Source organism: Nilaparvata lugens, chromosome 12 (genome assembly GCF_014356525.2).
Source record: "Nilaparvata lugens isolate BPH chromosome 12, ASM1435652v1, whole genome shotgun sequence".
Lineage (NCBI taxonomy): Eukaryota > Metazoa > Arthropoda > Insecta > Hemiptera > Delphacidae > Nilaparvata > Nilaparvata lugens.
Genome location: NC_052515.1, coordinates 23,242,341 through 23,368,461, shown reverse-complemented (window position 1 = coordinate 23,368,461; position 126,121 = coordinate 23,242,341). Strand labels below are relative to the sequence as shown.

The following is a 126,121-nucleotide window of genomic DNA, read 5'->3' as shown; positions in this document are numbered from 1 at the left end:
CAATATATCTCAAAATCCGTTCTTAGTGCGTGTCTAGCATGTTTGAAGAATATTTGTGCAAAGTTTCAAGTCTGTAGGACAATTAGTTTGAGCTGTAGTGTGATTTTACATCAAAATTTTCGAAAAATGCCCTCTCCTGGACCCCCCTGTGCTCCTGATCGAAATTTTTCTGCATAGATCTAATTTTTTTTCGTAGCTGAACAAAAAAGCTCCTCATGACTTTGCTGTGCAATGAGCGGTTAAAAAGTACAAAATTTTGGGGGGCCCTAGCTCCATCAGGGGGGCAAATTTCTGAAAATCCTTTCTTAGTGGATGTTTTCAGGCTACCATAAACAATCGTGCAATATTTCAAGTTTTTAGGCTCAGTAGTTTGGGCTGTGGTGTGATTTCAGTCTGTCGGGGCTTAGCCTTTTATAAGTATAGAGAGAGAAGAAGATATGAGACGTTTTGCTACAATACAGGGTGAGTTATTTACTGAAACATAAAATCTTCCCTCCACTCGCAGATCAGAGAAATCACTCATCTTCAAATGCTTATAATTCAAGAATAGGAATGAATTTCGCCAATGTGATGACATATTATTGTTCCTCTCGTCAAGTACTATCATTTCTGACAGTTTGAGCGATTTTAATTTTTAACCATTTTTGCAAAAATCCATGATTTTTTTTTTTTTTATTCATGGATTTCATGAAAAATGCAAATCACCCAGATTTGGTTGATATTGATATTGGGGCTATAGATAGAAACCGAATTGAAAACGGAAAATTCACGACTATCGCTATAATTGAAAATCTTCTCAATTGATGCTAATGAAGCACAACTATCATTAATACTGACTGTAATTTTCATACTAATATAGTCAAAACAGAGCAAGCTGTTGCTGGAAATCATATCGGAAAAAACAAGTATGGCCCTTGTTCGCATGATTCTCCATTAAAAGTTAAGATAGGTATGCCTAATTAACCATGGTTTGGAAATCCACATATATGATTAAAAGACAATGAATTAAGATCAAATGTTTAATGAATCACGGTTTACACAGGTTGTTTCATTTTATTCAATAATATACATCTCCTGTCGTCTAGTAGGAAAGAATTAAACATGAATTATTCTAAAAAATCTCAACACATCAAAATATTGATATGGTTTTATGCCTTATGGCACTGAGAAAGTCATTCAATGTATGAGATATAATTCAAACTATTCTGACACATAATGGAGTGAAAGAGTGGATATCTTTTTTCTTAATCCAAGCTTCAATTTGGCTCATTTTTCAATAATTCTAACATTACAAAATATGAGTATAAAATAATTTTCCAACAAACATGATACACTGAACCAGTCTACAACAGAAATAACATTGATGACTAAAATATTAACACAATTGAAACATACTTTCTTATGCATAAATCTAATTAAAAATAATTACATCATAATTATTCAGAATAACGTTTTTGAATCAATCTTAGTTCTTTGAGTGAGTATTTTAGTAATTACATAGAACAAGTTATGGTTAGAACAATAATGTAAGACAATATTCTCACAGTAAAAATAAGTTTCAAAACAATTATATCCATCCAAGCTACAAAAATCAAAGTTTTTCAACTTTGTAAAACATAGAGAACATAAAAAATCACAAATAAATCTGATAAAACAAACTTGATTGTAAGTTTTAGAATGAATTAAGTATTGAAACTTTATGAGTAAACGTTGAGAAAAATAAGTAATAGAGTTGTGAAATTCTAATTCAATAAATTCAATTATTTTTAGAGTAGGCACATGAGAATTATTAATGCAGACAACAATAAAAGAATTACATAGTCGACAAAACTAGTAGGTCTAATAGTTTTGATACTATTGGATACTTTTTGGCACTGAGAAAGTCATTCAATGTATGAGATATAATTCAAACTATTCTGACACATAATGGAGTGAAAGAGTGGATATCTTTTTTCTTAATCCAAGCTTCAATTTGGCTCATTTTTCAATAATTCTAACATTACAAAATATGAGTATAAAATAATTTTCCAACAAACATGATACACTGAACCAGTCTACAACAGAAATAACATTGATGACTAAAATATTAACACAATTGAAACATACTTTCTTATGCATAAATCTAATTAAAAATAATTACATCATAATTCAGAATAACGTTTTTGAATCAATCTTAGTTCTTTGAGTGAGTATTTTAGTAATTACATAGAACAAGTTATGGTTAGAACAATAATGTAAGACAATATTCTCACAGTAAAAATAAGTTTCAAAACAATTATATCCATCCAAGCTACAAAAATCAAAGTTTTTCAACTTTGTAAAACATAGAGAACATAAAAAATCACAAATAAATCTGATAAAACAAACTTGATTGTAAGTTTTAGAATGAATTAAGTATTGAAACTTTATGAGTAAACGTTGAGAAAAATAAGTAATAGAGTTGTGAAATTCTAATTCAATAAATTCAATTATTTTTAGAGTAGGCACATGAGAATTATTAATGCAGACAACAATAAAAGAATTACATAGTCGACAAAACTAGTAGGTCTAATAGTTTTGATACTATTGGATACTTTTTGGCAAATAACTATTTCCAAGATCCTACATTCGAAATCAGAATCTATATCCGCAAATACTTCAACAGGTGTAATTTCAGAATACTTTATTTTCCAGAAATTTTGTCACCCACAGATACTTCACCCAGTTACTTTTACCCACAAATAATATAATTGAAGACTAAACTATGATTGAGTAACGGATATAATATCATTTAGGAGGATAGGTACTAATGATTCTTTACTGTCGTTATTTTCAAGAGTGCTTCTACTAACAACAACTAACCTTCTCATCTAATTTAGTATACAAAATTTGGAATTTCTAGAAGTTACTTATCACTATATTCGAAGAGATATTCATACCCCTTGCAAAGGAGTTACCCTTCATCAACATATAATATCATACCAGTCCCTTGTGGGTTTGCATGTAATATTCCACCAAATTAGTTCATTTCAACAAAATTATTCATCAACGATTGGAATTGACTTTTTCTATTGCCTTCATACACAACGCTAGTCGTTACTGTGTCTAGATTTAAGTAGATAATTAATTTCGAACAAGTATATTAAATGGTTATTTTCTTCAATGATCGTAAATATACACTAGCAGCATTTAATTTCGAACAAGTATATTTATGGTTAATCTCTTCAATGATTGTAAATATACACTAGCAGTGAATGTTTTCAAATAAACAATAAATAGTTTAAATAAATAATCATCTAAAATCGATAACAATAACAACAATAATAAACAATGGAGAAAACAATATCAACGGTATTAGGCATTCGATCGTTACCTACAAAGTAATTAATTTGTCAGTTAGCTTGCATTTACACCACAAACATATCACCCATTCCATGAGGTGGCACTTTTACGTAGAAAGCGTTGCCATCATTTGCCGTTCATTTTGGTCTCTGAAGACGAGGTCTTGGTTTCTTGGCCATCCCTCGACTGATAGAACAGAATGTAGCCGGTCTCCGAAGACTTTTGAACGTCCGACGTCAGACCATAGAAGTCTTCGATCGCTGACTGCTCTATTTTCTGTACAAGTAGACACAAATATTAATTCAATAATTCTACTTTCTACAGTTTATAAATGGTGAACATGAATAATTACTCGCATGGACTACTCAACACCTTGTGAGTAGGAATGAGGTGCATTACCACTTACCTATAAAATAGCCTTTCTTTGCCCCTAAAGAGCCACAGATCTTTAGCTCTTGCATTTTGCCACAGATAAGAGTATAGCAAGCTAGCTAAGCCCACCTTATGTGGGACTTTCTATCCTAAAGTTGAGAGCCTAGTTATGTGAGGTCTTACCTATAGCCTACCGTTAAAAAATGTTTCAATGATAAATATACATGAAGAAGTAAACATAGAGTAATATTTCGATATAAGTGAGTTCATAAGAAAGTAAGATTGAACTAATAAAATAATGATTCTATGAGCTCTAATTGATTTCCAAGAAAATAATTCAACAAAAATAGCAAAATCAAGCTAAAATACACCTTTAATAAATTACATGACACTACCCTGTCCGGTAGCAGCGAGTATCAGTTCATATTATAAATATAGAAACAACGAAATAATATTTATATAAGAATACAGAAAAAAGTTGAGTTATAAACAGATTAAAACAATGGAATGTTAAAAAGTTGATGGATTGAAAATATTTTCAACTATTCTTGCTTTACCATGCACTCATCTTTTGAAACAAAAACGTTTCTATCATGTCTTAACTTTCATGTTTTCTGATGCAAGTCACTCTACATTGACAAACATGATTCATTAATCACAAAAATTACGGTAGCATTTTATCTGCAAAAGGCTGGAAAAGTTATCAGCGGATTTTCATAGAAGACAATGTTGTCAAATTGAATATATCGTATCACAGGGTATTCTGTGGTCGAATTAGAGATTCAAGAAAGTCACAATTTCACAAAATCTGACAACGCCAATGGCTCAAGCCTCAACCAGATACAACTGATACAAGTATATTTAATACTATGTAACAGTATCAAACAGTATCTTTACTCTATGCCTCAACTTATTTTGTTCAGAATAAATTAATTAACTACTGACGTATTGAAATGATTGATTACTTACATCGACCATATCATCATCGAACAAGAGCCAGAAGTCGTGAGATTTAACAATACTAATGTAATGGCCTCTATTAGGTCCACTGCCACAGTGTATAACAACAGCCACCAAATTGTACATTCGGTCCGGGTTCACAGCATCATCACTCTGCACAAACAAATCAATTCTATTATATATTTGTTCGTCTCTTATAATTGATTTTATAACATTTATATCAATTAGCAATTCATTTCATAACATCTTATATCAATTTCCGTATTGATCTACACTAAGTATTTAATCTATGACTGTGTTACAGCGTACATATTACAGTTTCACAATCATAAAAGTGAAAATTAGATGAAGGCTTTCACTAATAATAGTGAAAACAAGATGGATAACCAACAACGAATCATAAAAGGTTGAGCCACTGAATGAAGAAATTAAAAACTTTCGAAGTAGAAGGAAAGCGCACATAAACAGAATACCAACCGGTGAAATCCCTTTGCAAGCTCTCAATTACAAACCAGCAGGTAAGAGAGACGTTGGGAGACTAAGGAAAGGATGGTTTCATAACTAGACATGATTATACAGATAGATTTTAATTAAAATATTTAAATTTTCAAAAGGATATTTCAAAGACCAGAAAAGCAATACCATGGAAGTCAGAAGAAGAAGGCAATGAAAGCTAGAACGGTAGTCTTATTGAAAAGAATTTTCAAACCATGGAAAAATGAAACTATCGGAATTGTCCTGTAATTTAGTAATAGTAGCAGAATTTTTAGATACTGGTCGGGGCTTGAAGTCAAAATTCGGCTCTGTTTGTTCACAATAATATTGTTAGATTCCGTTGTCAGTTATAAAATCAGCAGTGATCATGCTATTTTGCCCTTGATTGCTACAAATTTCATAAGAACGAATTTACGTTATTCGGAACTTGTTGACTGGTATCCATGGAGGTCTCTTGCTTTTTCTCACTAATCAAAACGTCTGAAGGTGGGTTTTCTATATGTGGATCGGCAGTCGTCTGCGGCTAAAATTAGTCAGAATAGCAGCCATTATGATTGCTTGGTTATGATTAAATTACATTAGATTAATTATGATTATGATTGCATTATGATCAGAAATCAAGCCAATAGATTCTCTCACTAGATGAGAATTAATAAACAAATGACTATAGTGAGGTCCACGTTATAATGACAGTGGATAATTATAGGAAAAAACTCTGCCGATCCTCTGTCTTGTCAATGCCTTCTATAAGGTGCGTATAGACTTTCGCTCTGCTCCGCAACCGAACGTCACTCCAGCAGAGCGATTGATGATCGACCGGCGAGCAAGAGTCGTTCGACCGGGGAACCCGAGAAGATCTAACATCTTCCATAACGTTCATGATGGGTGCTTGGGCGGTGCGACTGTGGTTCGATGGTGGTACGAGGGCGGTAAGAGGGAGGAGCTTGCTCGGTGCTGGTTGGAAGCGCGAATATGTGTACGCAGCTATAGATGGTAGCTGATACAGGTTTATTGATGTAATATTAACGGTTCATTCTCGTATAAAATAATTATATTTTATAAAGCAAGAACTTATATTTTTCAATAATTTCGTAATGAATTTTCATAATTAAGATAAAATATTCTCATTTAATAATTTAATCATACATTGTTAAAAGACGATCTGGCAACAGAGCAAAGCGAGAAAGAGATAGCGCTATCCGCTTTGTTGAATAGCAATAACAAGAGTAGACAAGTAGCAGTAAATAAGAATAGCAATACCATTTCTAATCTAACACTGCCATTATAACGTGGATTTCACTATGGAATGAATAGGTCTAAGGAGAAATACCAGAACATAAAAATTAGTTAATCAATGAGCGATTGTAAATTACCAAATTGAATAATCTGAGCTCGAGGGGGAAGACGACCCTGTGAGACACTTTGATGTGCCTGTTGTACTGCTCCATGTACTTGAACCGTTTCAGATGCAGCGCTAGAATCATTGGCAGTTTTTTCACTCTCATTCGTTTCTGAAATAAAGACAATAATAATAAGTCATTTGAAAAAGGACTCTTGAGAATGACATAAATGTCGAAACTAGTCGTGTTCAATTTTAAAATATTGCAAGGTTACTAGTTACTTTTCTATAATAACTGAAGACAACAATATTTCTAAAACCTCTGCAATGTCAAAATGGAAAAATGTAGCTGGACTTGGAAATGTAGCGGGAACTTGCAGATCAAATTCATTTCTCGATCCAAAAATTACATAACAATGGAAAAAACTTACATTAACATCAGAGAATCATAATATCATGATCATAAAAGGTAAGGTTAAAGAGGTTAAGGCCGGTTTCCGAGCTCAGGATTTAGGTAAGTTCTAGACTTTAAACAGCTGGAGTCAGAAAATTGGCTTTCCATTTCGGGGCGTAGTCGCAGTAAATAGTTGCAACAAAATAAATCTTTATTTTCTCATTTCTATAATTGGAAACGTTTTTTCTTGAAGAAATGAAACATTCCTAAATAGTTCAAAATAGCTGAAACTTTACAATATTTTCTCTTTATTTTATTTTGTGTTAAATTTTCTAGTTTTTAAAAATTTACGTGACTTTGACTACGACTACGCCCCGTTTCGTAAAGCAGTTTCTGACTCCAGCTGTTCAAAGTCTCGAACTTAGCTAAATCCCGAGCTCGGAAACCGGCCCGTTAGAGTTTTACTTTTGAATGGTATAATTTATGTTGATATTATTCGTTTTGATAATACTAGATAATAAAAACAAATAAGAAAAATTTCAGCTGTTTTAGCACATTTTAAATTTGGACAATATTGAGCATCACCCTTATTGGTCCTTCAAGTTTTAATAATAGTTCAAGAAATCGGGAAAATCTTCTCCACTAATAAATAAAATTAGAGAAATGTTTTTCGTTTTTTAATTTGACTTCGAGTAGGTCAACGCAATACTTTATAAGTAAACGCAAGCACATTGATTATTAAAGAAAGACATCCACTAGAACTTTTTATTGTTAGACTTGATTAATGTTTCTGAACTTTGTAGTTACAGTGAGATAATTTCAAACTGTCAGCATTCCTTATAACAACAATGCTACCCATTCAACTAGAGCTGACAGTTTACAAATAAATTTGAAGTTTTATTCTATGGCAATAAATTTATTTTCATGTATTAAATTAATTCACAATAAGCCGGGTTAACATCGGTCATGCACTGTGCTGATCCCACTCCGGTCATACAGGCGTAAGACAGCGAAACAGACAACATACTTTATCGCGGAAAGCCTCAACTGAACTGTCTATGACTTCTACTAGCGCCACTCCTCCACTCAACAGAAAAATCGGACATTAGTCGGAATGAAACGCTGCATGACAGGTGTGTCCTGGCCTTTACTCGTGTGAATCACCCACATTAATGACGAACGTACGCTAATCTCAATAGCTATTTTCTGGCTAATTATTTATATTTATTTATTCATTTGTGGATACAATTATTACAAATCATATAAATATGATCTCAAACGAACAACAGGCTAGGCTCAAAACTATTCTATTCCCAAATTTTTATAATGAATAACATGTCCAAAAAATAGGTTATGCTTGAAAGTTCGAATTCATTTTTTGTCTAGAAAATATATTTTGTCTAAAATATATTCATCTATATTAACTGAAGAATACGCAGCAATTTGTAAAATACATGGGACAAAACTCACAAAGTAAATACTCACAGTTGCCTCCTGATAGCTGGAGCAATGATCGCATTTGAATTTGTTCTCGTTGCTGAGCATTTCTATGTTGGAGAAGCATCGCAGGCAGTGGGTGATCGATGTGTTCTGGTCGATATCCACCTGCAGGTCGAAGAAGTCTTCATCTTTACTACTTACCTGTCAAACAAAATCAAATCACATTCTTTATTTGCCATAATAATGCAATACAAAATTCAACTTCCATTTCTATCCTTATAATTTACAAAATTTACAATATGGTACTTGCAATGCATGTATTCAAATGTTTCAGAACATAGTGAAGCGGTGAAGGTACAGTAGAAGATATGAATAAACGAAGACCTTCAGAACCATGCTTACTTTCCAACACTCTCAGTCAACTTCTATGATACCCAATAACTTTGCCGCTTCACTATGTTTTGACCCTTAGGCTGGTTGAAGCTGTTTAAAGCAGCTGGGTAATAGCATGGAGAGAAGATTATGTTGTTCATATATGACAATGAAAAACAAAGTACCATTTTAAAAATTTACCTTTTAAAACATGTTTCAACTTGCTAACAAGGGTACCTCAATTTTTAATATGTAAATACAAGTAGCCCTGAGTGAGCATGTTGTTCATAGTACGATGATAGCAATGCGACTGGCAAAAGATGTGCAATTTATGGAGTCGCTTCAATTTACGTCACGTTGTTAAGACTCGATTTTGTATTCTAATTATCATTAATGATGATTATCAAAATGATTGGGAGAGAAGAAATAAGGTTAACCTTGTGCTACCACTCTCCTGAATTTTCATGGATTGCTCTCTGTATGTAAAAGAATCCAAAGTTGAATGATACAGTGGAACCTCGACATATTACATTTCAAGGGACCACTCAAAAATGTACTATTACAAGGTCTTTACTAAATCAGGGTGAACGTATATTGTGTTTTAAGAAAGTTACAAGAAATTGCAGAAAAATTGTACTTCAACGGGATGTATACTATATCGAGGTTCCACTGTACTACAATAATAGCTGTTGCTGTTATAGTGAGGTGCACGATATAATGGCAGTGGAGAAAGATAGGAGAACAACGTCGCCGATTCTCTGCCTTGCCACTGCCTTCTCTAGAAGATATATGTATTTCATGTAATATCAACTATTCATTCTTGTTTGACCTTATTATGATGGAGTGAATGACTTGTTGCAAAGATTGGGCTTACAGTTTCGCAGTTCAAGCATCTGGTCTCGGAGGTGAGGATGCCTTGGAATATCTCATGCACCCAGGTGGGTTCTGATTGGGCCGAGAAGTCGCCGCCATTCTTATTGGATGACTGGTCACCGTCACTCCCCCCGCCCGGACCCACCGACCCCCCGCCAACACGGCCTCCTTTGTTGCTGCTATTCTGGCCTCTTTCCGCTGCAAAACAATTCAACAAATCAACCATTTAATAAATAACCAGGAATCAACATATTAATGTTAAAAATATAGTTTCTTTAGAGCAGTTTCTTTTTAATAAATCCTTTCAAATAGATTACAAATAAATTATTTTATTTACAGAAAATGTTTTTTCTTTAGCTTAGGTTAATCGATTCAATCAAATAGCGGTTGGGGAGCGTTTTGACTCGGTGGTCGCGCTGATAAGTTAAGAATCATGCGCCTGCTACTCTCTTTGGAAGGGTGACCGCTTGAGCCCCTCCTATGAATCTGATTCATGAGTTGTAAAATCGCTTCCCGGTGGTTCGGAACCCACCAAAAAACTGTAGATCCATTCATCTCTCACTACCCACACTCAAGCCTAGAGCTCATGTGAGCATCACCCTCAGCAAAAAAATAATAATTGACCGAACGTAGTGAGGTCTATGTTTCAACTCGATTTGCTTTGTCTGTATGTAACGCGATTACGGCCAAACGCGTAGATAGAATTCGATGAGATTTGGCAGGAATATTCCTTTTTCAACTGCGCGTCGATGTATACACAAGGTTTTTTTGAAATTTTGCATTTCAAGGATAATATGAAAAGAAAAGACATTCCTCCATACTCTGATATCACTATTTATACTGTATATCATCTACTTTGAAGATAGGATCAATCATCTTATAGAATTATTCATAATCAATCAGATGACAAGTGGATTATTCACTATTCATAGCATGCATTACACAGATGTCTGGCCGTGTCTGACAACATAAACGAGTTTTGGATCTTGGAGAGAACAAATAACAGTTTTTAAGAGTAAATTATGATTCAACTGAATCAACTCGAACAGGTGACATCAGATACTTGTGGATGACTCGTGAGGTCTACTGTTCACAGAACAGTTTACAAAACTTTGAAATGTCTAAAATGAATCTACAAATTAAATATAGGAGCTCGACTTTTCAACTGTCAGCATTCCTTAAAAATAAAACCTACATTTTTCATTCAACCAAAGCAGTCAGTTTGGTGTGAATTCCACTGTATCTTCGTAAATGTTAAGAAGCCAAAAAATATGATGAAATAAGTAGGAGAAATGTGAAAAACTGCAGTAGTTCAGTGGAGCCTCAGAGGTCAAGAAAAAACGCCTTACTGAGTTATTAGTGTTAACGAGGTTAACCGCGGGGTTTTCACTAGCTTCACTCATCTTAATTCAGCTCGTATACATTTTCCCATAAGAGACAATGTTAACTGCTGTTAACGAGCGAATAAATTGCATTCAGCCTAGTTAGATAAAGCTGGGGTTTCCTGAACCCTAAAGATTTGTCTAATGACTCTATAGAGGTACTTTTTAGCTTTAAGATAGCCTCTATAAAACAAAGGATTACGTGGCCAACCTTTACAATATGTACTGACCATCAAGTAGGCCTACTATACACTGCTGTATTTAAAAGTGAAAATATGGTCATAGAACACAAATTTATTAGGTACAACTCAGGATTTATTTCAATTGTTTTTGTCTAATAAAAAGATAGAAAAAAATGTAAAACTCACCCAGGATTATTTCATTAATATGGTTGATAAGGAAGTTGAGGAATTCATGAGCATCTTGCTGCATATAGTTGTCGAACTCCTCTGCAAAATAAAATCAATTCAATTTACTTGCAAAAATTGCTACGAAATGAAAAGAATTGGAAACTGACAAAATATCAAAAACCTAATTCAAACAATAGAAACAATGTGGCTTGTCTAGGCTCAACCAGGACCTCCAATATACGAGGAATATGGATACATTGATAAAAGTCTCTATTTTTTATACTTTGAAATACTAAAAGTGAAGTTGGGACAATAAGAGCCCACAAGTGTTAAGTGGACAATCTTCCACTTGACCCACGAGGTGTATACTGTATTGGTGAATACGAAGTCCTGTCTGAAATCGGTCCGGCTGAAGTATGACAGTCGTAAGGCCCATTGACGGCTTAAATGGCGACTCAACGGCTTAAACTCAGGCGAGGTGGAACTGCCGCCAGGGACTCGCCACCAATTAAAGCCATGCGAATATTTTTAAACAGCTTTCATAGGCTATTATAATTAAACCAATTTATTTCTTGAATGACTACTTGAAAAATGTAATTATTCTAACTTTTTACACTGTAATTTTTACGGATTTTAATGACATGATGAATTATTGCATCATCAGCATTTTTGAAGCTGACAAGACATTTTCTTCAATTGAATGCACCTTATGTTCAGTATTGTAATCTTATCTAATAGCTTATAGGAGCAGTAAATGTTAATGGTTTTTATTATCATTCGCTCTACAACAAATTTTCAAGTCCAAAAAGTCCAAAAATTTGATTGAGGTGTGTCGACTTCTTAGAATTTTTATGAGTTGAATCTTATCTTGAGAAGACAACATTGTAATTTATTCTATTCTCAACTCTGAGTTTTTTTATAACAAGTAGGTTTTGAGAATTTATCTTTGCAATTCGTTATATCATCAATACTAATGCTAGTTATATATCCTGGCTTAGTTGGGTTCAACATTTTTGCTAAATGTAAGGGTAGGCACACACCAGTTAGTCAAGACATGACTAGTCACGATTAGTCACAATACTACACATAGTTGCTTATGAAGCAACATACACCGATTAGTCATTGCAATTAGACATGTCTTCATAAGCAACTATGTGAAGTATTGTGACTAAACGTGTCTTGTCTTGTCTTGACTAACTGCTGGTGTGTGCCTAGCCTAATAGCTTGGTAATAGTTGTAATACTGAGAACAAATTATAATTCAGTTAGGTTTCAACATTGTAATGAAGGTTAAAAATATATATTTCATGTTCATTTTTTTAAATACGGTATTCAAATTATTGTCTAGAAAAATATTGAATTTTGAAATTTCTGACTTGAGTTAACTATGCAGAAGTATGTTCACACCGTCCATAATCAGCACTTGAAATCTACATTATTTAATACTGTATGTCTTGCGCTTTTAGATTATCCTACTTTAATTATCTTCGATCATTAGTCTGATAGAATGAATTAGGTTATTTTGATTTTAGATATACACCTTGACACACTTTTATACTGATAATACCACAACACCACAAGTTTCCACAATTCTCAAGTACTTACGACAAAAAGAATTTGATAAAATTATAAGATTGACCTTGAATTCACGGTTTTTTATCACCAAATTCAATAGCTTGATCATTGAATTTTTAAAATCAATTGCACGTTTGCAACCACTTCACAAGAAACATTTTTCAAATGATTTACTGACTCAAGAAAGGTTAAAATTACATCACAAAAATGTAATCATTTCTATAATTTTACTCTACCGTACTGCAATAAATAGTATTGCTGTATAGCAATCATGTAATAGTTTATTTTTAGTTGTTTTAAGAGTGGATAATCGTATTATCTTTTCTCCTAATGAGATTCAAGTTGTTCTTTAACTTTAGTGGAAATGATAGAGAGGCATTCTTGCCACTTTTTATTTCCCACCGCCTTGATGTGATCAAAGTCGTGATCCCGGTATAGCCTATCTGATTTAATACTAATTGTTGATTATTGTCAATTATTATCAAATATATTATCCTCACCAAAATAATATACATAGCCTAATAAGATTACTAAAAAAAACACAGAATTATAAATTTTCATAATTGAGATGAAATATTCTGGTTGTGATAGTTAATTATATTTCTTCATAGCCTACAAACGATAAAATTCGACATACCTTTTTCTTTTCTGAGACGAGCGATGAATTTCTTTGGAGCAATAGAGCCAACCTTTTTCTTCTGTGTGGCAATCGAGTGAAATAGATCGGCCAAACATGAGAGAAGAGTTTCTTTAGTTCTCTTATTTCTAGCTTTGTATTCTAGAACTTTCTCTCTAAATGGCTTACAGAAATAAAGAGCTTGAAGAACAGAGTTGCTGTAGCAGGTATTTCCAAACTGAAAAACACAAATAATATTTGATTATTAGAAAATGAAACTCATTAATAAATAAATATTATATTGACTAATGACTGGCTTGCCATCTGTCTATCAGGTTTAACAACATTAACGGTAGCGGAACAAAATTGAAAATAAATTACTTTTTAGTATGAGAGATAAAGACGATGATTTTTCTTCAAGTTTGCTATAAATATTGTTGCTTTCTCTAGTAGAAAGGCTTGCATTTTCTGATATACAAGAATTATATAATATTTTCTGTATCAAGCTTGTATTACATTAGGACAAAGAGTCTAGGCCAGCAGTGAGAGACCAAGTGCCCGAGCGAATCAAGTGACAAACCAGTCGAAACACCAAATTTTAGCGGCCGAATGGTTTTCACTAGGGTCGCTATCCCAACACCATTTCTGGTGTTTCACTGGGTCCCAGCTTGCTTTACATACGGCCACCACCATTATCTCTTTGGTGTCTTATACTGGCGACCCAACCTTGTATCCAAATGTAACACGGGTCTTATAATTAGTTGAGTAGGATAGAACTTAGATTTATTCACCAACTAACCAATTCATTTATAGGAATACTGCCCAACTTACCAAATTTGCGTTATCATCAATTTTGTATTACGAATGGAGGAAAAACCAAACATTAAAATTGAGACGCGTTTATAAATAAAATAGATCTTATTCATAACATTTAAGAGAACTTACATTTACAAGTCCAAAATAATGCTCATTTGGCGGAAATTGGTCAGCTCCAATGTCCTTTTCTAGTTGGGTTATGTTTGCTCCCTGTAACAAAACAAGCGTAGAAAAACATGTAACTGGGAACACAGAAAAAAATGACAAATTCAATTAAATAATTTACGAAAAATTAGAAAAAAGAAGAAATAAGTTTAGGCTAATGGCATCTAAAGTTTTATGTTACGGTACCTCATTGACTATTCTCTAAAGTTGACAACTTATTAATTTCTAACTCAATTCCAATTAATGGATTATTGATTTACTAGAATATGTTTGAGAATATTAGTAAGTTAGATTTATTTATGAAGTATTCAAGGTGAAAAGTATGTTAACAAGAATAATATGGTTCTACGAGTAATACATGGTGACGGTTGATATCTTACCATTTTGATTGTAAATCAAATCCACATTTTGAAATGAGCAACACTTATTTAATGGAGTTACACATATTGATTACATTTTTGATGATATTTTATTTTAGGAAATAATAAAATTATAAATATGAAACTGATTTATATTACACTTTACATAACCTCTTGTTTTCTGTCAAAATGCGACAGGAAATTCATGGCGATCAACAATCCACCTGATTTTGAAGGATTCACGCCACCTAAAGGCAGATGAGGCAACTAAAGCGAATTGGAGGGAAAATTTGAATCACCTCTTCTGGTACTATTATATTTTCAACGAGTTTTTGAATTATATAAATAGCTTTACAAATAAGACAAAATGATTGAATGCAATCGATTGAATTTTATTTCAAAATGTTTGAGATTACAGTACAATTCCTTAATTTTTTCAAAGATTTAAGTGATAGTTGGAAATTAGAGACTTGACTACCGACCTTGAGAAAAGGTATGTTATCTCAAAAGATAGTACATTCAAACAATCAAATAAAAAATAATGTATTAAACCAAGTGCATTGGAATCATATTTTTCTTATAAAATTAAGACATTTTGACAAATAATTCATCCCTCAGTTAGTAAAAGTCACCCTAAACAGTAGAAGGCTGCTGATATATCATTTTTTAATTATCTACACTAAAACAATTTACAGAACAAATACAGCTCTGATAAGACAACTAAGATAAAACATATTTTTTGGTACCGTGGAGGTATATAAATTATTAATAGCTACGGTGATTACGGTACTTTTAGAATTGGAAATGAAATCTTATTTTGATTCATGTACTTTTTATTTTATTCAATTCTAAAACATATAGAATAAATATTTTTATTATTTATTCTATCAAGATTTTCCCTATTATACAGATTTTCAACATTTATTAATTACCAAATATGTAACAATTGATTGTAACGTAAAAGAAACGTAAGATTGATTAGGTAGGTACGGTACACGCTACCTATAAAACAGAGCGCTACGGGGTACCGATATTAGCTTAGTTGAGAATGAAAAACGTATGACTGCTTCATTGGTCTTGGAAGTTCTTAAACAAAAAAAGTCCTGTATCAATCAATACCGTAATAATATTATATAATGAAAATGATTTAAAAATGTGAATTTCTTGACCAATTTCAAACTGGAATGTTAATAGGCATTTGATTTTCATTCAAGTAAGTTATATAACTAGGCATCTATGTTTTTCATTCAAGTAAGTTGACTAGAAACTGGGCCTTACAATAATGTTGTATTTCTAAACTCAAATCTTAAATCCAAATCCTAAATCCTGGTCATGAATCAAGAGCATTTTCATTTAGTAAGTTAACAATGAATTGTGGAAATCAACAGTTTGTAAGAAAAATCATGCATCTTTTGAAGTGTTTAATCAATGATTTTTGTATCTTATACGAATCTTTTTATTTTTTGGCCAGACCTGGTAGGTAGGTATAAACTACATTTTTTCAAACAAAATCCTATTTAGGCTGTGCAAAGGCTAAAAATAAACTTTCTACTCGTGATATTTTTCAAAGTTTTTCGATTTGTATAAATCGTTAAGCTATCAAAATGAAAAAGTTTTCTCAGGAAAACATTTTTTTCCGATCATTACTTTTTGAGATATGAGCGCCCAAAGTTTACATTTTTGGGACAGAACATTTCAAATTCGGTAAGAGATAAATCCATGAGTTCATGGTATTGTTGATCTAGTGAAACAAAAAATTTTCTGAAAATATCCATTTTTAAGATAGTAATTCAATTTACTAAAAATAACTTTTTGTTGAGTTATTTTTGGTTAATTGATTAACTTTTTCAAAAATTGATATTTTCAGAAAATTTTTGTTTTACTAGATCAACAATATCATGAAGAATCCATCCTCTAAATTTCATGGATTTATATCTTACCGAATTTGAAATGTTCTGTCCCAAAAATTCGAACTTTAGGCGCTCAAATCTCAAAAACTAATGATCGGAAAAAAATGTTTCCTGAGAAAACTTTATCATTTTGATAGCTTAATGATATACAAATCAAAAAAATTGAAAAATATTACGAGTAGAAAGTTTATTTTTAGCCTTTGCATACCCTTAAAATTTTAATTAAATACCTAATCAATGATTACCGTATAGTATTTTTCATAGATATTTTCCTATGCCATTGACAAGACATTTAATTCCAACCACATATTTTCGAATGAAAATATTATGCTGAAGAAAATTTCAACTAGGCCACTCTAGAAATTTTTGAAATTGACTCTTCTTTTCATCAAGCTTCTCCAGTGTTTGGATCATATTCGTATGAAGAAATAAATGTTTACAAGCAGAAATTTCATACTTCATATTTTCAAGATAAAACAATTATCCTTGACTAAAAGAAAAAATGTACGATAAGGTTAATTAAATTTTATTTTACATTTTGTAGAGTGATTTTTCTATTACGTTCATCGGTCTGTGGATGAGGATTATTCAATTTGAACCTTTTCCTTCCAGTTCTCTTTGGGACAAAACATGGTATCGGTTTTGTGGGCAAATTGTCTTCATTGAAAGTCCTATCATTATTTCTGTCATTTTCGTATAATCTTCCATGAAACTTTAAAGCATCACTTGGAAAATTATGGAATCTATTCAAATTCTGATAGAGGTCACTCAACTTATTAAAATCATAAGTCATACCACTACTATTTATGTTGCAGCTGGATACATTGTTATCAGATTTAATATCAAAAGGCATCGATTTAATATCGATGTTGGTATTCTTGTCTTTTATGTTCATTTCCCTGTTATAATTCACTTTTCTAAAATCATCTGAAACATGCGGAACAAAGGATACAGCATCATATGTGTCATGAAGGACATCTCCATAAGTCTTGTGATCTGATGGTTTGAGATCCATTATTGTTTTCTCATCTGTAATAAACCCATTTATGTTGCCGTCGTCACTATCATTACCGGTATACGAGATTTGAGAATTTTTCTGGATATCATTTCTCTTGGGCCCAATTTTTTCATCCAAGTCTCTCAACAATATGTCACCTTGTTGTTTCATCTGCAAAGGTGTAAGGGAATGTGGGCCCACATTCAAGTTAAATTGAATTTTCATGGAGTTCTCTTCAGGGTCATCATGAGAAAAATTAGAACTATTTTCAGTACCGTCATAAGGCATAGAGTGATACTTTAAGTGATTTAAAAATTGATTATAATCATCCATATTCAAATTTCTGCTTCTTACAATAAATCTTGGATCATTCTGATGATTTAGATTGTAGCTATTAGTATATGGCATATGGTAAGTTTGTAAACGAGATTCAAAATTTCTATTTTCATCAAACCTTTTTGATGCCAGCCCTTGAAGACTTTTTTCATTCATCTCACTTTCAAGTCTCTCCTCATCTATAAACAAATTTTTACTTCCTTCTCTGTTCTCGTAAAAATTACCCTTGAAAAAGCTAGGAAACTTTTTATCGTCTGCATTTCTTCTGATTAATTCCTTAATCACATTATTACTTTCCAAGAGTGTAGACTCTTGGCTAGAAGTGTTTGTAAGTGGCGGAGCGTAATAATTTGTATGTTTTCCTTCCAATGAGTTGCTATCATCATTCACATTGTTAAAACAGACCTGGGAGAAATTATCATTTTTGAAAATGTTGAAGGAAGGATTACAATAATTTTTAATTGTGGAAGAATTTGAATTTTTATTATTGAAAGCTCTTGAGTCGCCGCCTTGAAGCGATGATTGATTTACATTTGTTTTAGAGCTGGCAATAAGTATTGAAAAACCTGCAATGACATACATAAAAATAATCAGACAAAACTTAAACTGATACATTTTTTTTAATTCGGAGACTAACGAGAATTATATAAATGCTTTATTTCTACTGTACAGGATTGATAAGTGTACAGTTTATGTGCCTACTATAGAAACACAATATTTTCAAACTCTATCTAGTAAATTTAGTAGTAGCCTATCAAAACTAATTTGTTACTTCATATGTAACCAATAACATAAATATTAACCAAATTTATATGCATCATCAAGTTCAATGAGTCGATAGTCAATGTTTACCAAAATATTACATAGAATTTAATACACTATATATTTTTTTCTAATTTACTTTTTTTAATACGTTTTGAAGACTCCATCAGTTATGGAATATAAGATAAGTCAGATTAATAAAGAGTTTTATACAATAGAACAAGTCAACACTAATTTGAGTCTGAGGATCTGAGGAACTCTTGTACAAAGCTTTATCAACTAAATACATTTTTAATTTTTTATATCGCTACAGTAGTACTTTTCCAAAAACCAGGTAGCTTAATATGAGATTTTTTCCCAATATAATCAGGGTTCTATTCAAATAACTCACTATTATGACTGATTATAATATAAATTTAATATTTAAATTTTCTGGTTAAATTTCAATATATTATATGATAATCTGTTCGGTTACGTGTATTATACCAATACCTACTATTACTTAAGTTACTACTACTTAAGTAATAGTAGGTATTGATTGTACTTACCAAGTAGTAGAATTTGAAGGAAGAACAGCATAGCCTACTCCAAGGTATTGACTTAACAAAAGTTTGTTTTTTTTCGTGCAAATTAAGACCCTATAATATACTTGCATAGTTATGTTTTTAATTTGAATAGGATCACCTGAATGATATGACACATTTTCAAATTCTCAGTTGAGTTGAATAGAACAGAAATTTCGAACCAACAGTATGAAAAATTAACATCATATGTGTGTTTGAGGCCATCCAGACTTTTGTAGATAATGCGACTCTATGTGGCCTGGTTGCACAAAAGCCGGTTAAATTAAATCGTGATTAATTTAACAAGAATTAATCAGAGAAGGATTTTTTGAAAAGGAAGCTTCTCTGATTGGTTCTCATAAAATTAATCACGATTAAAATGAAACCGGCACTGTGTTTAAGAAGTGTTATAATCAATCAATTTGATTCTAGACTAGCGCTTTACAAATCATACAATTTACCAGAGCATAGGTACAATAAAGAAGAGAAAACTCCTGTATCTTGCACATCTAATGAGAAGCCACAAATATATAACTGCAGACTATTGCTCAAGGAAAAATCAGCGGAAAAAGGAGTGTTGGAAGGCGACGTGTTTCCTGGCTTAAAAATTTGAGGGATTGGTTTGACTGCAGCAGCAGCAAAGACTTGTTTCGAGCGGCAGTGAATAAGATCCGGATTGCTGTGCTGATAGCGAACCTCCGATAGGAGACGCACTAGAAGAAGAAGAAGGTACAATAAAATATTTTCTGTATATACGTACATCGCAAAGCATAGTTTTAAATTGTCTGTCTCATCACATCTGTTAAACAGCGTTCCGATCCTACTAATGTCCGACTATTGTGTGGGGTGGTGGTGGGACAGATAACAGGATAACAGGACATGTGTGGCATGCATCATTCTAGGCCGTTGTCATCCGTGATCGGTTCACAGTGGGACCGGAACGTCCCACTTAATAGGTTCCAAGTCTCGTTCTTTTAATACTCTAAGGCCCGGTTGCACAAAAACCGGTTAAATTTTAACCGTGATTAATTTCACGAGAGCCAATCAGATAAGATCTTTTTGATAAGACGGCTTCTCTGATTGGATCTCGTGGGATTAATCATGATTAAAATTTAACCGGCTTTTGTGCAACCGGCACTAAGTAAATTTGTGAAACTCATGTACACATATAGGTGTTTTTACCCTTGTTTTGGCGAAGCCAAAATTTAACGTTATAAGAGCACAATAAATTTGAAATTGAAATTTTTTATTTGCCATAACATTTTACAATCAGTACTTACATTAAAAATATGATAGATACTATAAGTAATATTATAAATAAGTGAATTTATATAAAAGGCACTACCGGCATAAGTGGAACTTGTTCGCCAGCAGTGAGTGCGATTGAAAATTACAAATATTATAGCCTAACATTAATCAAGACTAAAAGTGGATATATACTATAATATCCATAGTAGAGAATCAAGAAAAACGTACTATAACAGACGTATTATACACTATGATCTTATAGTTATTACAAAATTATCATTTCATACACTTATCTTAAAATAAACTCTAGATTTTACCCACTCTTCTATTTCACTACTTAGTTTTTTTGTTATTCTATTGTTTATAAAGTGATATGGGACTATATTAGCAAAGTATTCCATGAAGTATGTGAATTGATGTTTATTTATAGTTAATCTTGTAAAGTTTCGAGTATAAGGATTGAGTACAGACGGACGAAGGTTGTGTAAGTGTGTATTCAAAGTAAGATGCTGCTTATTTCTATTGGCATGTGTAATGATTTTCCCTACAAAGACCTGTCGTAGCGTTGGAACCCCAAATTCAACAAACAAATTCCTGCTTGGATACAGTCTAGGCCGTTTTAGAGCGGCTCTAATTAAATGCTTTTGCAGGGTAAATATTCTATTAAAGTGTGTGTCAAAGGTACCCCCCCATAATTCTATTCCATATTGGAACAAGGAGTGAGCGTATGCATGATATATGGTTCTTATGATTCTGATATCCTTTAGAGTATTAATTTTATAGAAAATGTATATTAGGTATTTTAATTTAGATATTATGTGTTGTACATGAAAGTTCCATTTCAAGTGACTGTCAACTATTATTCCAAGATATTTTAGAAAATTGACTTTTTCGATTGTTCCACAGATACAATTATTGGGTCTAGAGACGATATGAGAGTCATGGTTGTGAATTTTTATATCTAATTCAATAGGTGGTTCACCAGTTTTTGTTGGAGTAAAAGCAATAAATTTTGTCTTATTTGAATTTAATGTGAGAGTTTGCTCATCAAACCATCGCTTAGCAATGCTTAATCCTTCATTTGCGTTTTCATATGCCTCTCTCCATGATGATCCAGTAAATAACAATACTGTATCATCAGCAAAAGATATCTTGGTGGAATTCGGGATATTTAATTTGAGAAGATCATTCAAATAAATCAAGAATAATATTGGCGATAAGACCGTTCCTTGAGGAAGACCAAAACTTGTTAGAATTCTTGTATCAGTTTTATTGTTAAAGGTCATAGTTTGTGATCTATCCTGCAGATAGCTGGTAATCAACTTTTTTGCCACTCCACGGATACCACATCCATTGAGCTTATCTATCAATGTCGAATGAGGTATGGTATCAAAAGCTTTGGCCAAGTCTAGGAAAACAGCCAGTGTTTTAATGTTCTTATTGAAATTCCTGTTAACTGAATCAATCAATACCATAACAGCATCTTTGGTTGATTTACCAGACTGGAAACCATACTGATTTTTTGCAATTAATTATTTTTATTTAGGAAGTCAACCAATCTCTTTTTAATCAGTCTTTCTATTATTTTAGCAAAATTGCTAAGTAGGCTAATTGGTCTATAATTTGCTGGATTGGTCTTATCGCCTATTTTATGGATTAATATCATTTTGGCTATTTTAAAACGTTTTGGAAAGTAACCCTCACTGAAGCATCTATTTATTATTATTTCAAGTGGGCCAGCAATATAAGGGGAGATCTGTTTCAGGCAGCGACCAGTGAATTTATCCTCTCCAGGTGAAGCATCATTTTTTAGGGAATTTATCGTGAGTGAAATTTCAACAGCATTTGTTGGATGTAGATAGAGACTATTTACAGGAGGTATGGATGATGATCGTAGGGGAGATGTATTTCTATTGTTATCTAGTGCTTCTGCATATTTTTTCCCAACATTTACAAAATAATCATTAAATATTTCAGCATCTATTTTTGGTTCTATCTTTGATTTTTTTTCTATTTCTAAAATTTCTCTAATATTTTCCCATGTCTTTTTTGTGTTACCTTTGTTCAATTCAAACTTATTATTAAAATATTCAATTTTTGCTTTTCTAACAATGTTATTTAAGGTGTTTCTGTAATTCTTATAATGATTTTTCAGAACTGTATTGAAAGGCTGCTTTTTCAGTTTTTGGGCCATTCTATCTCTTTTGCGCATTGCACTCACCATACTCTGTGTAATCCATTTTTTTAATGGCCTTTTCTTATGTGATATGTGTATGATATCAGTGTGTCTAACTATGTAATAGGTTAATTTGTCAATAAAAACATCTACCAATTTATCAATGCCCTCAGAGTGTATCATATTTAAACAATTCCAATTTTCTCCCACTAAGTCATTCTTCAATGTCTCGTAGTTTATTTTCATAACGGTATTTTTAACAGGTGGATTTTGGATAGAATTAGAAAGGCAATTTATATGGAATGAGGTACAGTAGTGGTCAGTGATAGTAGATTTTATAATAGTTGCAAATGTATCACTCTCTTTAACGGATCTTGTTTTGAAAAATATGTGATCAATGCAGCTGCTGCTATAGTTTTGAGCTCGAGTGGATTTATTTATAAATGACTTGAATCCATTCAGTTGCATGACACCTAGATATTCATTACTTAAATTATCATTGTCGAGAATATTTATATTTATGTCTCCTATCAAGATGACGGAACTGTCTGGCCGTAAAGACTGCAGATATGAATCCAAACTGATAAGAAAACTATTAACAGCTAAGGACGGAGATCGATAAAGAGCCAACAATTTGTACATTTTGCTATCAAATTCAAAATCCAGACAGATTGTGTTTGTAAAGTCTATTGTGATATCAATTCTATTGAATTTAATATCGTTATTTACGAAAACACATAGGCCATCACATTTCGTGAATCTATTGTTTTGATTGACAACGGAATAGCCATCAATATTGAAGTTGAAAGCAGAAGAACTATGAACCCACGTCTCTGTCAAAACTATAATATCAAATTTAACATTACTGTTGCTTATATAATAAAGAAACTCATCAAAGTTTTTGGCTATACTACGTATGTTCATGTGTACAATGTTGAAAAGTGTACCCGTCTGTACGTGATAATTACATGGGTCAAAAGAAAATAAATCGTTAACTTCAATTGTTTCCTTATCATTGCCGTATATGATTGGATCTTCAATCCCTTCAAGATTCATTAATTACAAAATAGCAAAAGATAAAGTACTTTGAGAACAAAAAAAAAACTTTTTAAAGAAAGAAAAAGAAATATTCTATGAGAAACTAAATAATTTTTTAAAACACTTTTAGCTTTAGCGTCTATTCTGAAGTGAATAGATGTGCCTAGTTCTGAGGCATTACACAAATATATAAAAACTGAAATAGAGAATACATGATGAAATGAAATAGAGAGTGAAGTAGATAAGATAATAATGATCGAAGTGAATAAGATGATCAGTTGATTAGCATTCATTAGTCACGTACACGAAAGTCAAATGATCTCTTGTGAGGCTACTAACATATTAATCATAAAAATAAACAGAAATAAAAATCTTATCTTAGTACTGAAACTGAGTGTGAAAAATATTGTTATTTAGAAGTCAATCAACATGAACTTGTAAGTAAAATAGGCTATTTCTTTGAAGAGACTATTAAATTGAAGTATTATGTACTCCAAATACTGGATACAACTAAGATTGAATGTATAATATTATGATTGAGTCCATTCACACTAAATTCAGCCTAGTTTATTGTCCATACTGTTGATAAAAATAAAGTATTAGATAGTCCATTGAAAATACACTTAAGTTAAAAATAAGAATATTGAAAGAGTCCATTCTATGTAATTGGTAAAAAAAAAAAAAATAAATAAATCGTATCCATCGTAACAAACCTTCCAAGAAGCTGCTAAGCGTTATGAAAAAAGTAAATTAAAAAAAAGAAATACATTTGAAAAGTCTCTCCTATTAATTAGTTTTTTCTTGTAGTCAGGACTATATTTGATGAACGAGATCCTTTATCGTGACTATAGACTGTGGTCTAGAGTTCAAGTCCTTTCTTACATAGATACGCCCATTTCTGAACCAGACAAATTTCAATTTACCGTCCTTCTGCATAGATTTGGCAGACCTGAACAGTGTGCGATTGAACAGGGACATTGTTTCGTTGATAAATACCTTTAATTTGTTACCCGACCACCCTATTTCGGACAGTGTCAGATCCCCTTTGTTTTTCTTACAGTTCAAAAACTTTTCCTTATACAAATGACCACAGAATTTCACTATGATAGGTGGATATTTAATGAGTTGATCACTTGGTGATTGATACGAATTAACGTTTGCGGGGTTCCTGTGATAGTTTCCTAGCATATGTTCTTTCAGTTCAAATCCTATTGCATCAGATATTTTGTGTAGAACTACGGTCAAATTCTCACTTTTATCGTAGGGGATGCCGATTATGTCAATACAGTCTTTTCTCAAGTATTGTTGTATATTGTTGTTTTCTGCGGTAAGTCTTTCAATGTCCTTTCCCAATAACACGTTGTTTTTTTCAATCACATCTATATGATTGAAACACTTATTGATGTCTTCGGAGTTTTTCTCAATATCTGATTTATTTTCCTTGTTTAATTCGAATAGAAACTCAATGCTTTTAATCATGTCCTTCTGCTCCGTTTTAACAGACTTTATCTCTTTTTCTATATTATCTAGCTTGTCGAAGAGCATTTCGAAATTGGCTTTGAAGTCGATTTGATCACTTGCACTGATAGTTGTTGTTTGCTTACCGGTACCCTTATCACTGCTCCCCTCACCACCAGCACCGCTGCCACCTGCCTCGCCGCCGCTAGCACATCCTTCCCATCCCCACCATCCGCCGATTTAGCCTTGGATCTTGTCATCGTTTCCAATTCTCAAAATTAACTATTGATTTGTTCAATAAATATCGATTTAAACTCTAATATTATTAAAACTTGACAATTCAAGAAAGAAAAACGTATGCCAGCACTTGAATGGTCACGACTGTTCACTCAATTTCAACAAATACTATGTAATACATCCACTATTTACGAACAAAATAACAGAGCCTCAAGAGACGACCGGTCACTCAGACATTCCGAGCGCAACTCTGAATGCAACTCAACGAATGTAATTCGTTTTTAAAATTGCAATATATATTTTTTCCAAGTAGCTCTATGTGCTTTTTGAAATCCACTTGAAAATGTGTAATGTTTTAACCAAAAAGTCTCCTTTAATGACCAGTGAGTCCAATTCAATCCACAAAATTTCGCTAGATCAAACTAATTTTATATGTAGTTGCTCAGTTAGTAAATAATGTTTTCCCGTCCTTCTCCAGTAGCATGGCATTGTGTGCTGTGTGATGTTGGAGCATGTTCATCGAAAAAACAACACGATTAAGCTGAAAATAGACTATTTATTTTTTATAATATAATATAATATATAATGGGTATTGAGTTTCATGATAGTAGCTTATTACATCGAAATACTTTAATTGTCGAAATTACATAAAATTATTTATTCTTGGAATCAACTTACAACATTTACATACTTTATAAATACAATAAATTACAATATCAACAATGAAGCCTACAATTGAACAAAAGAGAAGAAATTAATTTAGTTTATCAGATGTGAGTTATACTCGTAATTGCCGTTGAAAATAATTCCATCTTATTATTAATTATATGTATGAATAAGTAAGGCACTAAAATTGTAAAGGTTCAAACAAGAAGTTTCGATCTATGAAACAAGTATAAATGGTAAAGTATAAATCCAAATGTGGATCAAGTTCTCAAATGAGAGCCAAAAACCAATTTGAGATGGTCGATGGATTCATTACCTTGCCACTAAATGTTCTAAGATGCATTTCTGAGCGATTCTGATATTCATAGATCATATATAAAAAATATACTGTATCAGAATCAGTAGATGAAGTACTTTCAGTTGTCATGATTTTTTCATGATGAACTGGGACGAAACGATAAATTATAGTGTAAATTATTTTCTCTAATGAACAATGTCGTAAATGGTCTTAACCAGTAGATAATAATTAAAATGTTTTACACATATTGTTGAATTTTGAATTGTTGATAGAATACAAACAATAAATATGGTTGATTGGATGAATCTGAATTCATATTACATTGTCGTTGCGAATTCCATCTTATTAATTATACGTTTAAAGAATAATCAGAAATTGAATAAACAGCAATGGCGTCAAATTACGTAACTTAGTCGTCTTAAACAAGTTTAATTGAATTAATGTCAATTACTCACTATAGTCCTATTATCTGGGTATTCCCTTTTTACAGAATTAGGCTTTGTGCACACCAGTTAGTCAAGACAAGACAAGACATGATCAGACACAATACATCAAATAGTTGCTTATAACGCAACTCACAATGATTCGTCACTGCAATTAGACATGTCTTCATAAGCAACTATGTGAAGTATTGTGACTAAACGTGTCTGATCATGTCTTGTATTGTCTTGACTAACTGGTGTGTGCCTAGACTAAATACTCAAATCAGGGTTTTCAATAATTGGATGATCAATTGATTGTCTTACACATTTAAATGGAAAACCAGGATTTTATAAACTTGATTGATGAAATGATGATACTAACATTATTGTGGAGGGCACATATCTTATCATCTCCAAGTCTATTATTCGGGTATTCCGTTTTTACATAATTATTTTAGTTATTGGATGACCAATTTATTGTCTGATATTCAACACATTTAAATGGAAAACCAGGATTTTATAAACTTGATTGATAATACTAACATGATTGTGGAAGGCACATATATTTTTCATCTCCAAGGCTATTATCCGGGTATTCCTTTTTTAGTTATTGGATGACCAATTTATTGTCTGATATTAATTTAACACATTTAAATGGAAAACCGGGGTTCCTATAAACTTCATTTTTATAATACTAACAGAATAGAGGAAGGCACATATTTTTTCATCTCCAAGGCTGCAGGCTAGTTCTTGTACTAGATCTCGAACTTCTCTCTGAAAAAATTAAATTTCAAATTCAAATAATATATTGGTAGTTTTATAACAGTTTTACGGCTTAGGCTATACTGACACTGAACACAGTAAATAGTACCTATATTAAATACTGTCAAGGTTTTCAGTTTTTGATAATTCAAAAAATAATTATCAAGTTTAGTTGTAAGATAGAATACCGTAACAAATTATTCATGACTTGAGAAAAGTCATGAATTTAACAAATTAGTCATAACTTGAGAATAAGTAGAACCTTTCAAGCTGGCCAGAAGCCGAATACTTAAAAAGCCGAATTTAACAAAAGTCATGACTTTAACAAATTATTCATAACTTGAGAATAAGTAGAGCCTTTCAAGCTGGCCAGAAGCCGAATACTTAAAAAGCCGAATTTAACAAAAGTCATGAACTTCACAAATTAGTCATGACTTGAGAATAAGTAGACCCTCTCAAGTTGGCCAGAAGCCGAATACTTAAAACGCCGAATTTAACAAAAGTCATGAATTTAACAAATTAGTCATGACTTGAGAATAAGTAGAGCCTTTCAAGCTGGCCAGAAGCCGAATACTTAAAAAGCCGAATTTAACAAAAGTCATGAATTTAACAAATTAGTCATGACTTGAGAATAAGTAGAGCCTTTCAAGCTGGCCAGAAGCCGAATACTTAAAAAGCCGAATTTAACAAAAGTCATGAATTTAACAAAAGTCATGAATTTAACAAATTAGTCATGACTTGAGAATAAGTAGAGCCTTTCAAGCTGGCCAGAAGCCGAATCTTTTTGGTGGAATCTTTCAAGTCATGGTGAATTTACCAAAATGGTGATAAGAGGCTCAATGAAATCCGATTGGGAGATTCCAGTGGTTTTGAATTCAGTAGATGATTTCAATTCCAGAGGCCAGCTCCAAGAAAAGGATTTATGTGAACGGTGAATAAATAAACTCTATAAAAAATATTGGAATTTTAACTTGATTCATAAATTTCAAGATTGATTGATTGATTGATTGATTATATGCCTTTATTAGGGCGGAGTTAGGACTCCTGGTCCTCTCTACCACACAACCCTTTACAATAGAAGAAAAATTCACATAATAAAACGGAAATAAGATTACATATTATGTAATAAGATTACATAAGATTAACATAAGTAAATAAAACTCTTGATCAAAATACAATTAAAGATAATAAAAGAGAATTTTAAACTTAATTTATTAATACAATTGGAAACAATATTTCAAATTCCACTACAAAAATCACATAGGAAAACTTATCAGAAATGAAGAAATGAAGATCTAATCAAGTTGCCACTCATTCACACATGCACACAAAACAACCCTAAACAACCCTGGGAGCCCTGCCTGGTACCTCTCACACTACGATCCCCAATAAAAACAAATTTATGAGCTAAATAACCTGGGGTTTTAAGATGCAAAAGGTCATGAAGCAGCATCAGAATGTGATACTCCCTCATTTGCTTGAGCTTTGGCACATGTAGTTGCTGGTAAAATGGGGTGATATGATCATCTCTTCTTAGATTGAAGATGAACCGGATGCAATAGTTCTGAGCCCTCTGCAGTCGCTCAGACAAGGCCACAGTCATGTCATTGATCACAATGTCACCGTAGGAGAAGTATGGGAAAATCAATGACTTAACCAGCATCACTTTCACATGAAGTGGAATGAAGTCACTAACCTTCTTAAGCGAGTGGATACCTGCAAATACCTTATTACAGGTGGTGTTGATTTGTGTCGTCCAGTCAAGTGTTTTGTCTATTGTCAGTCCCAGATTTGTAACAAAGTCACTGTAATTCAAATTTTTGTCGTTTATTTTTATGTATGGTCCATTATCAAAGTTGAAACCTCGGCGAGTCGAGTTTAGTGTAGCCAATAATTATTGCCTTGGATTTCGTTTCATTAATTCTAAGTCCATGTTTCATAGTCCAGTCCGTAAGAGTCTCAAGTTCACTATTCATATTGTCAACTGTAGCAGTAAAGTCGTTCAAATCAAAGTGGATGTACAATTGCAGGTCATCGGCATATAGGTGCTGTTTGCAGAATCTGAAGATATTGGTTACATCATTAATATATATACTGAACAACAGAGGCCCAAGTACAGACCCCTGGGGAACGCCCCTTCCTAAAATGTGATAGCCAGATGAGAACCCATTGTACTTAACAGATTAGCACCTGTTACTCAGGTAGGAACCGAACCAATCCACTACATGAGTGGAGAACCCCAAATTCCTCAGTTTTTTCAACAGGAGAGGGTGATAGACGCAATCGAAAGCTTTACTGAAATCTATCAGCACTAGCAGAGTAGCCTGTCTTCCATCCATCGCTCTACGAATATCCTCAGTCACACAAAGCAATGCAGTGGTGGTACTGTGGCCTTTCTTAAAACCAGATTGAAAATCACTTAGAGAGTTGTTCATTGTAAGATAATTATTAACCTGCTGATGCACTACCCTCTCTAATCCCTTAGAAAGGGGTGAGAGAATATGTATGGGCCTGAAGTCAGAAGGTGAAACGGGATTTGGTATTTTATTGAGGGGTAAGACGGCTGAGTATTTCCAGTAGGTTGGAAAAATGGAAGATAGAAGTGAAAAGTTATACAAATATGTTATATAAGGAAGAGTGACAGGAAGAGTATCTCGTATGAACTTTATAGGAAGAGAGTCCTCACCAACTGCATTGCTTCTGATCCTGTTTAGGCAGTGGAAAACTTGAAGTTCCGAAACTTCAGAAAATTCGAACTCATTTTCAAGAGCGTTTACTTGGAGAGTGTCGGCATATGCCCGGGCACCCTCATCACTGACTGGGACATTGCAGAAAAAAGAGTTGAGCTCTTCAAGGCTATGAGTGATGTTAGGCAGTTTCTTCTCTTTACCCAACCCCATACTTTTTACGGTTCTCCAGATACTTGCAGAAGAACGATTGTCTGCCAGTAGGGCTCGAAAGTAATGGGATTTTGAATTTCGTATCCTCAGCTTACAACGATTCCTAAGCCTTTTGTACTCTGCAAACATCATTGGACACCCACATCTCTTAGCCAAGCGGAATTTTTTGTCACGCTCGTTCATAAGCTGACGTATGTCCGGTGTTATCCAGGGAGCTGGTCTCCTAGTTACCTTTTTGCTCCTCAACGGCACATGTTTATTGAACAGCTCGCACATAATTTGTTGGAATACTTCCAGCTTCTCATCAATAGTAGCAGCCATGACAACATGATTCCAAGGAACAGAGAAAAGGTCAGCAAACAACTCCGAGTAATTAATATTCTTATAATCACGGTATCTTATGATTCTTGCTTGTGACTTGGGGGCTTTCACAGCATAAATGCAATAAACCAGATCATGAGCTGAGAGATCCGGCACTGGCACCTGTCCATGACTCTTCACAGCATCAGCATCACAAACAGTGACAAGATCCAACAAAGTGTGGGAAGTGGCTGTGTGGTGTGTAGCCTGTAGCGGAAGTATTGTCATATTGCAAGTAAAAAATATTGTCTTTAGTTGTGTCAAGTCAAAAGTGTCACGTCCAAGCAAGTCTGTGTTAAAGTCACCCATAACAATGACATGACTGTAAGCCGGCATACACTGCAGGAGAGCGTCCTCGAATTCACACATATATCCTATGTGTGGAGGGCGGTAACAAACTCCAATCAACACTTTGGAATTTGCCGCAACTATTTCAATAAACATAAACTCAGGCCTGTTAGGTCTGGAATTGTCGGACTGGAATAAAACTTTGGCTTTCAAATCTTCCTTTGCAAAAACAGCAACTCCCCCACCATTCTTATGAAGCCTATCATTCCTGAATATGCTAAAGTTATCAATGTGAATGGCGTTCGACGATATCGAAGGCTTCAGCCATGTTTCAGAGACCAACATCACATCACAGATCTGTGTGCCAAACAAATCACGGAATTCATCAATGTGACACTGCAGTGACTGCGCATTCACATGACATATTTTTAAAAAATTCTTGTGAGGCGAAAAAGCTTGTTCAATGAAGCCCTTTGTGCTTGGCGCGGCTGCACTATCATCTGGAGCTACACTCATGAGAATGATGACAAGACCAAGAGCCAGGGCACATGAAGGCAAGAGTCGAGCTAATCAATACATAGTTGATGTAATAAACGAAGGATTCAAACCACTCATACACACACGCACACACACATACATACGTTATTATAAAATTAACTGAGAAAAGTAAATCGCCAATCATAATGACAGAAGGTTCGAGCAGAAACTGAACTGTAATTTATATATAGATTATAAAAGCTGGATATAAGAGCTTGTCAACCATTACTAGCTTCAAAGCAGAAGATTCTTGACAAACTAAAGAATAAGAATGTGCTAGTCAAGAACCCAACATGAGGAACAATTATAATTTATGATAATAACAAAACAGTGGATAAGATCTAGAGTAATTAACTGAAGAAATGTAAAATAGAGGTTACTATAGTTTGCTATTATTATCATGAAGCAAAAGAACGAATAACGACCATAGTTGCACATTAAAATTAGATGATGGATTAAGAAAGATAAAGTAATAAATTAATTGTCAAATTCAAAATTTTTAGGAATTTGAGGTTGAATTTCATGATATAATTAAATTAAAAATAGATACATCAACATTAGCTTTTATAAAAAGGATAGTAGAACTCAATTAGGAGTGTAATGGGATATTACCGAAGTAAGACGATGGGATAAACTAGAAAAGTTCCACAGACTATGCAATTTTATATACAAATTATATGAAAATTGACAATATTTAACTGATTCTTTCATAATTTCACAAAGCATTTATAAGAAGTGAAGCAAATAAGTTGCTCATCCAAAGTTCAAACTGACTTGCGAAAGCTCGTAGCTGTAACACTCAAAATGTATCACATTATAATAAATTAAATCACAGCTAAAAAGACCATAATACCTGGATATTTTGTGATAAGATTATCGAAATATGCATTCCCTCGAGTTTTTGATCAGAATGTACAAGATATTCGGACTTGCATATTAGTAAAATCTACGCGTATAAATTATTATACAGAATGAGTCATAATTATTTATGTATGGAAACCCTTCAATAAGTTGGAGAATGTTGAAGATATTATAATACTGTAACTTTCAGGATGAGTTATTGGTCGAATACTCTACCTTTTGACGTACAACTGAATTTCAACCCCTCATAAAGGGGTGACTTAGGGTTGTTCCTCGAATATTTTAAATGTGAACACCCATTGTGTGGTACATCATTTTAAAGGCCTTTTTGAAACAAGAAAGATGGCATCAAAAACTAAAACTCCAATCAGCCGCCATTTTTGATACAAGTATCTTAGAACATTTTTATTGATGCCATCTTTCTTGTTTCAAAAAGGCCTTTAAAATGATGTACCACACAATGGGTGTTTACATTTAAAATATTTGAGGTACAACCCCCAAGTCCCCCCATTATGAGGGATTGAAATTCAGTTGTACGTCAAAGGGTAGAGTATTTGACCAATAACTTATCCTGAAAGTTACAGTATTATATCTACAATAGTCTCCAACTTATTGAAGGGTTCCGATACATATGACTCACTCTGTATGAGAGAAACCTAGGTAATACAAAATACTACTTGACACATTTCACTGATAACCCATCGAAACAATCGAAATTTATATCTGTAGTAAGTTTTAATTTGTATTTAATGTTGTTTGTATTTTAACTTTTGCCTATTACTGCATTGTATATGTTTATTGGCAATAAAAGATATCTTATCTTATCTTAATTGTTCATACAAATTTACTGATAATGAATAACATATTTAAAAGCTGTTTAAATATAAGATCAATCAATTTTCATCAGATAGACACATATTTGTTTGGAAAGCTAGCCACAGATATGTGCTATCTATCATCAAGAGCTGACTTATTATTGGAAACCTTCATAAAATATGCAGATCTGATGGGGCCCCAATTGAACACTTTTCACACTAATCTGTTCACGCAGATAGCCTTGAAACATAAAACAAAATTCAGTAAACTTAAATTTTTAAAAATCTTACCGGAAAGTGAGGTGACGCTAGGAACAGTTTTTTTGTTGGACCCTTTTTTACTACTTAGTTTATCTTTATTTTGCATCGTTCCATCCGAGACAGGGGTCCTGAAATGTAAGGCTTTTTTTAGAAAAATGGAGTAGAAACGTGGTTTCTCACAAAAAGTGCGAAGAAAGGAATGATTTAGGACGTTTGAAATGAAATGGAAAGTATTAGATTGAATGGGATGGTATACAGGGTGTGTTGACAAAAGAGGAAGAATGAAATGAATTCGAATGGAACAGAGTAAGGAATTTCGCATGGAATTGAAAACAGGAAAAGTTGAATAAAGGGATTGGTGGAACAAACGGTGAAAAAGGAAATGCAATACAATGCAAAATAAACATTTTGAAAGAAAAACTCTTGACTCTAGATCTAGAGTAATAAGGTACTCCCTGCATGCTGATTTTTCAAATTCTTCAATCTCTCGATCAATGACCAGACATCCCTGGATGGATCCATTACCTCCAAATAAAGCCTGCACTACGGCATTCGTGTGATGTCAGCACGGGTAGGGATTCTACAACGATAGAAACACTAGCTGATATAGATCAGCTGAAATCAACAAATTGTTATTGGTGGAGGAACCCTACCTGTGCTGAAGTCACACGAATACACTAAGGCTTTGTTTACGGAGGTAGTGATGGACCACGTCATGAACATAAACACTAAATAGTCAATACTTGACTAGAATTGTCAAAAATCATTAATATCATCTGAATAGCAAGAGGATACGCTACTCAGGAAACGTTTAGAAACTAACTCACCCTGAACTCTTTACGATAAGCCTTTTACGATACTCTTTACGATGTGATTAAATTCTTGAAACTGTTGTACCGTGCAGTTTAAAGAGAAACAGGTATTTTATTGAACATCTTCATTTGCAGTGTAGGGAAACAGGCCTTTACTTTGGAAAGTGTACATGTGGGTACGTCGATATTCGCCCTACTTCTAGTTAAGTTCAGTGAGCAGAGCATGAATATGACCTCTCACGGTGAAGGATGCCTTGATATACAGGAGTGATGCGTCCATAGACTGTGTGTAGGCCCAGATGACAGAAGATTGGCCTGCAGTGGGCATCAGAACCACTGTATGTCAATGTTCGCAGAGCCCTCTTCTGTAGACGCAAGATGTCCTTCACAAGAGCTGAATGACCCCAGAACAGGATGCCATACTGGATGTGACTGTTAAAACCTGAGTGGTATAGCATCAACACATGCTGAAAATGGGACCCAGCGCCTTAAAACGCATCCGGACTTGTAAACATAGTGCATGTACGGTAAAACAATCAATGTAAATCATTCGACAAGCTCGCATCTGCCAGAAGAAAAGTTTAACTATTTCAAGTACTTATCACCTTTTCCAATCTATGCAGGTAGTTCCACAAGTGCAATCATTAGATTTTTTCAAGACAAGAGCATCTTCAGTGCACAGTCTTCAAAATTAATCATTTATCCACATATTTTTTTAGTTTCGTTAATCAAAGACGTTTTGAGAATTGAATCTATTCTTTAGTTTACAGGAGTAAATTTTCCATTTAAGTTTATTCCGTACATTAGATAATGTGAAGAGGAATAATAATTACTCTTTTTAGAATACTGTGGAACAATTTCTATTGTAGCCACTTCTGAGGTCATCAAAAGCATTACTTTCGTCACAAACTTATAAAATTGTGTCAAATTAATTCTGTTGTCAGTTGTGGCATCATTAATGGCTACAAAGGTTTTCAGAGTGTATCATTCAAAAATTTCTAACTAGTTTGTTTTATTTCTATTTTAAGAATCTCGTTTAGGAATTTTCGTCAATAGAAATTTCGTCTCGTTTAAGAGAATCTCGTATAGGAATTATACTCACCGTTTAGAAATTTTAAAATTTCTACATTTTAATTTCTGGTGATTGGATAAATTTAAGGTATTGATTTCCAGGTTATGATAGGTAGAGTATATTGACTGGATTGTTTGAAACTATGCCATTAAACTGAGCCTTTACATTAAGCTCTACTAGTGATCAATAGGATTTTCGTTGGTAATATTATAATATTGTTTCGATCATTACAACTATAGAGTATGTGAAAATTGGAAAATCAAAAAGGACCCTTTTTGAAAAAAACTTTTATTACTTACGATAATTTTTGAAAACAGGGTACTTTGATTTTTTAATTTTCACATAAATACGAAAGCCCTCATCAAAATCGTTAACTAAAGAGTATTTACAATTGTGGTATTCCAGTTGTACTTTTTACTTTTTCTGGTATAAGTTATTGAAATTGTGCTAAGGAGGCTGTTTTCAAAATGTTGTTCAAAAATGTTTCTAATAAATGAATACTGAGTTCATAGATCCTTAAATTGTCTGAAATTTTAATTTGTCATGCATAGCAACAATATTGTAGGCCAAGCAGATACACTTACTGTTTTCTAGCGTAAACCTTTCGACTAGCAGAAGAGATTTGTCCACTGTTTGGTCTGGAGGTCTTTCGAATTTCGCGGTCGGATTTTATGATCGCCATTTTCTTTATCAAAGGCAGGTTGAAAATGTTGACTAAAGCAAACTGGTCGGCAGTCATCTGCAATTACAAGATAATTATAGTTTAAATAATTATTGACCAAGCGAACTGAGGTCCAAGATTCAAGTAGATGCATTTCTCTTAGGTCCGTATGCAGATGCTCGTTTTAAACTGCGTCTAACCCATCAATGGTTTAAACTCAAGTTTAAACTGTGATTCCGTATGCTGATTCCATCTTTACCCACAGGGGGCATGGACAGAGGATGGTCAACATTTATAGGTTAAAAACATAATAAAATCAACAATTACACATCAACTCGAGTTGAGTAGATCCACTATCACTTCACCACAAAAATGTACTCAATCATATATTGATATACATATGATTTTTCATATTCATATACATATTATTCTATGTTACTTTTATGTGCTTGTATCAATTATTCAAATGACTACTCTTACAAAAATTTGTGAGACTATAAATATTTTTGGACAGTATCAATTATTCAAATGACTACTCGTACAAAAATTTGTATGGCTATAAATATTTTTGGACAGAATATTTTGTGGAAATTTAGAAGACATAACCTCATTTGGAGTTTGGACTTTTAATGTTACCTAAATTTGGGAGAGAAATAGTACAAATTGAAATTTATGCTCCAAAGTAATCAGAGAAGAAACTTCCAAAGTAGTTGCCAGTAAATGTTTTGTTCAAGCCAAAATAGAAATAATAGAATTGATTTTAAAATATTTTTTTTCTTAAATTCTCATCGGAGATTGAAGTTTTCAATCTTTTTACAAAATGGGTTTGTGGTAGAGGTGACGAAGAAAAAGTTGGCGACTACAATTCAGCTTCAATCGATTAAAAAAATGTATACGGTTTTCAACTTAAAGTTTAGAAGATTTTGTGTCGAAAGTTGCGGATTCTCCTCTGCTCACTGAAGAAGAAACACTGCTATCGCATGGAATCTGTTAAAACCTGACTCTAAACCATTGCCAGAAACTCTTTCTCCCGAACATGAATGTCGCGCAACTACTCATACGTTCACCAACAAACGAGTGCTAAAAGAAAAAATTTAGTTCACACCATCACTTGACAATATCACAATTCCATTTGATGGATACCCTCTACCAAATTAGCTTTAACAAAAATTCACTCTCAAAATTACCTACTCAGTGATTAATAAAACGTATTATCTTTTACCACAAAAGGGCGTGAATCCATATGGCTGGTTACAATCAAATCAAGACTGAGTGCCGGTTGCACAAAAGCCGGTTAAATTTTAATCGTGATTAATTCCACGAGAACCAATCAGAGAAGCCGTCTTATCAAAAACGCCTTCTCTGATTAGTTCTCATGAACACGGTTAAAATTTAACAGGCTTTTGTGCAACCGGGCTTCAGAGTTGTAGCTGATAATTAGTATGATCATCCGTGGCTCGAGAATAGTTCTTACGTAAAAATAGACTGGAAAAGCAAAGAGCACCAAACAATTATCAAACGAATTGAAAAAGAGAGACTTTTTGAGGGACAACAAAGATACAATTTTTAGAGAAGCAATGTTTTTTAGAAGAATTACTTTTTCTACTAACACCTCAATTGATAATAACTTTTAAATATGTTTTGTGGCTTCTGAGATGAAAACACTACTTTAAAAAAAATGGTGAATAATAATTTCTATTTGTTATTATTATTAAACGAAAATCCAAATTAAATGCTGTAATTCACCCCGAAGACTTCTGCTACTGCAAATATTGACAACAGGATAAACAGCTAGATGGAAATTCGATGAAAATTTGGATTTTCGTTTATTAATAATAATTAATTCATTAGCATTTGAATAATTGCAATATCTCAGTATTTTCCATCTGTAGACTGGCTGGCCGCTATGGCTTCGTATAAAATGAGCGCTGCTATCCAGAGATTGTCAGTTTGGTGTAATAAGGGTAAGCATTCCTGACCGTCAATTAGGAGGTACTGGGTTCGATTCCCGGGCTGACAAATAATTTTTGAATAGTAGCGCTCATCGAATTACCATCTAGCTGTTTACCCTGTTGTCAATATTTGCAGTAGCAGAAGTCTTCGGGGTGATTTACAGCATTTAATTTGGATTTTCGTTCAATTCATTAGCATTTGAATAATTGCAATATCACAGTAATTTCCATTTCTATTTGTGTTTTCATTATGAAAAAATACCACAACATCAAGTACAACACAATGTAATGCATGTTAATTTTGACGGAAAATGCCAAGAGAATAAATAATATCCAACAGAAGTCATTTAAAGCCATAAGTACCTTAAATGATCATCGAATTGTTCATGTTGAGTTTTCAAATTACAAAGAGAGGGTAAACATTGACTCTCTTATTCTATCTACCAATGCTATTTACCTTAATGTTATTTAAGGAAATAGATTCATTTAAAAAAGGAATGTGTAATGTACCATTCCTTATTATTTTATTCATGTTACAAATGATACTGATATAGTATATATCTGTATATTACTGATATAGTATATCAGCGTCATTTGTATCATGAATAAATAATTAGGGTTGGTATATTACACATTCCTTTTTATATTTTATTATCATGTTCTATAGCGTTGTTGATAATTTGTAAAATTCTATAGGCTAAGAAAAAAGACGATGTACAAAAATGAGAACCGGAAACAATTTCGGGCTGTCAAATCCTTGCCAAAAACAAAATAAAAGAAAAGCTCTTCAAAAAATAAATTTAAGCTACTGCATACTGCACTAAACTTAAGTACATAGGCCTACATAAATTGCTGTTGTTTCCGATCCTGTATGTATGCTTGTAAATAAATGAATGAGTTGTATATCTCATGTTAGTTATGCTATTAACTTTAATTTGTCTGGTGTGGAGATATATAATTTTATTGACATGGAGTGCCAGTTCCTCTGAGATTTGAAATTCCACAATATAGCCATTCCAAATCTAAGAGAAACTGACACTTCATGTCAATAAAATTATATAACTCCACACCAGAAAAAATAAAGTTACTAGCATTCACTCAATTTAAAAATATACCATTTCTCTTATGATATAATGAGTAACTTGTGATCTATGTTTTACATGAAATGTTATTTTTGTATTTTTAAGATTGATCAATGAATAATAGTGATTTACCAAGGATGTATTTTGACGAAGTCGATGTAAATTTTGAATGACTAATAAAATTCTATTCTACCTGAACTATAAGCCGACGATGAAGTTCGATATCGGCTTGTGTGAGGTTCTCTTCGGCGTGCAATTTCAGTGCACAGCTGATCGAGTCCTTAATTGAGAGAACAATCTGTTCCACCCGTCTTGTCCTGAACAGCCGTCTCACGAGGAAGCCTTTCGCGTAGGCGGTAATGACGGTGGCCGCATTCTGAAACATGACAGCATCTCTTATGAATGCTACACCTACACGTCCCGTTCAAACAATGCTGACAGATTCGAGTGAATCTTGCTTCGTAAACTATGGTGAAATTTATCTCTAATTGTCAGCATTCTATGATAATTACACAAAAGTTTCTCATTCAACCAATGCTGACAGATCTATGTGAAGCTCACGATATTTACTGCTCACAAAATAATTGTTTGAGAAAAACTGTCTCCATCTTCAATCTAGGCCAATAAAGGGAAGCAGTCTGAGCATACATTATTTCACTAGACATTTCTTTAAACAGTTGAATACTCAATGTAATTTACTTGAACAACGTACAATCGCTTTTTGTGAAGTTGATATTGTAGTAATTATTCATTTAAAATAAAAATACTAAGAAATTGTCAGAAACCACAGATTTTATTGATAGTTAGAAAGACCGGTTTCGATTGTTACACCATTGGTGTAATGCCATGTTACAGTTTACATACTAATTTATTTTATTGTCTTTTTATTTAACAACGTACACTGTTTGATTGCACAAAAGTATGTTAAATTTCAACTGTGATCGAGTGCTAATTAAAAACGTCATCCGCTTCTCTAATTGGTTCACGTGGCATTTAATCAAATTAAATCACCGTTAAAATTTGTATAATCAGGCCATAATGTCACGACTTGACAGTTGAAAAATACCTATTATTTATTTATTTACATACAAATACAATTATTATAATAGGTATAATAAGTGTAATGGGAAACTTATTTATTGGTAATATAAAGACCCAATTGCATGAGAGTCTTTTAAATTCAAAGTCAGAAAAATGACGTCAACCAAATGATTTTAAAATTATTAAAAGGTTCTCCTAGCATCACTTATGAGGTCATTCTACGATGGTTAAAATTCGTAGAGTATGTGCAACTGGATATCATACTTTTAATATCTCTTTCAATTAAAGTCAGCATCATGATGACTGTGTTGAGTATTATAAAAAAATATATATATCCTCATAATATTATGGCCCAGTTGCCAGTACAATAAGTCTATTTTAGATTGAACCATAATATTATGAAGCTATGTAACCGTGGCAACGCCAAGATAATCAAGAACGAGTTGTGATGACTTCATTTCATGCATTTAAATTGAATCGACGTATGTGCAGCAGGCATTAAACTCTTAAGCCAATACCTTCCTACTTGTAAGCTAGGAAGTCAAAGTTATATTATGAAAATATATAATTTTATTAGTGTATTCTTCTCGTTTTACTGAGTTAGACGGGAGTTTTACTACGACCGGGAGTCAAACTTTTTTTCAAGTAAAACTTTGAAATTTTGTTTACTATCACTATCTTATCACAATTCTATCAAAGATCTGTAGCACAAAGTTATGATATGTTTGAGTTACTTTACTTAGTATTTATAGTGATTATTGTATTGATTTTTTTGTGCAATACAATTGATTTGACCTACCTTCTCTTTATCGTTGTAATCAACAGCGCACTTCAAACTGGGAAACAGTTGTCGACTAATCGATCTGACGGGCGCCTCTGTGCGGTCGGTCAATTCGAACGAGGTCTCGGACAACCGGCTGGGCGGAAGCGTGAGGCTCATCTGATTCGCCGATTCCTGATTAGACGAAAACGAGTTCGTCGACTGATCGGCGTTCATGAAAATGTTGGACAGCCGCGAAAACAACACTTGTTTCTCAATTTCGTGTCTCCTCAACAACTCTTCAAACTGTTGTTGGTGAACTTGTTTTAAATCTGAATATAGATTGTGCGCTTTCTTGACGGCGTCGTTTTGCATGTACTTATTCAGACTAACACTACTGCAGACTGACAACGAATCGTCGAAAACCGATTGGTCAAAACATTCGAGAGTCGAGATGACTTCGAAGTCCCGTCGACAGTCGCTGTCTCTCTCAGGCGTGATTGGCATGGTGTTGGATTCTAGCCTACTGCAACACACACTATCAATCGTGGTGATACTGTCACTATTGTGAAGCGTCTTCACACTGGACGAAGGTGTGGTTGTGGGTGGTTTTGTTGGCTGTAGATACCCCTCGCAAAGGGACGATGATATTTTGTCAAATCTGCCCGGGGTACTGGTTCGCAGCACGTTGGGTTTCAGAACGTTCAACCTATTAGTACCAAAACTACGATCACTGGTGCTAGTCACTGGGGTGAAACAGTTTTCGTTTTTAATTTCTAGGGGACTAGTCGGACAACTATGGGAAAGCGACATGGTTTTCTCGAGTTTTCTCGGTTTCGGAGTTTTGTTGATCACGATTTTTATTTTCTTCTCAGCTTTCCATCGTGTTCTGGCCTCCTCCAGGTTCCAGTTCTTACGCGATCGCCGACCGATGGAAGATGTCGAGAACGGTTTGAAATCGGTTGACGACGGTTTGCGGTCCACATCGGAAACCGCCCATGTGTGCGTGCGTTTGAGAGAGCCCGGTTTTCTCTCTTTCTCTCTCTGCTTCTCCATGTAGGCCACCAGCTGTGGACTGGGGGAGTCCAGGGTGTACGATTTTTGGCGCACCAACTTGGGTGGAACAAAGTTTTCCTTCTCAGCAGACAGTGTTAGATTTTTGCTGATCGCGTTTCCACTGTCCGAACGCTGATCTGAAACGGAGCCCGGAATGGTGTCTTTGGGAGAACAGGTGGTGTCGGTGAAGATGCCCGAATCCTTTCTTGATAACGTGGATTGTTCTCTGATTTTCTGTCGCTCTCTTACACGATTCTCAACCAGCACTGCTTTCTTTTTCAATTCCATCAAGTCTCTTCTTTTATCGTCATCGATCTGGAAAGAGCAAGAATCAAACGAAATTCAATACCTTGTCTTTTTTAAGGGTCAAAACACAGTGGAGGGGCGAAGGTAGAGGATATCAGAGAAAGTGGCTGACAGTGTTGAAAATAATGTATGTATCTGAAAATCCCCGCTTCCTTATATGTTCTTCTTGTTCTTATATTCTTCTTCTACATGCATTACTTTCCAACCTTCGCCGCTCCACTATGCCTTCATTGATTTTGTCAGATATTGAATATTAAAACTTCTGAAAAATAAACAATATCATGTTGTCTACCTCTACTAGGATAATAATATATTGAAATAAAAACACAGTATATACAGAATAAATGATCATGTACCAAATGAAACTGTAGAATTCGACAACATATGTGTGTGTTTTTATTTCATTATGGAACGGTTCTACAACATCGACAGTGATTCAGTCGAAGTAATATTAATAAATTCAAACGTTAGTTTTAGTATCTTTTTTTTGTTTTGATTGAATCCTATACTGTACTTATTGTTGTGTTAAGGAAACATATTTGGGTCATTACCTGTTGTTTTCGATGTGATATTGTGAATAAATAAATATTATAACTACTATATACTACAACTATTACTATGATTACTATTATATTATTATTACTATTATTGATAAAATATTCAAATATCAATTATCATTGCTAAACTTAGGTACTGTGTTTTTATTTGTGAGGAAACATGACATAACAGAAAATTATAATAGACCATCAAGTTTATCAGGTATTTTGTCTTTCACTATACGTTGAGAGTAAAAGCAGTAGAGAACCTATTTATCATCTGTCAGATAAGCATGATATGAAATTAGGATAGTATCAATTTGAACCAAATTGATTTTAACAACTTCAACTCTGTCTGAAAGGACTTCAGTAACGTCTAAGGCCGAATTCACACAGAACGGACGTCGAGCTGAAATATGGCGACGACTTTTGCACCTACCACGTCTCTCCTATGTGAACATATGGACCAGTGCACACAGGTCATGGTGAGTGGCAAGGGCGTGGAAGCGCCAACAATGCTCAATATGTTCATAGAGTCATGGTGAGTGGTAAGGGCGAGGAAGCGCCAACAATGCTCAATATGTTCATAGAGTCATGGTGAGTGGTAAGGGCGAGGAAGCGCCAACAATGCTCAATATGTTCATAGAGTCATGGTAGTGGTAAGGGCGAGGAAGCGCCAAAAATGCTCAATATGTTCATAGAGTCATGGTGAGTGGTAAGGGCGAGGAAGCGCCAAAAATGCTCAATATGTTCATAGAGTCATGGTGAGTGGTAAGGGCGAGGAAGCGCCAACAATGCTCAATATGTTCTGTTATTTACAAATAATATTTCTTATTAGATTTGTATTTTATGATTCAATTTTACAAAATATATCCAGCTTATATCTATCAATTATAACAGAAATCCATAAGTTCGGAAAGTTACTATGCACACCTTCTATAAACTTACAATTAGATGAATGATTTTTAATAATGTATAGTTTGATAACAAATCTTACCAAAGGTGGAAGAATGGGAATTCCAGCAATCTTGATGCAAGAGGTGTATGAGTTGATGTCTACACTTAACGGAAACATGACTTTTGGTTGAAAGTTCTTCTGAAAATAATAAGTTTTTGAATAAGTTGTTTGAAAACATATGCTGATAAGAAATGTAAGATTCAATTAAAGTGAGAAAATCTGGTAGCAGCAGTGAAATCGAATCTTACCCCAATCAGAAGAATCAGATTTCGATGTTGCTGAGAGGTATCTATGTAAAGTGGTACAGAAGATACATTTTTCATCTGTATTTGGGCAATTAGAGAAGGGAGAAGATTGTTCTATGCGCCTACGTCGCCTGTCTCCATTCATTGATAAAGGTGTGGTTCGCGTCGGCAGTCGTTTGTCTCATGCTGGACTGGAATTTGAGACTTGTCATCAGATGATCTTACCAAAATCCGACGCTTTCGTATCGATGTTGATTGATTATCATCACAAGAAGAATTGTCATGCTGGACCTTCGTTATTGTTGTCCTTGATCAGACAGAAATTCTGGATACTGTCTGCTCGCTCTATTATTCGTATTTGTGTCTTTAAGTGTAATTGTTGTTTCCGTGTTCGACCTAGTAATAATGAAATTATATCCACTCCCAACTCAATAGTTGTTGTGCTTGTTGCATTTTTTTTCTTTGTGTTGTTTTTTGGTGTTGGTGTTTTGTTCTTTTTAGCATGTCTGGATTTTTTTCCTTTCTTTGGTTTTTTCAGTTTTGTAACTTGGCTGAAAAATAGTTTTTCAGAGGCGGGGGTATGGTCCGGCCAGAGCATTCGAACTGTAGCGCCAAAATGCCAGACTGGTTCTGTGAATAGCAGGCTTGTGTTTGCGCACGCGCAAACCGTCCTGCCTGCTTGGCATTCTGGATGTTTTTAGTGAGTCGTCCGAGTTCAGTCGTTCAGTTTGTCTTGTATTGTCAGCCCGTCGTCTTGTGCAAGATCAAGTTTGTATTTTTTGTCATGTAATTTCATTCGGAAATTTCTTGTAATTGATTGTTTGAGTGTAGTGTGTGTGAATTGAGTATAACAGCGTAAATAGTGTTAAATTGAATTAATTTGAATCGGATTTGAATTTATAAAGAATCCAGTTTGAGCTTTGTTCAAAATACAATACAGAGCCTGCAAGTTGAACACGGAAAAACAGCCTGGAAGCGAAAACCTGTCTTTTTCCCACCTTGAATCTGACCAAAACACCTAATAAAGGCTTCGAAGGGCAAGTAGACAAAATTGGATTAAATCTGGTGAGTTTTTGCTCTTTTTTATTGTTCATTAATGCAGAGTTTAACTGTACAAATAACCTGGCTCAAATTGAAGATTAAATTTTGCCCCTTGTTTGTATTTGATTATATAAATAGTAAATTACAGTCCTCTAGTAGCTCTAGCCTGAGCTTTGTTCAGAATAACGTGGCTCCTGAAATTTTCCCAGAAATGAGACTCATGCCAGTTGATAGGGCTTATAAATAGCTATCCATGGTATAAATTTGAAGAAAATCGTTAGAGCCTTTCTCGAGAAAACCGTGAATAACATGGTTTTTTAGTCATTATCCACCATTTTTCTCAATAATATTACAGAGCTCCTGAAATTTTCCCAGGAATGAGACTCATGCCAGATGATAGGGCTTAAAGCCGTTTTCGGAAAAACCGTGAAAAACATGGTTTTTTAGTAATTATCCGCCATTTTTTCCGCCACCTTGATTGAATTTTATTGAATTTCTTATTGTCGGATCCTCATGGTATAAGGACCTTAGGTTTAAAATTTCAAGTCAATCGGTTGATTGGGAATGGAGTTATCGTGTTCACAGACATACGTTTGAGAATGAGGCTTACAGTTCAATGAGCAAGGAAAGTTGTGTGAGTGTACCACACCTGATTTTATTTTGTTTTGTGATTCATCATCCAAAGTTTAGTTCAAGATTGATCAAAGAGTTTTCCTTCTTTGTTTTAAAGTTTTTCCAAATAACTCAGTTGAAAAAATTGATTTTATGTGGAAGTCTTCTATCATCTTATACGACGGCTATTGACAAACGTTTCAACAAGACACCCAGAATGTCCTACCATAGAGAAAATAGCAATATACTATATCATAGATAGCAATATACAATATGATATCTTTCCTCTATGTTCCATGGCTGACAAAAAGCACGCAGAAATTCTGCGTGGAGTGTTGGAAATCTTGTCGGTGGCCATCAGCTTTAACATGCATTAATTGCATCTTGAACTGCTATCATGTTGACCAGTGAACCTATGTGTGCATCCTTGCCATTCATTCTCCTAGAGGGTATCAAACTGATAGTATTGAGATAGGAAATAAATGAATATAGGAGATAGTTGTGTTCAGAGTACTTGAATGCAGAAAGGTCAACACCATACTGTATAGGAACTGGAGTACTAAAAAATCAGCTTCAATTTAGTCGGGCGTAATCCAAATTTATTATATAATTTGAATGCCAGAATCGAACTCAAAGTGGTAATTATTATTATTCTTGAAACAATGCACGTCAAGGTCAAAAGGCTTGAATATTTAAATATAATTTATTTTAAATTGGACGATGGCTTAACACTTGTTGAGGAGTACTAAAGTGTCATTGAGGTCTACAAGATGTATAGGTACAGTAACATGCAATGCTCAACAGAGCATGATAAATAGCCTCAGTATACATAATAACCCTGAACTTATCAGTATAGACAATATTTAAACATGAATAAGCAGTAAATTATATTTGTCAATATTAATTAACTTACACTACTATTCTATAAGGTAGTTAGTCAATTTGTATAGAAACTATCAAATGCCATAACAAAGTTTATCAAAGCTAAACTTGAAGAAACAATGGAAGAAAGAAACTGCTGACTAAATTAAAAAAAAAACAATGATTTATAATAGAATGAAAATGTAAAAGTAAATAGTAACTAGACATTTTTACAGGTTAGAACACACCATAGATAAATGCGAACCCGACACACACAAACAAGAATCGTGTCAACTCAACTTCAACTTGGCAACTAAAAAAATTTGGTTTGTTTGATCCATCTTTGAATGAGAGAATTGAGACCAAGTTAGCCAACTTAAAAGTTGTGCTTATTGTGAAATATTAAGTTATACTAAAATAGTTATTCAGTAATTATTTTAATTCCTTAATTTTTTAAGAATCATTATTTAATTCTTATATATAATTAAAATGATGCTGTTCAAGTTTAAAAATCATTAAAATACAATTTCAAAACAAATTTCTATTTGCTTGAAATTCAAATGAAGAAATTTATTTTTAAACATCAAATTCATGACAAAGTCAAATTAATTGCTAATTTTATCTATTCGAAATAATTATGGAACATTCTAGAACACATTTTTGTGGTTTTATGTTACTCCATTCGCAGAACATGTGCTGTTGTTCAGAAATCAGAATTCGTTGTTTTGTTCTGTTTCAGTTCAGATTCAGGTTTACTTGAACAAGTATCGGAATCTTTGTAAGCTAAGTTTCTACTTGTTTTCTGAAATTCACGCTCTTATTAGTAAGTTAAAATTTGAATAATTTATTATTTACGGTAAATAATTTAAGGTAGGCTTTATATTAATAGTACTTACAAGTTTTTCTGAAGTCTCATTACCTTCATCACTCAGCAACCAAAGAGATCAAAATTTCTCAATCAAATGAATAAATACTTTTTATTTCATTTCAGTAAACATTATTATTAGTTTTATCTTGTAATTATGTTTCTATGTTTGTAAAATTGAGGAATGAATAAATTTGATTATACCTAACCTTTTATTGGAAGAAATGATACCGGTGTCAAGTAACCTAGCCCCTATATGTCTAAATTGATCTCAAATAAATTTATTCAATTATTATGCATACCGGTATTTTATGAGAAAATTAACATAGACGTTTTTATCTTCAATTCATTAGTAATCTTTGGTTATACAAGAGATTCTTTTTTTATTAATTGATTAAACAAGATTATCAGCGCTTACCGCATCTTGTTATCTAAAGACAACATATAAGCCTGTGATAGGTGTAATTTAAATGTGAGTTCCTAGTTGGCTAGTATCAATAGTATATTAATATCCAAAGTCTTGATCTTTAGCCAGGTGTTCCCGGATAGATCGCGTCAAAAATGAAAATAAAAAAACTTTAAACTTGAGAATCAAGGTGGCGTGGCATCACAGTCCCTCAAAGCTATTCCCAAGGAAATCACTGATACTGTAATAGCTTCTTTCAATCAGCCACCTTGACATCCTCTTCTTAAAAACACCAATAGGAAGATCTCTCATCGAGCCCGGCAGTAGGTTGAACATTTTGAGAGTCAATACTGGGAAAGAGTCCTTCACTTTTGACAACCTACAGCGTGGAATCTCCAACTGTAGCCTTCCGCGGGTACCGTATGAATGCACCTGACACCTACTCATCATGTTAGCCCTGTTTATCTTCACTGCAGTAAGTGAGGCCAGTATGTACAGCCCGAAGACGGTGTGCACTTTCAGGCGTCTGAAGATGGGTCGACAATGGGCAGCGAAGTCACTAGGTAAGGACACGAAGTGCCTTCTTTTGAAGAAGCAGGATGTCATTGGCATGCGGAGAATGGCCCCAGACAAGAACTCCATACTGCACATGACTGCCAAACACCGCATGAAAGATCATTAGAAGTCTCTTGAGACTCAGGAGACTTCTTAGCTTTCTGAACAGGTAGATTACTCTAGACAGTGTCCTGTATACCTGATCAATATGCGGCTCCCAACTTAATTTGGCATCGATTCCAAAGCCAAGCAAAGTGACTGCTTCGTCCCTTGTAGCGTGGATGCCAAGAGTACAAAGCATCTCCTATGTCTTGGCCTCGTTCAACTTGAGTTTGTTTGCAGCAAACTACTCTTTAGCCTCGGAAAACAGCTCCTGTGCACAGCGTTTAGCTTCCAGGGGTCCACTGCCCTTACAAACTATAGTAGTATCATCAGCAAACAGCAGACTAGAATTCTGAAGGTGGAGATCGTTGATGAGTATGAGAAATAGCAGCGGCTCAAGCACAGATCCTTGAGGAACTCAATGTGTTACTCTCCTTTTCTCTGAAGTGACACCCATCACCGACACAACATGCCTCCTGTCGCTTAGATAGTCTGCCACCATGCTCCATGCACTGTCCCCGATGCCATACCTATGTAGCTTGTCCAGCAGGATGTTGTGTGACACGCAGTCGAAGGCTTTGGTCAGGTTACACAACACAAGGTCAACCGATTTGCGCTCCTCGAAAGCCACATGAATTCTTTCAACCAATGAAAGCACTGCAGAGGTGGTAGATCTGCCTTTCCTAAAACCATGCTGCATATCCCCTATAAGGTTGCTCCTTTCCATATACACAGTCAGCTGCCTTAACATGGACGTTTCAATGATTTTACCCAACACCGGTACAATTGATATTGGCCTGAAGCTGCCTACATCAGTGGGATCACCCTTCTTGAAGATCGGAACTGTCTTGCAATCTTGAGGCAGTTGGGAAAAACACCTTCCATGAGGCAGCTGTTGACCAGCAACAGCAGAGGTTCCATCAATACCCATATCAACTTTTTCAACAGGAACACTGATAGGCCATAGACGTCCTGGCTGTGACTTGTCCTGAAACCCTGATCAATGTTCATCAGGTCCTCCCCACTAATGGGTTCAAAACAGGTAAACCTATGATGAGACAAAGGGACAGACAATGCTGGATCTGCCATAGATGCTGGTAGACCTTCAACAATCTCAGAGACAGCACCAATGAAAGCATTGTTGACCTCATCTGGACTCTTTTTGCATCAAACCACTGGCTTGGCTTTATATGAGTCGCTCCAAGCCGCCTTAACAGGATTGTGAGATTCATCAATCACTCTAGCATTGTAATCCTTTTTAGCTCGATCCACCTCCTGTCTATATAAATATATTAAGTCACAAGGACGGGAAGGGGCCTTTTGCAAGTAACTTCCAAGTAACGTCCAAGTAACTTACACTATTTTTTGTCATGATAATGTAGAAAAGAATAATTGAAAAACATAAAACATTACCTGTTTATACTGACATTACTACATGCATTCTATAATCATAACCTATTTTACAAGTTTCGAATCAGGAATTTCTTGATTTTAGTTGACAAAACTTCCACCTGGATCGCTAAAAGAATGTTTCTTGTACCAGTTTTGCTGTTCCCAATTCGGAACTAGGAAACATACTCGACTGTAAAGAAAACATACTAGTAGTTCTGTGAACAGTAGACCTCACGCAGTATTCTCATCCACAAGTACCTGATTGAAACTATAGACCTTATGGAAATACAGCAATAGACTGGCTTTTCCACACATCTGTGTAATCACTTATCAGCTGATTTATGATGAATAATTCTATAGTATGATTTTTACTCTAATATTGTCGTATGAAGAAGGATCCTTCTTCCTTTTATATTATCCTTGAAATGCAAAATTTCCAAAAATCTTGTTTATACGTCGACGCGCAATTAAAAAAGGAACATACCTGTAAAATTTCATGAAAATCTATTACCGCGTTTCGCCGTAAATGCGCAACATTTAAACATTAAGAGAAATGCCAAACCGTCGACTGAGAGCCTGTTCACATGACAGCGATTTACGTTCGGTTGTCGCGCGGTTGACAAACCGAGCGATTGCCAGGTATAGGGAAACACATGGTGCCGTACACATGCATCGCTGGTTTTAGTAGTCGACGGCGAATCGCGGCGGTTTTAGTCTCAGACTACAACCGCTCGGTTGCCGGGGCGGCTCGATATACTAGAGCAGGCATGAGAGCGTACACATGTCTTCAGTCAACCGAGCGGTTTCGATCAGAGCAGTAATATATGTTTAAGAGTAATATAGTGATTAAGTTCATAGAATAAGATATTAAGATTGAGTACATAGATGTACCTAGTAATTATTTATCATAACCGAGCGCAAACCGCTCATGAATCGCTGTCATGTGTACGAGGCTGGCAAACCGAGCGATTTGCCAATCGAGCGTAAATCGCTGTCATGTGAACAAGCTCTTAGACCTCACTTCGCTCGGTCAATGATTTTATTACAGTATATAGTATGCTGTAATGAGATTCATATTTTATTTGTTCTAAAATCAGCTGTTTACCGGCTTGATTTCATTGATGTAAAACAGCTGAAATTGAATGACCATCACATAAATACTTTTATTTTATATGAAAAATGAAAGAAAAGTTTAACAGTAATTAGAGCTCTGTAAAGGTGCGTACAGATATGCGCGCCGCGAACATGAGCAATTCACTTTTAATCAGCTGATTATATCTGTATTTTTACAGAAACGATAATATACAGATATAAAAAGCTTGGCATCAGCTGATTAGAAGTGAATTGCACATGTTCGCGGCGCGTATATCTGTACGCACCTTAAGAAAGGACGTGAGATTGTTGAGCATCCTATCAAAAGAAACAATAGTGGCGCCTACTAGACCTGGCTATTAATGGCGGCTATCAAAAGTCTACAGCACCATTGATGAAAACACCTCTATTGTCACTGTTGGCGGGGGCTTTAGGGTTGATGCTCTGCTTCCTTCCTTATTATAACATATGGGCTGGAGACTAGAAAACACCCCATTTGCTATTGGTTGGTATTAGGAATACCAATCTGACAGTGAATATGAGGGGGTTGCAGAGTGCTTACTCACTTCGAAATTCTCTCAAAGTCAATGTTCCTCGATGTAGGCTAAGTAAGGCTCAGAACTGTTATCCTAATATCGCTATTGAAATGTATAACATGCTACCTCCATCTGTGCGTCATTTGAGTGACAGTGAGTTTAAGAGGAGACTCAAGTACTGGCTGCGTGCCAGACCATACTACTCCTTGAGTGAATTTTTCCACGAGTCTATAGTTGATATTTAGTGGCCATTACCGTGTTTAGCCATCTATGCCATTATGTTTCATTTTTTGACTCACAACTACAAGCTCATCTTCATTGAAATTTGATTTATTCAGTCAATGTAGAAGTGGTAACTTACCCTACATCTGGCATTCAGCCAGATAGCATTATTTTAAAACAGATTATCGTTCAAAACTTAGCCGTGGCATTTATGTAACTGGTGTCAATAATTGTCGAACCAGCATTGACCCAGAATCCACCCCTGAAGGTGGCCATTTGAAGTAGCGTAATGCTGAACCTATATAGCAGAGCACACCTGTGATGTCGATCTCTGGAGGCGCACCCTGAAAATGTCAAATCGCTCACAATGTCTGTTGTCTCACTCCATGAGGAGAAATATTCAACCTGTTGGGTTCAGAGACCCGCGTCGCTGGATGGGATAATGTTACGGAACAGAAACGCTTCAATTGGTAATGGCAGGGCAGACGATTTATTCTCATAATTTTATTCCCTATTTTTTCAGGCCCAAGCTGAAATATGGAAGAAAACAAGCAGGAACCTTACAAGCAGGGTCCAAACGCTTTTGACATAACTCCTAACCAAGATGGCGGTGTTCTGAAAGAGATTATCAAAGAAGGTGTTGGAGAGTACACACCTCAGAGCGGCTGTAACGTGAAAGTTCACTATGTTGGATCGTTGACTGATGGTACCAGATTTGACTCGAGCAGAAAACGAGATGAACCGTTCTCTTTTGTACTTGGAAAGGGTAAGTAAATACATTTTTCGAGTCTAGTCTACTCAAAATTCCACCAAAAACAGCGAAACGTTTTGTTAACTTTTTTAGTAACAGATAAATCTTTAACTGCCGATTGCGTTAGCTTGGCTTGAAGTCAGTATGGACTATGGCTTTGGCTTTGGCTTTTGTAATTTTTGTATCATCCTTTCCTTATTATCATATCCATTGACAAGTCATGTTGACATCATCATACATAGCAAAAAATAAACGTGATACTAGTAGATCTAATACTATGCTAATAAAACTTTGCTCTGCTGGGCCGATGAAATAAAAAATCATTTGCTCTTATAGTAGTGCTCACACATTGATATTGTGTATGTAACTATTGAAGAAATAAAACACATTTGTTGGAGGACTATACTTTATTAAGACTCATTACTTTACAAGACCGATCTCCCGACGTTCCGACATAACAACATCCAACAACTGACTGGGCGCAGTGTATTCGTTTCAGCTTTGAGCTTACTCTCCAAATTAACACAATTGACATCTTTTATGAAAGCTGAAAGTGCCTCTCCGCGGTGCGCCTGGTTATCCCTATTCAGGATGGAGACCTGAATTCGGAGAGCAAAATCGAATACTAGTCATAGCGGACTGGCAATAACAACAGCCAAGGACATATTTCGTCTGTCAAATAGAGCCTCTCAATACTCTCTCGGGGTATTGGTAATTGTTGGAGATTGGCAACGCACATAAATGTATTGCTATTGTCCCTGCAAAAAGAAAAAGTGGTGTTGCTCGCGAATCGATCTTCCTAGTAAAGGCTTTGCGTGCTTTGTTATAACGAGCAACAATTTTGGAGCTGGACTGTCACTTAGTGTGATCTCCCAGCTACCATGTCAGCTAGCAATTGACAGAATGTAAAACCAATACTCTCTTAAAACCAATTTATTGTATTTTTGGTCTGCCCAGCAGAACAGAAAGTCAATTCATTGAAAAGCAGCGCTAGAGTGCTCCTTATAGCCTGGTTTTCATTAGTAGAGTTAGTGGTCGAGTTCCCTGGGCAAGTACTAACTATCTTGTGAACTCTCCCAATGAAAACGTTCATGGTAGAGTACTAGTTTTTAGTAGAGTAGAGTGGTATAGCACCGTGGGATAGTACACTACCTCTTCTCTTCACCCACCACCGCTTCTCACTCTACTCTACCACTACTATTCTAATGAAAACAGTCTCGAGCTAGTAGAGTAGAGTCGTGCCGTTGGCTATCAACTTTAAGAAGTGGTTTTGATTATTAAAAAGTTTAGTTAATTGAAATTTATTATAAAGTGTTAATTTATTAAAGTGTTGATAAGATAAATGTTTAAGTGTTAATTTATTAAAAAGTATTGACATCTTAAGGTTACCTCTGTTCACTAGACAACACATTTTACCTACTATTCTCAATTGTAGTGAAAACAGTTACTCGACCAAGTGAGTAGAGTAAAGTTCTGCCAGTTACTCGACCACTAACTCTACTAGTAAAAACCAGGATTATTGGATGTTCTTCAACAAGGAAATTTCGCTTGTTTTGATGGAACATGGAAGTCTGATAAATTGAAATTTGCTGTATCTTGACGTTTCCAATGAGGGTTTAATATTGACCATGCCGCCAGGATCAATATTGAACACGTTCATAGAACGTTTCAATAATAAATAATGAATAAAAATTCATGTACCAATATACTCATATACAGAGTGAGTCATATTTATGGGAACCCTTCAATAAATTGGAGACTATCTTATAATACTGTAACTCTCAGGATACGTTATTGGTCAAATACTCTACCTTTTGACGTACAACTGAATTTCAACCCCTCATAAGGGGGTGATGTAGGGGTTGTAACTCAAATATTTTATATGTTAACAACCATTGTGTGGTACATCATTTTAAAGGCCTTGTTAAAACAAAAAAGATGACATTAATAAAAATTGTCTATGATACTTTTATCCAAAATGGCGGCCGATTGAAGTTTTAGTTTTTAAAGAGGGGTTGTAACTCAAATATTTTAAATGTTAACACCCATTGTGTGGAACATAATTTTTAAGACCTTTCTAAAACAAGAAAGATGACATCAATAAAAATTGTCCATGATACTTGTATTTAAAATGGCGGCTGATTGAAGTTTTAGTTTTTAATGAAATAATTGATAAAGTTCAATCAGCCGCCATTTGGATAAAAGTATTATATACTAAAAGTATCTTAATAGATAAATTATCATATTATAAAAGTATCATAGCACATTTTTATTGATTCAATCTTTCTTGTTTTAAAAAGGCATTTAAAATGATGTACCACACAATGGGTGTTTGCATTTAAAATATTCGAGTTACAATCCCTATGTCTCCCCCTTATGAGGGGTTGAAATTCAGTTGTACGTAAAAGGTGGAGTATTTGACCAATAAAATATCCTGAAAGTAACAGTATTATATCTACAACAGTCTCCAAAATATTGAAGGGTTCCCATACATATGACTCACTCTGTATACCTATCAATATATGGTTATTTCAAATTATTAGGCCTACTCCAAAACCTCAGAAGCCATAAACCGCATAATTGACTCTTATCGTAATCGGCCGTAAATAATACTGTTTTAATATAATTAACTTCAAACCACAAAATTGCATATTCCAATCTTCGTTTTTGGTTTGTAATCTGTAGAAGAACCTTGAAATAATGAATCATTATTCAATATAATAATAGAAATTGAAAAATATAGAGATGATTGTAACAATTTATATGACTATCCCTATTAAACCTATATTTTTTGCCCTGATGCAAAATATACATTGTATTTCTCTTTCCTATACATGCATGGCGCCATATCGTAGTTAATACAATAACTAATATGTGGCTGATCCGACCATGGATTGATTCCCATTTCTCTTAGCATTTTGTATCATGTCTTCATCACATCAATTCTACTAGGGTACTCCAGTTATAACATACGGATTATGACTGTAATTATCAACCATGTAGTAAAATATTAATTTGAGATGAATACTCGTTCAATTTATTTCAACTGTATCTTCTTCTCTTAGATCAAGGTTGAAAACATTAAAATGCATCAACACTCTATGTACAAAATAGTAGTATTTATTCCATCAATCATTCAGTATTTCTCAACTTTCAGAAAAGTACCTTAGGATCAAGCCAAGAACGGTACCCATAAAACACTAGACTATATTAAAACTTTATTTGGAATTGATTTTACATAATTGAGTTTCATTTGGATTTTTTCAATTTCAGGGTCAGTGATCAAAGCATGGGACATTGGAGTGGCTACAATGAAGAAGGGAGAGATGTGTGTGTTGACATGTAAATCTGAGTATGCTTATGGAAAGAGCGGCAGTCCCCCCACCATACCTCCTGATGCTACACTCATTTTTGAGGTAATTTCAAGTGTCCCAGTATCCACAATTGTAATGACAGATTTTCGATCTAAAACCATTTGAATCATAGACTCCGTGCCGATTGCACAAAAGCCGGTTAAATTTTAACCGTGATTAATTCCACGAGAACCAATCAGAGAAGCCGTCTTTTCAAAAAAGCCTTCTCTGATTGGTTTTTGTGAAATTAATCACGGTTAAAATTTAACCCGCTTTTGTACAACCGGGCCTTAGTTTTGTTATGGATCTGAGAGCGATGGGAGTTAGGTACTGGAGGAGGGAGGCGGAATACAGAGATTGGAGGATGATTGTGGAGGAGGCCAAATCCCATATTGGGCTGTAACGCCAGGATAAGAAGAAAAACTTAGTTTTGTTATCCATTCTATCATCATTAGCTGTAGAAACACAGTGGAATAAAAATATAAAGTTAAATATTTATTGTTCAAATTTATATATGAGTAAAATGTAGATCACTAGTTACAGTGTGTTTCATTTAGATGCCGGTATTTTTCTTTCTCAAAAAGTGAAAAGCTAACTCCATTTATACAACATTCCCGGGTTAGCCTTTGTTTCTTTTAAGAATTGTTTTGTTTGTTTTTCATCATCATTCAAACATCATCATTTTATTAACTGTTTTTTTTCAGATTACTTGTATGTAATTAATATGGAATCTAATAATTGTTATTTTTTATTATCGTTTATAAAATTGAGAAACTATTAAACATAAATTTATTATATTATGTTGAATGTTCTAGATTGAAATGTTGGATTGGGAAGTTGAGGATCTGAGCTCGAAGAAAGATGGCGGAATTCTTAGAACAATCATCACTCCTGGACAAGGATTTTCTTCCCCCAATCAGGGAGCGGATGTCAAAAGTAAGAAGTTCTGTTCTTTAATAATTTAATTTCGAATTTGGATATTATGTGCTTCAAAAAAATAAATTCATCATCTGATATAATTTTTCCTAGTTGTAAGTTCAGATTTTAAATTTAAGATATCTTATGAAGAATATTTTTTGTACTATTCAATTTATAAATGAATAATTGATTTGTTTCAGTTCACATAACGTGTGAGTGCAACGGTAAAGTGGTCGACGACAGAACTGTTAACTTCGCGTTGGGTGAAGGAGTCATCTCGAACATTCCGTCGGGTGTGGAGCGGGCCTTGGAAAAGTTCAAACTGAAGGAGAAGTCTAAACTGGAGCTGTCGCCCAAGTACGCGTGGGGCTCTGTCGGCCTGCCTGCGCTTTCTATTCCACCCGACTCCAAACTCACCTGTGTCGTTGAGCTACAATCGTTCGAGAAGGTACAACTATTGAGTAAAATACTTTGAAATATTGTAAACGTTTATGGAATTATTTATAGAAATTATGCTTTGCACCTCTCAACTTGTACCCTTGTTTTTATTATTTTTGATTATCTACTCCTATGCTGAAGCACGCTGCACTCAAGGACAATAGTAGCTTCCACTAGCTTCTTGGAAACGCAGAATTGGAAATGCCATGTTCATTTGAGTACCGAACATTCCCAATTCCGCGTTCCCATGGCAGCTAGTGGAAGCTAATATTGTCTCTTTGTGCAGACTGCTCTATAGTGAGGTCCACGTTATAATGGCAGTGGAGAAAGATAGGAGATCAACGTTGTCAATGCCTTTTATAGACGGTAGCTGATACAGGTTTATTGATGTAATATTAACCGTTCATTTTCGTTTAAAATAATCAATTATAGGCTATTTTATTAAGCAAGAAATTATATTTTCAATATTTTCATAATTAAGATGATTTTTTTTTTAATTAATTATTAATGCTATATTGTTAAGACGATCTGACAACAGAGCAAAGCGAGAAAGAGATAGCGCTATCGATTTTGTTTAATAATAGACAAGGACAGCAATACCATTGCAAATCAAACTCTGCCATTATAACGTGGACCTCACTGTAGTTTATTGTTCATGTTTCATGATCTTCCAGGAACTTTTCCTAGTAATGTATCGAAAATATTCATCTCATAGCTACAACTAATTTATAAAAGAGCAAGGAACTTTCTGATTTCGCTAATTCTAGTGATCCTGAAACTATGATGGCTTGCTCTAACCCGTATTAATTTTGATCGAGTATCAGTAATAATAATATTATTAAATTTTATTTACATTAATATACAAATAAGCAATCTAATCAATAAAATGTACATTACATTCAAAAATACAATATATGACATTTACTACAGCTTGAACTGACGTTGTTATGACATTTTTATGTTTTTGACAATATATTATTTATTTATTTACAAATATTAATACATTGCATTTTTTCGGAAATTAACCTACTCAACTATGGGAAACCCATGTTCTAGAGCATTCCTTAATATGATCCGTCTATGATCATCCGATTCAAAATATTTGATCCTGCTTTGTGCATGCAGTCTTTTCGATCTCGAAGTAATCCAACTAACTTATATTTTTATTATTTCAGGTGTTGGAGCATTACGAAATGAACAAAGACCAGCGAATTGAGTATGCAGAGACTTTGAAATCGAAAGGAGCCACGTATTTCAAGGATGGACGGTATCAGATTGCTCTGAAAATGTTCCGTAAAGCTGTCGAATTCATCGAAACCCCAGAAGAGGGTGAGTTTTCCTATATAAATTATAGCCAATGATGATGTATTGTATTTTGATGTTTAACTTTATACTTGTTGATTAATGTAAGACTTCTTTTGTATTTATTTATAATTTTTATTGTCTTCCTTCCTAGTCAGGAGAATTTTTGCAAATTTCATTTCATTAAATTCTGTAGCATCTGCTGAACACCTATAAAAGGGGTGTATGAGTTTATCAGTAATATGAAACGTTGAAGAAATATTCTATTTTTACTCTGCATCTCATAATGATCCAATAATCGTGATGTGCTATTTAACACAGATATACAGTACTGTACTTTATATACCATTCGTATCTTTTTATGTTTCAGTTAATTTCTTTCTACTCAAATATATTTTGCGAATTTGAATTAAAATTATTATTTCGCAATACACAATATACAGTACATATACATAACGTGCATAGCTGAAATTACAATAACAACGAAAACTTGACAATTCTAAAGTAGTAATAATAGAAGTAATAGTAGTAATAATATATAAATAGTATATATTTTAACCAAAATCTGATAGTTTTTATTCAAAAATCCTATAAGCTAATTTTTTGTTTGTAAATACAGTATGTGTGTTATCCTGTAGTGCAATTCACGTGTCAGCATTCCTTATAAATAGCATGACTTTTTCCCCTTCAACTATTGCCGACAGTTTGAGTTTAAAGTCACCTTATTAGCACTCCATTTCATTTATTTATCTTTTATTCTATAAATAATAATAATAATAATGTAAATGGCCGACGATTTTTCGCCGACACGATGCAACAGGACAGAAAGCTGTATGAGTCGTTGATAAGTGCGAGACCATATTAAGTGTTTTTAAAGTCGGCAGGGCAGGGAGGTTTGATTGTATTAGCGCCTGAAAAAACGCTCGATATGGTCTCGCCATTATTGATACGCCAATCTAATCAGTCAATCGGAAAACATTCTGTCGTGTCCTGTCGGCGAGAAATCGGTAAAGCCTGGTTTTCATAAGTAGATTTAGTGGTTGAGTTCCCTGGGTAAGTACTAATTATCTTGTGAACTCTCCCAATGAAAACGTTCATGGTAGAGTACTAGTTTTTAGTAGAGTAGAGTGGGACAGCACCGTGGGATAGTACTCTACCACTTGCCTTTCCCCACCACCGCTTCTCTATCACTACTATGCTAATGAAAACAGTCTCGAGCTTGTAGAGTAGAGTCTAATTTTATTTTCTTATTAATAATAATCATTTTTATTGCCAAAATTAATACATGTTACAATTCATAATAGCTATAGTATTAAGTCATTAAATCATTCTATTAAAAATAATTCGATAATGGAGATCAAATTTGAAGAAAATTTAAACAAAACAATAGCTTTAGGTATCTCTGCAAGCAAAAAGATCAGCCGCATATATCAATGCTTTTTGTAAAACTTTTGTGGCTGAACGGCGATACTGAATGTTCCGTATTGACATTTTAAGGATAGTTCTGTTCACTAGACAACACACCTTACCTACTATTCTCAGGTTACTCAACCAAGTAAGTAGAGTAGAGTTAGCTCGGTAGAGCTAGTATGCCAGTTACTCGACCACTAACTTGACTACTTGTGAAAACCGGACTTAAGTGTGAAAACGACCATTGCGGAATTAATAACTTGTAGTTGAAAATTGCTTAAATATGTGTTTCCGTTTTGCAGAGGATGTAGAAGTGAAGGACGTGGATCCGACGAATGTTAGCAACGCGCAGAAGCAGAAGAAACTTCTGGAGGCGATTCACCTGAATACGTCGTTGTGCTACCTCAAAGTGGGCGAACACCTTAAAGCCAAGGATGAGTGCGACAAAGCTATCAAACTGAAGCTGGAGGCCAACGAGAAGGCCTATTTCAGGCGGGGACAGGTAAACATTCATTCTAAATTCACATTGCCAACAACTCAAGTGAAATCCACTTTTAAACTATTAAATTAAATAACTTTTTCACTTACCGTTTATTATTATTACATTTTGGTTGGATTGTGTTGTCATGTTGAGCTTTGTTTGATATATATATATATATATATATATATATATATATATATATATATATATATATATATATATATATATATGTGAGTGAAATAAATTTGAGCAAAGTAAACTGTCAGCATTCCTAACATATAGCTTCAATGCTACCCATTGAACTAATACTGACAGTCTGAAATTAATCTCACTACAGGTTCTATATTCTATGACTGGCAGGTAACCCGTGCTCCACAAGCACTTGCGGTTTGAGAACTCGAAAAACTGAAAACTTGACCTAAAATCGTTAAGAATTTAAAATAGGCCTATAACCATCCTCGGTAAATTAAGAATATAATATGCAAAGTTTCAAGTTGATCAGTCCAGTAGTTCAAACGTGATGATGCGACATTCGTGAATTTCTTATCCCGTACGCGTATACACCAATTCTTTGTTTTATTATATTAATATCGGGGCACCGAGCTTCGCTCGTTATTTTTATTTATTGATAAACAGAACACAATTCTCTAAAATGATCGTGTTTATATTTTACAGCTGGCTATACGTCAGATTATGAATTTCGGTGATGCGATATTTTGATTTTCCACAGAATCACTCGCTCACTTTTTAATATCCACAGACAGGCAGTCTCAGCTGTTTCAGCCAAGGATGAATTATCCTCTTAATATCGTTCAGCGAGTTTTCCCAAGGATGAGACCTAACTTAGTGCAATCGAATTTTTATATCATTTCGAATTATAGCCGTTTTCGAGATCCGTTGAACATAAATAACCAGATTTAAAAATATAAACAGATATACAGAAATCGCTCGCTTAATATAATAGGATATTATATTATTGGGTGGCTCGTTGGAGTAAGTGATAACGCGCCGGTCTAATAATCAAGAGAACCCGCGTTCGAATCTCGACCGGGGCAAACGTTTTTGACCACAGCACAATCACATAGATACGGCCACCCCGTCTTTCGGAGGAGACGATAAGCCATCGGTCCTGACTAGTGACTACCTAAAAAATAGTCGTCATCTCTCATCATCATCCCTCTCACTCATTACCCACGCACAAGCCTAAGAGCTTATGTGGGCTTCACCCTCAGTATTATTATTATTATAGATGATGTGGAGCAACCTTCAGTTCGCTAAGACTCGTTAAGAGGTCTATATCAACAGAAGTCTTGGTACGATAAATGATTGATGACTTTACTCAATTAATTACCATTAACTTTTTTTTCTTGTTTTAAAAAATTCATTTGACAGTATTACTGATTATTATTTCTTGTTTCCGATTGTTTATAAGTTTGAATCCAGTCAAATTCGTTTCAATTCAATTTAATTCTCCTATTGTATTGTATAATATACCTATGTATGATATGAATTGATAAAATTGCCTTCATTTGTTATGAAGTGAAAAGAGCATCATTTACAGCAGTCAATAGAAAGTAATATTTTATGAGTTCAGTGGAAAAAGAATTGTCAAGTTTTTTTTTTTAAGTTGAATATACATTTCCTAACATATCTCACTGAAGAAAAGTTTTATCTGGTAATTTTATTTTCACAAAATCTCTACATCTGTGCTTTTTTAATGATTTCAGGCATGCTTGGGACTTGGTAAACCGGAAAATTCACGTTCAGATTTATCTTAATGCTCTGCAAATTTGATTTTAAAATGTCTTACTTTAAAATGTGTTCTTTTTTACGTGATTTCAGGCATACTTGGGACTAGGTGAGCCGGAAAAAGCACGTCTAGACTTCGAGGAGACGCTAAAAATCGATCCAAATAACAAAGCAGCGGCCGCCCAAATTAGTGTTTGCGCTCAGAAACTGAAAGAACAGAAAGCTAAAGAAAAGAAAATCTATGCCAACATGTTTGAGAAGTTTGCACAGCGAGACAAGGAGGTAAGGGGAATTTCTAAATATTCAATTTCTGTTGGTAGTACTACTTATTCTTCCTTAGTTCTGGATCTTTACTACTACTCCAATGCTTTCAATTTAGTTTTGATCTAGAATCTAGACCCTACATCATTAACATGCTTTCACCACTGGTCCGCATCATAAAGCTTATAACTTGGATAAACTTCATGATTTGAATTTTGACTGCCTCATTTCACAAGAGATGTTACATATTTTATCCCAAATTTTATTTTCTTATTCTTATACAATATTCTTTTTTTATATAGCCTAATCTATATAATATTATTTGTTATTATGATAATGTTAAATCCAAGTATCATCTTCTTTTCAGATATGCTAGTTGCCAAGAATGGTGGTCCTATTCCAAACTATTGAGTGTGATCCTTGAATTTTAAGAAGATTATTGTTTCTAATTAATTACTCTTACAGTCAAACTGGTTCCTATATATTTATTTATAACCGACATAAACGAACAACGTATATGTTGTATTAAGAATACAATTACAGTATATTTTCCATTTACCAATGTTGTATTTATTCTATATTTTTACTGTTACCGGCAAACTGGCTTTTATGTATTTACTTATTACTCACATAAGCAAACTAGGTATGATTTATTGTATCAATAATATAATCTCAGTATACTTTTAATTCACCAAGGTTGTATTTTATTTATTATCTATAGAAATGGAAGGTGCTTATCTTTGAATATAAATTATTTCCAATCCAACAATCCTTATGTGAGTTTTACATTGAATTGAATAATGAAGCGAATGATTTGTTTGTCTTCATTCAAAAACACTGTCATGTGTTGCACATTTTCACATTAAATACAGTTTAATTGTAGGTATACACATTTTCACATAGGTCGATTGGATAAAAGCTAGCAATTACTCATTCTAAGGGCCGGTTTCCGAGCTCGGGATTTAGCTAAGTTCTAGACTTTAAACATTGGCCTTCCGAAACGGGGCGTAGTCTAAGTTTTTATGATAATTTTTATTTTCTCATTTGTATAATTGGAAACGTTTTTCCTTGACGAAATGAAACATTCCTAAATAACTCAAAATAGCTAAAAGTTTACACTATTTTCTTTTTATTTTATTTTGTGTTCAATTTTCTAGTTTTTCGAAATTTAATTTAAACGTGGACTGCGACTACGCCCCGTTTCGGAAAGCCAATTTTCTAACTCCAGCTGTTTAAAGTCTAGAACTTAGCTAAATCCCGAGCTCGGAAACCGGCCCTAAGTGATTTTGACTTCAGATACTGTTTATACTGTTTTTGGTGAGTTTTGAATTGTCACACTGAAATTGTCAACACCATAGGTGTTGAAACACGTTTGTAACTTTTTTATAAATTCGTGATATTTTTAGACAGTATTCAAGTGTTTTTATTACTAAGTAATATTCAAACAATCGCTTGAAAATTGCTGAAATTGGTGATTCAAGTCAGCTGTATAACTAGAACTAATGAGGTCCATGTTGTAATGGCAGTGGAGAAAGATAGGAGAACAACGTTGCCGATCCTCACTGTCTAGTCAATGCCTTCTTGACGGTAGCTGATACAGGTTTATTAATGTAATATCAATTGTTCATCTTCGTTTATCAATGATAATAATTATATTTTATTAAACAAGAAATAATATTTTTCAATAATTTCATAATGAATTTTCATAATTAAGATGAAATATTTTGTGAATTAATTCTACATTGTTAAAAGCCGATCTAGCAACAGAGCAAAGCGAGAGAGAGATAGCGCTATAAGCTTTGTTGAATGAAATACAAGGATAATAATAAAAAATAAAATGAAAAGTAAGCATAAATAATACAAAAATCATAATTATTAGATACTTTTCATGTGTAATTTGGCATCACCAGCAAAAGGAATTAAGCCTTGCCCGCTGGTGAGAGTTGCAATCAGTTAGTTATGCTTGAATAAATTTGTTACATTGGTTGTTTCCTGGTTTTACACAATAATAGAGAAAAAATAATAATCCACGCTTCGAAACCAATACCAGTGCAATACAATTGCTAATCAAACACTGCCATTATAACGTGGACCTCACTATAGTTGCTAGTTACTTGATTATAGTTTTTATTTAATCGACCCATTGTATACGTTTTCGTTGTCTTTTTTGTTGATGTTTTGAAATGTTTCGATCAGGCTGAGAAAAGAAGGAAGGGATGGAGATTCGGTTGGTGGGACGACCAACAGAAAACTGTTAATCTTGAGAAAATGTCGGCGAACGACGAGGAAGAAGAAGAGAGTGAGGACGAATATCAGAAGAATTTGAAGTTGAAGAAGAAGTTCATTGAGGAGAGAGCTAAAATGCTAGAGGAAAAGAGAAAACTGATTATGGAACAGGGTGAGGGAGAGGGAAATGCAGATGGTGCGAAAGAAACGGAAGATGGTAAAACAGAAGAAAACATATCAGAAAATAACAATACAGAAGGCTGTAACAATGTTTCTGAAACAGATAAGAATGGAACTGAACTGAATGAAACAACAAAAAACTCAACTTCAGAAAAAGATCAACCTATCAATGAACCGCCCTTGGTGCAATGACATAAATTGAAGTAATTATCTATTTGTTGGAACTTGTACGTGTTTTGACTAATTCTCTTGCCTAACAAGAATTTTCGGGATTTGTGTTAATAATTCATTTTTAAACTGACAAATTAGAAGATTTGCTGTGAACTTATGAATTTATAACCTTGACGGTTTTCTTAGAATTCAGTGTGCTTTAATTTCAATTACGTGGGTCCAACTACATCAATTATATTTTATTATAAATTTTTCTATAGCCATATACAACACATCCCTGACAATCAATAATCCTCTATCTTTATTTTGTATTCAGTCTTCATCTATGGTACATATTTATTCTTCATATTATCATATTATATACAGTAATTATTTATTTACTATATAGTTTTCGAGAATTCTTTACTGTACAACCTCGATTTTTTGGAAAAACGGACCGAGAGTGATATTGTTGAAAATGTATATTAACTAGATATAATAATGATCATTTCATTAGTAACTGATATAATGATCATTTTGAAGCAAACGTGTAGTATACTTACCAATTATTTTTCATTCCTCTTCACAGTGCATCATCAAACCCCGTCTTTCACTAACTCTTACCTGCAATAATACTGTTTTTCCATCATTTTACCTCTTTGCTCACAGCTTATTCAACAATCTTGTGCGGGCAGTTTTAAAAAGACTGCTAGGTTTGCATTTAGTTTTGAAGATTGTAGTGTATGTTGCCGTGCATAATTTTTAACCCTTTACAAACATTAATTTCTAAATTGTATTCTCTTCTCATAATAAATTCTACTTACTAATAGTATGGCTTAATAAAATTAGTAGAATTGATGGTGATGTTGTGAAATCTCTCCATAATAAGAAAACAAAGATATTGTCAAATTTCACTAAAAATTTTTGTTTTACAAATATCTTTGTTTTCTTATTATTAGTATGGCTTATGTTGATATTTAGTAAAGTTTTTAATAAGTAATTTTTGTAATATTATTAATATTTGGCTCTCGTGTTCTGTTTTTTGTTACTGTAAATATTGCTTTCTGTTTACTAGTTTCAAATGTTAACACTATTGAATTTCAATCGTGATTAATCGTCTTAAATGAATATTGAAAATTTGAGTTGAAATTTTCCAGAATAAGTAGTTTTACATTCATTGCCAAGTCTGACACTTGAATCACAATTTCAGTTCATTACCTAAAGAAGGTATTCCAACAAAGTAGACACTTAGAAGTTAGAAAGCGTGTTTTTATTAAATTCGTTGAATATAGAGGAAAAATGCATGCATACATTACTCGTCTATGATGACGTTTAGTCTTGAGAATAGTTCTGAAATTGTTTAGTTATTACAATCATTGATTGATGAAATACAGTCAAACCCAGAAACTAAGCATATTTCATAAATAATACCAATAATTATTCATTATTTATTAGCAGAGCTACAATTACAATATCATACAATAATATACGATCGGGAGAAGACAACTGAAGTTCTTCTATTTCCCCTTACTGAATAAAACAAATGCGAAATTAATGAAAACACAACTGTTAACTTTCACACATTGTATTTATCTGGAAAGAAACACAAACATGTTTTAACACCTATAGTGTCATCTTCAGAGTAAATAAATAAATATAGCGTGAATAAATATCACTACATCTCATCAAATACTGTGTCAAATGAAAATTGCTGACCACTAATGTTTATTAACGACTGTTTCATAATCACTATTTCCTTTAAAGGTTGTTGATCTTTTTTTTATTAATTTCTCCATAATATAAACGAATAAAACAGTCATAAATGGTCTCTGATTAATTGTTTGCAACATCTTCTTTCCAATTAATTTGCGAGATCGATTCTTGATAGGCTGATTCATTCATGAATAGTATTAAAACAATCTTTTTCTTTGTTGTTGATTTTTTATTAATTTCTCCATAAAATAAATACAACAGTCATAAATGATCTCTAATTAATTGTTTACAAACATCTTCTTTCCAATTAATCTAAGAGATCGATTCTTGATAGGCTGATTCATTCATGAATAGTATTAAAAAAATATTTTTATTTATTTTTTAACAAAGTTATTATTTAGTGTTTCATCATTGAAAGCAACATCAATATTTTTTCAATTGACTTGTAAGACTATCCATTCTATGGCGAATTGCATTTGCTAGTGATCTTTTTTGTTTGTTCTTTTTCAGTAGAAGGAAGAGGAAGAGAGGAAGAAGCAACCAGATGTGATGAAAACTCTTGGCGAGTGGGGACAGGATGAACGCGAAAGAGAACCGACGGACTTCGAGAAGGAGAATCCCAACATTCTGATGCTGGAGGGAACGGGAGACTTCCGAAATATGTAGAACATATTTATCTCTATCTGCGGCACACTTTCAATCAACTATAGCAATTTTCTAAACCAAATAATTTTGCAGTTTAATAAAGTTCATTCGATCTCTTTGTTTAATGCCAATATATTTCGTTTATTTTTTCCGAAATGTCTGTCATATTTGCTTACTTTTTTCTGAGAATGATGATGTGAGCATTAAGGGCCATTGAAGCGTCTTTATGGACAGGAAGCTCTCCGATTGGCTGATGGGTTGCCGTTCGGGAATCAGCTGATAATCAGCCAATTGAAGAGCATCCTGCCCTGCCCACTCGACTTAAAAAACCTCTTATGGCCCCACCCTTAGGGTCAAAACATAGTGGAGCGGGGAATGTATCAGAGAAGAAAGCTGAGATTGTTGAATACAATACATGTATTCAAGTGTATCAGAATATATTGGAGTGACAGAGATAAGGTAGAAGGAAACTGAGACCTAGAATACATACATTATTTTTTAGCTCACTCGGTTGTCTTCTCTGATACACACTCTTCGCCGCTCCACTATGTTTTGACTAAGGCTCAACTCACACTTACGCGAGTCAGGTCGAGAAGAGACTCGACTCTATAGTGAGGTCCACGTTATAATGACAGTATTTTTTCAACTTTGGTTTTGCTATCCTTGTCTATCATTCGACAAAGCCGGTGATACTATCCTTTTCTAGGTCGACAATTATGTTTTTGACAGTGTAGAAATATAATTAATTAATGGAGAGAATCGGCATCGCTATTCTCCTATCTTTATCCACTGCCATTATAAAGTAGTGGACCTCACTATAGTCGAGAGCATGTGTTTTCAAGACTATAGTCGACTGGTCTGAGTGTCACCATTTGGAAACACATGCTCTCGAGTCGAGTCTCTTCTCGACCTGAGTCGCGTACCGTAAGTGTGAGTTGAGCCTAAGGAATAACCTGCAGTTTTGTTGAATAAGTAATAAAAACAATATTGCCACTATAATGGACAAGATAATTTTAATATTGTAATAGTTTGAAACTTGGGCTCATGAAATAATTTTTATAATTATTATGAGATGATTCAATTAACTTTTGATTTCCCCCACCGATGAACATTGTTTTGTATTTTGCAATCGCAGCCGATCGAAGACGGGTCCCAATCCGGAATCCCTTCAGGCCTACAGGAGGATCGCGCCATTTGCAATATTCATCATGGCACTGGTGAGTTATCTGCATTATTCAATAATTTTTCTAATTTATTATTGTATTTTATTTCATAAGGTAGAAATATTTGTAAATTTTTGTTTTTAGAAGGTTATAAGTCAGTTCGCAAGTAATTAAATTGCTTCTTCGGTCATCATAACCGCTATTCATCTTCATTTAGGATGCTTTCAGACCAGTTCGATATTCGCCAAGGTCACTATTGCATGTCAAAAGCTTTATTTTGGGCAAGATAAAAATATTTTATAATTAAAAATAAGCTCTTATTATTAGACTTTTCAAAACATTTTTTATATTAGTAAAATTTACCTTTATCTGTTATAATTATGCAGTATCTCATTTCTCATCAGCTTACGAGTTTTACTTTGGGTAACTTAGCTTGTGAAAAATTTATGGATTGATTGCCTCAACATTGTATTCATGATTTCAACTGAGGTTTTCAATTTTTATTTTTGTAAATAATTTGTTTTTCCAGTTGAGCATGCTTTGACAAGCCTGGCTGAACCAACGAATAGTGAAGTTTACATTGTAGGTTATTGAGTTGTGCTATTAGGTACACAAATTAAAGATATAATAAGTGAACTAATTCATTTGTTTTCTCTTAAATTTTAGCGTTAGTAATTAAAGCTTTGTAATAAAATTTAACTCAAAATATTTTTTTTCTTATTTTAAAATTAAAGAAAACGCTAATCTAGTAAAATTGATTACTCTGACCCAGCCTAACTTTGTCTACTTGCTATCTTGCTAAACGAAAGTTTACATTGTAGGTTATTGAGTTGTGCTATTACACAAATCAAAGATATAATAAGTGAACTAATTCATTTGTTTTCTCTTGTAGTAAGTTTTAGCGTTAGTAATTAAAGCTTTGTAATTAAATTTAACTCCAATTTTTTTCTTATTTTAAAATTAAAGAAAACGCTAATCTAGTAAAATTGATTACTCTGACCCAGCCTAACTTTGTCTACTTGCTATCTTGCTAAACGATGATTGATTTTTTAATTTTTCGGACTTTATTATAAAAATATGTATTGCTTGCTTTTATTAATTTTTTTGTCCATAGCTTTAAAAAAATATTAGGTTAAAATTATTATTAGAAATATTATTATTTACTATGTTAATAAAAGTCAGAAAATGTTTTGCCAGGTCAGGTAAGTTCTATTATGCGGTGTACGTCATTAATGAATACTTATGATATTAAATCAGTTATTTACCGTACAACATTTTTTTTTTTTAGTTTAAGCTATAAAAAATAGAGGTGCATGTAAATGCTTCCAACGCTCTCCAAGTACGGTGTAAGTGTTACAATGATAGGTGTTGGCAGAATTACAGCTGTGGAGCTTCAAGTGAGCACTGTAGGTGCATTACGGCTGTGGGGTATTGTGAGTACTGTAGGCCAATCTTCATTAAGCTGGGCATTTTTACGATCAACCAATATATGATGTCCAGTCTGCTGCATTTCAAGGACACCAAGGACAGTCATGCTGAGAGCTGATCTTCGTATACATATCACAATGAGGAGACTGGACATTGACATACCATGTTACTTATTTACTTGTTACTTTTTGTAGTCTTCTCTATGGTCGTTGACCTGGGAATTGTCAGATTTCTTCCCAATAAATGGGGATTCACGGTCTAGGATGCTGGCACAGTATACATACAGTATGTAAACTCGGCTAGTACCCTGCCGCAAAAATCCGCCATCTTGTTAGGAAGTTCCACATTGTAATGGTATTGATGGGGGGTTCGGATCACTTTACTGATCCGGATCAATTGATCTCGTTCACTGCCGCGAGCCAATCAGAAGACCAGGATTGGAACTCCCTAAGGTCACGTGACGTGTCTAGTATTTGTGCCATGTAAGAAGCATTGGTTGGATAGGCGTTTGATTGACAGTTTCCATTCTGTATCTATTCTGTGATGCTGGTATGTGTGGTCATTTATGTACTTGGACAGTGTATAGCCTTACAGTTAGGTAGTTTTTCAGACTTCTAGCAAGCATGCTGCAGAACCAACAAGAGTAAGGGCTCCTTCTCTATCTTTGCACTGCGCTTATACAACAACCTGCTTGTTAGTGTGAAGAACCTGCAGAGTATTGCTTTGAGAAACCGAATTAAGAGCTTGCAGAAGATTAATCAAACTACTCAGTGAAGGAATATTTTTATGCGCTCAAAAACAGTATAGTTTGACCTGCCCTTTTGCTTTTTTTGATGCCTGCTATTCAGTAAATGTTCATGGACGTGGAGGGAGGAAGGAAAAGTGGTATGTGCATTTCAGGGTTCAAAATGTCTCGAGCTCTTTTCGCATTGAGAACATTATCAGGTGTCTCCAATCAAGCGCTTAGGGTCTATCATGGATGTTTCTTGTCTGTGATCCGCTATAGTGTGGGGCGGCAACGGGCTAGATTTGCACGAGATCTTGTTCGCGTTCTTGGTGGATTTCATCTCTTTGGCTGTGTTTCCTGCAAGCCAATTTTCAAAACCTTGAGGCTGCTGACGGTGTCAGCTCTACTATTTGGAATTTGTCTGTCTGTTGTAAAAATATACATAAATTTGAACCAAACAGATCTCAACATTTATATGGTACCCGAAATACTAACTTACTTGAAGTCGTTGCCAATGACTTGATGAATGTTAAGTGACACATAACCTAGCTACATTTGGACTGTTGTATAAATTAGAATTGGAACCGTTTTGGGCTTATAAGCCTGTGCTACTTTTCTGTAAGTTGTGTAATTCTGAATGATTAAATAAATAAATAGATTTGAGTAGCCTACACATTGGGTGAATGCTATGAAGTTTTTAGGGAAAAGATTACTAAGACAACTTGAAATGCTGCACGCTGCTAACCTAGCGCCGAAGTGCAGGATGGTTTCTCACAGCTTGGCGTTGTTGTCATTTGAGATGGGTGTCTGGCTTGGAAGTGTTTCGACCGCTTTGTAGGATGACTGTTAACGGTTGCCGGAAGATCAACAGCTGTGTTTTTTCGTGATCGAGAAATTCTGATTGCAGATTTGTTCTCAGCGACCCCAAGTTTAGCCTGAAGGCTCAGAATGTCAACAATGTTTTTAAATAATTAAAAATCATCATGAAAAGTCATTAATATGGTAGTACACCACGTTTCTGGAAACTTTTTACTGGTGACTGGAGTTATTATTGATTATAAGTAACACAAAATTCAAAATAATCGTGAGAAAGAAAACTGCTGATGAACGCGAATAAGACCGCCACTCCATTGTTCTATTGTCTCGGCTGCTTGGCTGAGCCTGGCTGGAGGGATCAAATAACCGACTGGATTGATCTTTCGTCTGTCCGCTAGGCGGAACTACGCCGACCATTGCTGGGTGGAAGATGTTAACCTAGCGCCGCAGTGCAGGATGGTTTCTCACAGCTTGGCGTTGTTGTCATTTGAGATGGGTGTCTGGCTTGGAAGTGTTTCGGCCGCATTGCAGGATGACTGTTAACGGTTGCCGGAAGATGCGGAAGTTGCCGGAAAAAAAAAAAAGGAAAACAGCTGGGTTTTTTTCGTTATTTTTCGTGATAGAGAAATTCTGATTGCAGATTCGTTCTCAGCGACCCCAAGTTTAGCCTAAAGGCTCAGAATGTAAACAATGTTTTTAAATAATTGAAAATCATCATGAAAATTCATTAATATGGTAGTACACCAAGTTTCTGGAAACTTTTTACTGGTGACTGGAGTTTATAGGCAACACAAAAATAAAAATAATCGTGAGAAAGAAAACTGCTGATGACGCGAATAAGACCACCACTCCATTGTTCTATTGTCTCGGCTGCTTGGCTGAGCCTGGCTGGAGGGATCAAATAACCGACTGGATTGATCTTTCGTCTGTCCGCTAGGCGGAACTACGCCGACCATTGCTGGGTGGAAGAGCTTACTGCGGCCGCTCGCATTCCCACCAACGCTGCTATTACTTGCTGTCTCAGCGCCTAGTCCGAATCAGACAAGCATCCAGCCTGCACTGCGGAGCTAGGTTTACTGCGGCCGCTCGCATTCCCACCAACGCTGCTATTATTTGCTGTCTCAGCGCCTAGTTAAAGTCAGACAAGCATCCAGCCTGCACTGCGGAGCTAGGTTTACTGCGGCCGCTCGCATTCCCACCAACGCTTCTATTATTTGCTGTCTCAGCGCCTAGTCCGAGTCAGACAAGCATCCAGCCAGGTCTAGAGCTCTGCTCACTTGAGCAGCTAAACGCAACAAATTAATAATAATTCAGCTGCTGCGGACCGCATCATAAGAGTCTTTGTACTCAGAGAAATCGCAACCGCAGTGCATTAGGGCCAAGCCATACGAGGAGTTTTTTTCAGTTGGCATGGTAGGACAGGTTTCTCTCTTATTTGCTGATTGGGTTGGCTTATCCAGTGAGCTTCCAATCCAGACAATCTGAGCGCTTTCTGTTCTGTCGTGCAGACTGAAAATATGTCTCGTTAGGCTTGGCCCTAAATGGGGCCAAAGTATTTTATACGTTTTATTGATGTGTCAAGAATCAAAGCATTGCGCCAGCGCGCTTACGGAGTGCTGAATAAAATCGAAAACCTTGAAAATAATTGTAAATTTATCGCTTGTTTTTTTTTCTTGAGTTGAAAGGAATTGTATTTCTTTTGTTCCAGATCAATTTGGCGGTAATCTGAGGCGATAATAGTATCTGAATAACTCATTGCTAACCTGACAAAAGTTTTTTCTCTGGACGAAATCCTTGCATTGAAAAGTTAGGAAATATTTAACCGTTAACATTATACACTCAATATTTTTAGCTTTAGGAAAAACATCTTAACATTTCATAATGGATTCGTCTACTGAAGAAAAAACTTTTGCCGAAACCTTCAATGGCACGTCAAGCCCACTGGAGAACGATTCTAGTCTTACTGCTAACGAAGATCAAATTTGCAGCATCTGCAAGTGAGTAGCTGAGTCTCTTTTTTTAAATTTACTGCTCATAAATATTTCCTTTACTACTGCTATTTCAGTTACAATTTCAGTAACTTTGAAATAACTTACTGCAATCAAATACTGATTCCGCTATTTAGTTATTTTTTTTATTTTTGAAAACGGTTTCTGTTTTTATATAAAAACTTATATTCTTTTAATGTTGTAAGTTTCTCGTGCCTTCTAAACTTATTTTATCGTTTTCAAGGGCTTAATCATCATTTCTCATGCCTACTAGGTACTCTATTCGTTTTTGAGGGTTCAAACAGTTCTCCAAAAACTATCCATTCATTTTTCAGTACTAATGATACATTTCCCTGTCTTTTAAATCCAAATATTTGTAATATTACCTTATTTATAAAATTATGTTATATATATAGTAACTTCTGTTTACTTATTAAATCTTGTTTAGAATGAAGAAACGTTTGGTAATATATTATAAACTGTATGATGTATCACAAATTGTTCTTCAAATGACAATCTACATTTATTTCATTTCACCTTATTTCTGCTATGTTTATTGTTTATTAAAATAGTACGCAAATTTTCATACATCTATAGATAGAATATGATAGTTGAAACATCAATAGTCCTCTATTTACATTCAAACTCGGTTTGTAGTGAAAAGGTCGTTCACATTGTTATGTAATTAACGCTTTTGCATTTGAAAAGCTGTCTCGTAATTCAAGCGAATTTTCAAAGATAACACCAATCACTCACATTGTTGCACAGTGTTACATTTTTTCCTCTAGGCTACAACAGGAAATTAATTTCTAGTGTTGCTTCTCAATGATGCTGAACAATTTATCAGATTCCACCCATGTATTAGTGGATAGTTATCAGTTTTCATTAATTATAATTATTATCCAACTCTTGAATTCATATAAGTTATCAATTTGGTTTTAGAGAGTGTTGGTTGAATCATCAGTGTTTCTTCAAATAAAGCATAACATTGATCGTGTAGTTTTATTGTGCCCTCATTACATACATAATACACACAATTTTTACAATTATCTATTATTCGTTCCTCTTCCAATTGTCTTTATTCCTTTTAAATAATATCAATCCTTTCCATTCAACCAATTTGGGCAGATGGATGAAGTGAATCAAAGGAAATTCATACATTGCAAACATTAAATTATTTTTGTACAATAATCTACTAGAAAATTGAGAACAATTTTTGATTGCATTAATCTTACATAGCATAATGTTTCCTCTAAATCACAACAGTTACATTTTACCCAAAGATGAATGATACAAATGCTCAATATAAATTTAATAGTTGAATATAATAGCTGATTAAATTATAAATTTCAAGTTTCAAAATGAGGTATTTGAAGAAGGAACTAAAAGTTTTTAAAAGCTTAAGTAGGAAGTTGAAGGCGGTATGGGATTGGAGAATGTTAAGAGGAAAGAAAAACTAAGAACATAATACAGCATTAAAATATCATTAAAAAAAAACTAGTAAAGCATGACTTCTAGGGTCAAAACATAATGGCACGTCAAAAATGTAGCCTTAATTGGGGATTGAAGTTCCAGTGTGTCGAGGGTGATGCAATAAAAAGCTCAATATTATTGTTGAAAGTTGTTGAGATGAATTTTCCAATTCTCTCCATTACCTGAGAATCAAATTATACAAAATGAAAAATAATTTGACTTTTAAATCATAAAATTATTGAGAAGGAAAAGATTGGTCTACTGCAGTTCTTATTTATTTATAAAGGGCTATTCAGGCTCTATAGTGAGTCATACTTATTGCATGAGTGATGAATGGTTCATTTTAAGTTGTGAAATTGTCCTCTTCTGTCCTACAATCTTCCTGTCTGAGAATCAAGTCATATTAAGTCATCAAGTCATTTTATATTTTATTGATTTTCAATCATAAAGTTAATTGAGAAGGAAAAGATTGGTCTACTGCAGTTCTTATTTATTGATACAGAGTTATTCAGGCTCTATAATGAGTCATACTTATTGCAAGAGTGATAACTGGTTCATTTCAAGTTGTGAAGCTGTGTGCTTATCTTCCCTATAATCTTTAATTGAAAGCCTGTATAAATGATGATTTTTTCAACCGTGCAGAATAATTTTTTATTTTCCTGTTATCTTTGATGTCATGTTATCTTTCAACAGTAGCTAGTACCATGCTCATGAAATAAAGCATGAATTCTACAAGGGCACTGTGTTGAGTATTTCCTTAGTATCTTGTTGATAACGAATGCGTTTTTATTTCAATTTTTAATCTGATTTTCTCTTTTTCACAGTAACAAGTACATCATGCCCAGGCTACTGTCCTGTCTTCATATATTCTGTGAGAGCTGCCTGAATAAGCAGCTGAGTGATAATGAAGGAGGAGGTGACATGATAATTAGAGATGGGATTTTGACTTGTCCAGAATGTCAACAAAAAACTAAAGTGAGTTATTTTGAATACATAAACATTTGTTGAACTATAGTAAGAATAAATAATCTGTTGTTTTTTTTTGTTTAAACTAAAATTCCGTTTGTGCAGTATCAGTTTAAACTCTGTATTGAGTTTAAACTTCCAATTCTCTCCATTGCCTGAGAATCAAGTTATATATTTATCAAAATGAAAAATAATTTATTGACTTCTAAATTATAAAGTTATTGAGAAGGAAAAGATTGGTCTACTGCTGTTCTTATTTATTCACAAAGGGTTATTCAGACTCTATAGTGAGTATTGAATGAAAAAGACTAAAAAATTGTCAAAAACCACAGATTTATTGATACTTAGAAAGACCGGTTTCGGTTATTACACCATTGTCAATCTTAGTCTTTTTCATTCAATATGAATAATTACCATAATATCAACTTCTCAACTACACAAAAAGTCTATAGTGAGTCATACTTATTGCAAGAGTGATAACTGGTTCATTTCAAGATGTGAAATTGTGCTCTTCTGTCATCAAGTCATATTTTATATTTTATTGATTTTCAATCATAAAGTTATTGAGGAGGAAAAGATTGGACTACTGCAGCAGTTCATATTCATTTATACAGAGTTATTCAGGCTTTATATTGACTCATACTTATTGCAAGAGTGATAACTGGTTAATTTCAAGTTGTGAAGCTATGTGCTTATCTTTCCTTCTTAGCCGATTTGTCGCTGTATAATTGATGATTTTTTCAAGCGTACAGAATATTATTTTATTTTCCTGTTATCTTTGATGTCATGTTATCTTTCAACAGTAACTAGTACCATGCTCATGAAATAAAGCATGAGGGCACTGTGTTGAGTATTTCCTTAGTATCTTGTTGATAACGAATGCGTTTTTTATTCCAATTTTTAATCTGATGTTCTCTTTTTCGCAGTAACAAGTACATCATGCCCAGGCTACTGTCCTGTCTTCATATATTCTGTGAGAGCTGCCTGAATAAGCAGCTGAGTGATAATGAAGGAGGAGGTGACATGATAATCAGAGATGGGATTTTGACTTGTCCAGAATGTCAACAAAAAACTAAAGTGAGTTATTTTTAATACATAAACATTTGTTGAACTATAGTAAGAATATATAATTCATGTAAGAGTATATCAAGCATATTATTCAAGAGTAAAAGTATATTTTATTTTAGAGTAAGAGTATATTATCTCTCTTTATATGTTTCTTCTCTTTTGTATATAAATATTTTTCATCCTATACCCCTTTACTAACTTCCGGAATCTAACCCAAATATCGTTCTCTTCTAATCTTATTAGTTATACTGAATATTTAATGAAGTGCGATATTATTTTCTTTTTTAATTGTAATGTTATACTATCAAATATGTCATTAAGGCTCGTACTGGAGTTTGTCTGTGAGTCTTTATATGTTTTTATGAAATAAATTAATATTATTCAAGTATAGTATTATCCAAGTAAGAGTTATTCAATTTAGCAATCATAATGCTTTACAATATATGAATCTTTGTCTTTTGGAATCTACAATATGAAACCTTAGTTTTACTACTTTTTGAATAATTGATGAAAAATACGTTCTGCTACAAGGTAAACTACCTTGGGGGTGTTTTCTATAGTCCGAGAGATATAACGTTTAACATGAAGAGGCGAAACAAGTTTCTCCTTGCACATTTTTTAGCATGGACAGAGTAGTGGAGCAGTGGAGTAAGCATGCTGCGTACAATTAGATACTGACACAAAAATAGGGAGAATGCTGTTAGACATTGGGAGGCATTAGTGAAGGAAATAGTATCTGGCATCTCTGTCTTTGAGTAAGAGCTGTGTTAAAAGTAATAATTATATCTCGGACTATGGGTTATTCTACGTTTTTAGAACTCTGGATGATTCTCAATTCTCGAGGCTCTTCGTCTTTCAACCAAGCCAAAAACATAAGTATCTTAACGAACAGATATTTTTGTATTGTCATACTCCTGTAGCATTAATAAAAATCTTGTAGTACCCTTTATTATTAAAAACTTTAAAATATTTCAACGACTAGTTTCGACCCCAACTTGGTTATTTTCAAGTTAAAAATGAAAATTTTCAGTTGAAAATTTTCATTTTCAAGTTGAAAATCACCTAAGTTAGGGTCGAAACTAGTCGTTGAAATATTTTAAAGTTTTTAATAATAAAGAGTACTACAAGGCTTTTACATTGTTTTTATTAATTTGTACAAAAATAGCCCATATAAGTGAAGTGTTTTCCTGTAGCATTATATACTATTAGATTTATTTCTGTAAAAAAGTAAGATGAGCTCTTATTGCCTCAATTTCTCCCACAATGCTTGTAATTCGTAAAGCGTAAATTAGAGGCATTCAGCTATCTACTAATTTGGAATGAATAAACTAGTACCCTTTTAGTTTTCTTTTTAAAGATGGGTCTCCTATTGCCTCAATTTCTTCCACAATGCTTGTAAATTATAAAGCGTAAAAAAGAGGAATTTTAGCTATCTATCTGGAATGAATAAACTAGTACCCTTTCAGTTTTAGTTTTAAAGATACGACATGTTTGGGCTATGTTGCTATTCACAAGTGCCAGATTCAATCTACAATCTATGATGATCTATAGGTTGGACCGAAAGGAGCGGCTTCTTTGCCCTGTGATTATGTGCTGATGAACATTTTGGACATGTCGGCGATCAGCAACACGTCTGTGGAGTGCACCAGCTGCAAGACCAAGGAGTATGCCATTGCGCGATGCTCGGACTGTGCAAATTTCCTTTGCCCTAATTGCAACACAGCCCACCAGGTACATAACAATTGAAGTTATCACTATAGAATAGGATGGAATTGAATAGAAATTTATCAACATAATTCAAATAATACAATAAAGAGAAAAATTATTCAAATGACACCTCAATTGAAAATAAATTCAAAATAACATTTATTCTCTCTTGACAATTTAAACATTTCTTTAGGCTTAACAGAAGCCGTCAGCTGGGTTGATAGTTTTACAGTCACTGGCAAATGACACAAAGACTCGGTTGCATAAAAGTCGGTTAAATTTTAACCGTGATTAATTCCAAGAGAAGAAATCAGAGAAGGCTTTTTGAAAAAACGGCTTCTCTGATTGGTTCTCGTGAAATTAATCACGACTAAAATTCAACCGGCTTTTGTGCAACCGGCACCTAATAAACCAACTATCAAAGACTTGATATCCTCTCAGTGATTGTTTCACATTAAATATAATATTATACTGTACTAACTAATTATAGGCATGTAGAATTATTATTCTTTGTATCCATTTGATGTAGGCCTAATGTATGAAGTTTGATTCTAAATTATTCATTTGTGAACACAAATAGGAGGCAAAGAACATACAAATTCCAAAAATCTCCACAGGTATTTGATCAATTATTAAATAATTATTCAACGATTTTACTTGAAGAATAAAATATCAGTATTTGAATTTAAAATTTCTAAGTCTGATAAAAATGTCCTAAATCACAGACCGAGTCAAGATAGGAATTTGGAGCAATTTCCTTTAAAGAAGGAGACGCTGAATGAGGCTAGGAAGTAGTAGGTACTAGACTTGAAGGTCTAACTTCATGTTGAATTGGAAGTAGGTTTACATAATATCCGACTTCATATTTTCATTTGCAACTTACGATTTCAATTGTTGATAATTTATCTTCATTTAAGCTTACAATATTTGAAATTTGTTGATATTCATTTGTGTGAAGGACAAGCCATACTTACTGAACATTGATGTTGCAGTTCATGAGGTGTTTCGAGAATCATCACGTTGTTAAGTTTGAAGATTTGAAGAAGTCGAAAGAAGCGCTGCCCATTCATAAGCCTGTATTCTGCGAGCTGCACTCGACCGAACCGGTCAAGTTCTACTGCTACACGTGTCAGGTAGATTTGTTCAAATTATTCAACAAAAATCTACTTTGCGAAAATAATTTAGTACTGAAACTTTTGTAAAGTGAACAATTACAAGATTAGTATATTTAGCACCTAGAGCAGAAAATGATATTTTTCCGGCTCGAAATCGGTTTTCAAGTCCGAGGCCGTAGGCCGAGGACTAGAAAAGATTGAGAGCCGGAAAAACCTTTTTGCACGTGGTGCGAACGATATTTTTCGCCACACTACTGGTATTGCTGACAAAATAAATAAAGAATACTTGTTATCGTACCTATCTCTTGATTTTAGTGGTAGAAGATTTGCCGTCAGGATTTCAGATTCTTTTAAAATTTCACTTGGAATATCACGGGCGTCGTCATTTTCAAGCATTTTTGAAAATTCGGAATGCGCTAATCAACAATAAATAATTGAATAAAAATGGTTGCGAAGCGAATGCTGAATTAGTTTGATTCGAAATCATGGCGACTTCAGATAAGTGGACACTCGCCCGATCTAGCGGATGACTCATTAACTACGGACTTCCATGAGCGGCTGGAAAGTGACCACTTTCTGGCCTAGACCGGAAAAGAAACCCTTTTCTGACGTCAGACGAGAGTCGTCTGCAAACAAGGTCTTTCAGATCTACATAGGGACTGGAAAACAGCTGCTTTCTGTGCAGTGTGGCGAAAACCCTATTTCGGACTATGTGCAACCTTACCTAAATTTGACAGAGGAATAGCACAAGGTTGCCTTATATTTTCTCTCCCTATCTATTAAATGATGTACTTATTGTATGAATCAATAAAGAATAAAGAATAAAGAATTATTCGATTGAAAGGTGTTGAAAAAATTGTTGATAAAATTTTTTTCTGCAAATGATCTTTTTTTATTTTCGTTTTATATAATGATTTTGTAAGGCTGGCCACTAAGGGGTAGAAGATACATGATACACAGTCGTTATACATTGTTGAGGTTTTGTATCTCCGATTTTTTTGTTATTTTTTGCGCTGCTCTTCTTCCCAGCCTTTTCCCACTCAGGTGGGGTCGGCGTTTTTTGCACTGCTCTATTTGAGGTTAAATTATTTTTGTATCATATAATTTGTAATTTTCCAGTGGCTTATTTATTTATTGTTATTGGTTGTTTCTGTTATGTTAAAAGCCTCTCGCTGATTATGATAATGCATGATGAAACTAAGCTAAGAGCCTTCTGTCTGAAACAAGTTTGTGTATTTTTCCAAATAATATCGTGATATTAATTTGACAGCATATTTCTGTTTTCCTTATGAATAGAAATCACTTTCACCAAACTTTGTCTGAAGCTTTCTACTACATTTTTGACTGTAATGTCATAGAGAAACAATAGCATAAGTAGATATCCCATGGTATAGAACGTTTATGTCGCAACTTGTACTGTTATCTCAAGCTGATAGTCCACATAATTTCCACGTAGTTCTTTCCTGTGAAGCTTTATAACGCTGGTAGTCTCTCATATTGTGCCGTTCATACACTCTTACCCGGTCAAAACAGTAAAAATCGACAATAATCGACAGTAATCGGCTTGAGATAACAGTAAAAGTTGCGACATAAACGCCCTATACCATGGGATATCTACTTAAGCTATTGTTTCTCTATGGTAATGTGAGGCATGTAAAGGTACGTACAGATATACGCGCCGCGAACATGAGCAATTCACTTTTAATCAGCTGATGCCAAGCTTTTTATATCTGTATCTTACCGTTTCTGTAAAAATACAAATATAGTCAGCTGATTAGAAGTGAATTGCTCATGTTCGCGGCGCGTACATCTGTACGCACCTCAAGTCTCCATTCAAGCAATGCTGATTAACTGAATAAAAAGACTAGATATTGTCCAACCACAGATTTCCAAAAATATGGGGTCCAACTACAATTTATGGGAATCTGTGGATGGACATCTTGTATTTTATTCAGTATGGGTACTGCCACAGCATCACCTACACAACACAAAACTCAAAAAATGGTGAAGGACATGAATCGCACATCAGACATCTAAGAATACAATTTTCACTATAAACTAGAGAATTAAATATTGATATAATTGCATTGAATCTGACTTGAATTACCATTATCATCATCATTAAAAAACTATGATTCATCATTATATTATCATTCACAAAACGCAAAAATACGCATCGACTTGATTCAGACTTCTAACAATAAAATCTTCATAATAAACTAGAGAATTATGAATATTGAAATAATTGACTTCTATTGTAATTATGTAAACATAAAATAATGGTAATAATTAGCATTCTAATACCAATCTGTTTACATAATTACAAACAAGACAATTTACCAATATTAATCAAAATAAACATATTTAACGACGATTATTTATTTATTCATTCATATGGCTTTTATTGGCACAGAGATCCTTTCGGATGTTCTGCCTTGCCTTGCTAATGTCATTTCCTATTTACACTTGAGTTTATTGGTTATAATATATTGGGTTCTTTAAGTTTTCTCACAAAGAATTTACACTTTCACTTCCTGAGTTTGTATTTTATGATGTTTAATCGGTGATTAAATATTCAAATTTGAAATTTATTTGCCAAAAAATTCATACATTACAAAAATTTGATGTAGACAAGTCTAACAAAAACACAATTATCTTAAACTAAGAAATAACATAAAATAGAACTTGATAATCATGAAAACTTGAGATAAAAGTAGATTTTTTAGGCGCCACCAGCAAAAGAAAAAACATCTTGCCCGCTGGTGGGAGTATTTGTATAAATAAATGAATGAAAACAATAACTTGAAAAAAGTATCAACTAGAAAGAATAAACGAGTAAATATATAGATAGCTTAAAAACGATGAAAAACAAAATTGAATGAGAAAAAAAACAACAAATCAAATTTACATTACCACCTTTCCGCTCCCAGTGAAAAAAATGAAGCTAAATGTCTAGTAGAGTATACATTGTGAGATGTATTTTGATGGGTTTTAGGTGTTGATCTGCAATGAGTGCCTGGTGGTGGAGCACTGCTCGCCGGAGCACCACTACGAGCGGCTGTCGGAGGCGGCCGACAAACAGCTGACGGAGCTGCAGTCGCTGATCGCCGAGAGCCGAGCCAAGGGCGCCCACTGCGAGGAGCTCACCGCCCAGCTGCATATTGCACTCAACGATCTACAGGTACGCAACCTCCACCAAATCACACGCAATTTACTACATAGTAGTTCAGAGAACAGTAGAACTCGCTACACTCACTAACATCACTACTCACACACGCCCGCCTATTCACACACGCCCGCCTATTCACACAAAAACACACATACAAATTGGATTGAAATATGCAATAGGATCGGTTGAGGACGATGAGAAATAGAAGTTCTTTACACTTTTGAGCTAGGATGCACGGTTGAAGAGATAACAAATCTGAAACTTGAAATGTGGGACTTGGAAAAAAATGATCGAATTATAATAAATTCAAAATTTTTAACATGTGATGTATTAAATAAGGCCGCCTTAGAGCGCTGGAAAATAAAATCTCTTACACTTTTGAGCTAGGATGCACGGTTAAAGAGATAAAAAAATCTGAAACTTGAAATTTGGGAGTTGGAAAAAAATTATTAAATTCTATATTTTTAAAAATTTGAAACTTGGATCGGGACTTGGAAAAAATTCTAATTCCATTTTTTTTTAATTTTGAGCATTTGATACATGAAATAATACCGCTTTGAAGCGCTAAGAAGAATGAGCCCAATTTGAACCTGATCCGATAATGTATTGAAAAGTTAGGTTGATTTTTAGGGAAAAATTTCCTAATTAAGCTTTAATGGAGAAAGCTTTATCGAAAAGAAAGCTTCTCTGATTGGTTCTCGTGGAATTAATCACGATTTAAATTTAACCGGCTTTTGTGCAACCGGCACAAAGAATTTTAATTGTGAATTTGGTGTACTCGGCTGGAACGCTCCCTGACTCTGTACATGTGTGTGTAAAATTTAACCGGTTTCTGTGCAACCGGCACTAAGGCTATTCAATGTTTTACTACTTGAAATTACCATGCCTATCATTTGTACAGTCTGTATTTTCAGCTACGAATAAATGATCAATTTTGAATATTTTTTTAATGTGATGAATACTCAAATTTCAGATGCAACACGATACGGCCGGAGACCTGATCAAGGAGACGTTTCAGAGCTACAAGGCGGTGCTGGAGAAACTGCGTGACGACCGTCTGGAAGAGCTGAAGTCAATTCACAAGCAGCGCGAACTGAAGCTGATGGAGACCTTCCACAGTCTGGAGAAGTCGGTGGAGTGCATTGAGAACGCCTGCAAGTTCACCACCCGCCTGCTAGAGCTGGGCAATGCTGCCGAAATCCTGTCGCTGCGACGCTGTGTCTCCACACAGCTGCTCAACCTCATCAACAACACGCACAAGCCTGACGTCAATGTCAACATCGAGTTCAAGTCCGACATGAACAAGTTCACTGACGCTATACAGGTTGGTTCACACATATCAGTATCAGTAGTTCGGAACACACGTGAAGCTATAGGTCCATTCATCTCACATCATCATCATGAGTTTCATTATCCACGCACAAGCGTGGAGCTTATTTGGACATCATCTTTAATATCTATCAATACTTTCTAAATTCTCAAGTGACTCATTCACTGATCACGATTTCTGAAAAAACTACTGGATGGATTGTAACAAAACTTGGAATATAGATTCCTTTATAGGTCCTAGATGCACACTAAGAAATATTTTGACAATATTTCAATTCTAAGGGTGGTTTTTAAGGGGTTGAAGTTCTTTTTTTATCATGTATATTCTTCTTCCAATCTCCTAATCATAGTTGTAATGTCTTCTCTGACTTGGTTCTCATGACATTGAATCATGATTGGAATTTAGCAGGCTTTTGTGCAACTGTCTGTTGTATCGCAATTATAATATCGTTCTTGGTAATTTGTTGAGAAAAATGTATGATTATTAATTTGATGACTAAATTCTAATTCAAATTTTATTAATCAATTTCACAATACTTACAATCAGAATCAATAAGAAAAACAAAAACACAAAGCTCAGTTAGATAAAAAATAATTACAAAAGATACGGTAGCCTATGCTTTATTAGAAAGAAATTTGTGAATTGGAATAAAAAATACTACTTGCTGGAAGTATAAATACTCCACGTTTGCAAGTAGGAATGAATATCACTTGAATTAATTTTTTATTCATGGATAAATGGTGAAAGAAAAAGACGAGAGAAACAAAAGACTAGCAACTATTCACTCACCTTGCACACTTTCCAATAACAGCTCACCAAAATAACATTTAAACTAAGAAATGACTTTGAATAAGGATTCTAAATGGTCAGGCATAAGACCTCTGAGCCATTCTTTTTTAAAAACAAGTTAATTCTGAACCCTAAAGTGTGCTTCCTGTTGACAGTCGACGTTCGGCAGCTTCCGCAAAGAGGTGCCGCCGACTGCCGCAGTGTCGGTGTCGCCGCAAGAGGACCAGCGCAGTGGAGGGGGGGTGCAGCGAGCCATGAGCAGCGCAAGCGCAGGAGTCACGTGTCCTCCCAGCTCGATGACGTCATCACCCGTCTCGTCGTTCGAGGGAGAACTGTTCCAAAGCCAGCCTTCGCCCGTAGTGCTGCCACCACTCACCATGATGCAGGAGTACAACCTGACACAGTTGGCCAGCCTGGCAGTGGTCGATAAACTGGACCACTCGCCGCAGAGCGCCAGCCCCACCCCGCCGCAGACCTTCAGTCTGGTCGACTTCTTCCCGGGCGACATCAGCTCCAATGCGCTCTCCAACCTGCAGGCGCTGGCCAAGCTCGGCAACGAACCCGGTAAGCAATCTCAGCCTCAACCTCAGCCTCAACCGCAACCATCACCTTACGTTGATGCGTTCACCTACTTCTCCACCCCTTCCCCCCATCACTACCACAATAACAACAACAATACTCCCCAACTTCCCAACACCTCGCCATACTTCTTTCCTACCACCCCTTCCACCGCTACTACCTACACCTCCTCACGACGAAACCCTCCCTCCGCCACGTCCCGCCTCTCGGGGCGGACCGCCTCCTCCTTCTACAACTACACTGGTAATTGGTTGTGATTGGGTGATAGGCAGTGAGTGAGTCGACAATTGGCCGTTTTCACACTCATCCATTGTAATCTCTTATTAGCCAATCGGAGGACAATTATTTTGAGTGTCGTTTGATAAATCTAGGCAGACAATTGAGTGTGAAATCTACACAATCTAGATTGTCTAGTGTCAAATCGGACAATCGAGTGTGAAAACAGTCATTCGCAGGCTCTAGTTTTGAAGCCAATAAAAACCTCATAATGGGATAGTAGGGGGGGGGGGTGGTCATTAGAGGAGTTGATAGTACATACAAGCCTTTTTATTTCGAATTTATTCTGCAAAACATGAAATGTGGTATTCACGGATTCAATTAGATAGGAAACAACATACCCTTCACACCGTCCAACTTCTATTCTTCCTTATTTTTGATGAATTTTCCAAATGATTGATAATATGCGTTACCATTATCATTAAAACATTATGATATTCCTATGAAACTTGAACTTATCACAAAAATTGAATTGGACTTTGATATGTCAGTAACACATTGGACAGCTGATATTGATAACCCCCAAGCATAACTTGCTAATTTTCTATAACAACAGAGTCTAACGTCTATAAATTCTAATAAAGTTTTTGAAGTTAAGAAGTCTTTGAATTAGGTAGTCTTCTTTATGTAATTACAAGTGACATCTTGAGGATGAACTTCTATAGCTTACTAGATACACTTCAGTTCAAAACCACAAAAAATTCACAATCAGTAGTTGTTAGCTGTGTTTTTGTTTTTTGTTTTGTTTGTTTTATTTTTTAAGATAGAAAGAAAAAATGGGAAATTTGTAAAAGTTATTCCATCTCAAATACAACTCTACTAGATCGACCCACAGTAAAGCTTCGTTGTCATGAAAAATTCTGCCATAGATTGGTTATTATTTTAATAATAATAATCATTATTATTACAATATTTTTCGTATTCTATTATCTCGTATTCGTAATATATTCTATATATTTATATTTCCCTTCATTCTATTACTATTATTATTTATTGAAAGACATTACACACATAATGAGATTAAGCCCTTTCAGCTATTCAATCACCGTCAACGCGTCAACTGTTGGATTCACCAGAAATCTTACAATCAGTTGTTTTATTATTTTAATGATAATTATAAATATTTTAATGATAATTTATGATTATAAAAAATGACTCAAAATAAGTAAAATTTTTCGAAAGAAATTCTAGAAGTTTCGAAAGCCCTGTTACACTTTTGAAGAATTGGCTTCAAAAATAGCTGCCAGTTGCCGTTTCTATATAGACATGTATTTTTGGCACTCGATTGCCACCCTAGATGTTTATTATGAGGCAACCTTAGATGCTTCATCAAGTGATGTGATAAATCATGGTACTGTGCAAGTCGAAATGTGTTACTAATGACACGGTTTGTATAAGAAGACGTTATGGGTCTCAAAATGTAGGCCTGTTTCAAAATCAATCAATAACATTACAGCAGTCAGCTTGATGACATGAACACCTTCAACCAAAATTGAAGTAGCTATCTTCTTATCTTATTTATTCTTGAAGGTTTTATTGGCAGAGAGATCCTCTCCGATCATTTCTGCCTCGTTGTAACACCAAATATCACTTCCTATATACACTTGAGTTAATAGGTAATATTTGGTTGAAGTTTATTTTATTATATTTCCATATAAATTCTTCAATTATAAATATCTATTCTTTGAATTCTATTTCAACGGAGGTTTGTCGTGTCTATTAAGTAGGCTAGTATAGAACGTCTACACTGATTAACAAATTTTGGCATATAAAGCATAACGTCTTCTTTGCAACTGATGGTATTTTATGTAACTTATAACTGTTCTGTGGTATATGTGGTAAACGTTTGGTATTTTGTGATGATAGCGAAAGTATTTTGTGATAATACCGCTTGTATCTATGTTGAAACGGGTGGTATGTTGTGATAATACTGAACGTTTAATGTTGGTATATCGGTGTGATACTAATGATATTTTATGTTGATATTACTGATAATACTCTGAATATAACAAGTTGAGACTCGAACAAAATATGTGTGTTACCGAATAGTGCGATTCAAATCGTTCCACGCAATTGCAAAACTGGTTATATTCAGTTTGACTACACAGTGGATGCAGGGCTGTAAATATATGAGTATATGTCCTTGCATGATAAGATTGAACTTCGCACAATTCAGCAACACGGATATTTTGTCTCAACTTGTTTTAGAGTAAAGTGTAGTATTCTGCTGAAGTAATTCTCTACTGAAGTATTCTATTGTGATACTAAACGAATGTTTGCCAAGTATCACTACTCAACTTAATATTTCGAGTAACATTAATTAACCATTTTGAACGTCTAAGGGGTGCCGTTGTTATTGCGTTAACCAATAGTTTATAGTTGTTTGTAGAGAATTATGGATTTGTGTTGCTGTACAAAACTAGTACAAAATGAATTTCAAGCAGCCTGCACATAGAAGGAAAATAGTTCCTTCACTAGCTGTCGCGTTAACGCAGAATTGAAAATATCCAGAACTCTTACATTTTTTCCAATTCCGCGTTCCCGCGGCAGTAGTGAAAATTACTACTGTTACTGTGTGGAGGCTGCTTGTTGTTACTGCACACACCTAGTGCAAAGTTAATATTATGTTTACCTATAGAAAACTTCAAAATAAGTACGTAAAACCCACAATAAAAAATTGATTCCTACTATTAACTTGGAAAGAGCAAATCCAATTATTTGGGTTTCTTGAAAAAAGTTGTTAGATCTTTGTCTAATCTAGTCTTCAATAGTAATAAAGAGCTAAGAGGCGATTGTAACGAGTGAACAGGTCAGGTGACATTGGTCTCTTCTACGCTACATTTTTTCAGATGCACTTTTTTCGTGAATACCAAAAATGATAAAAAATATCTGGAAACGCCGCACAAAATGATCGTAGGTAGTTTAGGTGGGGTTTTATCAGTAGTTAATTTCTGTTTCAAATGCTTCCATTTTTTTCTAGCTTTTAGCGAGTATAGTTTGCTGAAAGCTCATTGAACAAAAATGTACAAATAAAAAAACGACAATAAAATTTAAAAAAATCTATTCTTGAAGGTATATAGAATTTAATGAATTGAAACTATTATTTCTATTCAATTTCATTTTGTAGAGTATCACTTATAAAGTTGTAGATATAATTTCAGCTTCAATATACTTAGCACTAAGATATCATTGAACTTGATATATATATTAGAAAGTCGTTTTCGAGTTTGAAGTTTCGAGTCTTTAATATGTAATAATGCTACTACTTATATTGTTTAATGCATAGAATAGTGTGCATTTCAAACTCAATGATTGCATTTTTTCATGTACATAATTAGAAGGATTAGATAATTATCTACTCTTCCCATTGTAATCGTTCTCACGTAATCACGATCTCATCTAGGGTAGTACGTACAGCAATGCATTTCCATGTGAATTTGTTTATAATGTTGTATTATAAACTAATTCATAGTTATATTGTTTTCGTTATGCCATAGTGCAATGTAAATATGTTATTGTATATTATTGTAATTGTATTATCCAACCTATATTGCTTTGACCATAAGTTGAAAAGTATTCTCTTGTATGATATTTGAGCTCTATTCATTCGATAAGGCAATTATTAGTTATTATTTTTTGGTTCACCACCTAGGTTTTTATGTAAAGTTGTGTTACAGAAAAAGAGAGTATGAAAGAAACTTTGCTAACAAAACTATTCTTTCGCTCCTTTGTAAACATTTTTGCAAGTTACCCCTCTTAAATAAATTTTTGAATCGAATATCAAGCCGTTAATAATGATGAATAAAACTAGTACTTGCCATTTTTATCGTGCCTACGTCATTCCTAAGTTTGTTACTATAACGTTTTACCAGTGTTTCCAGTATTCATGTTCAATTCTTTGCGCTTTAATCATGAATCTATTTGAAAATCAAACCAAGAAACGAATAATTGTGTGATAAAATGTAAGTCTTTCATCGAATGGTAATTTCTGTGCAACTCTTTATTATATGTGTTACATCCTACCCTATTAATACATTATACATTTAGTTGTTGCTTTTGTTTAATTTTTGGGTTTAGTGTATTCGTTGTAAAGATCTACTTGTATTAATAAATTGTAAATTTATGGTAGACTAACATCAACCTTCCACCTTGTGTAACATAAGAAAATAAATATAAAATGAAAAAAAAACGGGCTTCTAGACTGATGTATATATATTGTTCCACTGTTATTGTATACATGACTGAAAGATAATGTGTTCATTTTAAATATTGACATTGTAAATAAACGAGTAAACAACTGCCTTCTCAACAAAATTGTTTGATACAGTTATTTAAATTGATGCGAATTCTTTTTCGAAACTGTATCTGAAATGAATTGATGAGTTTTTTTGCAATAATGTTGAAGTGTCTCATGAATCATTCAATTTTCGAATACGCTAAAGAAAATTACATCACTTTTTCAAACATCAATAACAATTATATTATTTGTATTCAAGCAATACATTCACTAAATAGCATTACCCAACCAAAGATTTCTAGTAATTCAAGCAATAAGAAGTGACGATAACCCCAACAAAAACAATCTACAATAAAAACTTTTATTTTAATAAAAATAAATCTTTGAATTGTGAGATTTGAATTACGTTTCACTTTGATTTCAATGTATTATTTTCGACGTACATAATTATTTTTTTATTAAATAACTATAAATTTATTGAAAGATGAAATTTTTACTGTATTAACAAGTAATTAGCATTCTCTCAATTCTAAAATTCTTGAAACCTCTAAAAATTTGACTTCTACATATTTTAGGTGCTTTTAGGCCATCATCATTCTGATTTCTGAAAAATCTCATTTTTATTAAGCTCTACTTACCAACCTGTTAATAATCATAATTATATTGAATAATAACATGATGCTAAAATGCACCAGTAGATATGTTTAGAAGAAACATGGTATTGCTTTTTCAAATTTGTTGTAACTTTTTGAAAGTAACATTGTCTAGCCAAACCAAGCCTTATGTACGGTGTAATAATATGTTTACACAACTCATATTACATATACTGTATGTATATAGTATATAAAAAGTATACTAATACCATAGTTGATTCTTCTGGTCAACGAAATCCTAATTCTAGCAATAAAATGTAACTAAACAATGCGCTATTTGAAATGAAGACTGATTTTATTAGATTAGAAGTATTTTTCTTTTTGTAAAAACGTAGTTGATAGAATTTGTGTTCTGTCAATAAATTATTCTTCATTGTCACAACACCTGTTTGATCTAATAATTATGTCTAGTTTCACTAAAATTGTTTAACATTGTATTTTTGTATCGGTTATTATTTGGTATTGGAGCCTCATGTGGTTGAATAACAGTCTAAATCTTTGTACTCTGAAGATGTCTTATTGAAATGAAGTTTTAGCTTACATTGTAAGTATAATCTTATGATATTATATCGTGCTATTTTCATGATACTATCGTTTTATCTTCTGGCAGAGTTTCCAATATTTAATTGATATTCATTGATGATATTACCTTGCATAGCTCGAGTACAAAACAAAACGAAGATTTCTCTACACTATAATGATCAATATTAAATTGAAAGAACCTTTATTCTCTTCGATTCAGATCTACCCTAACCATTTTAAACAACCATTCATAGAATTTTTCATCACAATGCAAATTTTGTATTAGGCTACTTATTTTTGTATCAATATTCAAGCATTGTTTACTCATAAAAGGGATAAATTCGTCGAAACTTTAAATTTCATACACTGCAATCTCAGTGTTGGAAAATTCTTTTGGGATCTACCTCGTTATAAATTCATCCCAGTCCTCTGTCAAGTATTCTTGTATTGAATTTGTGGTTGTTGCATCACTATACGTAAATTTAGTGGAAAATTATATAATAATTGATGATACACAAGAACTTCAATAAACTTCTATAATCAATACTGTGATTTATTAGAATCCGACTGTTATTCCCCACATTGAATTTATGTATTTATTTGTGAAAAGAAAATCTAATTCTAGTTGTGTATTTCATACTAGTCTTTTGTTTCTAATTTTATAATATTTGTGTATTATTATTTTATTGTTTATTTACATCTGTTCAATTTTCTTCCAATATTCTTTTCAGGAAGTTGGATTAATTTAATTCCTGTTTCCAATATGAAATGGGTATGAATTGAAATTAACTAAGCCTATTCTATTTCATGACATTTCTTATCTGAAAGTTTAGATGATGAGATCAACATTTATTGGGGGAGGATCTTCTAAACCTAAGAATAGAAACTCCTAATAATTTATAAAAATATTTACATTGAGAAATTTAATACCCGTTGAAATTAACATATCTTATGAATCCTCTTTTATTGATATTGTATCCCATCTTCAACATAACTCTTTCAATATTCCTTGAAATAATCAGCCTTGATTAAATTTCCCCTAGCATCTACTATTTTACCTCAAATTCTAAAGAGTTGATATTGAAAAATAATAACTTTCAAACTAAACAAACTTTTCAACTTTTAATTCTGCATTCATTTAGTATACATTGAATTAGAATTGATGAAGTAACTCTTTTTTCTGATTACATGTTTCTAACAGCTTATATCTATTTTTAAATTCAATGTTATATCTATTCTAGCGTGCATGCTTGAGGAAATTTTAATTTTTGGACTTTCAGATGAAAAAATAACAATATTAAAATATACATGGTTGCAATGAGGATGTATTATATTCTCATTAGAATGTTAGAAGCGTATTTAAATATCCTCACCATTTCAAAATTTTTTCATCATCTAAATTTCATGTTTGAAATTCTTACAATGCTACTTGGAAGCCATCAGCTTTAGTCTGGAAATCCATATTACTTTTGAATGATTATTGCAAGATTTGCATATCTCGTAGCATCTTCTTACAATACTATTTTATATTCGCCAGTGTTTATTATTATTTATTTTGTGAATTTATTCTGTTTGATTATGCCGCCTCAATTAAAATGATACTATTGTTGATATTGACCAACTTCTTGGAATTTTTATTAAAAGAAAATAAACAGTGTAAACCCATTTGCCTATTATTTCATTAACCCATTTCACTCAACAAACCTACCCTTTTCCTACCTTGGTTAATTTCATACATGTCCTTTATTCCATAACCAAAATGCACGTTATGTTTATATATCTTATTTTTAAGCTCAATTTAGCATAATTTTTAAGTTGAAAAGTATGTGTTTTTAACAATCAATCAAAACAAGATTATAAGTGTTTGTATTGTAGTTTACTAATGAGACTGCCATTAGAAAATCAATTCACAATTTGGAGTAGTAACTAATTATTGTCAAAATGTCAATTAACTCGAAATTACAACGTTATGTGTTTTTCTTCGTATTGGCGAAGGTGATAATGCAATGTATAACCATAATTAGTACGACTTGATAGTTTCACAACCTTAGAGTATAACCAATACCTACTATTACTATTAATAGATATTGGTATAACAGTTGAGGCCCATATGCTCTATTATTATTAATCCTAGTTAAAACCATCAAGAGACCAAATTGAAATGCATTATCATAAATGCAACTACATTTAATCCTGGATTAATTCAAACTTGGTTTAAACTACTATTGAGCATATATGGGCGTAAGACAGTTTAGCCTACACCATGATTAGTTTCATTGAAATTGACAAAAAATGTAACTTCTGAAACTGTTATCTTGTGATTGAGTCTTATTATTTATCCATTATTCTTCGTGTTGGAATATTTATTAACAAGCTAACCAATCATTTGGGTTACATAGAATACTAATGATTTTTGTGAGGAAAATTGATATTTTTTGAGGATTTATGTGATTGTATTCGAGAAGACTATCAATGTTTTACATTCGTAATGTGTAATGACTGGATTGTGATTGAGTGTGAATTGATTTATTATTGGCATTTTAATTTGGAAAAGTTATATTCAACAAATGACTATATTTAGAGAATACGGAAAACTGACTCGACAATTAATAGACTATTATATAAGTTAACTAAGTACAGTAATAGTAATGCTACACGTCTCGAAAAAATAATTTCGCTTTGAAAATTATATTGAAGTTCTGTTCATAGACATGAACAACAAACGATATTTTCTATCCCACTAAAAGTGCATTTTAATTTGTGCGTAAATTTCCGCAGTCGGCGACGACAAGCATTGTTGACATTCATATTGTCCAAATTTCAAGTGTGCTAAAACAGCTGATCAAATAACTTTTCATTATTTGTGTTTATTATTCAAGAATCAAACATATCTAATAATATCAACATATTGCTATTTAAAAGTATGAAAAAGTAAAAACTCAACCTCCTCAATTAAAACATAATTGAACATAATCTTTTAGGCTATTTAGACACACTGAAATCTACCCAATCTGAGATCTTCACCCTGTCGTGGTCGACGATGGCATTTACGCATAAACGAAAACCCAGCTTAAAGGATTTAGCAAAAATTTATCTCAATACTTTCGTATGAAGTGCATAAAACCAGATGATGTCTTCAATTTTTTTTGAAGCAACTGTCCAACATTTTGAGAAGAATTTGATAAATGATAGATTTTGGAACTTGGTGCAAAAATTAACTTTCATATATTTGGATGTAGGCCTACTTACGAAGAAATAATATTCAGCTTGGAGAACGCTTCGATTACTTGGATCTTCGATCAATATTATTCGATCTTAGCAACATTTAAAGTTGATGTTGATATCCTAAAATTGTTATTATACTAAGATGAGGAACTTCGTTCAATTCAACTTTTCGAAAATAAGAACTCAAGAAAAAACAGTTCTGCGGATTACATCGTAATAGTGAAAGAAGCTGGTAAAGAAAAATTCAACTTATGAAAATCAAGAATCATTCATCAACTTGTGACGGCGAGATTATTGATTTCAATTCAACATCAATACTTCAATAATAATATTTCATTGTTGGGATGCATCATGAAAGTTCAGTACTCTTCAAGTTGACTCCTCCAACTCTGCAAATTGGTATACTCGTCAAGAGTCACCAGCAAGAATCCACTATCTCAGTATAAGCTGAAATGAATAAGCTGTTGATTTAAACCAGGAATGTGACATAATAAATGCGTCCAAATATTCAGGTAATAAAACGTAGATTGTGCATGCATTCAGATGTGACATAACATTTATTTATTAATTAGGTACTTCAATAGAAAAATCACAACATATACAGGTTTATGTCACTACAAGCCTCAGTGAAAATTATTGTTTACACAGAGACTAAATTAATAAGAAAGTAATGGGATAAATAACAAAATAGTTTGGAACAAACATTATAAATGGAAAGTTACACAAGATATAAAAAATAAACCAACTGAAAAAAGAAAGTAGGTAGGCTAGTAAGCCTACTTTAAGAAGAGAAGAAATTAAAATATTGAAATATTTATGGTCTGCAAAATTGATTTAGCATCTAGAGTTTGATAGCTTGATAACATTTTTCACTAAAATTGCTCAAATTATCAGCGAATATCTAGAATCGTACAATTTAGCAGTTATCTGTATGAAGCATTTTGTATGATTTACAGGGTAGCCTATATTCTTTCCAAATCAAAAAACATTATATCCATGTAGGTCTACTTAACGGAACAAAGATACTGAAGAGTTAAATTATGTATGGAAGGTCTAAATGGTTATTTAATATTTTAAAGAGAACAATTATGATATGAAATCTCGTCTGTTCTTCAATTAAATAGTGTGAAAACTGACTCTCAGACTAGTCATATGGGCATGGATGTATTTTTTTTAATGTCAATTTTTCTTGTAATACATGAATATGAGGAATTCATTATGATTTACTTAATTCACTGAATTTACTTAATTTACTGAATTCATTACTTCTCTCCAAAGCCAGACACATTCTGATTAAATCAATGTCTGTAAAGTGTCTTAACATTTTTCATAATAAAGCCTAACATCTTATTTGAATTATTAAGGATGTAATTAATGTGATGTGTTAGGTGAGCGTATATGTAGACATATTATTTGAGCAGAGAAGCAGTAAAACATAGAGGAGCAGTGAAGGTAGCTGAGAGTGTTGAGAATAATGCATTCCTTCTACCCTACCTTTGCGCTTCACAATGTTCTGAATAGATGCATTACTTTTCAATACTCTGCTACCTTCGCCTTCTACCAACCACTATGTTTTGACTCTCATTCTGTTGTTTTTATCATAATCATTACTTGGTTTGTGAGTTTTTACATGAGAAACTTGTCAATCAATCTGAAGGAAAGAGGGTAACATACTGAAATTAAGCTCTCCCCAATTATAAGTTAGCAGCATTTCAAAAATCATGATGGACTCAAGGAATGAACATTGTCTGAACTTTGAAATTGTGCTTGTTTCATATAATGTATTTTTTACTTTCCTTGCCCTATTACCATAGGTAAGGAAAGTATTGCTTTCCGAAAAAAAATTAAGTTAGGTACCCCAATTTCTAAATTTCTATACGTTTCAAGTCCAAAAAAGTGGTTTTTGGGTATTGGTCTGTATGTGTGTGTATGAGTGTATGTGCGTCTGTGTACACGATATCTCATCTCCCAATTAACGGAATGACTTGAAATTTGGAACGTAAGGTCCTTACAATATAAGGATCCGACACGAACAATTTCGATCAAATGCGATTCAAGATGGCGGCTAAAATGGCGAAAATGTTGTCAAAAACAGGGTTTCTCGCGATTTTCTCGAAAACGGCTCCAACGATTTTGATTAAAGTTATACCTAAAATAGACATCGATAAGCTCTATCAACTGCCACAAGTCCCATATCTGTAAAAATTTCAGGAGCTCCGCCCCATCTATGCAAAGTTGAATTTGGATTCTTAATTATTAGGCTTCAGATACAATTTAAACTAAAAATTTTGAGTGGAAAAGATTGAGCATGAAAGAAAATCTCTACAATTAATGTTCAGTAACATTTTCACCTAAAATTTAAAATAAGCTCGAAATTCGAGAAAATGTTATTATTTCAATTTCAAACTGTTGGCAACACTGTTGATTCTATTAAATCTACTTAAATCACTATGAAGAGATAGCAGACTTCATGTGTCTCCAGCGTTATAGTCCTGTCACCAGCTGGCTTGGATCTTTGAATAGTAGACTTGATATGCGCGTGAACACTGACGTCAGTTGATCAATTTTCATAACGGCAAGGAAAGTTTTGTGAGTGCGCCACACCAGATTTTTTTCCTTAGGGCCACTTTTAATATAAATAAAATACAAATCTTAGTACCCTCTTAAATCTTAGTAGTCAATAATTATTTAATAATTTAAAAGGGTACTTTTATAAATTATTATAGAATTATAAATTTTTCATTAAGGTTCACATCTTTATATTTTCCTCAACTTCGAAAATAATTACAATAATTATTGTGCTCGTATTATATTTAACTTACAGTGTGTTGGCAACCAGTGGGTCGCCAAGTGTCTAAACGAGTCGAGAGGCATTAGTTGTTATTGTGCTCATCCAGAATGGCCGGTCACCAGATTTTGACGTGTTAGCCAAGCAGTCGATCCTGGTGTCTCAGTGTCTCAGCGTGCTCTCTGTACTCGGCCGCCAATGATTGATGTCTGACAAACTCATCATATCTCTTTCTATTATATTGTACTTTATAATATCAGCGTTGTATTACAAGCAACTCACGTTTTATATCCAGCATCATCAACATCATCCAGCTCATACTAGGCTTAAAATACTCAAGTCAAATAAGTTGTCTAAATTAAATAAAAAACTTCACTGGTGGCTGAATGTAGTACGAGCCTAAACACTTCTTGATAATGTTCTACGGTTTTCAATTGAGGTGCTTCTAATTTATTTTATATGTTGACAATATACATGCAATAGGAAATAGAGATTGCAATTTGACAATAGAGATAAGACATAAGGCTCATACCCAATAATACTGCTCTCAATCATGAATTCAACATAGTCAAAAGAGATCACATATTACAGTCCTCGGTTCACAGACAATTTTGAATTTTCCAAATCAATTTCTGTATTAGTACTACCTAAAGGTATTTTCACAACTAGCGACGCATATGTAGAAATAAGTCTTTGGAAGACGTAGCTGTCCTATCTCCAAATGTTTAATCTATGCTAGGCTGGTGTGAAATGGACAGATTGATTAACACTAGTAGATATGTCGGCTACTTCTTCCAAAAATGTACTACTAGCTAAGCTTAGCTAGGAATAGACTTAATATATTTCTTATATTTAATGTTTTTTCATAGTGTTTCTTAATTATTTAAGGAATAGACCTTATATATTAGGAAAGAACTTATAATATTTCTGTTGATACGTTTTTTATTGAGGTTTTATGTTTTGATTTTCGGTTGTGTTGTAGAAACGTTGACAAATGGTTCGATAAACGGAACCAACGGAGTGATAACAGGACGTCAGACATCCTATGCCAGTCTGAGAGGTCTCCTTCCGCCTATCGAAGCTTCCATCCCATTGACCAATGGCAGTGGAGGTTATGCACCATCTTCGCCCAGTCTTTCCCAGTCAGGTAATTCCAATCAAATTAAATCCAGATATTTTTCATCTAAGTACAGTGGTTATCAAACATCTTACACAGTCTCTTTTTGCTTCCAAGGACTTAGTTAATAATAATTGGCCTCTACATATCACACCTTATAAACAACCCGTTCCACCACATGGCACTAGATGACTGAATTTGCTTCTATAGTGAGATCCACGTTATAATGGCATTGGAGAAAGATAGGAGAAAAACGTTGCCGTTGCCTCTGTCTTGTCAATGCCTTCTATAGACGGTAGCTGATACATGTTCATTAATGTAATATTAACTGTTAATTCTCGTTTAAAATAATAAATTATATTTTTTAACAATTTCGTAATGAATTTTCATAATTACGATGAAATATTTTGTTAATTAATTATTAATTCTACATTGTTGAAAGACGATCTGGCAACAGAGCAAAGATAGAAAGAGATAGCGTTATGCACTTTGTTGAATGAAAGACAAGGATAGCAATACCATTGCTAATCAAACACTGCCATTATAGAAATAGAAATAGAAATTTCTTTATTGACATAAGACATTTAACAAAATGTATGGTCAATCGTCATATATATATATATATATATATATTATATATATATATATATATATATATATATATATATTATACAAAAATTCAAAGCACAGAAACAATACGATTCTACAGTACAAAGTAATTTACAAACCCATTTTCACAATTCATACATACGAAAATCAATTTCATAAAAATCAGCCACTGTATAAATGCATTCTTGCTGCAGGATAAATTTAACAGTTTTTTTGAAACTCATACAAGAAAGGCTTCTAATGGATAGTGGCAAGAAATTGTACAATTTTACTCCTATAAACATCCAGTTTTTTTGTGATGGTGAATACCTGAGGTATTCAGTTCTCATGTTATTTCTGTGCCTCGTATTATGATTATGGACTTCAGTGCTAGTAGCCAAATCCCCCTTATACGTATGTATATAGAGAAGCAGGCTCATAACATAGACGGACGGCAGAGTCAACAGCTTAAGTTTTTTGAAAAGAGGCCTACAATGAGATCTTTGGTTTTCATTCATTATTATTCTTACTGCCCTTCTCTGAAGCCTAAAAATCTCAATGGACCTACTGCAATTGCCCCATACAATGATTCCATAAGACAACAATGAGAATATCTGAGCATAATAAACATTTAACAAAACGTCAACATCAACAACTCCACGCAATCTTCTTAACATATAAAGGCCTTTAGATAATTTCTTACTTAGAGACTCCACGTGCGAGAACCAATTCAGTCTGTTATATATATTATGTCATTAAATAACTTGGACCTCACTATAGACTTATTGCTGCATGCAATAAAACGGCTCAGAAAGTTATAGACGTAATTAATCAAAGGGTTATGAAAGATTAATAAACTTTTCAAAAATATACGTATTATTTTAATCAGTGTGAAAAATTGTTCTTATTTCAACTATGTTGAAACTATGTTCCTTGTATTCTGTACTTTTTCATACAGGTAGAATATTTTTTATTGAATTTGATGACTCGTGTTAACAGATTTTTCTCCAACAAGAAATACATTTTACTATCTATATTATTATATTTCAGTATTATTATTCAAATACCCTCTTTAACCTCAAAATTGTTCCAGCAATCAGCTTTTACTCAAATATGTGTAACTCTAGTTCGCCTCCATGGTGCACATTGGGTAATGCTAAATGGACTAGCATATAATGGCGGTCAGTCTAACTTATGTTCTCCTGACAAAAACTACACATCTTCAAGAAATTGAAAAAAATATAATGTATATGTAGAGATTTGAGACTCATGAGCTTTATGTGTTGTGTATCTGCCATACGCCAAATAATAAATAAATAAATATTAGAATACTCTATATTATTTGTATTGTGTGTTGGCAGATGGGCTGGCCCCATCAATCACCAGCAGGAGCCTGGGGGGGTTCGCAAGTGGGCGGCTGCAGAACGGCAAATCATCGGCCATGCAGATACGCAGCAAGTTCGGCCAGATGGGCTCCGGCGACGGTCAGTTCAATTCGCCCCATGGCTTCTGTCTCGGCGTCGAGGAGGACATCATTGTTGCCGATACCAACAACCACCGTATTCAGGTCAGTAATGCAATTTTACACATTCACCCCGTTCATTCATCTAGGGCACATCCACCCCGTTCATTCATCTAGCGTGATTGAAATTTTACACATTCACCTCGTTCATTCATCTAGCGTAATTGCAATTTTACACATTCACCTCGTTCATTCATCTAGTGTGATTGCAATTTTACACATCCACCCCGTTCATTCATCTAACGTGATTTCAATTTCACACATCCACCCCGTTCATTCATCGAGAAATAATACGCTTTATTAGGTTTGTCGTTGGATAGGGCACGCCGTGCCGGTTTTGACTGTTAGCTCAATCCAGTCGTCAAACAATTCAATTCAACTCATTTATTTTTCCCTTCTGAATACAATTTAAAACAGTTACATAGAATCTTGAGCAATAAAGTATATACAATTCAAGAATCAAGACAATATGCTTACTAAAATCAAAATATAAAACTATACTAAACAATAAAACTCTTGAGCTATCACAATTTTATCCTTGCAATCAGATAGGAAAGAGCTTACATGTCAACAATGGCATGTGCGTAAGCTCTAGTTATTATAACGAAATGCGTTATATCTATACAATTATAAGAGAGATCTCAATTTTTTGAGATCTAAACTAAATTTAAATAATTTTTAATAATAAATCTATAGTTCTTATGTATTAAGAAAGGATTAAAAAAAAGTGAAAAACTAAATTGTAAATTAAAATTTTAAGTTTATAAATAAAAGATGATGAAAATGGATTGATGAAGACCAAGGAATAGCGAGGAAGGCTACAATTCAAATAACATATACAATTTAGGAAAAGCAGAACAGAAAAGCATGACAGAGCAGAAAAAAAACAATCAATTTTCTCTCTGAAGGCGCCCAAATTGAATTAGACACGCGCACCCCCAGTAACGATGAGTGAGACGGCATTATCATCACTGATATCAAACAGCCACTTCTTCAAGTGCTACTTGAACGCAGAGGTAGAAACTACATCCATAAAGCATGATGAATAAATAATCAATAGCCGCTGACACATTAATAAACTGAGATGAATCAGCAGTTGGTTTAAACCTAGAATATTACACATTATAATAAATACGACTAAATCTTTATGTAATAATGAATTAGCGTTACGTAGTTGGTGCTTATGGTCCTGGGAAATAGAACATGGTGGAGCGGCGAAGGTAGAGTAGCTGAGAGTGTTGAAATTGATGCATGTATCTGAATGTGTCTGTTTCCTTCTACCTATCACCCTACCTTTGCGCCACACAATGTTCTGACACATTTGAATATATGCATTACTTTTCAACACTCTCAGCTGCCTTCGGCGCTCCACTATATTTTGACCCTTAGGCTGGCCACTAACGGTAGAACATGCATAATACACGTCGAGTCGTCATACATTTTTGCGTCATCACAGCGAAAGGCTCGAGAAATTTTTTTTGAGGTTACGTTTTGAATCTCAATTTTTTTCGTTGCTGTTTTATTTGATGTTTAATTATTTTTCTGTCATTATAATTTGAAATTTACTAGTGGTTCATTTATTGTTATTGGTTGTTTATTTTATGTTAGAAGTCTCTCGCTGATGACAAAACATGCGTGATGAACGCATATGTGTGTGTGTGTGCATGATAAACATGCATGCAACGTCCCTCCTACATGGGAGCCAATCAGTTACCGATTGATATCAGAAAGAAGGATGGTGCGGACTTTAAGAAAGAATTAAAACTATAATTTCAAGTATCCCATATTCTATACAAGACTTTCTGAACTGATTATTGTGAATTATTATTTTATTTTCATCTTGACACTATTTATATTGTATAAATGCAATGATGAATAAATTTCTTTTTTGTGTAGTTGAGAAGTTAATATTGTGGTAATTATTCATATTAAATGAAAAAGACTAAGAAATTGTCAAAAAACTACAGATTTATTGATACTTAGAAAGACCGGTCACGGTTATTACACCATTGTCAATCTCTGATAAACTAAAACTAAATACAAGAGCAGCAGAATTAAATAACAAAGGCAGATCTTTGAATATTCTGGAGGCTTTGGAAATAACAAGAGTAATTAAGGAAAATTCCCAGTATAGTTCAAATGACCAGATTCATTTCAACCAATACATCACTACGAATTTAGTTTTATCATAACATTGTAAGCATAAATAAATAAATATCTTTATTGTCACAGAATGTTTACACATTATAGACAACGTCATGTTTGGTAACTCTAGTAAATAATACAAGGCAAACATGAGCCTGCAACAAGCACTCATAGTCAATTTTACAAAATTTAAATACATCCATTACACTCTAAATTAGGTATCAATTATTATACATTAGTCAATAGTTTTTCCATTTACATATTTGTTTTATTATCTTTCACTTGTTTTCTTGGTTCTTATTTTGTACTGAAAGTAAATTTTGTTATCATGGCGAGTATATTGCTTTAAGGTTCGTACCCACTCGAACGTACCAGACACGGACCGTGTCAGACCATGCCAGGCACGTAAAATAACAACTATGCCCACTACAACGGATCAACAGCGTTCTATGCCAGTACATTACGCGTATGGTACGCGTATGATACGCGTATGATGCCCGGTCAGAAGTTGTTGGGAACGCGTCAGTTAGCAAGAGAATAGGTTACCAACGGGGTGCATGCGCGGTTACAACGGGGTTTGCAGGCGTCACGTACCATGCAAGGAGCGTTTCGTCACAGACAAAATATACTGGCCGACAAATGTTGACCTGGACGTGCATGGCACGCTCCGTGCTTGGCCGGTGACGGAACGGTCTAATAGGTGTATTACATATAAAATGATGCAAAGAATATTTTTTTGCATGTGTCGGTACGGGCACGGTCATGGTATGATACTTTCTAGTGGGTACGAACCTTAAGCCTCCATTTTGTCACACCGTTGAGTGGGAGGAGACTGTATAGATAGGCTAATGGCAGGCGTTTATGCCCTTGACCAATTAATAGCAGTACTCGCCTACTAGTATAAATTCTGCTGCTCTTATATTTAGTTTTAGTTTATCAGAGATTGACAATGGTGTAATAACCGAAACCGGTGTTTCTAAGTAACAATAAATCTGTGTTTTTTTGACAACTTCTTAATCTTTTTCATTTAATATTTCTAAAATAAATGTTTGATTTAGTTCTACCGTTAGTGTCCAGCCTTAGATATGTTAACATCATATTTGAAACTACAAGGTATAGTCTGTTACTTGTTTTGTATTCTATTTGCTCGTTCTATAAGCTGATGTTTATGTGCAGGTGTTTGACAAGGGCGGAGTGTTCAAGTTCCAGTTTGGTAGTTCGGGCAAGGAGGAGGGGCAGCTGTGGTACCCGCGCAAGGTAGCCGTTATGCGCCCCTCCGGCAAGTTCGTCATCTGCGACCGAGGCAACGAGCGTTCGCGCATGCAGCTCTTCAACAAGAACGGACAGTTCTTGAAGAAGATTGCAATAAGGTACAACCACGCCCCTCGCCAATCTCTTTCACAATATCATTATACAAACATGATTTCACATATATGAGTATGGATTAAATATACCACAGTTCCCATAGGATTTTAATTTTCTCTAGTTTTAGAATGGAATAGATTATTAAATTTAATTTTGAAACATAGAAACATGGATTAAAATATACCACAGTTTCCATAGAATATCTACGCCATTCACTTACTTCAACTCAATTTTACAATATCATTATACAAACACATGATTTCATATATGAATATGGATTAAATATACCATAGTTTCCATAGGATTGTATTTTTTCCAGTTTTAGAATGGAATATATTATTAACAATAATTTTGTTTCCAAGAACATCATTATATTTAATTCAGCGAACAAGTACTTGATCTCAAGAAAACAAATAGAAGATCACTTACTTCAATCCAAACTGTGATGTATGATACCGTTCTGCAAAGCATGACATAAAAAAACAGTTCTGTTTCCAGTTTAAAGAAATCTTTTTGGTCTTTCAAGTTTTCAACGATCAATTGAAAAGATATGTGCTCTATATGTGTATCATAGAGCATTATATTCTCTTCAATATTATGTATAATTTCATTTTATTTTGAATTGATGATTTGATTTGTTTTGTACATTTCTAGGTAGATTGGTGGCTGGCCTAGGAGCACAATTAATAATGTAATGATGTGTTGATGTGTTTGTCAGGTACATTGACATCGTGGCCGGCCTAGCCGTGTCGAACGGCGGCCGTATCGTGGCCGTGGACAGTGTCTCGCCGACTGTGTTCATCATCGGGGAAACCGGAGATCTGCTCAACTGGTTCGACTGCAGCGACCATATGCGCGAACCATCCGACATCGCTGTCAATGGCAAGTACAAAAATAATTCAACTATTAGAAATGATTAAGGATGAAATGGGGCGTGCGTGGTGAGCATGACAGTGCTGCCACCACAAGGTTTTTAGGGTCCTGTGCTCTGCTTACTTTATATAAGATTAATTATTATTATTATTAAACGAAATTCCAATTAAATGCTGTAAATCACCCCGTAGACTTCTGCTACTGCAAATATTGACAACAGAGCAAACAGCTAAATGGAAATTCGATGAGCGCTACTATACAAAAATTATTTGTCAGCCCGGGAAGTCTACAGATGGGAATAAATTGAAAGTTGCATTTGTCCAAATGCTAATTAATGAATAGACTGGATGGCTGCTATGGCTTTGTATAAAATGAGCGCTGCTATCCAGAGATTGTCAGTTTGGTGTAATGGTAAGCATTCCTGACCAATTAGGAGGTACTGGGTTCGATTCCTGGGCTGACAAATGATTTTTGCATAGTAGCGCTCATCGAATTTCATATAGCTGTTTACCCTGTTGTCAATATTTGCAGTAGCAGAAGTCTACGGGGTGATTTACAGTATTTAATTGGAATTTCGTTTAATAATAATTATTATTCATTTATTAGCATTTGGACAAATGCAACTTCCAATTTATTTCCATCTCTTGTAAAAGATTATTCAAGAAATAAAACACAAACTTTACGAATTCCTATTGATTGATCTCATTACAGTCACAACAACTCTCTCCTGAGCTTACTTCAATCAAATTTTTAATACAAATTCTCTCACACTACCTTCCTCCAGCGCACCTCGAAACGTTCTGCCCTTAGTTTAGTCTCTGCGCGGTCATCACACTCTCAGCTCACCAGCCCAAAAGTCCAATTTGGTGGCCTGAGTAGATAATATGTGCAAAACGATTATTATTATGATTGTTTCTGTCCATAATGTGAACCACATTGGATGGTCACAGATAGACAAGTCATTAAAAATGAAAGAAAAGCATGCACTCAAGGCAAGAGCATGCATCAAGAAAGATACCGTTCCAAAGCAGCATTCTCACAACTGAAAAACTTATTCGGGTGATCCTCAAAGAACAGCCTCAATACTTTCTCCTCAGGCGTGCTAGTGGCAGAGTCCCCGCTGTAATGGGTAGCTTGTTGATGATCGCCACCTTACTGTAGTAATATTAAAACATTAACAATCTTTCTGTATAAAACAAATATTTCCATTTGTGCTCTTCCGATTTGTTGGAATAAATTCAATTGAAATATTTTCTGTGAAATTAATTTTTATACCTAAAATAGTGCCATTTGAATGTCCCATCTTTTACATCTGTATTTAATTTGCTTACTCTGGAAATTCATATTACTGTATACTGTATTATCGAGTAAGTTTAAACTACTTGGTGAAGCTACAATATCGTCTCTGTAGAAAAGGTGATTGAAATGAAATGAAATTTATTCTCCTTTTAAAATTTAAAATATACCTTATTTGATAATAAAACAATCTCTTACAAAGAATCTCTCTCTTGGAATTAAACTGACAGCAATTGTGTATAGGCGCTGCCAGTGTCATGAATCTTAGTTACATAAATGAATGGTGATTGTGTGTTTAGGCAAAGAGTTCTACGTGTGCGACTTCAAGGGTCACTGCGTGGTGGTATTCACCGAGATGGGCAAATTCGTGCGACGTATCGGCGGCGAGAACATCACCAACTTCCCCAACGGCATCGACATCTCCGACGCCGGCGACGTGCTGGTCGGTGACTCGCATGGCAATCGCTTCCATATTGCTGTTTTCAACAAGGACGGCCTGCTGCTCTGCGAGTTCGAGTGCCCCTATGTCAAGGTAAACCAACTCACTATTACAATACGCGTCCCATAGCTTTGCCTCCGTGACCTAATCATAACACTAGGCACAGAAATAACATGAGAACTGAATTCCTCAGGTATTCACGATCTCAAAAAAGCTGGATTTTTACAGGGTAAAATTGTACAATTTCTTGCCACTATCTATTAGAAGCCTTTCTTGTATGAGTTTCAAAAAACTGTTAAAATTTATCCTGCAGCAAGAATGCATTTATACAGTGGCTGATTTTTATGAAATTGATTTTTGTATGTATGAATTGTGAAAATGGTTTTATGAATTACTTTATATTGTAGAATTGTATTGTTTTTATGCTTGAAATGTTGTATAATAAATATATGACGATTGACCATACATTTTGTTAAATGTCTTATAAAGAAATTTCTATTTCTTGAAACGGCATACATGCAAGGTATGGTTCGCGGGGTAATATTTATTTATTATTTATTTATTATTTATTTATACATTGATAGATACAATATAATTCTCAACTATGAATGATTGGGAAAGGAACAACAGGCTCAAAGCCCAAAACTATTCCTTTCCCAAATTTAGAAATTGTCCAAAAATAGGTTATGTTTACACTTCACGATTTTTGTCCAATTTTGAGTCCAAAATATTTATAAACTAGGAATTCAGAATTTAGAATATTCATGGCTTTGCAAAAACATCAGACCTCGGATACCCTAGATCCCTTGATGGAGGAAGCTCCCCACAGCGCTTCCTTGAAGGAAGCTCCCTACACACAGAGATTCATGATTGAGAGAGTTGCAACGTATTACCAACAATGGAAAGAGCATGTTGAACGAATGTCAGCTGTGGATAAGCTGTGTTGTGCTAAAAGGACATAACTCCAAAAAGCTCCTTGTGTATCTTTTCGGATGCAACTCGCTGTTTTTGAGAAGATACAAAAGAGCATCTTTGCTTGTGGAAAGATGCATTATAAAAAGCTGCATGTTTATGATAGTATTGTTGTCTAGTCGCCCTCCGCCGATGGGCAAAGCTACAGAACCCGGACTGTAACACTGTTGATGTTTATTCATTTTTGGATACAATTACAGATCATTTGAATAAATACTATTTTTTGAGTGTTATCAGAGAGTGTTTCGTCATGGAAAACAACATCTAAGACTGGCCACTAACGGTAGGGCATGCATGATAAACATGTGTGTGCATGCATGTTCATCGTGAAAACACTTGTTGATCATGCATGTTCTGTCACCAGCGAGAGGATTCATAAAATAAACAATCAATAATTGCACCACTGGAAAATTCAAATTATAATGATACGAAAATAATTCAACCTCAAGTAGAGCTGCGAATAAAAAACTAACAATAAAAAATCTGAGATATAAAAACCTTATCTCAAAAAATGACTGAAAGCCTTTCCCTTTCATGATGCATCAATTTATGACGATATGTGTATCATGCAACTTTATCATTCATGTCCTAGTGGTCAGCCTTAGTGGCCAGCCTTAGGTTAAGACCTTATTAAGCGTTTTTTAGGCGTTTCAGATGGCCTATTCCTTGTAATTTACTTTAAAATTGCGAAAAGCCACCAACCACAAAAACCCCCTTTTTTACCCTCGCAACCCACTGGTTGGGAACCGCCACGTTAGTAAGACTTACCACGTTATAAGATACTGAGTAGATTTTGAGTCATTTGCAATAAATAAGGACCGTTTTCAGAGCTCGGGATTCAGCTAAGTTCTAGACTTCAAACATCTGGCTTTCCGAAACGGACGTAGTTTTTATGATAATCTTTATTTTCTTATTTCTATAATATTGGAAACGTATTGCCTTGACGAAATAAAACATTCCTAAATAATTCAAAATAGCTAAAACTCTACACTATTTTCTCATCATTTTATTTTGTGTACAATTTTCTAGTTTTTCGAAATTCAATTTAAACATGGACTACGACTACGACCGTTTCGGAAAGCCAATCGGAAAGTACAATTTTCTGACTCCAGCTGTTTAAAGTCTAGAACTTAGCTAAATTCCGAGCTCGGAACCCGGCTCACAAAGTGGTTGTGACGTGCCAATTCCAAGACTTTCCATTCATTCATTATCATCTCTACTATACATGGAAAGTATAGTACAGTAATAGTAAAATGATGTTCTCTTATAAAAAGCTTTTGTTTACAGGTGTCACGCTGCTGTGGCTTGAAAATCACGTCCGAAGGATACGTTGTAACGCTGGCTAAGAACAATCACCATGTTCTTGTGCTCAACACACTCTACATTCAGTAAGTTGAAGGCACGATCTGAGTCGAAAGGTACTTAGTAGCATAACACAGGTACCCGTTTCTCTCGTTTTATCATTTTTCTCTAGCAGATCTCACTCTTCCGTCTAGTTAATTATTTATCATTTCACAATTTTTAACAATTTTTTGTCGACTGTTTTTACATTTATATTTTAATATTTAATTTTTAAGCTATATTTTTAACTCAGTTACTACGTACTTTGGTGTTCAAGTATCAAAATGTTTCGATTTTTAACAACTAGGATCTTCTCTACAGGTTGTAGACTAAAGCACATACGGTTAGCTAACAAGCTGAGATATTTTATCGCCATATACTTTACCTAAACAATATTAGTATTACTTTATTGTATTGCCCTTCTATAATATGTAATCTAGTGTTTAGTGACATACGCAAAATCGAGAAAAACAAGGCATTTAACCAAATCGCAGTAACCAAATCTACGGAATGCTTATTTATGCACTTTATACAATATCACTTTTCGTTGATTCAAAACTTTTTCAATATTAATCTATAAACTTTTATTTTATATATTTTAAGTAGTTTGTTACTGTTATTGTTACATAATAAGAGCATTGTTCCTATTTAATGAGTAACGTAATATTCTTCATTAGATGTTCATATATATCTATCTAGGTAGATGAATTTTAACTTGTTTTTTTTAAATATTTAATTTTATTTTAAAATAATATTGTTAGAGTTTTACCTTTTTTGTGATTGGATCCGTGAATTCCAGTTTTACTGCTCTTAATATATATTTTAATCTGTTTTGTGATTAGTATAACAATAATCATTCCTTTCATTTTGTTTTTGTGTTTTATCAAAAGTGAATTTTGGTTATTGTAGATTTTTAAGACTGAAATCATGCCTGAAGTTTTATGAAGGGCCAGTAATTATCTTCGATTTCAAATGATTGATGAATTTATTTTCTTGAGAATTTTCCTCAAGTTTTCATGAGTACTGACATTGACACACAAGCAATTGCTGAGTTAGAATTCATAATTTTAGAATTGAATTGTTTCTGGTGAAACAGGATCTACAGTGTAATATAGTAATTATTTCAAACGGCATTCTCAGGTGATATTCATATTTATGTTATGTATATTTGTGAATATTATAAAAAATGGACTCCATTTTAAAAGATCAAAGATCGAGCTTAATTTTAGTTCAATTTACAAAATTTGTCTGAAATCCAAGTCAAGTTTCCTCTTCAAATGTTCCTGTGCAGAACTCCTGTTCTTTAGAAAATAACTACATCTAGAGTAATCGGAAATACAGACGTATTATATAGGCATTGTAGTATTAATTTCAGATTATTTGAAGCTTGTAAGTTCGATATGGAAACGATTTGTAGGGACACTTGACTGTTCCACCGAAATTAAATTTCCCTTGAAAAAAAATTAAAAAACATAAAAATCTAAAAAAAAGGTATGAAGTGGTCTACAAAAAAAATTAAAAATCTCAAAAAAAAATAATTAGAAACACTTACAAGCGCTCAAGTTCGATAATAAATTGAGACGATTTGATTTGGAAATATTGAAGAATTTATTCCAAACATGATTCTTACACTCCAGCTTGGATGAAGTAGTTATCTTTATGGCTTAAAGTGTTTCTATTCTCTGTCATTAATCAAGATAAAAATTAATATTGGAATAATAACGTAATCTACATCGGTATAAAATTTAAAACAAAAAAAAATTATTAGCCAAAAATCATTCAAAAAAATTTTTATTGGAAGAAATTAATCTAACCCCAAAAATTATATTAAAAAAATCACTAACCCCATAAATCGCTTTGACTGAAAATTAAATAAATATCAATATCTTGAAGTATAGTTTACGTTATTTACTCCAATGTTATAAAAAATCTTGGAAAATACATTGAAATTGAAAAAAAAAATCAAATGGTGAATTAAAACAAGGGAAATTAAAAATCTAGGGGAACTTCATATTTTGTTTTTTCAATATTTTCCAATTGTCTTAAATCAATAGTCAATTGGTTAAATCTGTATACTCTATAACACCGAAATTTACTCAAAACTATTTAAACTTTGTTATGAAAATATTCTTTCCATCAATATTTAGATGGTTTTCTATAGTTTTCTCTACGCTCTCTTTCAGTTCAAATCTATTTTCACTTGAAAGAATGGAGTTCATTTTTGATGTCTGCTTGAATGAAGCTAATGTAATTTAGGTCTGCCTCAGTGTTTTGATCAATTTTTAAGATGGCGGATTCCATATTTTTGTGCACATTTACATTTAATAATTCTATAGCTGTAATAATTACTATCATTAATATTCATCAGTGCCATTAATGTAACCAAATTCTAGAATGCACCTACATGTATGAGGAGGTGTGATTTGTGTGTTAGGTGTTGAAATTATTAAACTTAGTGTGTTAAGAATTCAGTCAAACTTTTAATTATAAAATTCATAAAATAATTGAAAAAAAAATTACTGGGCTCTCCATGTTATTAGGAATTGAATTAGGGCAAAACTTCATTAACTTTTGAAGAATGGTTGTCGTCATGATTCTTGATGTAGCTCATTGTTTTTTCGATTTCAGAGATTATTCAATCAAATAACGTTAATGTTGCTAAGGCACACAAAACATATTTTTATGTCAACTAATATTTTATTACTTTATTCTTTGAGGATGTTGCAATCTAGTTTTAATAGATGTATTATTAAATGTGTACGAAGCATTTTTGTGTAAGTGGTTGTGTAAGTCTTGTGTGATGGGTGTAAATGGATAGTCTTATATGAGTATTAATTATGATGATTATTGTTGATGTTTAATTGATGCCAAAACTTCATTACCTAAATATTTATACATATTATATATACAAATTAAGCATAGATATAACATTTTTGTATTCCTCGATTTTCCTATCATTCTTGGTTTTTTACGTACCTATTTTCTATTCAGTATATCGTTTCTCAAGTGCCTAATACGCGAATAATTTCAAAGATATTGAATCAAGAACGTTTTTGTAGATTTTCTTGCCGTATAGTTTACAAATGCATCACACTCGACCCAGGCTAATCCAATAATATTTAAGTCAAGCTATCTATTTTATGTCTTATTATGAAATCTATATCAATTTATTTGAAAATACTTGACAACTCATGAGTTTTACCCCTTGAGATATGAATTTTAGTTGGTTTTAATGTTTTATCCCTGTATTTTTATGTTTGTTCATAGTTTTTTAGTCCACTCAGATATTTTTTAATATAATATTTTAATAGAAAATGCTTGTCAAAAGACTTATATACTATACAATTGAAATTTGCTCAATAATTATGATTTGAATTGATAAGTGGAACTACATACATATGGAAGTAATGATATTTATTGAAATACTCATTGGCAATTCTACTCTTTTTATAATTATTATATCCTCCCAACGACGGAAAAATAATAAACATATAAACTTTTTCCTTCAACAGAAATTATTAAACATATTCTAGCAAATTAGTGTTATTAGAAAGAAAACAAAGAGCTTATTCAAATTTGCTTTAGATTAAAAATATTGTATTGGTGAGCCTTAAATTGAAAGAAAAATTAGTCATTTTGTAAATTTTCATACCACATATCAAAACCAATGTACAATGTGAATATTATACTCCTTATTATCATTTTGTACATATTTATAATTCCCAACTAAAACAATATTTTATAGTTGAACTTATTGAGCAGATAATTTACGATAGATGGATCTTTTGTTCATCAGAAATATATAGATATATACTATTTCCCACTCATTCTTCAATATCTATGTAGAATATTTATGATTTATATATATCTAGAAGACTATAAACAATATTTTCTTGAAACTGATTATGCCTAAAACAATATTGAGCAATATTTTTATCTTGATAATAATATAATTGAAGTAACTAATTGTTTATTGTAATTAATCCAAAAAGGCTTCCAGATGGACCTCAAGTTAACATAATAAGAATTCAAAAATGAATTTTTTGGTCGGAAGAATCAATTTTATGTAGAAAAATACAGAACATAAAATCACACACTACATGGTATCCTATTAACATTTACATTTTTTGAGATCTTTGAACAAAAAGTTGGAAATTATTCATAGCATTTTTGTTGGCCTAAATATTTCTCTACTAGGGTATTGAAGATATCAATTAATATAGTGTTGCAATAATTTTGTTTTCCAAATGAATTTAACCTAGGAGTACTGCAAAAGAAGTAACCAATTTTATGAAAATTAATCTATAAATACTTTTTATGTGCAATTTAAAAATTGAATTCACACTGTCTACTTGAAACAGCATTCAACTAAGATAAAATTATTTTTCCCCCATAACCTAAGAATTATCAATAAATATGTTAAACAACTATTTACAAGGGTCTCCAAAATTATTGTAAAGTTATAGATCCTGGAATCTGGAAATACTGTTGCAAATTTTGTCAGGAAACTAAATTTTAACTAAAACATAACAAACTAATTTAATTTTTCTATTCAACATTGAGATTTTATTAAATAAAGATAAATTTCATAGTCTCTTTGACAAAAGATAATGAAATAGAATTAGATGAAACTGAACCATTCAATTATCTTGTGCTTGTAGTCAAACTAACAAAACAATATAATCTATGACAATATTAAATTGTACTATTAGACAACATTATTTTTAATAATATAATTACAAAATAAAGCTGCCTATCTCACTACTAAACTTTGCCTTAATATGTATGAGTATCCTAATTATTTTTTATCACAAATACTTAGTTTCATAAACTCCAAATCAAAATAAATAATATTTTAGCTTTGAATTAATGACATAATTTAATAAATTGTTTCCTTATTTCATAGATAATATATATTCTCTAGAAAGCCTAAATAAACTAATTTTTTTTTGTTTGAACCTAAAAAATAATGTAATCAAATTGATTATTTGAAGCCTTAATACCGTACCAAAGAAGAACTAGAATGAGTAGTAATCTCTAAAATATTAACAAATAATTTATAAAAGTATCACCAAATCATAATAATTTCTAAATTAATTACTCAATTCATGTTTCTTAAAAAATGATTTATTCAAATTAAATACAGTAGTTGACCAATGAGTTCCAGTATTATAGCAATGTAACTTTTTTAATTATCATTATTTTAATTCCAAAATAAATAATCAATTTCTTTGATGAAACTTATTCAAGCTCATCAGAATCATTTATGAAACTTGCCTAAAATTGTACATCCACGTTAACCAAATTCAAATAATTTAATGAATGAAAATGATAAGATTTCTTCACTATCCTGTAAAACCATACAAAATTACTTTTCCTCTATTTTTATACATCTCAGTGCCGGTTGCACAAAAGCCGGTTCAATTTTAACCGTGATTAGTTCCACAAGAACCAATCAGAGAATCCGTCTTTTCAAAAACGCCTTCTCTGATTGGTTCTCGTGAAGTTAATCACGGTTAAAATTTAACTGGCTTTTGTGTAACCGGGCCTCAGTATTGAAAGAACCAATGGATACATGTCAACCAACATACTTGAAATTTCAATAGTTGACAATACTTATTTAAAATAATTTTTATATTAAATAATATTTTCATTCAAATATGTACAACATATTTGCATTTCCAAAATACTCTGCATCATTAAATTACTCTACATAATATTGAAACACAATTATATGAATTCTGTCCAAGGTGCCTATATTCAGTTCCGATTAAAATGATTATCTTTTAGATAATTATCATTCATACCCTTTACTGCTGCAAATCGAATTCTGAATTACCTTTTATTCGAAATAGTTTTCCTTCTAGCTTATATATTAGAATGTTGGATTCGAAACTGATTAAACACTCTTAAATGTAGAATATCTAATATTCAGCTTTTTTCTAGGGTTCCTCTTAAGATAAAATTAATAATGATTCATCGATTAATAATTCATCTCTTCATAGATTACCCACTGAAAAAAATTAATGTGATTAAGAGTGGAATAACATCTTTAATTCTCTTATCAGTCATTGATTTTCATAATATTTCATTTCCTTCCAAAACTTTCTTTTCAGGAACTTTTTGCGTTATCAATATGATAGTGAATAATGAAGTGATAATTTATTGCTCTATATAATATTTATCGTGAAATTTTGATAGTTTACTTTGATGAAAATATAAATAAAATTATTAATAGTCTATGTCTATATTTGTACATTATATCCAGTTTTTTAAACAAATTTTACTCCACTACTTTTAATGTGTTCTTATTGTGATTGTCAAATCAAGACTATAATTATTCAACCAATAATATTCCAGTTATTTTATCACATATCTAATTCAGACATATAAATACATAGCTTGACTTGAAAAAACCTAGTCAGTCAAATACTATATACAATATCTTTGAACGATGCATTTTTAATTTTATTGAAATATTTTTTTCAATTTTATTTACATTTTTTTTCTATTTTATTTGCTTTATTTTTTCCAATAGATCACATTTTTACCAAAGCTGATATGATTTTATAATTTTCTCTCAATTTTAAAAACCCTACTTTGTGAAGCCAAGCTTGTGATAATAGTATCTTCAGGATAAGTTAATACATTGATATTGAAAAACAAAACTACTCAAATATGTTGATATATTGATTATTATTTTTATTCACATTTTATTTTGCTGCTGAGTAGATCAATTTTTACTAGTACCAGATCTATTAAAATCTATTAAACACTGTATTTATAAAATAATATTTAGTGAAGTATTTAAATTCATTGGTCTTTACTAAATTTATTCGTATTCTTGTTGTAATGTTACTTTGATTTTTATCATAATATATAATTATAAATTATTTCTCAGCAATCTTCAATGTAGTTTTTATAACAATTGCAGTGATTGAATATTATTTTTAAAGATAATATCGAGCTCGTGAATGTTCAAAACTTATGAACAAATCTGTTTTCAAGAGCTTATTAAATATGTGTAATTGTCTTCATACTTATTGTAAAACAAAAGTGAAATATTATTCTATATTCTTTATTTAAACTGAGAAGTTCAGTATAATTTTTATAATAAATTAGGTAAATTATCCACCTTATATATATTATATAATATTAATTAATTGTGCCATTAGATCTATGATCTTTTTTACCGGGACCTATTTATTTCCTCACTCGCTTTATTTGGTCTTGTATTTGGATATCAATAATTATTAAATAAATCTGTATTTTAAATGTGATTCAAATTTTGTATTAACTAATGTCATAAATTCAATCCAAGTCTCATTGTTGTTTATCTAAAAGCACAATAATTTGTTCCAATATTAAGATCTAACATTTAAAAGGATTGTCATTGATGTTTTCCTATTAATAATACTGAATAAATTTTATATATAACGATTTTTCTCAAAAGAGCTTAAATTTGCCAATTCGCTCACATGTTTTTCTCTGTAACACATTTTTGATATTGTAAAAATTAAAAAAAATATTGATGTACATTTGAATATCTACTAAGATGTATTCTCTTGAATCTATATGTTAATTAGAATATTTTGGGGGAATAGATATTAGACAAGTGGTATAAGACTTATATTTATTTTCTGAATTCTTTAAACAATTATTTTGAAATCAGTTTTAACTCACCCAGTATTAAATAAATGTTGTTTTTTGCTGGGTTTCATTATTTCTATCCGGGATCTGCATATTACTAAATAGATATGAAGAGTCTATTAAAAATAGTTGATCCTTGTTGCTTTAAACCCGAATATTAATTTATTCGTACAATGTTCTCTTTTTATTTATAATTACAATGGTCTCTGTTTCAAATAATCTGTTTTTAATACAATTTATTGAGTTGGGTATAACACGTTACCAATTCTCCATACATGGAGTTTTATATATCTCTACAAATTATTATTACACTAAATAATCTTTTGTAATTTCCACCACTTTTGATATTTTTTACAACCGTTGAGATTTTCCTTTGTGACAGTACTTTCATTCTTGCGATTCTTTATTTTTAACTGTGTAAAAATTCAAACATGTTTCAAAAATATTAATGGACCATTATTTTCATTGATTAGAAAAATTTATTTCTATTGTATAGCTTCTGTTGAATTTATTATCCAACTGTTTATTCTTCATCTAGATTTTGTAGATACTTGTTATAATTTCTTATTTTTAAGACTTACTCTATTTATTCACTTTTAAAACTCTTACTTTATTTCTGAACCGACCAATACTGACTCTGAATTAACGCTCATTTACTTTAAATTTACCTAGGATAAACTTAGAATAAGCATTAAGTATTACCAAGTCAATAGCAGAGTTGATATTTTATTTTTCAGCTCTATTCACTATAACACATAAAACTAATTCAAGGTAATATAATATTAGCGAAGGATAATCATGAATCAGTCTCTTATCAATTCGTATTTTGAAAATTGTTGCAATATTTTTCTGCGAACAAGGAAAAATAAATGGAATACTCAGCAATAATTAATATTTTTAACAAAAATACAGGCGTTTGCTCTTTTTAATGATATTGTAATGATGCCTGTAGTATTGTTAGATAATATTCAAACCTGTAGTCAGGTCTCAGCATAATTATTGTATTGATAGGCATTAACAATAACTGTATTATGAAAATAGTGCACATCTACTATACTGTTAAAACTAACCAACACAGTGGTAATACAAATCATTCCATCCATACAATTCAGTTTTATTTTTAAAAGTATTTTCAACTATTAATTCTGCTACTTATGTTGGAAAAATTATTTATCTCTGTCAAAATTGAATTTGTATTGGGAATTAATGATCAAAATCTGAAATGTAAAGGTCTTATAATTGTTATAAAATATTTAAATGTTCACATGCAATATTATGAAGCTCTGCAAAGTTCTTTGCTCAGAGAACAGAAAACAGTTTTTGGACAAAACTCAAACTAAATCAATTTTTTAAATATTTTGAAACACTGAGCTTCCAGTTACTTTGTACTTGGAAATACCAAATCTTATTCCAGAGCTAACTTAAATTCGAGTGGTCCTTTTTGTGAGATAATGGATCTTCCCATCTATGAATAAAGTTGTAAAAGCTGTAGAGAATCTGTAAATCACGATTGAAAAGTGTTTTACTCATTTAAGTATCGCTGACTAAAATTTTTGACCGAATTGTAAAAAAGTTTCAAAGAGCTTCAAACTTCCAAGATACAAATTGGAATATTATCAATCAACAAAATACAAATTCAATTTCGTTGAGAATATTTAGATGTTAATAATTATCTTCCCTGTAAAAGTTTGAACCCCAATCTGTTTACTATCAGTAGACAAAATGAACTGAATTTATTAGGCTCAAATTGCTTTTGTAGACATTTTATCAAACATATTCTCAATTATTACTAAAAATTATATATTGTATACTTAGCTCCTAACTATCCTTAATGCACAAATTAAATATGCAATTCCAATAATTGACCATTATTTTTGAATTTTATACATATATTATGAAATATTATTGTTCACCAATATTTATTTTGATTTGTAATCAGATTGAAATATTCTGAAAATATTATTATTATATTGATGTAATAATTGTTCTTAATTGAACTGTGAAATTGTTGTATTTGACAGTATTTTCTTAAAATAATTGAATGTGTAGACTCTTGATGTTCTACATACCACCCAATTGCCTTTGTTGAATCTTTGTATTATCTTTATAGTATATTGAATCTATTCGATGTGTAATATTCAAATCCAAATCACTTTGCACTAGAGCAAAATGCATAAAACTCATAACAGTAGAATGTATGAGTAAAGCAATACTGAAACACTAATTTTAGATGGCCTGCATTGGAATTTGAAAATAAATTCAACTCGATATAAATTGTATTTATATACCTGTACATAGTATTAAGTCATTTCATGTAGCTAAAATTTCCTACAAAATTTGAATAGTTTGTAAGTTTCGCCTTATGTTGTTATTTGAAAAATCTACATTTCATAGCTGTTTAAGCATTTTTACTAAAAACGAAATTCCAAGTTGTGTATCTGTACTTCTTCCATTTAATGTAATGGATAATTATTTGGTTATTATACACTGTGTAACAAGCATTGTTGATGTTCATGTTGATCTAAGTGAGATAATCCAATTGTTTGATGAATGTGGAGATTTTTGAATTTTTATTTTCAATATTTTTAGATGTACGCTTACAAGCTCTATAATATAATTATAATGTCATCGATTTAATTAATTTAGAGTAGTGATTACTATTATTTAGATGAAATTCTGATGCGACTATTCTAATAGTTTATACACAAGTATAACATACACAAAAGTTGAAGAATTAGATGTGTGTTACTGTAATAACAGTCAGTACAATATTCTTGATGTGAGGTTTTTCCACAAGTTGTTGTACTGTATTATTAATTTCTTCTAAGTCATTAAGAACCAAAGCCAATTTTTTTTCTTGGCAAAACCGTTTATAATTTGGAAATGTTATATATACAAAATACTCTTTACCATTTTAAACAATCGATTGAATGAATGGTTATAATATTATATATAGTTATTTAAGATTGCTAAAGCAAAACGTCTTCCTAGCTACTATGTAGTTTCTGTTGATTTTTGAACCTGTAAAAAGGATGGGTACCATTGTCGAATATTGATTAATATTTTTTCGTAGTAGATTAGCTACTGGGTTTATCTATATGATGCACAGCTTCATATCTATAAATTGAATAAAATGTGTTTTCCTCTCATTCTATGGAGACAATTTATAAAATTAATGAAATTCTACTCCTGATTATCATTACTATTGCCTTAATCTTACCACAATAATTACATGAACTAATAACTATCAATTACTAATTTTACAAAACATCGTTCAACTCTTACAAGACTAGTTAATTAAATTTGTTAGCAAGATATACTGATTAAGAACCACAATTATTATTCTAAAAATAGAATAAAAGAGAGATTAAGATTCGTATTTATTTCAATTTTCCCAAGTTGTATAAAGTGTCTCTTGATTCACTTTCTCTCTAAAAAAATCTGCAATAGCCTATACATTTCTATACCGTAGGTTCATTTCCATTGAATCTGAGTAGATGTTTTTCAACTAGCTGTGACTTATATTTCCATAGATGTTCGTATTCTATAATGAGTGTGTTTCTAGATTGGTGTATTATAAATATTCGGTGTGACAAGTGGCAAGTGACAAGAAAATGTGGTTGTGATTAATTTTCCATATTTGAAGTTGGCTCCCAAAATTTATAATTAGTAGTTTGAGGATGGAAATATCCACAAATCGAAAAAATGTACTCCATCACTCTTTAAAATTAGACAATGTGCAATAATGATTGATAGGTATTATTGATAATGAAAAATAAAATCTCAAAAAAAATAGGTAGATGATACTTATATTCTAAAGAAATTTGTTATGAAGTTCAAGATTTATTTTATTAAGTGTATTTCAAAACCAAGATAATGTCTTGTTGTGTGTGTTTGTGTGTGTGTTGTGTGGCTATAATTAGAAATGTGTAATGTTGTTGTTACACTACCAACTATTATTAGTGTACGAAAGGTTTTCTCAATGTTTGATGGTAATTTTTATTGATAATTCGATGCATTCCAAGTCTTGATGTTGCTTTTTAATTTTAAATCTAGTTCATCAAGTAAATTTAATTTAATGATATTATCAATATAGACATTTTTGTGATTGATATTATTTCTAGTTTGAGGTGACAATAGTGTTGAAAACGACTGCTAAGTGTGCTATTACTACTTGGAGAAAACAATAAGAGAATAGTATGTAATACATAGCAAAAGTTGAATGGTTCCAATACTAGGAGTCAAAAATGTTATATATCCATTGAAATAGTCAATCATAAGTACAAATATTCAGCAGACTAGGAGTTTATTGATTTATTATTTTATTTTATGTAGTCGTTGTAGACAAGTTGATACAGCTATAGGTTGGAAACATAGTTACTAAATCACTTGAACTAGGGCTTCGTATAATTTTAATATTTTGAAAACGCTTTGCAAAAACATATTCCAGGTTTAACACAATTTGTCGTTGAAGTTTTATTGAAATAATGTGTATGAATGAATCTTCCAGTTTGGGACGAATCATTACTTTCTCCCTCTCATAATCTCTAACTGACTCACTCATTTCCATTCCTATTATATCCAATAACCTCCATTTATTATCCTTCCTCTCTTTCCATTTCTTCAAAATTGATTTCAACCCTCATTTCATGAATTCATTCTCATTAAATGAGAAAACCGCTTTGTGACGTTACATATAGAAATACATTGAACTTTGTAATATATTTTTCAACTGTACATATTAACATATTTGCTCAATCTAATTGTTTTGAAGAAAACTTGTATTGATAATAAGAGATTTTTCTACTTTATGGTATCCTCAGTCTTATAAATTTATTAATGTAACGATAAGATACCGGTTGAATGAATGTGATTGGTTAGATAAGTTCTATTCCATGTGAGGTATTGAAATAACCTGTAACAATTTCAAAAGTGAAAAGGAATCTCAATATACATTCTGGAGTGGGATTGTGAATTAAAATGAATTCTAAGACAGATTTTTTTCCATATTCTCCTCCATTTTTCTCATAGGCCTACCCCTGATTTATCATACTTTTCTTAACATTATGTTTTCTTCAATCTTGGTCACATCTGCATATTTTTCCTTAATCGATCTCATCATCTGACACTTTTATCACATTTGAATATCATTTTTTTCCGATTACTACTTACTTTTCCAATGGTTCCTATAAAGATAATACAATTTTACACGTTTGTTCATGTACATATAAAATGTAATATATTTGAGTAAAATGAAACTCAAATTGGATGATTCATTCATTGTAACATTATTTTCAAAACTGAGGTACTGTTCAGGTTTTCTTGGAATTATTATTAATTAATAACATATCATACAAATAGAGGTTCTACTCGTATACCTTTTATAAGTATTTGGCCTGTCAGTTTTTCAGTGAGGTATGATTTAAATATTTATGCTGAATAAAATTTCGCATCATCATACTTTCCATTTGTGTTGGTGCTCTCAACTGTGTAAATCCAATTTTAGGTGTGACTATACTGGATCAAATCTGAATGAAATCTTATTACTAAGCGCATACAATACCTTGTTAAGACGATATATTTCTGAAATTTTTCTTAGCCTAATTGAATCATATATATATACATAAATTAGACAAATTAATAACTTTATTGTGTCTTAGTACATGTCACATTAAAACGAATTATGAGATGAACTATATACATTTTGCTAAACAAAATATATAAAAAAAAATTGTTCTAAATATTATTCATATATACATCATACTTATATTGAACTATATTATTATATAATGTATTTGTTTTATTATATACATTAAATATTGTTTACTCGGCCCCCAGTTTTGAGGACCTAAGTTATCGTTTTTCTAGAAATATTAATAGAGTCTAATAAGAAATATTTTGTGTGTATTTTCTCATTAAATGTAAGTACTGACAAGATAATGTTGTGTAAGATTTTGATGTTAGGATAATTTGAATCGGATTATCTTTGCAATTATTGTCTTTATCACCATCAAGATCGCCAGGTGTTTTGGTAGATGTTGAATATTTTGATTTCTTAGATATTGTTAGGGTTGTCAAAGTATTTGTAAAAAGTTTAGCTGTTCTTTTGCGAATAAACGTTTAAAAATGTCCGTTTTGGTGGAATATTTATGTAAGATCCTTTTTCCTTGAAAATTCCTCGTGTCAGAAATATTAAATATTATGACTTGGGAGGTTTTGCATACCTTTGTTTATTTATATTATAATACTTGTACTTGAACGTTTAACCTGTTCAAGTCTCGTGCTTCCGGTAACCTGCCTCCAGCAACTGCGAGAAGTAACTGCAGCCGTGAAAACCAGACATGGACCTTGTGCGATTCGCATGACGGCAGCGGGAGCCTGAGAACTTTTAATCCGAGGTTAAATGGTTGAAATCTCTTAATCCGTGATTAAATGGTTGAAATATTTCAATCCGTAGTTAAATGGTTGAAACCTTTTAATCCGTGGTTAAATGGCTGAAATCTTTTAATCCGTGGTTAAATGGTTGAATTCGTCGACGTCACCGTCATGCGAATCGCAGTGGTGTGCGAAAGGCAAATCTCACTCACTTACTCCTCAGCTCTGCAGGTAGCTATAACCCTTGGCCTCCCTCACAAAGCCTCTCCATCTCTCCCGATCCTCTGCCTGCCTTTTTAGTTGCGAACTCCAAACGTTCTCAAATCCCGCTCTACATCATCTATCCATCCATTCCTTGGCCTTTCTTTTCTTCTTCTACTGTATATTCTTTCCATCCATATACATTTGGCAATCCCTTCATCATCCATCCTCACCAAGTGCCCCATCCACCTAATCCTGCCAGCTTTAATAAATCGGATGATGTCTTCACTCCCCCCCCCTAAGAAGCTCTAGATTTCGCTATTTTTTCTCCTCCAAATTCCATTTTCGCAAACAGAGACTACTGTCCTAATAATCTTTCTTTCAAAGATGGGGCCTTTCTATGTCCCCAGCAGTAAGTACCCAAGTCTCAGAGTCATAACATACTACATGCCTGACTAATGCCTTAAGCCGTGTCCACACTGAACAAATGTTCGACATACATGTCGGCTTTATATAATTTCATCTTTGTAGCTCTGGACAATAGTCGAGACTTGATTAACTTTATACTGGCATAGAACGACCTGTTATCTGCCATGAATCAATTAATTATCTTACCTGTGATTCTCCCACTACTCGCCACAAGCGTTCCTTGGTATAAAGCTTAAATCTCACCACCCATGCACAATTTTGGGCCAAAACACACTAGACGATTCTCAGACGAGTCGGAACGGCACGACAAAACAGGAAGCTTCCGATTGGCTGATTCTCGATACGCCAACCCAATCTGCCAATCGGAGAGCTTCCAGTCCTCTCTTGCCGACTCGTCTGAAAAAAAGCCTCGTGTGTTCTCTCAACATAAGTTGAAAATAAACTTATTCATTTTTTTTCTTTTTGAATGAATGAATTTATTTTGCCAAAAACAAAATACAAAAAAGCTTTACAAAAAATAAATATAAGTATATGCTACTGCACTTAAACCAAGATACATACATTTATTTAATTAGATATAATAACGAAATGATATCCTTTATATTATAAATAATAGTTATAAAATGAAGATTTATTTTATTTTCACATGCATAAGCATTTGTTTATTATTTATCTATATATTTAATTATTCATTTATATTTTTTTCTATTCACGCATTCATTTATTTATTTTACTTCAATTAGATGCTTATAATTACTCTTCTTTTGCCATAATTATGCTACTAGGACAATACAACTAGATCCCTGCGTTCCAATACAGGTTTCTGCTCTGCTAAGCAGGGAATAGAATACCATTAGTTCTTATGGAAGGGTTCTCTTTGTCAGAAGACTGCAAGTGTGTGAACACTCCCGTAAAAAACTGGTATTCTATTTTTCCTGCCTGGCAGAGCAGAAATTCATCGGAGAACAGGCTATTTAATGATAGGATTACTAATTACTATTCACTCAAGTATCATAGTATAAATCAATCTTAAAAACACAATAATTTGAATCTTTAGGGTATGAGCACACAGAGAGCAGTCTGGCGTTCCGAGTTCTACATTCTTGAAAACTGAAATTAATTATTGAATTAATATGAGAGAGATAACGATCGTATTATCAAATTTTCACTGAAGCTACAGATTCTAGATCTCTACCGGATAGTACCTATGTTAATCTTTGATTGGGGAATCCAACTAGACCGCCGCCATTTTGTCCATAGTAAGAACGTGGACCGCAGAACTCAGAACGCCTGACCGCTCTCTGTGTGAACACACTCAAATTCCTTATTGCTTGTTCTAATATTTTAAGTTTTTTTCAGGAAACGTCTGTTAGAACATTTATTCTCCTCTGGTCCTCGTCCTTGAACATTATTCCTTCATCCATCACGTTTTATCCTTTGAAGATCCTTCGTTATTCAAGAATGAAAGAAGAAATAAGAAGAAGATTATTTTCTCATAATTTATCATATTTTTTATTTTAATGTGGGTGTGTTTTCCAGGCCCAGAACAATTTCACTGAAAATGACAAGTTTGTTGTTGGTCAATGTACTTACAGGACTTTGATTCAGAGTTTAACTCAGTGTTCACATTCATTAAGTACCTACCGAGTTGGTATAAATCTAATAAATTATGTCAAGTTGACTAGAATTTTCCAGCACATCTATCTATTCCAGGATATTAATGTGAAAGTGTTGAGCACAAACACTTAATTTCGAAAATTGTTCAAAAGCAACCCAACTCTCCATTTTTTAATTACATTTTTATTTCTCATATCACTTCCATAACCCTTATATCTCCATCTTACTCTGATCTTTTGATCATTGCACATTTATGTACAAAAAGTACTCAAACAGATATTCAATATATTTATTGTTGAAAGTAATTTATAAAAACTTAACTTCCCCGCTTATATTTTTATTGGCACTTATACCAATTTTGTAATTCGTTCATAGTCTTCACAGATATTTTGGATAATTAGAATTCAAGAACCAAAATATGATAGATTCATCAACTATTCATTTGTAAATATCATTTTGATGGAATTATTTTTCTTCATCGCAGACTTTTTTGTTAGTCTCATTTTAAATTCTGAATTTGGAGTCCTGAATAAGTACCTATTCAAATTATTTATGAGATATTATTTTTTGTTTGAGTTTTCTTGTTGTAGAAGCTATTTAATTAAATTTATTACGGTTTTGTTTACTAATTGAATCCTATTATAAAGTTTATGAATGATTTTCATTACTGTTAATTTTATCCAACTATTCAATAATTATTTTTTTAT

General features: G+C 33.2%; 5 protein-coding genes across 11 annotated transcripts; 2 read left to right on the top strand and 3 right to left on the bottom strand.

Moving 5' to 3' along the window:
- Positions 1-2,430: 2,430 nt before the first annotated feature.
- Positions 2,431-15,241, bottom strand: LOC111050118 (ubiquitin carboxyl-terminal hydrolase 12). Its single transcript, XM_039439197.1, has 9 exons — positions 14,850-15,241; positions 14,434-14,514; positions 13,510-13,726; positions 11,317-11,397; positions 9,568-9,764; positions 8,367-8,522; positions 6,522-6,659; positions 4,663-4,806; positions 2,431-3,597 (listed from the first exon to the last, which is right to left on the bottom strand). The coding sequence occupies exons 1-9, from the start codon at positions 14,850-14,852 to the stop codon at positions 3,448-3,450; spliced, it is 1,167 nt and encodes a 388-aa protein (XP_039295131.1). The 5' UTR covers positions 14,853-15,241; the 3' UTR covers positions 2,431-3,447.
- A 1,889-nt stretch (positions 15,242-17,130) lies between these two features.
- LOC120353870 (putative uncharacterized protein DDB_G0282133) lies at positions 17,131-19,573 on the bottom strand. The gene is made up of 2 exons (XM_039439196.1): positions 19,382-19,573; positions 17,131-18,637 (listed from the first exon to the last, which is right to left on the bottom strand). Exons 1-2 carry the CDS (start codon positions 19,410-19,412, stop codon positions 17,265-17,267), a joined length of 1,404 nt encoding a protein of 467 aa, XP_039295130.1. The 5' UTR covers positions 19,413-19,573; the 3' UTR covers positions 17,131-17,264.
- Positions 19,574-26,089: 6,516 nt separating this feature from the next.
- On the bottom strand, positions 26,090-47,072 carry LOC111049968. Of its 3 annotated transcripts, none has more exons than XM_039439195.1 (7): positions 46,967-47,072; positions 43,999-44,097; positions 41,143-42,474; positions 39,496-39,678; positions 36,192-36,346; positions 33,754-33,851; positions 26,090-27,713 (listed from the first exon to the last, which is right to left on the bottom strand). In XM_039439195.1, the coding sequence occupies exons 1-7, from the start codon at positions 46,967-46,969 to the stop codon at positions 27,664-27,666; spliced, it is 1,920 nt and encodes a 639-aa protein (XP_039295129.1). In that variant the 5' UTR covers positions 46,970-47,072; the 3' UTR covers positions 26,090-27,663. The 3 variants fall into 3 exon arrangements, with proteins under 3 accessions (XP_039295129.1, XP_039295127.1, XP_039295128.1); XM_039439193.1 differs by having other exon boundaries at positions 43,999-44,094; positions 46,967-47,055; XM_039439194.1 differs by having other exon boundaries at positions 46,771-47,016.
- A 313-nt stretch (positions 47,073-47,385) lies between these two features.
- Positions 47,386-67,598, top strand: LOC111050116 (FK506-binding protein 59-like). Of its 5 annotated transcripts, none has more exons than XM_022336372.2 (10): positions 47,386-47,541; positions 52,412-52,654; positions 55,913-56,055; positions 56,808-56,928; positions 57,111-57,358; positions 58,524-58,677; positions 60,363-60,562; positions 62,384-62,572; positions 64,748-65,160; positions 67,334-67,598. In XM_022336372.2, exons 2-9 carry the CDS (start codon positions 52,426-52,428, stop codon positions 65,147-65,149), a joined length of 1,686 nt encoding a protein of 561 aa, XP_022192064.2. In that variant the 5' UTR covers positions 47,386-47,541; positions 52,412-52,425; the 3' UTR covers positions 65,150-65,160; positions 67,334-67,598. The 5 variants fall into 5 exon arrangements, with proteins under 5 accessions (XP_022192064.2, XP_022192063.2, XP_022192065.2 ...); XM_022336371.2 differs by having other exon boundaries at positions 67,331-67,598; XM_022336373.2 differs by lacking the exon at positions 64,748-65,160.
- Positions 67,599-68,547: 949 nt separating this feature from the next.
- Positions 68,548-122,923, top strand: LOC111050115 (brain tumor protein). The gene is made up of 14 exons (XM_039439192.1): positions 68,548-68,682; positions 73,308-73,596; positions 75,885-76,035; positions 78,646-78,825; positions 79,794-79,934; positions 82,912-83,097; positions 84,059-84,409; positions 85,360-85,768; positions 98,467-98,631; positions 100,551-100,756; positions 104,033-104,226; positions 104,940-105,103; positions 106,690-106,922; positions 109,089-122,923. Exons 2-14 carry the CDS (start codon positions 73,481-73,483, stop codon positions 109,191-109,193), a joined length of 2,601 nt encoding a protein of 866 aa, XP_039295126.1. The 5' UTR covers positions 68,548-68,682; positions 73,308-73,480; the 3' UTR covers positions 109,194-122,923.
- The last annotated feature ends 3,198 nt before the right edge of the window (positions 122,924-126,121 follow it).

Coding starts and splice junctions, on each gene's coding strand:
- LOC111050118 (XM_039439197.1), bottom strand. Junction 13,727..14,433: donor ATTATTTTGGACTTGTAAAT/GTAAGTTCTCTT, acceptor TGTGTTTTTCAG/TTTGGAAATACCTGCTACAG. Junction 3,598..4,662: donor TCGATGATGATATGGTCGAT/GTAAGTAATCAA, acceptor CTACTTGTACAG/AAAATAGAGCAGTCAGCGAT.
- LOC111049968 (XM_039439195.1), bottom strand. Junction 42,475..43,998: donor TTCCCATTCTTCCACCTTTG/GTAAGATTTGTT, acceptor TGCTCTTTCCAG/ATCGATGACGATAAAAGAAG. Junction 36,347..39,495: donor ATCGTCGGCTTATAGTTCAG/GTAGAATAGAAT, acceptor TTGTAATTGCAG/ATGACTGCCGACCAGTTTGC.
- LOC120353870 (XM_039439196.1), bottom strand. CDS start 19,412: ATGCTGTTCTTCCTTCAAATTCTACTACTTG. Junction 18,638..19,381: donor CCTTCAAATTCTACTACTTG/GTAAGTACAATC, acceptor ATGTCATTGCAG/GTTTTTCAATACTTATTGCC.
- LOC111050115 (XM_039439192.1), top strand. CDS start 73,481: ATGGATTCGTCTACTGAAGAAAAAACTTTTGCCGAAACCTTCAATGGC. Junction 73,597..75,884: donor CAAATTTGCAGCATCTGCAA/GTGAGTAGCTGA, acceptor TCTTTTTCACAG/TAACAAGTACATCATGCCCA. Junction 76,036..78,645: donor AATGTCAACAAAAAACTAAA/GTGAGTTATTTT, acceptor GATGATCTATAG/GTTGGACCGAAAGGAGCGGC.
- LOC111050116 (XM_022336372.2), top strand. CDS start 52,426: ATGGAAGAAAACAAGCAGGAACCTTACAAGCAGGGTCCAAACGCTTTT. Junction 57,359..58,523: donor AGCTACAATCGTTCGAGAAG/GTACAACTATTG, acceptor TTATTATTTCAG/GTGTTGGAGCATTACGAAAT. Junction 58,678..60,362: donor CATCGAAACCCCAGAAGAGG/GTGAGTTTTCCT, acceptor TCCGTTTTGCAG/AGGATGTAGAAGTGAAGGAC.